General features: G+C 46.0%; 4 protein-coding genes across 16 annotated transcripts; 3 read left to right on the top strand and 1 right to left on the bottom strand.

The window, feature by feature from the left end:
* The first annotated feature begins 58,048 nt into the window (after window positions 1-58,048).
* On the top strand, window positions 58,049-65,244 carry LOC308677507 (mitochondrial inner membrane protein OXA1L-like). Of its 2 annotated transcripts, none has more exons than XM_081343961.1 (10): window positions 58,049-58,145; window positions 59,678-59,809; window positions 59,921-60,113; window positions 60,918-61,061; window positions 61,343-61,428; window positions 61,508-61,672; window positions 62,027-62,131; window positions 64,277-64,439; window positions 64,534-64,614; window positions 64,988-65,244. In XM_081343961.1, the coding sequence occupies exons 1-10, from the start codon at window positions 58,086-58,088 to the stop codon at window positions 65,065-65,067; spliced, it is 1,209 nt and encodes a 402-aa protein (XP_081200087.1). In that variant the 5' UTR covers window positions 58,049-58,085; the 3' UTR covers window positions 65,068-65,244. The 2 variants fall into 2 exon arrangements, with proteins under 2 accessions (XP_081200087.1, XP_081200086.1); XM_081343960.1 differs by lacking the exon at window positions 58,049-58,145 and adding an exon at window positions 59,331-59,566.
* A 2,371-nt stretch (window positions 65,245-67,615) lies between these two features.
* On the top strand, window positions 67,616-83,878 carry LOC308677382 (mitochondrial inner membrane protein OXA1L-like). Its single transcript, XM_081343685.1, has 10 exons — window positions 67,616-67,721; window positions 73,293-73,442; window positions 73,648-73,837; window positions 75,844-75,987; window positions 76,239-76,324; window positions 76,423-76,587; window positions 78,231-78,335; window positions 80,846-81,008; window positions 81,113-81,193; window positions 83,481-83,878. The coding sequence occupies exons 1-10, from the start codon at window positions 67,662-67,664 to the stop codon at window positions 83,588-83,590; spliced, it is 1,254 nt and encodes a 417-aa protein (XP_081199811.1). The 5' UTR covers window positions 67,616-67,661; the 3' UTR covers window positions 83,591-83,878.
* Window positions 83,879-86,032: 2,154 nt separating this feature from the next.
* On the bottom strand, window positions 86,033-114,070 carry LOC308677570 (Y+L amino acid transporter 2-like). The gene is made up of 10 exons (XM_081344097.1): window positions 114,030-114,070; window positions 112,416-112,934; window positions 100,731-100,856; window positions 98,039-98,183; window positions 94,405-94,528; window positions 93,895-93,998; window positions 92,669-92,765; window positions 91,675-91,824; window positions 88,581-88,764; window positions 86,033-86,668 (listed from the first exon to the last, which is right to left on the bottom strand). The coding sequence occupies exons 2-10, from the start codon at window positions 112,930-112,932 to the stop codon at window positions 86,592-86,594; spliced, it is 1,524 nt and encodes a 507-aa protein (XP_081200223.1). The 5' UTR covers window positions 112,933-112,934; window positions 114,030-114,070; the 3' UTR covers window positions 86,033-86,591.
* A 4,384-nt stretch (window positions 114,071-118,454) lies between these two features.
* Window positions 118,455-133,474, top strand: LOC308677573 (large ribosomal subunit protein mL52-like). 12 transcript variants are annotated; one of them, XM_081344099.1, is made up of 8 exons: window positions 118,505-118,579; window positions 122,904-123,036; window positions 123,174-123,249; window positions 126,892-126,959; window positions 127,036-127,148; window positions 129,724-130,024; window positions 130,385-130,449; window positions 133,236-133,474. In XM_081344099.1, the coding sequence occupies exons 6-8, from the start codon at window positions 129,754-129,756 to the stop codon at window positions 133,380-133,382; spliced, it is 483 nt and encodes a 160-aa protein (XP_081200225.1). In that variant the 5' UTR covers window positions 118,505-118,579; window positions 122,904-123,036; window positions 123,174-123,249; window positions 126,892-126,959; window positions 127,036-127,148; window positions 129,724-129,753; the 3' UTR covers window positions 133,383-133,474. The 12 variants fall into 12 exon arrangements, 10 of the variants coding, with proteins under 10 accessions (XP_081200234.1, XP_081200231.1, XP_081200233.1 ...); XM_081344102.1 differs by lacking the exon at window positions 122,904-123,036 and adding an exon at window positions 119,615-119,692 and having other exon boundaries at window positions 118,540-118,579; XM_081344103.1 differs by lacking the exon at window positions 127,036-127,148.
* The last annotated feature ends 8,773 nt before the right edge of the window (window positions 133,475-142,247 follow it).

Here is a 142,247-nt window from a genome sequence, read left to right as displayed (position 1 = left end):
CCAGAGACCCTCCTTCTGCCAGAGACCCTCAGATCTGTCCCACTCCTGCCCAGACCCACGCCCACCCAGTAGGCCACACACACTCTAGCCACGCCCACCCAGTAGGCCACACCCACCCTGGCTATACCCACCCGGCCCCCTGAGGGCAACCGCAATGCCGATGCGGTCCTCAATGAAATTGAGTTTGACACCCCTGTCATAACTGCTATAATCAGTGGGAGTTATCATGGCTGGCTAAACCCTAGGCAGTTTACAACCTACCTAACATGCCAGAACCTAAATAGTAATTCCAAGAACCAATTAAATGGTGATTCTGACCTTGTTTTTTTCCCATTTCTTTTAAACTTAATCGTTAGGAGGAAAAGAATGTTTTGACAAGCCCAATGTGTAATGATAAGAGAAATATACACCATTTTTTTCCTCATGACTGTGCTCTGGGGACAAGGCATTCATTGCTAAATCCACAAATCCATCTAGGAATCTCTAAGACGGCAACTGTCCTACAGAAACAGTGGGGTAGAAGGTCTCTTCCAAAGATGGCCCACAAACCACAGCTACAAAATAATTTCTGAGGAGTGTGGTTCCAGTTTAACATGATAATTTCCTATGCGCAACTTAAAAAAGCAGAAATGGAAGGAAGGACCATATTCTCAAATTATTCCAGGGACTTCTCACATATTGTAGCATGAAGGACTAACAGAATAACAGACTTGAAAGGGACATTGGAGATCTTCTAGACCAACCCCCTGCTCAATTAGGAGACCTTATAACATTTCAGATAAATACTTGTCCAGTTTCTTGTTAAAAACCTCCAGGGTTGGAGCACCCACAACTTCTGGAGGAAAGTCGTTCCTCTGATTAATTGTTCTCAGTGTCAGGAAATTTCTCCTTAGTTCTAAGGTTGCTTTTCTCCTTGGTTAGTTTCCATCCGTTGCTTCTTCTCCTGCCTTCAGGCACTTTGGAGAATAGGTTTCTCCCCTTTGGTAGTTTGACAATATTTGGACTTCGGTTCCCAGCGGCTGACGCGAGAAACACTAACATACACAATACACAAACTTTGGCCTAATCAGGATCTTTATTTTCATAATATAAATTAGATGGAAGAAAACAAATGCTTGAGGATCCTAACCGTGCAATCAAGACTCAAAAAAAAAACCCAAAATAAAACCTTTAAGACTAATTGCCTCAAAGATTACATAAGATTTATTCAGACAAACATCAGAAAATGCTCTAAACCTCTCTGACATTTCAAGTGTTATTCTTCAAAATCAAGAAACCACAAATCTTATTTCTAAGCACATTATAACCAACACTCATAATTTTGGGGGGGAAACAAACATTAAGACTTCTCAGACAGTGCAAATTAATTTAAAAACATCTGAATTTGTCAGATTCCCTAAAATAATCTCCCCCCCCAATCTTTCTAAGAATCTGTTCTCTGATAGCTGAGGAACAGCACAGAAGAAACATAGAAACAAAGAACGCCAAACGATGAAAACCTTTCAATACATATGCCAAATATTTTTGGAATTTTGGCATTCAGATTTTGAATTTGATGAAGATGATTCTAGTACGACTTACAACAATTTGTTTGGTGACCGTACAGTTACAACGGCGCTGACATACTGTATGATTGTTTTTTCAAAGTTACGACTGTTGCAGCATCCCCATGATGAAGGGATCAAAATTCGGATGCTTGGCAACTGGTTCATATTTATAATGGTTGCAGTGTCCTGGGATCACGTGATCCCCCTTTTGTGACCTTCTGACAAGCAAAGTCAACAACCAATGGGTGTTTTTTTGCTGTAAACCAGAAGCAAACCAAAGATTCTGACAAAAAAAATTCCTGAAAATCGTAGTCACACGTTCGTGGGCCATTGCAAAAGGTAGAGGTAAAGGTTCCCCCGCACATGCGTGCTAGTCGTTTCCGACTCTAGGGACCGGTGCTCATCTCCGTTTCAAAGCTGAAGAGCCAGCGCTTGTCCGAGGACGTCTCCGTGGTCATGTGGCCGGCATGACTAGACGCCAAAGGCGCATGGAACACTGTTACCTTCCCACCGGAGTGGTTCCTATTTTTCTACTTGCATTTTTACGTGCTTTCGAACTGCTAGGTTGGCAGAAGCTGGGATGAGTAACAGGTGCTCACTCTGTTACACGGCAAAGGACAGGGCCAGATACAGGGACTTATAAATGGGGAATAAGGTCCGTTCTGACTTTGAATGGGGCTAAGCCACTGGTTGTAAGTCGGGGACTATTAGAAAGAAAACTTCCCCAGATCTGCTTTAATAGCACAATATCAACTTATACAAATTGATGGAGAAGAATTCAGATTGACTGGAAAGGAAGAGGATATACTCTAAGTGATTTCTCCTGCTTTGGTGTGCAAGGAAGAACTGAAATAACAGAACAGAGCAGAACAGAACAGAACAGGAGCTGGAAGGGATCTTGGAGGTCTCTTAGTCCAGCCCCATGCTCAAGCAGGAAAACCCATACCATTTCAGATAAGTGACTAGTCTCTTCTTAAAAAACCTCCAGTGATGGAACACCCACAATTTCTTGAGGCAAGCTGTTCCACTGGTTAGGGTGTCTTCGCTGTCAGGAAGTTTCTCCTTAATTCCAGGTTGCTTTTCTCCTTGATTCATTTCCAACCATTGTTTCTTGTCCTGCCCTCTATTGCTTTGGAGAATAATTTGACCCCCTCTTCTTTGTGGCAGCCCCTCAAATACTGGAAGACTGCTATCATGTCACCCCTGTTTCTTCTTTTCTTTAGACTAGCCAAATCCAAATCTTGCATCCATTCTTCACATGTTTTAGTCTCCAGGCCTTTGATCATCTCAGCTGCTCTTCTCTGAACTTTTTCCAAAATCTCAACATCTTTTTTGTAGTATGCTGACCAAAATGGGTTGCAGTATTCCAAGTGTGGTCTTGAATAACTAAATTGTTGATACTTCAGAGAACAATCCCATAACTAAAAAAAATATATTGCACATTAGACAGTGCATGCTCCACTTTTCACCGGACATCAATCCATCTCTATTGGATAAGCAGGTTCACTGTGGAATTCTATCTTTTCATTGTATTTATGGATGTAAAGGAACCGGGCTTATGATGAATCAGTCATAGCACTAATTGATGGGGAAGCGGATGTTAGATATTTTGCGTTGATGAAAAACCCAGGACTCACATCACTTTCTCATTTCACAGAGGTAACCGTGTCGGTCGAGAACAATTACAGTATAAAGAAGGAAGCAGAGATTAAGCATTTATGGACGACTATTGTGATTTTCTACATTTTCTTTCTGCTCAGTGTATGTTACGGTGCCATTATAACGTTGTTCAAAGTAAGTAAAGATAACTGTTGCAAAATGCATTTGTTTTCATCCCAGCGATAGGGTGGACACAGGCTGACATAAATATTTTGTGAAGAGAAAGTAAGAAAAAAAAAGAAAATGGGGGTGGACTGAGTGGTCCTTATGGTTTGCAATGACTCCAAGAGCCAGTAGGGAGATGGAAGGGGAATGCTTGGAAGATCTGGAGGACAAGGGTTGGAGAGAAGACAACTTTTAGTTATTGTTCTGTACCAGCCTGCTACCGGCCCTGCAGAAAAGGCAACCCCTTTACAAACGGCAAGAGGCTGGAATTACGTCTGCCAAATTTATTACTACAAAAACAAACAAGACACGAACAAAGATACAGGAGCTTTGAAACACTATCTGAGAGGTTGCTTTCAGCAAACCAGCCCTCCCCACACATTCCCCTTATAAAGAGTTCAGGGTGTGGCTTCTCTCTGCCTCCTTCCGAGAAGCCCCATTACCTTCCTCTGTTTACTCCTACTTGACTGCCTCCTGCGTCGAGCGTCCTTGAACAGGGCCAGCTGTGGGTCATCTTCATCCACACTGTCAGGCTCACACAGCTGGGTCTCCATGGTGACCAAGTGGGAGGGGCCTGCCTGAGGGCTATCATCAGCAAGATCTTCAACCCCCTCAGCAAGGTCTTCAACACCCCCCTCCTCCTCTGAGTCGTCCGACCCAACTGCCGAACCCACAGGCTGACCCTGAATCACAACAGTTATCTCAACTGAACTACTTAATCACCATTTGGCCAGTCAGGTGGCCTCACGGTCGATAGTCTTTGTCTCAGGTTGCCACTGGCAAGAGCAAGTCCATGACTTGGTTGTGAATAATTGAACACCACAATGTATTACCAAACCCTGTTTGGGTAAGCATGGAGCAGTTGCCTTGTCTGAGATATAATCTCATGTTTGTGATCCTTCACCCAACATCATCCCAAGTTAGTGGAGGAAGAGTGGCAATGGTCTTCTGAGATATTCTGGGGCTGATGATGCAACTTGCTATAGATACGATGGATTGTCAGTGCAATCCCAGATTGTTACCTTCTGGGAGGGGGCTTCGTGGTATCCGAAGCAGAACATCCAGGTTCAGTCACACTTTGTTCCATACAGTATCAACCTTGTGAACTCTCAAACTTCCTCTTTCCGCTACGTATTCAAGATGGACAGAGATTAATATTCATATGTTATTTATATGTAAGGGTGTAGGTAGATACATATGTTGTACATAGCAGGTTTATATGTGTGTTATGTATGTTTAAACTTTTGAGAGCAGGCAACAGAATTTCATTTTTAATGTGTGCCAGTCTGCCCACACTTAAAAAATGACAGTAAAGATTATCTATCTACAGTGTCTTCAAATCTCGTTTAGCCACCACAAAGCTGTCACTAAGGGAAGCCCCAACCATGCTCGTGATCTTACATCAGCTTACATCCTTGGCTTTATAGACCTGCAAAGGTCATAAATACAAGGAATGGTTGTAAAGTTAGGATGTAACAGGGAGGGAAAGAATAAATAATCACCAATTTCATGAATAGGCCTATCCTTTATTTTCTATGCTTTCATTTGACTTATATTTGCTAAGATAATCTTATTATTGTGTTTTTCCTACCTCTTCTACACAGGTCCAATGGATTGCTTCTGCTCTTAAGAAACTGAAGAAGAATAAGAAGAAGCCAGTAGGCCCCCACTACAAGAATATAATCTATCAACGTACATAGTAACAATTTCTGGAGGGTCCGTTCCATGTCTTTCGATCCCACCCTTCTCCTTGACCTGCCAGTACTCTTTCTTTTGAGTTGGAGATGATGTCCTGGGGGAGGAGAGGGCACCTTGCTGGAATCCATTTTCCAAGCTTATTTCTGTTTAATATCAACTGAAAGAGTCACCTTGCAAAAGGAAAACATGATCTTCTCTAAACAACAATCGGGTTTGGAGATAAAAGTCCCTGCAGAAAGCAAATGATCTAAGGAGGCTTCTAAACTTGTAATAACTTCTCCAAATGTTTCAACTCCCGAGCCCACTCTGGAGATTCAAGTCTTCATTTTATCTCAAGGTCTTCTAAGCTAGTTTATCTCTTTTAATATGTCCTCAGGCTGTCTGATGGTCTTAGGCTACCAGGAAAAAATATGTTCTCTTATCTATATTTTACTAATAGCAACTTAGGCATAATCTTGTCCCTAATATTTTGTGGCTCTTTTTCCTCCATTCTCTCCCAAACTATTTGTTTCCCAGAATGGAAGCACTGATGCTATTCTTCATAATCTATGTTTTTGTCATCTTTGTTATATTTGCTAGAAAATAATAAAGAGAACATGAAATGAAATAAAAGCCTTCCTACATGGGTTTCTCGTGGTGGGATGAAGGGAGCAAGTAAATGTAGGATCCAATCTGGGTCACTCACCAAGACCAGAGTTTTAGTCTTCCAAGTTTTTGGATTCGTGCTAGAGCCCATCCTCAGGGAAATTCTCTCTCTCCATTCTGGTAAGGGTGAAGTTCCCTGAGGTTGGATTCCAGCATGAGTCCAAAATTTCAAAAGGTTAAACCTCTGGTCCCGATTACTGACCCAGATTGGATCTTGCAACATTATCTTGGGACACATATATTTGCCTTCAGTTGGGAGCAAATGAAGTGAAGTATGAATACCATCGTCAACACTGCAAACGAACTTGGCTGAAGCCATTTTTTTTTCGTTTTCAGTTGCCACAGAGTTGGGAGTGGGGATGAGCAATTTTCTAGTTTAATCAAAAACAATAAATTGTTCTGTGGGAACCAAGGTCATTGCTGTTTGAGTTTTGGCAGGCTGAAGCTTTCGTTAGAAAGCCCGCCAAAGAAGTTTTTTGGGGAATGTGATTTATGATACATTGCTGGGGGTGGGAAAATCAACTTTGTAATATTGTAACCTTGGGGGGGGAACTTCAGTCTTGGTTTCACTTAAGAATGTGCTGATATTTTGTAGCCAATAAATATGCTCTTTAAGGAAACTTTTGCCTTGGAGTTCTCTTCTTATTGATCTCATCTATCGGAACCATGACATTAAACCAAGACTCAAACTTATTTTAACAACATGTGGTCCTGAGCCCCAGTCGCCTACCCAAACCTTAGGGAGGACAACAAAGACTCAGGGAAGAAGCAAAAATGGAAAAGAAGGCGGAATCGGCTGCAAGCCTCAGCACAGCAGTGGCAGATGGACTGCAGGTGCAAGCCCAGGTGGAGAGTGCAGCTCCTCCAGCCAGTATGAGACAAAAAACCCAAGAGGTCCCACCAGAGATGTTGATGCAGCAAGAAGAAACATTGGCCCTCAGAGGGACCTGGTGGTCAGAGGCTGCCCCACCACAGAAGAGTACTGTGAAGGCAGTGGAGGCTGAGTCCCCATTGATTTCATCCCACGGATCTCATTTGCCAGTGTCGAGAAAGGCAAAGTGACCAGTTGCTTGGGATGAATCAGGGGGATGGAAGTACCTGACCACCATCCACAGCCATTCCATCGAACGCTTGAGAGAGAACTGTGAAGGACTGGAGATGGGAGAAGGAGAGCCGATCACCCACCAGATGCTCTCTAGTGAGCAAGAGGAGAGGCATCCCCATGATTGTCCACCACCACAGTGAAGTCCCATCCCCATAGCGATGACTCGGGCCGCCTCCCCACTGTCTAGACCAGCCTTAACTTCGAGCCCAGTGCATTGGCAGAGCCCTGACCATCATCAATGTTGAGCCATTCCTGACCGTTATCAGTGCTATGCCAGCCCTGATCGTCACCAACGTCCCATCAGTCCCAACCATCTCCTGCACCATGCCAGCCCTTACCGTCAGCAGCATTATTCCAGCCCCAATTGGTACTGATGTCCTGCCAGTCCCAACCATCATCAGTACTGTGCCAGCCCTAACCGACGCTATGCCAGCCCTGACTGTTACCAACATCATGACAGCCCTGACCATCACCAACACCACATCAGCCCTGACTGTTACCAGCACCATGTCAGCCCTGACCATTGTTGACGGCCTGCCAGTACAGGGCCCCAACCAAAGGTTCTACACAGGGTAGGCCTTCAGCAACACCGATGCCAAACAGCTGGCATACTGCAAGCTCTCTGGGAGCAGCGACCTGTGGACCCACCTCCAATCAAGCCCACCTTGGATGGAGATCTCAAGAAGCTATCTTTATTCCTGAACCAAGTGTGGACTCACATGAATTGTTATGCTCGTGCTTACCCAGACACAGCCAGAATGGTTGAATTTAGAAGGTGAGACAGCAGAGTGGGTAGTTTTGGGATTGGCCTGGCTTGACAAGTGGCAGCCTATGATTTGGTGGGAGAACGGAGTGAGGAATTTAGGTTAGCAACGGAACCTTCACCGCCCACTCCCGCCAGCAACAGAAGTGAAAGCCGCAAGCAATCTCTTGAAACACTGAAAACTGCCATTAACTCCCCCGCCTGGCTTGCTGCTCATCCCAAGTGAATACCAAAACTTAGCTGATGTATTCAGCGAGATGGAGTGTGACATCCTGCCCCTCCCACCGAGCAACTGATTCCGCAATTGAGATTTTGCTGAGAGCCAAACTGCCCAAGCTGAAAATGTACTCAATGACACACACACCACAAATTAAAAGAGCTGACAGGGTACATTGACAAGAACTTAGCCAGAGGGTTCATTCAGCCAGCAAAATCCCAAGTAGCTGTACCTGTGCTTTTTAAAGAAGAGAAAGATGGGTGGCTGAGGCTGTGCATTGATTTTAAAGGGTTAAACGGGGTCAGCATGGAGAATATGTACCCCTTCCCTGTAATGGAAGACATGTTAGCCCATTTAGCAAAAGGAAAGTTTTTTACCAAACTAGACCTAAGAGAAGGGACGCGGTGGCTCAGTGGGTTAGACGCTGAGCTTGTCGATCAGAAGGTCGGCAGTTTGCCGGGTCAAATCTCGAGTGCTGCGTAACAGAGTGAGCGCCTGTTCCTCGTCCCAGCTTCTGCCAACCTAGCAGTTCGAAAGCACGTAAAAATGCAAGTAGAAAAATAGGGACCACTACGGTGGGAAGGTAACAGCGTTCCATGCGCCTTTGGCGTCTAGTCATGCAGGCCACATGACCACGGAGACGTCCTCGGACAAGCACTGGCTCTTCGGCTTTGAAATGGAGATGAGCACCGGCCCCTAGAGTTGGAAACGACTAGCACGCATGTGCGAGGGAACCTTTACCTTTACCTAATCTAGTGAAAAGAAGAAGTAGGGGTGACATGATAGCCGTTTTCTAATATTTGAGGAGCTGCTACAAAGAGGAGGGGAGTGTCAACCTATTCTCCAAAGCACAAGGGCAAGACAAGAAGCAATGGATGGAAATTAATCAAGGAGAAAAGCAGCCTAGAACTAAGGAGAAAATTCCTAATGGTGAAAACAACCAATGGCATGTCTTGCCTTCAGAAGTCTTCCCTTCCATCCATTGTTTGTTGTCTTGGCTTCTGGTGCTTTGCTAAATAAGTTGACCCCGTCCCTCTTCTTTGTAGCAGTTCCTCAAATACTGGAACATGGCTATCATGTCACCCTTAAAGTCCTTCTTTTCTCCAGATTGGCCATCTCCAATTTTTTTTTAATCCCATTTATATCCCACCCTTCTCCGAAGACTCAGGGCGGCTTACAATCTAAAGCACAAACCAATGTGCTTAGCAATAGCCTTCATTCTATGTATATGCCTGCTTATTAGGGCTTTCGGCCTCCCCCAAGCGGCATTATTTACAAAGTCAGCTTATTGCCCCCAACAATCTGGGTCCTCATTTTACCTACCTCAGAAGGATGGAAGGCTGAGTCAACCTTGAGCCTGGTGGGACTCGAACCTGCACTAATTGCAGGCAGCTGGTGTTACTTAAGGAGGCATTAGCCCACTGCTCCACTGCTCCACCAATCCTGCAACTGTTCTTCCTATGTTTAAGTCTCCTGGCCTTTAATCATCTTTGTTGCTCTTCTCTGAACTTGTTCCAAAGTCTCAACATCTCATCAATGTGGTGACCAAAACTGGATGTAGTATTACAGACGTGATCTTATTAAGTTTTTATAAAGCAGTTCTAGTACTTTACATGATTTGATTTTGTTTATGCAATCAAGGATTGTATAAGATCTTCACAGAAAGGCCAGACAACCATTTTCCTAAGATGGTTGAAAATAGATTCTTGCCCTAAACAGAGACTGCACTTAACAGCTTTCCAGTACTGACAACCCATCTGAGAGTGCACCAAGGACTGATTGTTTTATCCAGGTTGCACAGACCTAGTGTGCATGTGTATAAGACATTTTTTAAAGCTACTATGTACAACTCATCTTAAATTCAATGTGATTTCAAGCTTAGTGGGTTTCAGTTCTCTCCTGGAGTTCTGTAGAAACATTTCTTTCCATACCCCACTGGATAATTTTGTCGTCACAATGGGGAAGAAGCTAAAATATAGTCCCTCTAAAATAGACATCTTTTCTGAATGTTCAGATCTTGATTTGGTTTTATGTGGGTCTCAGACATGTTTCCCCTATGGAAAAAATATGTTAATTTGTAAACTCAACTCCATCTTCCACTAGCAGACTATTAAGCTTGACCATTTTGATGTTCAGAGGTTCTCTGATTAATTCTTAGCTCCCTTTCAACAGGAAAGTTAGCTTAAGGTGGGTCAGAGCAAGTGGTTTTTGAGAAATATGGATGTTGCGACTGAGATCAGACGTCATAAATAATTTGACTTCAGGAGAACTGAAGAAGCTTCTTGGATGAGAAGCAGAACATCTTTGAGGAGAAACAAAAAGTCCAGTTGGCTTTTGAAAAAGCACCATTGAGACAACCAGGACTAGAAGAGTTCTCATCAAGAACTCTAGGTGTTCTAGAAGTTCTAGGCTGCATTAACAGAGGGATAGAATCAAGATAATTTAAATTGTTAATCCCATTTTACAATGCCTTGGTAAGGCCACACTTGAATACTGCATCCAGTTTTCGTCAGCATGATGTAAAAAAGATGTTGAGACTCTAGAAAGAGTACAGAGAAGAGCACTAAAGATGATTAGGGGTCTGGAGGCTAAAACATATAAAGAATGTTTGGTGGAATTGGGTATATCTAGTTTGATGAAGAGAAAGACAAGGGGTGACATGATAGCAGTTTTCCAATATCTCAGGGGTTGCCACAAAGAAGTGGGAGTCAAGCTATTCTTCAAAGCACCTGAAGGCAGAACAAGAAGCAATGGATGGAAACTAATCAAGGAGAGAAGCAACCTAGAACTAAGGAGAAACTTCCTGACAGTGAGAACAATTAACCAGTGGAACAACTTGCCTCCAGAAGTTGTGAATGCTCCAACACTGGAGGTTTTTAAGAAGAGATTGGACAACCGTTTGTCTGATGTGGTGTAGGGTTTCCTGCCTGAGCATGGGGTTGGATTAGAAGACCTCCAAGGTGCCTTCCAACTCTGTTATTCTATTTCTATTAACTATCAATGTTTTCCAAGATTGTTCCATGGTGACAGCAAAGATTTTCTCTACTAGAGGTTGCAAGGGTTAAGTGGGAGAGGACAGTTTATGGATCTTCTGCTTAGAATTCCTTGTAGAGTTTATGTTAATAAATGTGCAGGGGACACACAAAAAGTCAAACAACTATGTTGTCTCTCAGGGAGCAAAGGTCCTCTAATGGGGATCTAGCTCAAACACGTAAAATAGAATCTAATATATTTAAGAAAAGGGGTTCCAGACTGCTGTCCTTTATTCTCAAGACAGAATGTTAGACGCCATATTAAGCCACGAGGGGAATTCGAGCTTTAAAAACAGATGTGTTTCTTAGCACATATGAAAGGGAGAACACCTGGGTTTTTTCTTTATCTATAGAGGAAGATGTTGTGTTGGGTATTTTTAGGTTCTGCTTTGATGGACAGATAAGGGACGCAGTGGCTCAGTGGGTTAGGACACTGAGCTTGTCGATCAGAAGGTCGGCAGTTTGGTGGGTCGAATCCCGAGTGCCGCGTAGCAGAGTGAGCGCCTGTTACGCATCCCAGCTTCTGCCAACCTAGCAGTTCGAAAGCAGGTAAAAATGCAAGTAGAAAAATAGGGACCACTACGGTGGGAAGGTAACAGCAATAGATAGCCAATCAGGAATGTTAGCTATCTAAAAATAAATTCTTTTAAGACATAAGGCCCAAGATCCTCTGGAATTGAAGTCTTCCTCAACCTCAAAGCTAAATGAGGCTTTGAAGTAGATCTGTATAGAGGTAATTATTAAGAATGGGAGACTTAATATCCTATAGGCACTTTCATCAAACTTGCAACCTTCCTTCATTTCTGAACCACTGTCTATAAGTGGAATCTTTATGGAGATTCTCAGTCATCCAGGTCATGATTGTCTCCAAGGTGCTACAGAACTAAGGAAGCTTCTTTTAAAAAAAAAATAGATACGTTTTATTAATTTTTAACATACACCTTAATATTTGATAAAGAACAAGCTGTCTGGGTTAAGTGTTTAAAAAGCAATCAATAGCAATCAATTTCTATAATTCTACAGTCCATATGATAGCTTTACTTCATTTCCTCTTCTTCCAATAATATTCTCTTTTGCCAATTTTAAATTGATACGGTTCTTATTTAAATGAATGACAACTAAATATAAACATTTTTCTTATGTTTCCGCAAATAATAACCACATCAGTATAAAGCTTCTTTTCACTGATCATCTTGATTGCCTCATCATAAATCCTGTTTGTGTTCTTATTTAAATTTGTTTTCCCCACAATAAATGTGATGGCTTGTATGAGGGGGGGAAAAAGACTTAAATACTTAAGTGGAACTAACTTTGACAAAATCTCAACCAGTAAGAATGTTTTGAATATTGTGGGGGGGAAAGAACAGAAGAAGCTTCTTGAATGAGCAACAAACTGTCTTCAAGGGAAAACAAAGAAAATCCAATTCTCTCTTGGAAAAAGCACCTCTGGGAGATCCAAGTTTTTGGAGAGCATGATATTGGAGAAGGCTACAGTAGAGTTTTTTGCCCTCACTTTCATTAAACAAAGTTTTTTTTCAAACTTGGTAACTTTAAACCCCATTACAGTAACTTCTTTTTTTTCTGCTCTGTATCCCCATGATATCATCATCTCATTCCCCATTCAGAAGTGATGGAAGTCACCCTTAAGTGTAGTGAAGTAGCGCTTCTACCCCCTATTCTGTTTGCAGCCAAAAGCAGGTTCAAGGTTTGGAAATTCAGTTAGGACCTAAGAAAAGAGACAAGACTTCAACGGTACATCTGCAGCGGCCATCTTGACTTTTGTGAATTACACACACACACACACACACACTAAAGAATACTTCTGCTTCATTTGTAAACATAACTTCATTATATCCTGTGGGGAAAGCTGCCATTAATGATTTTTTCTAATGGGGAGCACATCAGTCAAGAAACTATTTCTTGGTGGAGCAGTGGGCTAATGCCTCCCTAAGTAACACCAGCTGCCTGCAATTAGTGCAGGTTCGAGTCCCACCAGGCTCAAGGTTGACTCAGCCTTCCATCCTTCCGAGGTAGGTAAAATGAGGACCCAGATTGTTGGGGACAATTAAGCTGATTTGGAATAATGCCGCTTGGGGGTGTGTGAAAGCCCTAATAAGCAGGCATATACATAGAATGAAGGCTACCGCTAAGCTTGTAAGCCGCCCTGAGTCTTCGGAGAAGGGCGGGATATAAATGGAATAAAAATAAATAATAAATAAATAAATAAATAAATAAATAAATAAATAAATAAATTTTGTCCACGTTGCAAAAATCTTATTATGGATTTCGTTTTCTATTTTCTTTTCTCCCTTACATTTTAGGCTACTGTGGCTTTAAGAGGAAATGTCACTTCTCGTTTCCCCTTGTTCTCTACTCATGACCGTTGTGAGTTTTAGGAAAGGACAAGTCTCCCTCCCTATTTTCTCCCATTTTATTTCTCTACCCTTGAATTTTTCTTCCCGCTTTTCCACTGTTATTCCAATAAAGCTCAGCATTACAGGAACATTCCCCCACCATTGAAGAGATCAATCTCTCCAGTGGATTCAGTTAAAAATGATCCTCTGATCACAAGTATACAGAATTCTTCCTGTTTACTCTCCTCGAAACTTTTGTTAAATGCCTCAGTCTCGACAAGTTTGACCTAGTGGTTAAGGTGCTGGCCTAGAAACCAGGAGACGGCGAGTTCTAGTTCTGCTTTAGGCATGAAAGTCAGCTGGGTGATTTTGGGCCAATCACCAGGAGACAGTGAGTTCTAGTTCTGCCTTAGGTATGAAAACCGGCTGGGTGTCTTTAGGCCAATCACCAGGAGACTATGAGTTCTAGTCCCGCCTCAGGCATGAAAGACTAGCTGGGCGACTTTGGGCCAATCACTCTCTCTCAGCCCAACCCGCCTCACAAGGTTGTTGTTATGGATAAAATAGGAGGAGGAAGGAATGTTATGTATGTTCACCTCATTGATTTACTTATAAGAGCCTTGGTGGAGCAGTGGGCTAATGCCTCCCTAAGTAACACCAGCTGCCTGCAATTAGTGCAGGTTCGAGTCCCACCAGGCTCAAGGTTGACTCAGCCTTTCATCCTTCCAAGGTAGGTATAATGAGGACCCAGATTGTTGGGGGCAATAAGCTGACTTTGTAATAATGCTGCTTGGGGGGGGGCGAAAGCCCTAATAAGCAGGCATATACATAGAATGAAGGCTATTGCTAAGCACATTTGATTTGTGCTTAGATTGTAAGCCGCCCTGAGTCTTCGGAGAAGGGCGGGATATAAATGGGATTAAAATAAAATTTAAAAAAAATATAATACAGGCAGAATAAAAAAAATCTCATACATTTTCAGTATGACAATAGTTGTGTCTAACACTCTCCTTAATGTCTTGGTCAATAAATCTCAGTGTTCAATAGCAATTTATCATGCCTTGGAAAGACCACACTTGGAATATTGCATCCAGTAATGGTCGCCACAATATAAAAAAGATGTTGAGACTCCAGAAAGAGTACAGAGAAGAGCAAAAGAGAAGATTAGGGGCCTGGAGGCTGAAACATATGAAGAATGGTTGCAGGATTTTGGGTATATCTAGTTTAATGAAAAGAAGGACAAAGGGTGACATGATAGCAGTCTTCCAATATCTCAGGGGCTGCCACAAAGAAGAGTGGGGTCAATGTGTTCTCCAAAGCACCTGATGGAAACTAATCAAGGAGAGACGCAACCTAGGAGAAATTTCCTGACAGTCAGAACAATTAACCAGTGAAACGACTTGGCTCCAAAAGTTGTAGTCCTGCATTTGAGATTTTTGAGAAGTCAACCATTTTTTTGAAATAGGTTGCCTGCTTGAACAGGAGGTTGAACTAAAAGGCCTCCAAGGTCCCTTCCACCTCTGTTACTCTGTTATTCATTGGAATGATACTTCCTTCATTGCACCTATATTTCTTCTCCTTGGTTTGCGTGTTTTAACATTCAGCGTACAAGAACATTATTAAAAGCACAAGAGATGTGTAAGAACCTTATATGAAGACAGGAAAGAAAGCATAATGAAGGGAAGCAAGGGATGCCTGTGTTATAAAAAAGGTAAAGGTTCCCCCGCACATGTGTGCTAGTCGTTTCCAACTCTAGGGACCGGTGCTCATCTCCGTTTCAAAGCTGAAGAGCCAGCGCTTGTCCGAGGACGTCTCCATGGTCATGTGGCCGGCATGACTAGATGCCAAAGGCGCATGGTATGCTGTTACCTTCCCACCGGAGTGGTCCCTATTTTCCTACTTGCATTTTTTACGTGCTTTCGAACTGCTAGGTTGGCAGAAGCTGGGATGAGTAACAGGCGCTCACTTTGTTACGCGGCACTCGGGATTCGACCCGCCAAACTGCTGACCTTCTGATCGACAAGCTCAGCATCCTAACCCACTGAACCACCGCGACCCTTACCTGTGTTATACTTCTCCCAATTCTGGAATTTCAAATAAAGTATCACTGCAAACCTTACAAATTTCCTCAACAAGCCTACATCCAACAAGCCTACATCCATGAACCCTCTTACTCCTGGGTGGATGTCAGAGGCAAAGGAGAAATGGCAAAAAAAATATACTTTTGTAGGTGAATGGGAGAAAGAAAAGGAGAAAGGAGAAATTTCCCGAAAGTTAGAACAACTTGCCTCCAGATGTTGTGGATGATCTCACAGTGAAGGCTTTCAAAAAGAGACTGGTCAGCCATTTGTCTGAAATGGTATATAGGGTCTCCTGCTTGAGCAAAGGGTTGGACTAGAAGACCTCTAAGTGCCTTCCAGCTCTGTTATTCTGAACTAAAATGGGTACCACCTCCTGTAGCAGTAGCTTAACAAACAAAAAAGGATTAAAGGGATCATTTTTCCAGGTTAGAAATCACATAAGAGGGAAAAAACATGGTTTTTAATTTATGGCTTGGGAAACATAGTGTGTTTGAATGAACAATTGATTCATTTGTGGGCTGGTAAGGTTCTAACTTCATCCAGAGCGGTTGGGTTCCAGGTCCAAGTTTTGGCAAATGTAGGCAATTTGTTAAAACATGGTTGTGTTTAACAGTGGTTGGCACCTTGTGTGCCTTTCGTTTTGTGCTTAGAATAGAAGAAACGGCTGCTGTTTTTCACTGTACAGGAAGTGAAGCAGGATTAGCCCCTCTTTCGGTAACACTGAGTAATTGTTCGAAAGACTCATCTGTCAGTTTAAGAAAAGAAATAGCTGACAGCTTCGGTCTCTGGATGAATCCATCTTCCTATATGCAAGTGAAACTAGAAATGGGGGACTCACCTCTCCTTTTCACCCATAGCTCTTGTGGTGCAAAACTCACCTGAAACTAATCGGATCTGAGCAGGATCTACCTCCTGGCTCCAGAGTAACATGGTGGATCACTAAGCCAGAAAGATTGTGAAAGAGGAATGAATGAGGTTGAAGGCTAAGGTTACCCACGTCTCTTTATTATTGGTTATCTCATTCAGAAATCGTGGGCGCTCCATCACTGGAGATTTTTAAGAAGAGACTAGTCCAGGGGTAGGCAACCTTGGCTCTTTTATGACTCGTGGACTTCAACTCCCAGAATTCCTGAGCCAGCCATGCTGAGGGGAAAGAGAGAGGTTTCCAAGCTGAGCCATGCTGGCTCAGGAATTCTGGGAGTTGAAGTCCATGAGTCATGAAGGGGCCAAAATTTCCCTCATGCTGGCTCAGGAATTCTGGGAGTTGAAGTCCACGAGTCATAAATGAGCCAAGGTTGCCTACCCCTGGCTAGGCCTAGGCCACTTTATGATTAATGGACTTCAACTCCCAGAATTCCTGAGCCAGCCATGCTGAGGGGAAAGAGAGAGGTTTCCAAGCTGAGCCATGCTGACTCAGGAATTCTGGGAGTTGAAGTCCATGAGTCATAAAGGAGCCAAGGTTGCCTACTCCTGGACTAGACAGTCACTTGTCTGAAATGGTATAGGTTCTCCTGCTTGAGGAGGGGGCTAGACTAGAAGACCTCCAAGGTCCCTTCCAGCTCTGTTCTATTCTATTATTCTATTCATCTGTGTCACCAAGTTCCTTCTGCAAGTAAAGTCTCCCTGAGTCCAGATCTACCTCTTTGTGACTTAATCAATCAGAATAGACTAGATCTGGAACTTGGGAGGTGAACAGAGCTGGAAGGGACCCTGGAAATCTTCTAGTCCAAACTCCTCCTTAAGTAGGAGACTCTATATTATTTCAGAAAAATGACAGTCCAGTCTCTTCTTTAAAATCTCCAGTGATGGAGCACCCACAATTTCTGGTGGCAAGCCGTTCCACTGGTTAATTGTTCTCACTGTTAGGAAGTTTCTCCTTAGTTGTAGGTTGGTTCTCTCCTTGACTAGTTTCCATCCGTTGCTTCTTGTCCTGCCCTCTGGTGCTTTGGAAAATAAGTTGACCCCCCCCTCCTCTTTGTGGCAGCTTCTCAAATACTGGAATACTGCTATCATGCCCCTCTCCAGTCCTTCTTTTCTCTAGAGTAGGAGGTAAAGGTAAAGGTAAAGTTTCCCCCGCACATGCGTGCTAGTCGTTTCCGACTCTAGGGGCCGGTGCTCATCTCCATTTCAAAGCCAAAGAGCCAGCGCTTGTCCGAGGACGTCTCCGTGGTTATGTGGCCAGCATGACTAGACGCCAAAGGCGCATGGAACGCTGTTACCTTCCCACCGGAGTGGTCCCTATTTTTCTATTTACATTTTTATGTGCTTTCGAACTGCTAGGTTGGCAGAAGCTGGGACGTGTAACAGGCGCTCACTCTGCTACGCGGCACTCGGGATTCGACCCGCCCAACTGCCAACCTTCTGATCGACAAGCTCAGCGTCCTAACCCACTGAGCCACCGCATCCCTAGAGTAGGAAGTTTCTCCTTAATTGCTAGTCTTAATTAATAGACTCCTTGATTCCAGGTTGCTTCTCTCCTTGATTAGATTCCGTCCCTTGTTTTTTGTCCTGCCCTCTGGTTCAGATACTTTCCTGAAAATCATTCACAAATAGTTTGGCCCTACCATCCTCAGCTTCCTAGTCTACATCACAACACAGGGATTTCATAGTGGTCTCCCACTAAATACTAACCATCTCCAAGCTGTTTTTCCCCCCCAAGGTCAACCAAGGTTAGCTGGATGCCATCTCCAAACCTAGCATACAAAAATTAATCGGTTCATTTCTATATTCAGACCTTGATGGGGTAAAGTTAGACTAAATGGACAACCATGTGTCTGAAATGGTATGGGGTCTCCAGCTTGACCAGGGGGTTGGACTAGAAGACCTCCAAGGTCCCTTCCAAATCTGTTATTCCTCCTCCTCCTCCTTAAGAAGAGATTGGACAACCATTTGTCTGAAATGGTATAGGCTTACCCCTGCTTGAGAAGGGGGTTGGACTAGATGACCTCCAAGGTCCCTTCCAGCTCTATTCTGGTTCTGGTTCTGATTCACCTCCAAGGTCCCTTCCAGATCTAGTCTACTCTGATTGATTGAGTCCCCAGAGATTGAAACTATCAGCTACTTTTTTTCTCTCTTAAACTGATAACTGAGTCTTTCTAACAGTTACTCGGAGTTACCAAAAGATATAAATCATAAAAATCAGAATATAAAAAAGATGTTGAGACTGTAGAAAGAGTGCAGAGAAGAGCAACAAAGAAGATTAGGGGGCTGGAGGCTAAAATATATGAAGATCGGTTGCAGGAACTGGGCATGTTTAGTTTAATGAAAAGAAGGACTTGGGGTGGGGACACAATAGCAGTGTTCCAACATCTAGGGGACTGCCACAAAGAAAAGGGTCAACCTATTCTCCAAAGCATTTGAAGGCAGGACAAGAAGCCACGGATGGAAACTAATCAAGGAGAGAAGCAACCTAGAACTAAGGAGAAATTTCCTGACAGTCAGAACAATTCACCAGTGGAATGCCTTGCCTCCAGAAGTTGTGAATGTTCCAACACTGGAGCTTTTTAAGAAGAGACTGGGCAGCCATTTGTCTGAAATGGTATAGGGTTTCCTGCCTGAGCAGGGGGTTGGACTAGATGACCTCCAAGGTCCCTTCCAACTCTGTTACTCTATCCTTCTTTTATTCTGATTTCTCTCCCTTTCAGTTTTTCAGACATTTTTTCCACTTAAAACCTGGGGAAGCTCAGGCAATTGTGACTATACACAAAGTATTTATTCATTGTTACCTCAAAACTGTCAATGGTTTTCAGAGAACCTTCTCAATTTGTCAATAAAGTGGGGTCTGTTTTGAAATAAGCAGTATAAATTAATGATTTTATGCACATTCTGCCAACTGATGGTTTCCAGCTTTTTTTTTCTTCAATTTACCACAGGTTGGGCTTCATCCATTTTTTGTAAAAAAAAAAAAAAACCACACCCTTCGCTTCAAGGTTGAGTGACATCTGGCTACACAAGAATGGCAAACAGGATGTTTTAACCCCACAGCTGCAGATGATGTTACAAAATGAAGAAGTGAAAATCAAGCATGATAAAAACACAGGGCCCCTAATTTAGAGAAGTGGTCGGTCCAAAAAAATATATATATTATTTGAACAAAGAATCAGAATGAGAGCCAGGGTTTATCTTGGGTTGAGGTGTATTCCATGAAAAACATGTTTTGAAAACACACCGTGTTTTGACCTCAGTAAGAAGCTAGGTCAGGGGAAGGCAACTAGGCTCTTTTATGACTCATGGACTTCAACTCCCAGAATTCCTGAGCCAGCCATGCTGAGGAGAAATGGAGAGGATTCCAAGCTGAGCCATGCTGGCTCAGGAATTCTGGGAGTTGAAGTCCATGAGTCATAAAAGAGCCAAGGTTGCCTACCCCTGACCTAGGTGGACATTTTTTCCCTGAGCGTTTGACTCCTCTTCAAATAATCCTTGGGGATTTCCATTTTTAAAGCACATCCATATATCTTTGCAAAAATCCCCGAGCAAACTGAGTTTAAAGCAAGCAACCTCACCATACAGGACGTCTCCTGAAGTTTATCCTTGGGATGATGGACCCAGCCCTAAGACAATCAAAGCACTTATTTATTTATTAAAGTTGTTTTTGAGGTTTATCATATATACACTGTTGACTGATAAACTCCTTTGTCAGAATAATAGGCTTGCTTGAGTTCAGTAGGGATTCGACCTGTTCTCCAAAGCGCCTGAAGGCAGGAGAAGAAGCAACGGATGGAAACTAATCAAGGAGAGAAGCAACCTAGAACTAAGGAGAAACTTCCTGACAGTCAGAACAATTAATCAGTGGAACAGCTTGCCTCCATAACTTGTGAAGGCTCCAACACTGGAGCTTTTCAAGAAGAGATCGGACAACCATTTGTCTGAAATGGTATAGGGTCTCCTGTTTGAGCAGGGGGTTGGACTAGAAGACCTCCAAGGTCCCTCCCAACTCTGTTATTCTCTTATTCTCTTATTCCTTTTTTTGAAGTTTTTTATTGTTATTTTTTAATCTCTACGTACATATGTTAGTTTTTCAAACAACATGCGAACTGGGTTCATAACACGCTAATACATAGTCAGGTCCTACTCTTTGTTTCTCTCTTCTAACCATTTATAAAATAAATTCCAGCTTTGATAATATTCTGATTCTTCTTTGTCTTTTAGTCTCATAGTCAATCTGTCCATCTCTGCACATTCCAATATCTTCTTTATTATCTCTTCTTCTGACGGTATTTGTTCATTTTTCCAGCATTGCGCATAGCTTATTCTTGCTGCAGTTACAATATGTAAAACCAAGTATATATTTGGTTTGTTAGTCTTTTCTGGTACTACACCTAATAAAAAAAAATTCAGGATTAAATGCTACATGTTCTCCTAATATTTTTTCTAGCCAAGCGTGTATTTTTTTCCCAATAAGCCTTTACCTTATCACATGTCCACCAATTATGATAGTATGTACCTAGGTTATGTTTAAGTTTAAGTTTAAGTTTAAGTTTTATTTAATTTGTATACCGCCCTTCTCCTTGGTAGGGACTCAGGGCGGTTCACAGGGCATATATAAAAAGACAATACAAAAATTTAAAAAGATTAAACCCATGCCCAATTAAAACAGTAATACAAATCTAAAACAACAAATTAAAACCCATAATCCCCCGTCAGGCCAGACCAGCCATTTCAAATAGGTGGGTCTTCAGGCCACGACGGAAAGTTCGGAGGTCTGATGCCGTCCGGAGCTCTACCGGCAGTTGGTTCCATAATGCCGGAGCGCCCACAGAGAAGGCCCTCCCCCTGGGGGCCACCAGTTGGCATTCCTTGACTGGCGGCACCCTGAGGAGGCCCTCTCTGTGGGAACGCACAGGGCGGAGGGGAGTTGACGCCGGCAGCAGGTGGTCCCTGAGGTATCCCGGACCCATGCCATGTAGGGACTTAAAGATCGTAACCAAAACCTTGAACCTCACCCGAAAGACAACTGGTAACCAATGCAGCTCGCGGAGCAAAGGTGTAACATGGGAGTACCGGGAAACTCCCAAGACAACTCTCGCGGCCACATTCTGTACCAGTTGGAGCCTCCGAGTGGTCTTCAAGGGAAGCCCCATGTAGAGAGCATTACAGTAGTCAAGGCGAGAGGTCACGAGCGCATGAGTGACCGTACACAGGGCATCCCGGTTCAGATAGGGCCGCAACTGGCGCACCAGGCGAACCTGGGCGAAAGCCCCCCTAGTCACGGCCACTATATGATCTTCCAAGGTAAGCCGTGAATCTAGGAGGACTCCCAAGTTGTGAGCCCTATCCACGGGGGGTAAGAGCTCACCCCCCATAGAAAGAGATGGAACATTTTGAATGTCCCGGGATGCCGGAATGTACAGCCACTCAGTCTTGTCAGGGTTGAGTTGAAGTCTGTTCCTCCCCATCCAGACCCGAACCGCCTCCAGGCAACGGGACATCACAGCGAGGGCATCACTGGGGTGGTTTGGGGTCGAAAAGAAAAGTTGGGTATCATCAGCATATTGATGATACCCAACTCCAAAACCACGAATGATCTCACCCAGCGGTTTCATGTAGATGTTGAACAGGAGAGGCGAGAGAACCGACCCCTGAGGAACTCCACAAACGAGAGACCTAGGGGCCGATCTCTGCCCCCCTGCCAACACCGACTGCGAGCGTCCCAGGAGATAGGAGGAGAACCACTGAAGAACTGTGCCTCCCACTCCCAATCCCCTGAGACGCCGCAGCAGGATACCATGGTCGATGGTATCGAAAGCCGCCGAGAGGTCTAATAGGACTAGGACAGAGGAATATCCCCTATCCCGAGCCCTCCAGAGATCATTCACCAGAGCGACCAATGCCGTCTCCGTGCTGTACCCGGGCCTGAAACCCGATTGGTAGGGGTCCAGATAATCCGCTTCATCCAGGACCAGAGGGAGCTGATGCGCCACCACACTCTCGACAACCTTTGCAAGAAAGCGAAGGTTGGAGACTGGACGAAAGTTGTTCAAAACAGCTGGGTCCAAGGCAGGCTTCTTGAGGAGAGGTCTCACCACCGCCTCCTTCAAGACGGTGGGGAAATAACCCTCACTCAAAGAAGCAGATATAACCGCCTGGAGCCAGCCTCGGGTCCTCTCCCTAGCTGCATAAACCAGCCAGGAAGGGCACGGGTCCAACAAACATGTGGAGGAGCTCAGCCTCCCCATAATCCTGTCCACTTCATCAGGGGTCACAGAATCAAACTCTTCCCAGGTAACATTGACAAGACCGCCCGTGTCCTGATCGCCTGACTCTGCCCAGCTGGAGTCCAAACCGGTCCGAATCCGAGCGATTTTATCCGACAGATGTTGGCTAAATTCCTCGGCACGACCCTGCAAGGGATCCTCCCTCACCTCCTGATTAAGAAGTGAGCGAGTCACCCTAAACAAGGCGGCCGGGCGATTATCTGCGGACGCGATGAGGGTGGAGAAGTAATTGCACCTCGCCACCCTCATCGCTGCGAGATAAGACCTAATGTAGGTTCTTAACCGCAACCGGTTTACATTTCCAACATTTGCCTGATACATTTTTAAACGTTTTTTGCTAATCTAGCTGGAGGTAAATGCCATCTATAAAACATTTTAATCTTATTCTATTATTCCTAACTCTATAACTGGGATCAAGGAATTCACCTTAAGGCTGGTTAACTAGGGGATTTAATAGAATTCATACAAAGGGTGAGCATCTTGATCTCTCCTTCAAGCTCTCGGGGGAAATTTGGGATTGGTCTTTAGAAGAAGGGAAAAAAAGATGCCAGATCAACTGTCAATCAGAATAAGCAAGTATCATGCATGGACTTTTTATGCATATCCATATCTTAGAAAAGAATAAGGAACCTCTTGGATATCACCCTCCGTGTCTCCTTTGAGGTTTATTGTGCTCAAGGGTTTCCTGCAGAGACACTTTTGGAGAACATAGAGATTTCAGCCATGAATATTTGGTTTGGGAAGAATGGTTTTTAGATAAGATAAAAAATATAAGATGGGACTAAAAAGTTCCATCTAGCCCAGGGGTCTTCAAACTCGGCCCTTTCATGATTTGTGGACTTCAACTCCCAGAATTCCTCAGCAAGGCACGCTGGCTGAGGAATTCTGGGAATTGAAGTCCACAAGTCATAAAAGGGCTGAGTTTGAAGACCCCTGATCTAGCCTATGAATAAATTTTAGATTGTTATTATTACTAGTAGTTTATTATAGTGGATTTTTTATTAATTTTAATTATATGGTATTATTATTATTTTTAGTATTAGTATTGTTTAATAACTTGGATATTAATTTGTTTATGTTTTTATTATTATTATGTCTACTTTTATTTTGTTTGTATTTATGTTAAAGGGGAGTTAAAGCGCATTATGAACTTGGTTATCTATATAGTTGGTTAATGTTAGTTAGATTATGATTATTATATGTGTAACCCTGTACTCAGCTCTGGGAAGTGGGGGAGGGAGAGGGGGGTGGTTTGGGGTGGGTTGGTTTTGGGGATTATATTGTAACTTTTATAAAACTTTTTAATAAAAAAAAGAGGGTGGATTTGATCTAGCGCAGGATGAGGTGGTGGAAAGGGTGCTATTTTAGGCTGATGACACATTTCTTTTTAATTCTCAGCTCCCTGGGGTGAGGGGTGGGGGTGGGGAAAGAACTCACCCTGGGATTTCCACCAGGCAGAAATAATTAGCTGGATGGAATATCAAAAATTAATCTCTTTGCTGTGTAGTCTGAAGTCTACCCACCTCAACCCATGCTATTACAGTGATATCCTCCATGTTGATGAATAAAGGCACACTGTAGTGGAAGGTAGTCTGGATTCCCAGGAGGTAGGGGCTCATTTCAAGAGGGCAAAGAGGAGGCAAAGCTTGTAAAGTTTGTTGGCAGGAAGACGGTTAAAACAGCTCCTCCCAAGTTATTCTCAGAGTAGGTCTAAAGTTAGGCAAGTAGAATCAGAGGGCTGGAAGGAACCATGGAGGTCTTCTAGTCCAAACTCCTGCCCATGACAGGAATCCTTATACCATCCTGGACAAATAGTTGTCCAATCTTTTCTTCAAAACTTCCAGCAATGGAGAGGAGGAGGAGGAGGAGGAGGAGGAAAAGAAGAAGAAGAAGAAGAAGAAGAAGAAGAAGAAGAAGAAGAAGAAGAAGAAGAAGAAGAAGAAGAAGAAGAAGAAGAAGAAGAAGAAGAAGAAGAAGAAGAAGAAGAAGAAGTAGTTGGAAGGGACCTTGGAGGTCATCTAGTCCAATCCCCTGCTCAGGCAGGAACCCTATACCATTTCAGACAAATGGCTGGCCAGTGTCTTCTTAAAAACTTTCAGTGTTGGAGCATTCACCAGTTCTGGAGGCAGGTTGTTCCACTGGTTAGTTGTTCTAACTGTCAGGAAGTTTCTCCTTAGTTCTAAGTTGCTTCTCTCCTTGACTAGTTTCCATCTGTTGCTTCTTGTCCTGCTTTCAGGTGCTTTGGAGAATAGCTTGACTCCCTCTTCTTTGTGGCAGCCCCTGAGATATTGGAACAGTGCTATCATGTCACCCCTCACTCTTCTCTTCGTTAAACTACACATACCCAATTCCAGCAACCGTTTTTTATACGTTTTACCCTCCAGTCCCCTTATCATCTTCATTGCTCTTCTCTGCACTCTTTCTAGAGTCTCAACATCTTTTTTACATCATGGGGACCAAACCTGGATGCAGTATTCCAAGTGTGGCCTTACCAAGGCATTGCAAAGTGGAATTAACACTTCACGTGATCTTGATTCTGTCCCTCTGTTAATGCAGAGGGATAGAATCAAGATAGAATCAAGAGTTGCTTTAGTCTGGCAAGGTTTCTGCCTTCTATGTAAAGATCAATACAGGAAACTACTTGGATGTAATTCCATATGTCGTTTTTGGTTCGTGGGATCTGACACATAGCAGGAAAACCTTGTGAAGTTGATTGAGCTGAGAGAGAAGTCCCCAGTGACCTTCTATAATTAAAGATGGATTTGAACCAAGCCTCCCTTCTCATCCAAACCCTTCACCACTGTAAGACACTATAATAGCTCTCTCCTAAAAGAGAATGTGTGTCAATCTATTGAAGGGGGCTACAATTCCTTTGGGCTTCTAGCAAATATTTGTTTCTTTCAGAAGTTCAGCTTTTGTTGAGTGCCTCCATGGCCCGGTTCTCCCAAAGGTTTTTGTTTTTTTTTCAAGAGGCAACTGGACTCTCTTCATTTCTCCTTGAAGACATTTGCTTTTCACCCAAGAAGATTCCTCAATTCAGTCAGAACTGAAGAAGCTTCTTGGATGGGAAGCAAAACATCTTTGAGGAAAAACAAAGAAAGTCCAGTTGCCTCTTGAAAAAACACCTCCGGGACAACCGTGACTGGAATGATTGAGACCCTCCATAGACATGGAGACATGTTTAATGAAGAGAAGTATGAGGGGGGACATGACAGCAGTGTTCCAATATCTCAGGGGCTGCCCCAAAGAAGAGGGAGTCAAGCTATTCTCCAAAGCACCTGAAGGCAGGACAAGAAGCAATGGATGGAAACTAATCAAGGAGAGAAGCAACCTAGAACTAAGGAGAAACTTCCAGACAGTGAGAACAATTAATCAGTAGAACAACCTGCCTCCAGAAGCTGTGAATGCTCGAACACTGGAACTTTTCAAGAAGAGACTGAACAGCCATTTGTCTGAAATGGTATAGGGCAGGGGTCTGCAACCTTGACAACTTTTAAGACTTGTGGACTTCAGCTCCCAGAATTCCTCAGCCAGCATAGCATAGGAATTTTGGGAGCTGAAGTCCACAAGTCTTAAAACTGTCAAGGTTGAAGACCCCTGGTATAGGCTTTCCTGCCTGAGCAGGGGGTTGGACTAGATGATCTCCAAAGGTCCCTTCCAACTTTATTATTATTGTTGTTGTTCTTATGGCCTTTCTGAAGAGCTTAGAGGAATGTGGGAATTTTATCAGGGACAGACCAGCCTTTCTCTCAATCTCCATCTTCTCTTCTCTAGATTCAGACTCAGCATGTGACAAGAGGGTGACAGGACATCGTGATAAGGTTCAGTAGGAACAAAAGAGGAGGGTGACCCAGGCATTGCTCACAACTGGAAAAGATGTAGGAGGAAGAAGAAATGGCTTCTTTAGAAAAACACCTTGTTTTTCTGACAGCTATTCTCAGCACTTCTCACTTTCAAGCCTTGATGACCTGAAGCTATAATTAAGCTAAGTGTGAAACTGCAAAGGCAGAGCAGAGTTCAGAGTTTGGGAATGGTCCAACTTGGGCAGGGTTTCGCAGTTGATTTGCATGGCAAGGGCATCCATGCATGACAGAGCAAGTGGTGCTCAAAGCCGCAAGGAATTCTGGGTACTATGCTCAACTGAGTTAGAGATAGTCCCCATGACAGGGCTAGGGGAAAAAAATAACATTCATAAGCATTCACTAACATGGAGGAAAGTGTGCTATATTGATCCAAACCCGGAGATATTGAGGTGGAGGGTGCTACATAAAGACCCAAATCTATTCTGTTCTGTTCTGTTCTGTTCCGTTCAGTTCCATTCCATTCCATTCTATTCTATTCTAAATCCTCAGTTCCAAGATCGATTTATTTTCAGAGCAGCTACCGTCACAATCAGGAAGGTATGTTTTGGTTAAATATCCCGTTACTAATTCCATCATCAATATTCCAAGGGCTAACATCACAACAGGAGGAGATGTCACACTAAACAGGGAGGGGGGTCAACCTATTCTCCAAAGCACCTGAAGGCAGGACAAGAAGCAACGGATGAAAACTAATCAAGGAGAGAAGCAACCTGGAACTAAGGAGAAATTCTCTGACAGTGGGCACAATTAATCAATGGAACTTCAGAAGCTGTGGGTGCTCCAACACTGGAGATTTTAAGAAGAGATTGGACAACAATTGGTCTGAAATGGTATAGGGTCTCCTGCTTGACCAGGGGGTTGGACTAGAAGACACCCCCCCAAGGTCCTTCCCAGCTCTGTTATTCTGTTAAACATAAGCAAGGATGAACCAATCAAATCCAAAATACTTGAACTTATTTCTTTCTAATGAGACGAATAAACCATCAATTAATTATGGTCCAAGACATTAGAATTCTAAACACTGGACCCATCTTCAAAAGCTAATCAGGGCCAGGAAGGGTTAGTCACTGAATGAGGTGCACCAAGACATTCCAGGACTGTGAATTAGAGTGGAAACATCTCCATGAAGTAGGTAATGGAAAAATCATGTCTATACTATGGGTAGAAAAACATAGATGGACCCATGATGATACCATTCCACCCTGATGGAGCCTTTCCTAAAGTCAAGTGTAGAAAAATCAGGAGTGGTCCACATGTAGAAGGACTTGTTGTTGTTGTTGTTGTTGTTGTTAGCTGCGAAGTCGTGTCCGACCCATCGTGACCCTATGGACAACATTCCTCCAGGCCTTCCTGTCCTCTACCATCTTCTGGAGTCCATTTAAGCTCACGCCTACTGCTTCAGTGACTCCATCCAGCCACCTCGTTCTCTGTCGTCCCCTTCTTCTCTTGCCCTCAATCTTTCCCAGCATTAGGCTCTTCTCCATTCAGTCCTTCCTTCTCATTAGGTGGCCAAAGTATTTGAGTTTCAGCTTCAGGATCTGGCCTTCTAAAGAGCAGTCAGAGTTGATCTCCTCTAGGACTGACCGGTTTGATCGCCTTGCAGTCCAGGACTGCAAGGACTACTATTTCCATAATCTCTCATGATGCTATCTGAGATGGATGAGAATTTTAAAGAACAGTATGTAAGGGATTATAAATTCCCAGTGTCAAAAGCCTCCTTCCATACTATCTTCTAGAACAGTGTTTCTCAATCTTGGCCACTCTAGGATTTGTTGGGGGAATCTTGGGAATCGAAGTCCACACAACTTAAAGTGGTCCAGGTTGAGAAACACTGCTCTAGAACACGTGTTGATGTGCTTCATCTATCTTACCAGTCTTGAGGATGAGACATTGCTTATCCTTGTTTCCTCCATTTTCCAATAATAATTCCAAGCCACATCAATCTTGGCCAAAATCTTACTTTGGCCTATGTCAGAGGTAGGCAACCTCGGCTCTTTTATGACTCGTGGACTTCAGCTCCCAGAATTCCTGAGCCAGCATGGCTCAGCTTGGAATCCTCTCCATTTCTCCTCAGCATGGCTGGCTCAGGAATTCTGGGAGTTGAAGTCCACGAGTCATAAAAGAGCCAAGGTTGCCTACCCCTGGCCTATGTACTGGAGACGTACCACACTTAAAACCTTAAAATTAAAAATCCTGAGCGTATGAATCATTTTTTCCCACATTGAAGTTGACACTTTAACCAAGACTGGTGACCAGCTACGTCAACTGAACCTCAAACGGTTTGCTGGGTTTGCAGAAAAACAGAGCTGGTAGCTTCCAATGGATAGTACCTTGGCTACAAGTTCTTGTTTAGCGGAATCCTGAATAACTTCTGTTTTAAGTTCATGTGACACAAGAAGCCCCAAAACATGATTAAAGAGCCACACACAAGGGTTAAAGTAACACCAAAAAAAAATCTTGAACTGCAATGTTCAGTTAGCATGTCAATGTGATCACTGCCTGTTGTGCACAAAGACAACAATCCTATTCATATTTTTTGGGGTGCAACCTCCATCCTGCCACATTCAACATGGGGAGCTCTCACTCAGCTCTGGCAAAAACAACTGCATGGACCTCTCTTTTTAGCCACCAGGAGCCGAGATTGATGTGAGGGACCACGATGACACCAACAACAATGGTTCCACCAAGTTTAGCTTTATGTCAGGGTTTCCGTATTTGAGCTGCAAAAATCCAGCCAGGCACCCGATGTCAGGAAAGGAAGAAAATAGATCTGAAGCATTTCTGACGTCCAAATTAATCCATCTGGGCCTTTGTAAACATGGAGCAAGTTTTAGCTGACAACATGTACAGGTGTTTTGTTTTGTTTGAATTCTAAAAATGCTCCTGTCTCAATTGTGCCTTCTAAACTTCACACAAAGTTTTTCTCTTCACACACTTCACTGTTTGTCCCTGGGCATTTACTTCAGTGTTGAAAAGGGGGGACAGAAAGAGAAATGGGACAGAAATGGGGGAGTAGAGATAGGGAGGGAGGGAGGGAGGGAGTGGGAGATAGGGACAGAGAAAGCGAGAGAGGATAGAGGGAGAAGGAGAGAGAGAGAGAAGGAGAGAGGGAGAGAGGGAGGGGAAAGAAAAGGGAGAGAGAGAGATGGGAAGAGAGAGAGAGGAGAGAGAGAAAAGGAAAAAGAGAGAGGAAGGAAGACAGAAGGAGAGAGGGAGAGGGAGAGAGGGACAAAGGAGGAGAGCGAGGAGGGAGGGAGAAGGGGAGAGAGTGGAAGAGAGAGGGAGAGGGAGAAAAGGGGAGAGAGGGAGGGGAGACAGAGAGAAGAGAGAGAGAGAAGGAGAGAGGAAGGGAGAGAAAGGGAGGGGGAAAGAGGGAGGGGGAAAGAGGGATGAGGAGAGAGACCTTCACTCATTCCGCCGGGACCTGAAGACCTGGCTCTTCGAGCTTTCTGGCCTGGACTGAGAGTATTAACTGGGGTTTTAATTGTATTTTAATTGTAATTGGGGTTTTTAGTTCAAGGTTAGTGTAATCATTTTAATTGTTTTTTTAATTTTTGTAACTTCTTGTATTGTTTTTTAAAAAAAACCTTGTGAACCGCCCTGAGTCCTACGGGAGAAGGGCGGTATATAAGCCTAATAAAATAAAAATAAAAAAAAATAAATAAGAGAGAGGAAGAGAAGGGAGAGAAAGGGAGAGACAAGACCCAAAAGAGAGAAATGACATTAAGGTAGAAAAGAATATGAATGAAAAACAATTTTGACTAAATATTTTACCACTCTTTCAATTTTACAAGGCCAGGAACTTGTATATGTGAAAATCTGGATTGTTGTTTTTTTATTTGTTTGTGTGTTTGTTTGACTCCCAGAGACTCTGGGCAATCCACAGATAAAAACTCACAGAATAATAAAATGATTAAAAACAAAAAAAATCAAAAGAGGGCAAATAGCCAAAGCAAAACCAACCTCGCTCCGAAGGCTGATTTTAATTTCTGGACTGAAATTAATTTTAAATTCGGGATTGAATCCACAGAATGATCTGGATGAATATAAGGAAGTGAGCAGACCGAATAACAACAACCTAGTTTCTCAAGAAGGGTGCAATATCCCTCCTTCTCCAGAGGGTTTATTTGTCTTAAATTTGTGAGCCGCGGTTGTTTTGTTGTCCTTTGAGTTTTTGAAGTGTAAGGAGAAATCTGAGGCAATATTCTGTCCACCTAGTGGAGAAAATAAACCTGATGTCAATAAATATAAAAGCACTGCAGTTATGAGAGGGGGGGAGGAGAGAGAGTCAAAGAGAGAGATGATGGAAAAGGGAAAAAAAACAGAGACAGACTTAACCATAGTTTCAGTTGGGAAACTGTGACCATCCTAGACCGAGCTAAGCGCAAAAATGCCAGAGAATTCCCTGGAGCCTGGCACTCTGCCAGATTAGCCATCAACAGACACATAGGCATAAACAATATCTATACAGACTATGCAAAAAAGACACAATCAACAAGCCAAAAGGGGAACAAAAAGATCTGAACACCTCCCCACCAGCAATCAGCACCCAGATGAGCATGGATTAACTCCAAGATTAACATCAGACCAACAATCGAATAAACAATGCCCCAATTAAGGATCTGCCAAACAAGGCAACAGTAAATACCCCAACCAGAAAACCCACCAAGACATTCTCACAAACATTGATTGGGCAACCCACTAGAATATAAACTAAACCCAACTCCCTTCCAGCACTGATGATATAACCTAGTTGGGTCATGAAAGGTCTTCAAGAAAAGAAGCATGCTCAAAAAGCCCCAAGGACCCCAGACATGATGGTAGGTAGGTAGGTAGGTAGGTAGGTAGGTAAATAGATAGATAGATAGATAGATAGATAGATAGATAGATAGATAGATAGATGATAGACAGATAATGTATAACAACAGATAAAGAAGAAGAAGAAGAAGGAGAAAGAGAAGGAGAAGGAGAAGTAGTAGTAGTGGTAGTAGTAGTAGTAGTAGTAGTTGGAAGGGACCTTGGAGGTCATCTAGTCCAACCCCCTGCTCAGGCAGGAAACCCTATACCATTTCAAATGGCTGGCCAGTCTCTTCTTAAAAACTTCCAGTGTGGGAGCATTCACCACTTCTGGAGGCAGGTTGTTCCACTGGTTAGTTGTTCTAACTGATGGATAAATGTTAGGAAAAAGGAGATAGAAAGAAGAAGAAGAGATAGATAGATAGATAGATAGATAGATAGATAGATAGATAGATAGATAGACAGACAGACAGACAGACAGACAGACAGACAGAGACAGACAGATGATGTAGGTAGACACATTATATATAACAACAGATAATTTTTTTTATTTTAATCCCATTTATATCCCGCCCTTCTCCGAAGACTCAGGGCGGCTTACAATCTTAGAAGCACAAATCAATGTGCTTAGCAATAGCCTTCATTCTATGAGATGCCTGCTTATTAGGGCTTTCGGGGGCCCCAAGCGGCATTATTATTTTTTTTTTTTTTTTTTTTTGCCGGCTCTGAAGATGGCGGACGCGCTGGGGAGAGCTCCGTAGCCCCCAACAGTAAGGCGTCCCCCCAGGAGCCCCCCAGGGACGTCAATGGACCCCTGGGGTGGGGCAAGAATTTTGGGCAAATGAGCTGGGTAATTATGCCGCCCGCTGCCTCCCGAAACAACTGCAGGGGTGCCAGGACATCCCTGCCCCGCCGCCTGGGCCGCTGGCGACCGTTATAAACGGAGCCAGCACCCTCCGCCCTGCCTCTGCCGCTTGTCAACTGCCGAGCAAGGGCGGCGCCTCCGCCGATCAGCTGTGCGGCGGAGGCCCCGGCGGAAAGGATGGCAGCGGCTGCGGCGACGATTTTCAAGCCCCCAGGCTGGTCGTTGATCCAGGGAGCCTGGCAACGGCGATGGCGGTGGCGGCGGGGCGTCTCCAGGCCCCCCCCTGGCCATCCAGGAGGGGCCGGAGGCTCTGCTCTGCCCCGGCCCCCCCACCGGCTCCCGGGTGACGGCGGCGTCTCCAGGTTATCAGCGGAGACGCCGCGGACCAGCTGGACCAGCTGGGTGGCGGAGGCGGAGGCATCGGCGGCGCCGGAGGTGAGAGACCCGCCCCTGGACCACGACAGCCGTCGCAGCCATCCAGGAGGGGCCGGAGGCTCTGCTCTGCCTCGGCCCCCTGACCGGCTCCCGGGGACGGCGGCGTCTCCGGACTATCGACGGAGACGCCGCGGACCAGCTGGACCAGCTGGGTGGCGGAGGCGGCGGCATCGGCGTCGAGAGGCCCGCCCCTGGACCACGACAGCCCTGGACCACGGCAGCCCCCGCAGCCATACAGGAGGGGCCGAAGGCTCTGCTCTGCCCCTGACCGGCTCCCGGGTGGCGGCGGCATCTTCCGCGGTGAGAGCCCAGCGAGCCCTGGTCTGCGGTCTCCTCCGATGCCGATCACCGGGCAAGGGCGGCGTCTCCGCAGATCAGCTGTGCGGCGGAGGCGCCGGCAACGAAACCAACAGCAGCAACAACGGGCAGCGGCGGCGTCTCCGAGGATCAGAGGAGGCGCCGCGGATCAGCTGGGCGGTGGAAGAGGCGGCAGCGAAGACAACCGCGGCCGGGACTGCTTCTCCAGGCCTAGTCGTTCTCCACCCAGGGGCCTTGACAGCGGCGGTAGCACTGACGGCGTGGCATCTTCGACCCGCCCCCTGTACCGCTACGGCCGTTGCAACAATCCTCAAGGAGACGCCGCAGACCAGCTTTACAACGGTAGCGGCAGCAACGAAGACATGGGCGGTGAGGCAGCTGCTCTGGGCCCTGGTCGACCGTCCTCCGAGGGGCCTTGACAGAGGCCCTGACAGAGACGCTAGTAACAGCGGTGCGGCGTCTCGACCACCGTGGGCTGCCCCTGGACGGCGGTGCCTCCGAAAGATTCACACCAAAGGAGACGCTGGACAATGGAGGCGACGGCCCGAGCTACCTCCTCGAGACACCTTAATCGGAGACGGCAACACCATGGAACTGCGGCCGGGAACAACGCCCAGAGGATCAGGGAGGGAACTGTTTGGGGCGGCTGAACCACCGGAGCTGACGCCAATTAATGGATCCCTCCATCCTGCCTTCTGCCCACTCTCACCCATCTTTGCCCATTCTCTCCCCACAGGACATAACGGTCCTGGGTGCTAGCCACAGTGGCAGAGTGGCTGGGCCTTACACCTGCTACCCCATAGAGGTGAGAGCTCTATGGGGTATGCCTCACCCAGAGTACGTTCTGGACCACCTCCGGAAGCAGAGACACAACCCATCGTGAGAGGATGAGGATTGGCCTGCTTCTGGGGGTTCGCCCGGCCAAGTGGCAGTGGCAGGGCGACAATCCAGATACGCACCTACCCGACTCGACCCTCCTGCAAATTCACCATCCAGGGGACAGCCTTCCCGGAACCACCTATGACTATGCTTGTTCAATACTCTAGCATAGCACTGCACGCCCTCAGGGGTTCCCCACTCTCCTGGGTGCGACCCGCCTGCATCACATCCAATCTTGATGACGGGCCCAACCACTGGGCCTCCGAGAGATGGCCGGGCAGGGTCAGGGGCCTCCAGCATAAGCCCAACAAGAGGCCCCTGATTAAGTTCCTAGTTAAGTTTTTTGTGGGGTTAGGGAGGGGGGAGGGAGGAGACTATGGTTGCACGGGAAAGGCACGCCTTCCAGCCACCATAACGCATGCCAGGCCCACGGCCGTTCGCGACGGCGTACAACGAGGACCAGTCGCCGATAACACCCAGTGGCGTACTGACAAACGTCCCATCCCTAGGATGGTGGGGAATGGCAGAAGGTGCACAGACGCCTCAGGGGACTGGGAGTGGGAGGCACGGTTCTGCGTTGGTTCTCCTCCTTTCTCCAGGGTCGTTCGCAGTCGGTGCTGACAGGGGGACAGAGGTCGACCCCGAGGCCTCTCGCTTGCGGAGTCCCTCAGGGGTCGGCCCTCTCGCCTCTCCTGTTCAACATCTACATGAAACCGCTGGGTGAGATCATTCGCAGTTTTGGAGTAGGGTACCATCAGTATGCTGATGACACCCAGCTTTTTATCTCAACTCCTAACAATATCAGTGATGCCCTAGACGTGATGTCCCGCTGCCTGAAAGCGGTCCGGGAATGGATGGGGAGAAACAGGCTTCAACTGAACCCGGACAAGACTGAATGGCTGTACGTACCGGCAAGCCAGGAGATTCAGAACGTCCCACTGCTTAACATTGGGGACAAGTTACTTCCCCCTGTTGATAGGGCCCGCAACCTGGGTGTCCTCCTAGACTCGCAGCTCTCCCTGGAAGACCACATTGGAGCTGTGACCAAGGGGGCCTTCTCCCGGGTTCGACTAGTTCGCCAACTACGGCCTTATCTGGACCTGGATTCCTTACGTACAGTCACCCATGCCCTTGTGACATCTCGCCTAGACTATTGTAACGCTCTCTACATGGGGCTGCCCTTGAGATCCACTCGGAAGCTTCAACTGGTGCAAAGTGCGGCGGCACGGACACTCTTGGGAGCCTCCCGATACTCCCATATCACACCTCTCCTCCGTGCGCTGCACTGGCTTCCGGTTGCCTTCCGTGTGAAGTTCAAGGTGCTAACAATGACATTCAAAGCCCTACATGGCATGGGTCCGGACTACCTACGGGAGCACCTTCTGCCGATGTCAGCACCCCACCGTCCTGTGCGCTCCCACAGAGAGGGCCTCCTCAGGGTGCCACCGCTCAAGGAATGTCGGCTGGTGGCCCCCAGGGGGAGGGCATTCTCAGTGGGTGCGCCAGCCCTCTGGAACACCTTACCAACCGAAATCCGGATGGCCCCTGACCTCCGTACCTTCCGTCGCGACTTAAAAACTTTCCTGTTCCAGCAGGCTGGCCTGGCATGATAACGTTAATTGGGGTCCCAGTTTGTGTTCATTAGTGTTTCTTATTATTTTATTGTTCGGTCTGTATACCTTCCTTCCTCTGTACACCGCCCCGAGTCCCTCGGGAGAAGGGCGGTTTATAAAAACTAATAAATAAATAAATAAATAAATAAATTATTACAAAGTCAGCTTATTGCCCCCAACAATCTGGGTCCTCATTTTACCTACCTGGGAAGGATGGAAGGCTGAGTCAACCTTGAGCCTGGTGGGACGCGAACCTGCACTAATTGCAGGCAGCTGGTGTTAGTTAAGGAGGCATCAGCCCACTGCTCCACCAAGGTTCTTAATAAATGATGGATAAATGATAGAAAAATGGAGAGAGGAGGAGGAGGAGGAGGAGGAGGAGGAGGAGGAGGAGGAAGAGGAAGAGGAGGAGGAGGAAGAGGAAGAAAGATGATCAACAGATAGACAGAAAGACAAGAGAGGGTGGAGAAGAGACAGATCTAGGCAATTTTCCACTTTCCATACTGCCACTGACATTCAGTTTACAGATGTTAAATGTACAGTGTCTAATAATCTGAACCATTTTCAATTGAAACACATGAGAAGAAAAGTCTTTAGACAGATTAAAAACGCAGAGCCATGTCACATGTTCCAAGATGTCCCTTCCCTTCATTGCCCTCTGCAGGTCAACCAAGAGAGCACAGCAGCAAATTTATTCAGCCTGGATACAGTAGAGCGGGAAGCCTCAACTTACAACAGCTCACTTAGTGACCATTTAAAGTTACAACAGCACTGAAAAAGTGACTTGTGACCATTTTTCACACTTACGACCGTTGCAGCATTCCCCACGATCACATGATCAAAATTCAACCACTTGGCAACTGACTCGCATTTACGACGGTTGCAGTGTCCCCCGGAGTCACACGAAGCCCTTTTGCGACCTTCTGTCAAGCAAATTCAATGGGGGAAAGCCAGATTCACTTAACAACGGTGTTACCAGCTTAACAGCTGCAGTGATTCACTTAACAACTGTAGCAAGAAAGGTCGTAAAACGGGGCAAAAGCCACTTCACAAATGTCTCGCTTAGCAAAGGAAATTTGGGGCTCCACTGTGGTCGTAGGTTGAGGACTGCCCGTAATAATACCCATAAAAAGGGAAGTAAAGAAGATAGTAAGGAAGATAAATAATAATACTGCAGCCACGTGACATGGGTAAATATACATAGACAGCACTGTGAAAATTAAGTGTTTAGCAGAGTGATGGCATAAAGGAAAAACTGTGAAATGAACCTTTATTGTCAAAGTACAACTATGTGTACGTTGAGATTAGCTGAGCCTCCCTTTGTGCTCCCACCCGCCAACACACAGTGACAACAAACCCTCCATCTTACTACACCATGTGAACCAACTACACCACACACCGGCCTCCCAAGTCAATTCTGCATAAAGTTCACAAAAGTTATTTCTCATTCAAAAGCCTAACAGCCCAGGGATAAAAGCTGTTTTTCAGCCTGTTGGTGCGGCTGGCTATACTCCTATATCTCCTACCCGATGGTAGGAGAGTAAAGAGATACCGTCCAGGGTGTGAGTCATCCCTGAGGATTTTCCTCACTCTTCCAAGGCAGAGAGCCCTGGCGATGTCATCCAGTGGTGTCAGGGGACAGCCCACAATGTCTTGTGCTGTACTCACCACCCTCTGTAATGCTTTCCTATCCGCAGCTGTCAGACCAGCATACCAAACCACAATACCGTACGAGAGGACGCTCTCTATAGTAGACCGGTAAAAGAGGATGATTAGCTGTTGTTCTACCCTGTTCTTCTGCAAGACCCTGAGAAAGTGAAGCCTCTGTTGGGCCTTTCTGGCCACCTGGGTTGTATTAACTTTCCAGGTCAGATCTTCACAGAGGTAGACTCCCAGAAATTCAAAGGAGGAAATTTAAAGGAGTTGGCACCATCCAATCAGACCCCAATCTATGAGGTTCTCAAATGTATTCAGTTGTTGGCTTACTTTAGCCAAGATCCTGACCGATGTTCTTCTGCTCTTATTAGAGGAATATTCAGATTCTTAGTCAACAACCCTGGTACTAAATCTCCTTAAAAGAACCATGTCTTTTCCTTGGCCACAACGGTACACAAGCATTTCTCATACTTGGTCACTTGAACACGTGTGGACTTCAACTCCCAGAATTCCCCTCACCAGCCGGGCTGGCTGGGGAATTCTGGAAGTTGAAACCCACACATTAAGGAACACCATAGGAAACAAAGTCCGTACAAGATAAGAAATGGTCGATAACAGAGTAGCAGAATTGGGAGGGACCTTGGGGGGGGGGGTCTTCTCATCCAACCCCATGCTCAAGCAGGAAACCCCGTACCAAATGGTTGTCTAATCTCTTCTAAAAAAAAACTCCAGTGTTGGAACACCCACAACATCTGGAGGCAGGTCATTCCACTAATTAATTGTTCTCCTACTGTTAGGAAGTTTCTCCTTAATTCCAGGTTGCTTCTCTCCTTGATTACTTTCCATCCATCATTTCTTGTCCTGCCTTCTGGTGCTTTGGACAATAGCTTGACCCCCTCTTCTTTGTGGCAGCCCCTCAAATACTGGAATGCTGCTATCATGTCACCCCTAGTCCTCCTTTTCATTAGACATACCCAATTCTGAGCCCATTTGTATTCATGCATGACACATGCTTATTTACGTTTGATTTCTAATTTCCAACTGACCTCAGGCAGGCCAGACAAAAGGCCAGATGTGGCTCTGGGTCCATAAAATGCCCAGGAGGCCAAAATAGGAGCAGTATAAAGTAATATAAAGTATAAGGTAAAGGTAAAGGTTCCCCCGCACATGCGTGCTAGTTGTTTCCGACTCTAGGGGCCGGTGCTCATCTCCGTTTCAAAGCCGAAGTGCCAGCACTTGTCCGAGGACGTCTCCGTGGTCATGTGGCCGGCATGACTAGACGCCAAAGGCGCATGGAATGCTGTTACCTTCCCACCGTAGTGGTCCCTATTTTTCTACTTGCGTTTTTACGTTCTTTTGAAATGCTAGGTTGGCAGAAGCTGGGACGAGTAACAGGCGCTCACTCTGTTACGCGGCACTCGGGATTCGACCCGCCAAACTGCTGATCTTCTGATCGACAAGCTCAGTGTCCTAACCCACTGAGCCACCGCGTCCCTAATATAAAGTATAAAGTAGTATAAAGTCAGCTTTATATGCCACCTGCAGGTGAAAGAAAGAAAGAAAGAAAAGAAAAAAAAAGAAAAAAGTGTCTTCTTTTTTAAGAAGAGAATAGACAGTCACTTGTCTGAGATGGTAGAGATTCTCCTGCTTGAGTGGGGGGGGGGCTGGACTGGATGACCTCCAAGGTCCCTTTCTGTTGCATTCTATTTTAAAACAAGAACTAGGTGGGGGGGGGGGAAACCCAGCAACTTGAGGGATCATCAAACATGTGCTGCAAGAGTGTTTTCCCACCATATCAGAAGCATCTTGCCTACTTATATCTGAACCTTCCACACAGGGGGTTGGACTAGAAGATCTTCAAGGTCCCTTCCAACTCTGATATTCTCTCATCCTTATGGAATGAAAAAATTGAACCCAAATTGAAATAGTCCCTCCAGATCAAGCTGTGTTTCTGCCACCTGCAGGATAAGAAAGTAAGACTTCAGTCCACTTGAAATTTGGGGGAAGATCTGGAAATCAACCCTTAATCATTCTAGAGATGGACAGAGGCCTTTAGACGCTGGGGTTCAACCTGGTGCTCAGGTTGGGAATCTTTGTCTGATTGTTCTCTAGACTCACTTCCATCACATTCAACGAAGAGGAAGCCAACATTTCTCTTAGGATTCCACCAAAACTGATTTATTTTGGAGAGTTCAGAAGTAGAAAAACTCAACATTCCTTCTTTCTGTCGCACCTTTTCTGAGCATTGCTGGGTTCCAGTTTTTCCACGCAAACTCAAGAGTTAGGAGCGCTTGCCTTTCTCCGATAATAATTTACCCTTCCCCCATTCTGAATTGGTAACATCGTTCCTGATCCTCTGCTCCCACCATGTGGTCATTGTGGATATTGCTTTTTTAAAAAATCAGAATAAATAGAATAGAGCTGGAAGGGACCTCGGAGATAATAGAATAGAATAGAATAGAATAGAATAGAATAGAATAGAATAGAATAGAATAGAATAGAATAGAATAGAATAGAATAGAATAGAATAGAATAGAATAGAATAGAATAGAATAGAATAGAATAGAATAGAATAGAATAGAATAGAATAGAATAGAATAGAATAGAATAGCTGGAAGGGACCTTGGAGGTCTTCTAGTCCAGCCCCCTGCTCAAGCAGGAGAACCTATACCATCTCAGACAGGTGAATGTCTAATCTCTTTTTTAAACCTCCAGTGATGGAGCACCCACGATTTCTGGTAGCAAGCTGTTCCACTGGTTGATTGTCCTCACTGTCAGGAAGTTTCTCCTTAATTCCAGGTTGCTTCTCTCTTTGATCGGTTTCCAACCATTGTTTCTCGTCCTTCCCTCTGGTGCTTTGGTGAACATCCTGGCCCCCTTTGCCTTGTGGCAGCCCCTCAGATACTGGAACACTGCTATTATGTCTCCCCTATTTCTTCTTTTCTTTAGACTAGCCTTCTGGTCATCTTTTTTAAAAGCTGGGGTTGAACTTTATTTTTTTATTATTCTTGGCTTTATTGGTGATGTGTGTGTTTGCCTTCAAGTCAACGTTGACGCCTGGGAATTGCCTGGAGAAGCCACTGAAGCTTTCTTTGCCTCTTTCTTAGGGCTGAGAGAGAGGGAAAGGGCCAAGGTCACCTTTGTGCCTAAAGATAGGTCTAGAACAAATAGTGTCCCGGTTTCTAGATTGGTGCCTTAACCACTTCACCAAATTGGCTCTCATGCACCGGTGATATGGCCATCGTAAGTGGGCTTAAAAAAAAATCCAGAAGACCTCTAGATCAGGGGTGTCAAACTGCCGGCCCGCGGGCTGGATGCATCACCAGGAAACCACGCCCATCGCATTGCCGGCAAGGGTGAAAGAGCTCCCATACTTTGCGCGACGTCATATGATGTCGCGAGTTTGACATGTCTGCTCTAGATGGTTGCAAAGGGACACCGAAGCTGTCTTTGCTGGCATCTTGTGGCCACCTGGATTTGTGCAGCTCAGATATGTGAAGCATTATCAAGGCTGGAGAGATGTTGTCTAAAGATGGGCTTCCGCATGAGTCTGAAAGCTCAGAAAACAAAAGACGAAACCTCTGGGACACATATATTAACCTTCATTCAATATCAAGGATCAGGAAGTAAGCCAGCAATCCAATTTTATGTCATTTTGACTCTCTAAGCCCTGAACTGAGTATAGCAGTGATGTCACTGGAGGAAAGGGAAGTACGTTACAACTTCCAGATTTATTTATTTTTAAAGCAATTTCACGTGGAATTACTGTGTGGACTCTATGCACAATAGAAATGGAACTGAATGCCTTCCAAAGGTCTTCCCTATCATCTTCTGGAGATCAAGCTTATGGACCTCCAGAAATCAAGAATGTTAGCATCTGTGTTGATACAGTCACTAAAAACTTCTCCCTTTCTGCTTGGTTTAATTTATCTTCTTTGATTCTTTCCTGGTCATCTTCTGCCATCGTGTGGACATTGTCAACCCAGCAGGCATGTAAACACAAAACTCAAGCCTTCTTTTTTTTAAAAAAAAACTTTTAAAAATTCATTTGTCGCTTTCACAAGATGTGTTATTACAATCAGCATATCCTGTATGATCAAAACTGTAGCATGCTTGTTATTGTCTAGACTATCTTTGCAGTCAGGGACTGATTATAAACCAAGCTGAAATAGTCTGCGCAACAGTTAACTTCAGTTTTAAGTGACAGAATCTTAATTTTACATACTCTTCATTTTAAGTTCTTTTCAACTTTCCCAATCCTTTGCTGCCCTCATGTGGGTAGTTTTCTTAATGCAGCTTCTTAAGATCTTGTACTCCAACAGATGGAAGTTTTCTGATAATTGTTATGGTCTTATAAATCTTGTCCGTGGGGATTCTCAGTCATCCAGGTCTTGGTTGTCCCAAAGGAGCTTTTTCAGGAGACAACTGGACTTTCTTGGTTTTCTTTGAAGACGTTTCGCTTCTCATCCAAGAAGCTTCTTCAGCTCATCCAAGAAGCTTCTTCAGAGCTTAAAAAAAAATCTTCTTGGATGAGAAGCAAAACGTCTTCAAAGAAAAACAAGAAAGTCCGGTTGCCTCTTGAAAAAGCACCTTTGGGTCATATAATTTTATTTTAAGCCTTCCTTCCTTCCTTCCTTCCTTCCTTCCTTCCTTCCTTCCTTCCTTCCTTCCTTCCTAGATAGATAGATAGATAGATAGATAGATAGATAGATAGATAGATAGATAGATAGATAGATAGATAGATAGATAGATAGATAGATAGATAGATAGATAGATATGGATGGATAGATGAAAGATAGATAGATAGATAAATAGATAGATAGATAGATAGATAGATAGATAGATAGATAGATAGATAGATAGATGATAGATAGATAGATAGATAGATAGATAGATAGATAGATAGATAGATGATAGATAGATAGATGACAGATAGATAGATAATAGGATGGATGATAGATAGATAGATAGATAGATAGATAGATAGATGATAGATAGATAGATAGATAGATAGATTTGATGATAGATAGATAGATAGATGATAGATAGATAGATAGATAGATAGATAGATGATAGATGATTGATAGATAGATAGATAGATAGATAGATAGATGACAGATAGATAGATAATAGGATGGATGATAGATAGATAGATAGATAGATAGATAGATAGATAGATAGATAGATAGATTAGATGATAGATAGATAGATAGATAGATGATAGATAGATAGATAGATAGATAGATAGATAGATAGATAGATAGATAGATAGATGACAGATAGATAGATAGATAATAGGATGGATGATAGATAGATAGATAGATAGATGATAGATGATAGATAGATAGATAGATGATAGATAGATAGATAGATAGATAGATAGATAGATAGATAGATAGATAGATAGATAGATAGATAGATAGATAGATGATAGATAGATAGATAGATAGATGATAGATAGATAGATGACAGATAGATAGATAGATAATAGGATGGATGATAGATAGATAGATAGATAGATAGATGATAGATGATAGATAGATAGATAGATGATAGATAGATAGATAGATAGATAGATAGATAGATAGATAGATAGATAGATAGATAGATTATAGATAGATAGATAGATAGATAGATAGATAGATAGATAGATAGATGACAGATAGATAGATAGATAATAGTATGGATGATTGATAGATAGATAGATGATAGATGATAGATAAATAGATAGATAGATAGATAGATAGATAGATAGATAGATAGATAGATAGATAGATAGATAGATAGATAGATAGATAGAGATAGACGGACAGACACGATAGATGACATAGATGATAGGAAAATAGAGAGGGATGCTAGTCAGAGACAGATAGAAAGACTGATAACAGAAAGACAATAGAAAATAGAAAGACTGGAATCCACATTCATGTTTAAGCAAGAGACGAAATATGAAATTAAGGGCTGACTTTTTACAAGCTCCCTGATTGGTTGCAACTGCCTTCCTCAGCTGTTGCCCTGACAGATATGTTGACTTGTCCTTCCGAATCCCACAATGACAACTTCATCTGGAGCCACCCATGTAGATATCATAGAATCTTAGGGCTGGAAGGGACCTTAGAGGTCTTCCAGTCCAACCCCCGCTTGAGCAGGAGAGCCTATGCCATTTCAGAGAAGTGACTGTCCAGTCTCTTCTTAAAAACCTCCAGTGATGGATATCTAAAAAAACGTTAAATCCTGGCAACTGGACCAAAGTTTGTTAATCTGAAACATTGTGTTAGTCATCCAAGAAACCTCATCAGTCAAAATAAAAAAATTAGTCAGAAAGTCGTTGGAATGTACCAACTCTTGCCACCACGACTGCAGGGGTTTCCCGCCCAAAAGAAATTTCTCCAGTTTGGTGTCTCCAGTGAGGGAGTACACCCATAACTTCTGGAGGCAAGCTGTTCCACTGATTTATTGTTCTCACTATCAGGAAATTTCTCCCTAATTCTCCTTTCTTCTTAGACTAGAATGATTTTTATATAAAAGAGGGGAAAACATGTCTCAAAGCTTGAGGGGGGAAAAAAATACAACAGCTCCCACTCATATTATTCTCCACCTTCCCCCCAAAATAACTCCACGGTGTTATGTATGCAGGCACCTGCATAGCAACAGCCACCAGGGGGCGTTGGCCTGGACGGTTTCGGCGGGAAACCCAGTTTCGGCGGGAAACCTAGAGCCAACCCTGAGTAAGCCGCCCTGAGTCTTCGGAGAAGGGCGGGATATAAATGGAATTAAATAAATAAATAAATAAACCCCATTGGCTGTCCGCTTACCTGGCTAAGTATTTAATGAGGCCAGGTAGCCCTCATTCCCCAGTTCACTACCCCCCTTCAATAAAGAGCTGAACTCACACCCCGGCTGGCGTCTCTTCCTTGCGTCGGACCCACTACACTATACACGGGTCACAAGTAAAGGCTCTATCTACAGTTTTTCGTTCTGTGCATGTGCAAAGGAAAATGATTACACCACCATTTCTTAACCCCAAGTTTATTTCATATATGTTGTGTGACACAATATGGTTAAGTTAAAGCCAAAGTAGCTTTGCAATGTTTTTTTTTTGAAAGCTATAACCTATCACCCATGATGAAGCAGAAGACTGATGCTGGAATAGGTAAAACTTGAGAAGAAAGGTTTGAGAAATAAAATCCAGCCACCTTAAAAAGGAAAAAACTGGTCAAATCTTCTCAGAGGAAGTGGAATCGGAACAGTCCTCTTCATTGTCTTCAAACTTCCAGGTTGTCTGCATCGGTTGTGCGAAGATTGTTCTATTACACCGGTTGACGTACACATTCATGGAAGTGAGCAGGAGGTAGCGCGGGCTTGACTTCATGTGCAATGCGTCGATGGAGAAATGGAGGGAATATTCGTCAATGCACTTCCCCTTAATATTGTGGCGTATGGAGACTTCCTTCGTGGTCACGCTTTCTGAAGGAGATGTTTCATCTGGAGGATAAATGGAAAGCGGCGGAGAATCTCAGTTGCGTTTGTGCCATGGTGCCAAAGAGGAGAATTAAGTTCTAACAAACAGTGAACTGGAGCTGACTCTTCCTAAATTCCGTAGGGGCAGAGTTAAATTTAGTAAAAGGAACTAACAAGATGAATGGAAGAGAAGAGAATATTGATAGCTCTAGGGTTGAACTTGTGATGTGCTGGGTGCTGTCTGAGCTTGGTAGTTTTCTTGCAGATGTTTCATGACCCAACTAGGGAACATCATCAGTCCCAGAAGGGACTGGGGTTTGTGGGGAGGAAGAGGAGGGGGAGGGGAAGGAGGATGACTGTAGGGTCCTTGGTGATCTCTGAGCGTGGTGGTTTTCTTGCAGATGTTTCATGACCCAACTAGAGAACATCATCAGTCCCAGAAGGGACTGGGGTTTGTGGGGAGGAAGAGGAGAGGGAGGGGGAGGAGGATGACTGTAGGGTCCTTGGTGGTCTCTGAGCTTGGTGGTTTTCTTGCAGATGTTTCATGACCCAACTAGGGAACATCATCAGTGCTAAAAGGGAGTAGGAAGAGGAGGACTATGGATTCACTGATGGTCTCCTTGATGTTTGTGGGGAGGAGGAGGAGGAGAAGGAGAAGGAGAAGGAGAAGGAGAAGGAGGAGAAGGAGAAGGAGAAGGAGAAGGAGAAGGAGAAGGAGAAGGAGAAGGAGAAGGAGAAGGAGAAGGAGAAGGAGAAGGAGAAGGAGAAGGAGAAGGAGAAGGAGAAGGAGAAGGAGAAGGAGAAGGAGAAGGAAGGTTGTGTGGTCCTTCATGATCTCTGAGTTTGGTGGTTTTCTTGCAGACATTCCATGACCCAACTAGGGAACATCGTCAGTCCTAGAAAGGAGTGAGGTTTAGGGAGAGGAAGAGGAAGAGGAGGAGGAAGGGGAAGATGATGACTGTGGGGTCCTTGGTGGTCTCTGAGCTTGGTGGTTTTCTTGCAGATGTTTCATGACCCAAAGAGGGAACATCATCAGTGCTAGAAGGGAGCAGGGTTTGTAGAGAGGAGGAGGAGGAGGAGGAGAAGGAGGAGGAGGAGGAGGCAAAATAGGAAGACAAGGACTATGGACTTGCTGATGCTCTCCTTGATGTTTTCACTTGCAAGAAAACCACCAAGCTTGAAGAGCACCCAGGACCCCACAAGATGAATGGTGAATTCTCCCAAGGAAAGAAAGTGAAAAGTGAAGACTCACCTGGAGATTGCTTCTGGTAGGTCATGGGTATGCTGAGTCCAGAGACCAGGAAGGCCCAGAGGAGAAAGACGATGCTGGACTGCATTGTGGAATCGGTATGAAGGCCCATCAGCAGCCATGCCGTTTATATAGTCTCCCCAAGGAAGATGGGAGGGGATGTCCTAGAAGAGCTCCAGGGATCTACGTAAAATGTATGGGAAGAGACACATCACCTTGGGGAAATTCTGAGCATTCTTTTCATATTTTTAAACCTTAGTGGAGGGGTTAATAACCACCACCTCTTCTTTTAATTTATCCACGGCAAATGTCTTCTGCGCGAGGAGGAGAAAAAGGCAGTCATAATATAACTAATAAGATGAAACGTTTCGGGTTTCCAGTCAACCATGCCCTAAAGCAGATCGGCGGGGGGCGGGAGGAACGCAGAATGTCTTCCTAAGCAAACAATCCATAAAGTCATTTTCTTTTCACATCTTTTAAAAAAATTCTTCCTACAACCACAGCTGAACCCCCAAATTTTTGTCACTAAGCGAGGCAGTTGGGAAGGGAATTTTGCTCTCTTTTATGACCTTTCTTGCCACAGTTGTTAAGTGAATCTTCGCAGTAGTTATCTTAATCTCAAGGCTTGTTAAATGAATCTTAACTTCGCTGGTCAGAAGGTGGCCAGAGTTGATCACATGACCCCTGGATGCTGCGACCGTCATAAATATGAGTCAGTTGCTGAGTGCCTGAATTTTGATCACCAGACAATCCGTTGCCATCTGTCTTGTAAATTCGCAGGATTCTTTTTTCTTGTCGTGTATATGTATACATCCGAAGTAGAAACTGTGTTGTTTCTCTGTGTCATATATGTGTGTGTTTGTGGGTCATGTTTATGTAGTGTATATTGGAGGTGGTTACCGTTTGAAAGGGGACGCGGTGGCTCAGTGGGTTAGGACGCTGAGCTTGTCGATCTGAAGATCGGCAGTTTGGCGGGTCGAATCCCGAGTACCGCGTAGCAGAGTGAGCGCCTGTTACTTGTCCCAGCTTCTGCCAACCTAGCAGTTCGAAAGCACGTAAAAATGCAAGTAGAAAAATAGGGACCACTCCAGTGGGAAGGTAACAGCGTTCCGTGCGCCTTTGGCGTCTAGTCATGCTGGCCACATGACCACGGAGATGTCCTCGGACAAGCGCTGGCTCTTCGGCTTTGAAACGGAGATGAGCACCGGCCCCTAGAGTCGGAAACGACTAGCACGCATGTGCGGGGGAACCTTTACCTTTACCTTTTTACCGTTTGACAGCTGAATGCAACAAAATTTACTTTAATGTATGCTGATTAGTGTACATTCAAAGTGACAATAAAGTTATTGTTCTGTTTTGTTCTGTTGTGCTCTGTTCTCTTCTCTTCTCTTCTCTTCTATTCTATCCCATAATTCTCTTCTCTTCTATACTATTCTCTTCTATACTATTCTATTCTATCCCATAATTTTCTTCTCTTCTCTTCTCTTCTCTTCTCTTCTATTCTATTCTATTCTATTCTATTCTATTCTATTCTATTCTATTCTATTACCATGGGGATGCTGGAATGATTGTAAGAGTGAAAAATGGTCCTAAATCACTTTTTTCAGTACCATTGTAACTTCGAACAGACTCTAAATGAATAATAGTTTTATAGGTGGTTGCAGATATGTAATACTACAGATATTAACAGCAGCAATAATTGTATTTCCCCAACATTGGAAAAATAAAAACTTACCAACTAAAGAAGTACTAAGAAAATTCTATAGGGTTTCCTGCCTAGAAGACCTCTAAGGTCCCTTCCAACTGTGTTATTCTATTCTATTCTATTAATATTCTATTCTATTAATATTATTTCATTCTATTCTATTTTATTCTATTCTATCCCATAATTCTATTCTATTCTATCCCATAATTCTATTCTATTCTATTAATATTCTATTCTATTAATATTATTTCCTTCTATTCTATTCTATTCTATTCTATTCTGTTCTGTTCTGTTCTATTCTATTCTATTCTATTCTATTAATGTTATTTCATTCTGTTCTATTCTATTCCATTCTATTCTATTCTATTTCATAAGTGACAAAATAATGGTCAGGACACTCTGGCCAAATCAATAAATCAACATCATCTTCAGGACAAGCACAAGTATTCTTCCACTTAAAACCATTCTTTTAACCACCCTTCAAATTTACAATGTCATTGAAAATTGTGACTTGCCACTAGTCCTCGCACTTGCAACCAACGCAGCTGTGTGGCAAAAAAAAATGTGATGGCTTGACATCCGGCATTACAATGGTTGCAATGTCTTGGGGTGATGTGATCCTTTTAACTTCCCCTAGCTGGCTTCCAGCAAAGGAGAAAAGCTGGATTCATTTAAAGACCAAACGATTCACTTAACAACTGTAATGAATTCGTTTAACGGCCTTGGGAAAAAGTTTGTAAAAATGGGTGCGACTTACTTAATTGCTGCCTTGCTTAGCGACAGAAATTCTGGACTCAGCTATGATTCTAATTTGAGAACTATCTGTGATTGTCAGGACCCACCCCAAACCACGTCTTAGGAAGACAAAATTCTTGGAGTCAAATCTATTCCAAAAAGAATCTTTACTATGACATGCTTGGTTGTAGGAATACGAGACAGGACTTAATATTATTCCACGAAGTAAACCCTTATAAAGAGTTCCCGGTTTAACCCCCCTTAGCCCCATTTGGTCAGTCCCCCATCCTTTATCTCATATCATCCCTCTCGTGGGGAAAAGGAACTTAGGACCTTTCATGTTTATTGCTCTCTTCTGTGACACAAGCCAGATGCTAGCCCCCCCTTTTGTTTCCCCAGTTCAAAAGGCTTCTCCTTTCCTTTGAAATGCCTAATACCGGTTCAATACACATCCATTCTCTTCTCTTCGGGAGATGGCAGAATCCATGGAATAATGTTTGAAACATTCCATTTATGAATATGATATAAATGGATTCTGACAGTGATGCTTAACAGGTAGGAGATACTGTTCAACTGTTTCCCCTCAGGCAAGGTACTTGGGCAAACAACGCTGTCCCACATCACCTTCGGGATAGGATCTACTCTACAAATACTTTACAAATACTCTGCAGGTACTCGCCATGCCTTTGTTCTCGTCATTAAAGTCCACAAGTCTTCTTTCAAAAGAAATTTAATTTGATGAGAAGGGTCTTTTGATGGTGTAATTGCAAATACTGTTCCAGCCCTCGAGGGGAGAGACCTACAGTATATTAAAGAAACGATTTATATGTTTCTGATCTATAATTCCCCACACGGTGTAATCTGATTTGATCCATGAGAGGATTGTTTTGAGATTAGCACAAAGGAAGTCCTTTAAGCCTTGAATCATCACCCGGTACGTGGTGCGGCGTTCTCATAATTCCCAGGTTACCAGGAAATGGAAGGGTCCTTTAGTAAAAAAATTACTACCATTACTGCAACCCAGTTTGTATCTTAGGAGTGACATTTTAGCACTGTTCCAGGGACTGCCACAAAGAAGAGGGAGTCAAGCTATTCTTCAAAGCACCTGAAGGCAGGACAAGAAGCAACGGATGGAAACGATTCAAGGAGAGAAGCATCCTACAACTAAAGAGAAACTTCCTGACAGTGAGAACAATTAACCAGTGGAACAACTTGCCACCAGAAGTTGAGGTTGATCCAAAACTGGAAGTTTTTAAGAAAATATCGGACAACCATTTGTCTGAAATGGTGTAGGGCAGGGGTGTTCAAACTTGGCCCTTTTATAACTTGTGGATTTCAACTCCCAGAATTCCTCAGCCAGGTTCCTGGCTGAGGAATTCTGGGAATTGAAGTCCACAAGTCATAAAAGGGCCAAGTTTGAAGACCCCTGGTGTAGGGTTTCCTGCTTGAGAAGGGGGTTGGACTAGAAGACCTCCAAGGTCCCTTCCAATTCTGTTACTTTGTTATTCAACTCTTTCCCTACTAGGCATTCACTTTAGCTGTTGAAGAGCTTCATCTTTCTTCTGGATTGGTTCTGTAGCCCCCAGAAGCATCCTTCTCCCACAATTTCCTTCCCTCACACATTCTCCATCCATCACTTAGATTCTATTTCCTTCTTTCTGAAAACGTCTCTTCTCCTTTAACTACCAGTAAGAGAAGTATACTGGCGGGGTGGGTGGGGGGTGGAGAAGGATTTGGGAAATAGGTACTACATAACTCAGATTCGAGGAAATAAAGCCCTTCATATAGTCATTTGTGGCCCGGTCACCTCGTGACTTGACTACTGCAGTCTGTTCCATATGGGGCTGCCCTTGAAGACTACCCAGAAGCTTCAATTGATCCAGAATGCAGCAGGATGGGCAGTTTGAGCATCCCTCCAAATGTCCATGTAAAGTCTCTGTTTTGCATGAGGGGCATCTGACCTACGTTTAAAAAAGGAGCAGGACTCTGGTTGCTCAGTTCCTGTAGGGGGAAGAATGGCAGAATGTGGAGACAGAGTTAAAAGAGGAGTCAGCATAGAATCCCTACGTAGGCACAAGTGAACTAAGTCCAGCTCCCTTGAGTGCCATTGAACCTTAGCTAACTCTAAACAGGTGCTACTTGAGAAGATTCCCACGGCCAACTCGCCATGGACAACTCATTGCCAGACAAGTCACCACAACAAACTTGCCAACTTACCCTAGTATCAAAGAAATAGCGGAATAGAAATATTAAAGAAAAGGTGGAAGAGGAGGGACAGAATGAAATGTAAGTGGCAAAAAAATTAAAATATTTTTATTTATTTATTTAAAATAATTAAATAGAATCATTAAATTGTCACGCAACGAGCTGTCCTGCAGCATGGTGAGTTGGCTGTGGTGAATTGGCTGTGGCGAGTTGTGTTACTCCATTCCCATGCACACACTTTTAACAATGTTGTTGTTGTTAGTTGCGAAGTTGTGTCTGACCCATCGCAACCCCATGGACAACGTTCCTCCAGGCCTTCCTGTCCTGTACCATCTTCTGGAGTCCATTTAAGCTCACGCCTACTGCTTCAGTGACTCCATCCAGCCACCTCATTCTCTGTCATCCCCTTCTTCTCTTGCCCTCAACCTTTCCCAGCATGAGGCTCTTCTCCAGTGAGTCCTTCCTTCTCATTAGGTGGCCAAAGGATTTGAGTTTTAGCTTCAGGATCTGGCTGTTGTGATTCAGGGTCAGCCTGTGGGTTCGGGAGTTGGGTCGGACGACTCAGAGGAGGAGGAGGGGGGTGTTGAAGAGCTTGCTGAGGGGATTGGACAGCTTGATGAGAGCCCCCAGCAAGGCCCCTCTCATCTGGTCACGATGCAGACCCAGCTGTGTGAGCCTGACAGCGTGGATGAAGATGACCCACAGCTGGCCCTGTTCAAGGACGCCCGACGCAGGAGGCAGTCAGTCCGGAGTAAACAGAGGAAGGCAATGGGGCACCTCGGAAGGAGGCACAGAGAGGCCACGCCCTGAACTGTATTTAAGGGGAATGTGTGGGAGGGCTGGTTTGCTGAAGGCAACCGCTTGGATTGTTCCTGCTTCTTAGCTCGTGTTTTATGGTTGGTGTCTTGTCTTGCTCTGTTTTATGTGAATAAATTTGGCAGGCTTTATTCCAGCCTCTTGCCGTTTGTAAAGGGGTCGTCCCTGCTTTTGCTGCAGGGCCGGTAGCAGGCTGGTACAGAACACTGGCCTTCTAAAGAGCAGTCAGGGTGGATCTCCTCTAGGACTGACTGGTTTGATCACCTTGCAGTCCAAGGGACTCGCAGGAGTCTTCTCCAGCACCACAGTTCAAAGGCCTCGATTCTTTGGCACTCAGCCTTTTTTATGGTCCAGCTTTCACAGCCATACATTGCAACTGGGAAGACCATGGCCTTGACTATATGCACTTTTGTTGGCAGGGTGATGTCTCTGCTTTTTAGTGTGCTGTCTAGGTTTGCCATGGCTTTCCTCCCCAGGAGCAAGCATCTTTTGATTTCTTGGCTGCAGTCCCCATCTGCGGTGATGGGGACTTTTAACAATAAACCAGCTTAATTGAACCTTCACGTGTGTTCCTGATCTTTCACCACCTAACAGTTGTATCTGCCATTTGGAAGGTTATGACCATTTCTGTTGACACTCCATTGCAAAATCTGCTTACAGGTGGCCCTCAATTCGTGACCACTCATTCCGCAAACTCTTTGAACTTACAATGACGCTGAACAAGTGCTAGCTATGATCGGTTCTTGTACTTATGACTGTTGCAGCATCCTCCTGGTCACGTGATCACCATTTGTTGGCTTCCTGCAAGGTGCCAAAGACTGGTTCGCCTTTTCACCTAGATTTTTTCTTTTGCTCCTATCTTGACAATGGAATGCAAGGGTGGGAGGAATGGTGTCTAGGTGACCAAGAGCCCAAGGCCAGCTCTCGAAGGAGAAGTGGACTGTTTCCAGTGGGTTGGCGCGAGGGAATCTATTATTTAACTAAGTATGCTTTCACGTGGGAAAACAAGAGTTGGTTTTGCTTTCTTCTGTGCCAATGTAAATTTTCAGTAAAGTAGTATACTCTTGGTAAAATCCTGTCCCAGGAGTTTCTTTTACTGGAAATGCCTACTGGACAGTTGACATTAGGAAAATCAATGAAATTAGCTGGCAGAAAGTAACAAATGGCGACCACATGATCTCCTCGCTTAACAGCTGAAGCGCACATGACGCAGATTTTGTCATTTGTTAACTAACGCGGTTATTTTGTATTTTAAACGGATGTATTTTCTCTCTTTTAAAATAATGTTCAGGTTCATTACAGGTTGAAATGTGGGAAAACGTCTTATCCCGTGTCTGAATAGATTGATTAGATAGCTTTTAATATTCCTAAACTGAAAAGACGATTTACAGAAGGGTGTCTGGAATCTGTCTCCTGATAAGAAAAAGTTTCTTAGTGTCAACCGACATCTGGTTATCTAAATTCATACAAGCTTTGGGGTTGATTTACTGTGCAAGGTGGGGTTAGTCTTAACTTGTCCAACCAACTATCTTCTTTGGTTTTTCTTTATTGTGTTAACTCTGAAAAGGAATGTAACATGGGTCTGGTGGTTCTCTCTCTCCCCTTTTTCATAAAGAGATCCCATTTTATCAGGGTTCCCTAATAAACTGCTTTTAAATGATCTTCCGACTCGGTTGCTTATTGGAAAGGTAAACTGAGGCAGAACCTAGGTCCAGATTTGGCTATCACAACCCCTCAGTGATTCACTTAGCAATGGCAACCAGGAAGTTCCAGAGAACTTAAAAACTGGGTCACTGGGCGACATAAATCCGCTCCCGACGGCCATCATTAGGAGAGGACTACGTATACACATCTTCCTAATGAATCCCCTTGAGTGTTACGTGTTCTCCCCTACGCAACATTATATATATATATATATATATATATATATATATATATATATATATATATATGTGTGTGTGTGTGTGTGTGTGTGTGTGTGTATATATATATATAAAAAGGTAAAGGTTCCCCCGCACATGCGTGCTAGTCGTTTCCAACTCTAGGGGCCGGTGCTTGTCCGAGGACATCTCCGTGGTCATGTGGCCGGCATGACTAGACGCCAAAGGCGCACGGAACGCTGTTACCTTCCCACCGTAGTGGTCCCTATTTTTCTACTTGTATTTTTACCTGCTTTCGAACTGCTAGGTGGGCAGAAGCTGCTACGCGGCACTCACTGAGCCACCGTGTCCCTTCATATATATATATATATATATATATATATATATATATATATATATATATATATATATATATATATATATATATATCTGTGTTTTTCATTTTTTCTAGTCTCTGCGTATAATGAATGGCTTCCTTGATCTACTCTGGGAAACAGACTCGTTGAATACTCTCAGTTTAATTTAAATTACACGGCAACCTTGAAACTGCTCCTTGCTTCTTAAAGCAATTCCCCACCCTGAAAATGAATTTTAAAACATTGTTTTAATTGGGACCCGAAGAGTGGGTGAGAAAAGAATAAGGAAGAAGGTGTGCAAAACAGTATTTTTAATGGGGGACGCAGACATGCAATCATTTTAATTCTCTTGAACCTCCCAGCTCTGAGATGACTTTTTTAAAATGGGTGTTAGCAGGTGTACTCTTTGTTATTTCACATTGGCAATTTTCTCTGACAATGCACAGAGAAAAGGGGGAGGAAATACTTAGGAAGGCCAGAGACATTGTTCCTTCTCATGCTTTATGTCTTCCTGTTTATTATTAGGCAGCCAAAACTGGCAGGATTAGAGGTCTTCTTTTGTCTGTGGAGATTCTCAATTGTTGAAGGAAAAATCTTCCTCAAGGTCCAGTCCAAGCCGGAAATAAATAAACGTGGAGACTACTTTAAAAAGAAGGTTGTAGTTTATTGAAGAGGAGAGCCAGACAGAAAAATGGCTCTAGAAAAAAAAGAGAGCACATGTAGTAGGGAGTGAGGTTTTATACCTTCTTGGGCTTTTGTTTGGAGTTGTTCCTGTGTCATGAACTTTGATCTGAGTCTGAATGTGCCTTTCTGGTATTCTGATGGTGGTGGGTTAATCCTATTATGTCCCGTCTTAGAGTTTGGGTGGGGTATGTACTGTAGATTTTAAGGGTCTTCCTGATCTCTTCAACGTCTATCTGGAGGGCTCCAAACTTCCTGAATGGAGTATTGCATCTGCATGTCTAAAAGCTGGTTTCTGCTGAATTGTCTGGCTGGGGCGGGTTGTGTGGAGAAGTTTCTGCCTTTTTAAAGATCTTCTCCATTATTCCTTTGGGGAAACATATTCTGCCTTTTTAATATTCCCATATTTAATATTTCTTTCTCTGGATTATTCCCACACAATCATCCAGGTCATGATTGTCCCAAAGGCGCTTTTCCAAAAGGTATTTGGACTATGTTGATTTTTTTTTCCTTGAAAATGTTTTGCTTCTCATCCAAGAAGCTCCTTCAGAACTGATGAGAAGCTAAAACATTTTCAAGGGGGGAAAAATATCAGGAAAGTCCTGTTGCCTTTTGGAAAAAGCACCTTTGGGACAACCATGATCTGGATGACTGAGGATCTCCATAGACAAAGAAGATAATATTTTAGCTTTTGCAGTAGAATGTTCATCTTTCTTGAGCAGAAGCCCACGATGGGATAAGAAGATAACCACTGAACTCTAAATCTAGATTAAATGTGGTTGAAATCCTGACAGACATCCAAATCTCACATGAAATATATATCTCAAGAAGTTGAGGGCCTACAGAAGAGAGGGTCTACTTTGGGGGGGGGGGTTACACCAAAGACAAGAGAAATTATTTGATTATCATTACTACTCATAACTGTAGAAATTGTAGAATATGTAGAAACGCTTACAAGCAAAGTCAACAGGGAAAATGAGATTTGCCTCATTGTACAACTGGTTGTTTTTTTTTATTATTGAAAAGTTTTACAGTACAGTTTATTTTTAACAAAACAAAACAAAACCCCTCCCAACCCCCTCCCCTCTTCCCAACCCTCCCCAACACCTCCCTCCCTCCCCCTCCCCCCTCCCCGACTTCCCAGAGCTAAATACAAGGTATAAAAGTAGAAACAATCATAATCTACCATATGCAAACAACAATAAACTATTAAATCTATCGCACTTTAACTCTTATAAAATAACTACAAGCAATATAAATATCACATCAATACTTATTCAAATGCTAAGTGGAACTTTTTAGTCCCATATTTATTCTGAATATAATCAATCCATTTTTTCCACTCCACAATATATCTCTGTTGCGAATGGTCTTTCAAGTACGCTGAGATCTTTGCCATTTCCTCCAGGTTGGAAACTTTTAAAGTCCATTCTTCTAATGGATGGGGAGGAACAGGCTTCAACTGAACCCGGACAAGACTGAATGGCTGTACGTACCGGCAAGCCAGGATACTCAGAACATCCCATCCCTTAACATCGGAGACAAGTTACTACCCCCTGTTGATAGGGCCCGCAACCTGGGTGTCCTCCTTGACTCGCAGCTCTCCCTGGAAGATCACATAGGAGCTGTGACCAAGGGGGCCTTCTCCCGGGTTCGACTAGTTCGCCAATTACGGCCTTATCTGGACCTGGATGCCTTACGTACAGTCACCCATGCTCTTGTGACCTCTCGCCTAGACTATTGTAACGCTCTCTACATGGGGCTGCCCTTGAGATCCACTCGGAAGCTTCAACTGGTGCAAAGTGCAGCGGCACGGACACTCTTGGGAGCCTCCCGATACTCCCATATCACACATCTCCTCCATGCGCTGCACTGGCTTCCAGTTGCCTTCCGTGTGAAGTTCAAGGTGCTAACAATGACATACAAAGCCCTACATGGCACTACGGGAGCACCTTCTGCCAATGTCAGCACCCCACCGTCCTGTGCGCTCCCACAGAGAGGGCCTCCTCAGGGTGCCACCGCTCAAGGAATGTCGGCTGGTGGCCCCCAGGGGGAGGGCATTCTCAGTGGGTGCGCCAGCCCTCTGGAACAGCTTACCAACCGAAATCCGGATGGCCCCCGACCTCCGCACCTTCCGGCGCGAATTAAAAACTTACCTGTTCCAGCAGTCCGGCCTGGCCTGATAGCTCTAATTGGGGTCCCAGTTTGTATTTTACTATTGTTTTTTTCACTATTGTTCATTCTGTATGCCTACCTTATTCTGTACACCGCCCCGAGTCCCTCGGGAGAAGGGCGGTTTATAAAAACAAATAAATAAATAAATAAATAAATATAGTCGGCAGTTCTTCCTTCTTCCAATATTGCCCTACTAAAAGTCTTGCTGCCTTGTACAACTGATTGTTAAGCGAATCACTCTTGGTAACACCATTGTTGAGTGCATCTGGCTTCCCCATTGTCTTTGCTTGTCAGCAGGTCACAAAAGGATGTGGGAGGACAGCACACACACCCCGGAGAAAGAAATATTTTGGGGACATTAAAAAGGCAGACTATTATATTTCCAGCCCAGGACCCCCCCTCCTTGCAAAACAGCCCCAGACACGGGAGGGGCTTCGGGGGGGCCATTCCTGCTTTTGCAACTTTCAGGGGGCTGGGAGGGGATGCTGGCTCAGGAATTCTGGGAGTTGAATTCTGGAAGTCCACGAGTCATAAAAGAGCCAAGGTTGCCTATCCCTGGAGTAGACAATCTCGTCCTTGCTGGTTTGAACTCTGGATGAGGATCTCGGGATGGGTACCACCAAATTGCTGGCAAAGCAGAAATCCAAAGTACAGTGAAGAAATAAAAAACCAAGGTCAAAACTGCTCTTTTGGCTTCATTCTCCTAAGTGGCCACGGTGGGGAGCTGCTGTTGATCCTGCCTGTTGAATTGAATTACGTTCCTAAATTAGCTTTTTTAATATATAACATAAAAATAAAAATGAGCACGAATAACAAGAAAATAATGCATGCAGCAGCTCCCCGCCGTGGCCACTTGGCAGAAATGAAACCAAAGGAGTTACAGTAGTTAAGATCTTCTTAACCACTTTAAGAAGCGTAGACTGAGGAATTCTGGGAGTTGAAGTCTCCAAGACTCGAAGTCGCCAAGGTTGAAACGTATACATATATATCTATATCTGTATCTGTATCTATATCTATATCTATATATCTATATCTATCTATATATCTATATATCTATATATCTATATCTATCTATCTATCTATCTATCTATATATATATATAGATATATAGATATAGATGTATGTATATATATATATATATATATAGATAGATAGATATAGATGTATGTATGTATATATATATATATAGATAGATAGATATAGATGTATATATATATATATATATATATATATATATATATATATATATATATATATATATATATATATATATATATATATATATATATATATATATATATATATATATATATATATATATATATATATATATATATATATATATATATATATATATATATATATATATATATATATATATATATATATATATATATATATATATATATATATATATATATCCCCTTCATGGATTACTATATATACATACATGTATGTATGTATGTATGTATGTATAGCTAGACTGGGAGGGATGCCCTAAGCTATCATGGCAGCATCATTGCCCGTGAGAAATATGGCCGCGCTTCCTCTTCCGTCTAACCTCGACGGCAATAAACATGGCTTCGCTACGCCGAAAGGAAGGCTCGAAAGTGCCCGTGACAAACATGGCTACACTGGAGAAGTCTATCCTTCTCGACTCTCCGAGTCTTTTATTTTATTTCTTTTTTCCGCCAATCAACTCCGGGCCCCTAAAGAGGAACTCCTCGGGAGGTTAGGCGCCCTTCGCCTTAGAGGTCGCACGGGGGCGGGGGGGGAGAGAGCGAGACGCAAAGCCGCGTGCCCGTAACCAAGAGGGCCGCGGCGGCCTCAGAAGAGCGTCCACACGGCCCTTCCGGCCCACGCTCCGGTCACGTGACAAGGCAGCCGGGTCCTCCGCGGCGGTCAAGCCGGAGACCATGGCGGCTTTCGCGGCGCTGCGGCGAGCGTGGATCGCGGCGGGGAGGCTTCACCCTCAGGTGGGTATGCCCAGGAGGGGGCTCTGACGTCACACGCCCGTCGCCTGGTGGGAGATGTAGTCCGTCGGGCCCGCCTCAGGCCCGGCGCTGCTCGTCCTTGCAGGGGAGCCTGACCCAGGGGCGGATTCACCGTCGGGGATCGGATGGGGAGTCCCTACGACAGGGGCCTTCAAACTTGGCCCTTTGATGACTTGTGGACTTCAACTCCCAGAATTCCTCAGCCAGGGTGCCTGGCTGAGGAGTTTTAGCAGTTGAAGTTCAAGCAGGGGGTCTTCAAAGTTGGCCCTTTGATGACTTGTGGACTTCAATTCCCAGAATTCCTCAGCCAGAGTGAGGGAACTATGACCTTTTGATGACTTGTGGACTTCAGCTCCCAGAATTCCTGAGGCAGACACGCTGGCTGAGGAATTCTGGGAGTTGAAGTCCACAAGTCATCAAAGGGTCAAGTTTGAAGACCCCCTGCCCTAAGAGGAGCCTCCGCTTGGCCTCCTCCCCTCCAGATCCAGAACTTAGGCCCAAGCCTGGGGGGGGCTCATCTCAGCCGGTTCCCCCCCTGTTCATCGTGCCTCCTCGGCATGGCCTGCAAGGGGTCGCCCCCCCCCGAACGTTGCAAAAGCAGGAATGGCCCCCTTGAAGCCCCTCCCGAGTCTGGGGCTGTTTTGCAAGGAGGGGGTCCTGGGCTGGTGCTCCCTGAGCTGGGTTGCTTCCTGACAGGCGTCTCCTGACCAGACTGGGGGACATCATCAGTGCTAGAAGTATGTGGAGTTTGCAGAGAGGAGGAGGAGGAGGAGGAGGAAGAGAAGGACTCTGGGGTCCTGCGTGGTCCCTGAGCTGAGTTGCTTCCTGGCAGGCGTCTCCTGACCAGACTAGGTAACATCATCAGTGCTGGAAGCGTCTATGGAGATTCTCAGTCATCCAGGTGGTGGTTGTTCCAAAAGTGCTTTTTTTTTTTCAGGAGGCAACAGGACTTACTTGATTTTCTTTGAAGACGTTTCGCTTCTCATCCAGGGAGCTTCTTCAGCTCAAGCTTGCAGACAGCCGGCCATTTGCATTCTTCACTGTCTTCCAACAGTGAAGGCACACAGGGCAGAAAAACATCCCGCAGCCAAAAGGGCTCCACAGCCACTTGCACCACTCAGGGCACCCTGAGGACACAGGTAAACCTCCGAAGGGCCCCAAAGGAGGCAGCTGAGCAGCTGACCGCAAAAGGGGTATCAATCCTTCCACTCCCTGCCGTCTAAGTCAGAGCTGAGGAAGCTTCTTGGAGGAGAAGCGAAATGTCTTCGGAGAAAAACAAGGAAGTCCACCTTTGGGACATCAGTGCTAAGGGAACGGCACTTGCAATGAAGAGGAGGTTCTGGGGTCCTGGCTGCTCGCTTGAGCTGGGTTGTTTCCTCGCAGACATTTCATTACCGGACTGGGTAACATCATCTGTGCTGCAAGGGAATGGCGTTTGCAGGGAGAAGGAGGAGGAGGACTGTGGCATTGCAATTCCCGGTGTATTCAGATGCTTTTTGCCCCTTCCTTTGTAGGTTCACAGGACCTCTGTTCCTCTGAGGTGGTCCCAGGCCAGAACTTTCATTCCTCGGTTGAAGAGTTTTCCTCTCGCTCCTTGGAGACCCATAATCCGGAGTCAGAGCACTGCAGCCGTGGCAGGCATCCAGGTGGGGCAACTGCTTGGACTGTTCGAAGGGATGTAAAAGGAAAACCCATCCGGGAGTGACGTTTGCATGTGGGGACCGCCCTTACCTTCATTTATACCTTTCCCCTGGCAGGTTGCTCAAGGTGTATCCACCCTACCTCTGGAGGAAGTCATCCCTTTAGAGGAACTTGGTCAAGTAGTTTTGCAAGAACCGACTTTGGCTGAACTGGGCCTGGAAAGCTACACCCCGGTGGGCTTTATCCTGAAGCTTTTGGAATCTCTCCACATGGACCTGGGGCTGCCTTGGTGGGGAGCCATTGTGGCAGGTAAAGGGGATTATGGGATACTTATAAGCAGATGGGAACAGAAAAACCTGCTTATACGGGTAGTCCTCGACTTACGACCACAGTGGAGGGCAACATTTCTCTGGTTAAGCGAGACGTTTGTTAAGTGAGCTCTGCCCCATTGTACGACCTTTCTTGCCACAGCTGCTAAGGAAGTCACTGCGGTTGTTAATTTGGTAACACGGTCGTTAAGTGAATCTGGCTTCCCCCTATTGACTTTGCTTGCCAGTAGGTCGCCACAGGCGATCACGTGACTCCGGGACGCTGCAACCGTCATAAATGTGAGTTGGTTGCCCAGCGTCTGAATGTTGATCGCGTGACCGTGCAATGTCATAAACGTGGAAAAAAGGTCATAAGTCACTTTTTTTCAATGATGCTGTAGCTTCAATTACTAAATGGAACTGTTGCAAGTCGAGGACTGCGTGTATGCCAGTGGACAAGGAATTGCGCATTGTGACTAGGAACAGAAGTCAAATCACAACTGGCTGGTAAGCCAGGCCAAAATTGGTGGACAGAATTGTATATTCTATATGTTTTTTTTCATTCTCACAGGTGTCCCAAATCAGCAGAGTGAAGTCTTGAGTTGTTGTTTTTTTTAAAAAAAAAACTTTAAAAAAATAATTTTATTTTTGGGAAATGACCTCCCACCTTGTGTTCCTGTGGCTCATCACAGCCTCGCATCCAGCTATGGGCTTTCTGCATCTCTAGGGTAAATTCTTGAGGGCCTGAACCTTGTGTAGTTGCCCTGCAAAGTAATGCAATTCTTCTCTCCTGCCCAATTTCCAGGGACGGTATGTATACGCTGTCTGGTTTTCCCACTCATTGTAAAGAGCCAGCGAGACGCAGTCGAATTAAACAACCACATACCCCAAATTACTGCATTAACTGCTAGAATCAGCGAAGCCAAGAAGACTGGCAACAGACAACAGTGTGAGTTTAAAATGGGATCAAACCTGCGTGGGGTTAAAACAAAGCTTGGGGATCGATCAAAGTCTGCAACAGCAGCCGTTGAGATCAGGCTTAAGGAGGGCAAAGTGGATGGAAAGGTGATCTTCCACTAATATTCCCGACCTCTAAAATGCAGTACTATGGTTGAGGGAGAAAGGAATTGTAGTCCACTATCTGGAGGACAGGAAGTGTTCATAAGCAACACTTGCAAGGCAGATTTAGTTGTATCTTAGCATCACATTTCCTGTCTCTTTTGCTCCCAGTTTCGCAGGCCGTCATGGATCTGGAACACTATCAGAAGACCCATAATGTTAACCCCCTGCGAGGATTAATCACGCCTTTGGTCCAGGTCAGCTTCTATGGCGTGCTTGGAACTTGTTATCGTGTGCAAGGCTTACCGGCTTGACCTCTTCTCTTCTCGGTCTCAGGCACCCATTTTCATCTCGTTCTTCTTTGCCCTACGCAAAATGGCGGAGTGTCCTGTGCCCAGCATGCAGACAGGGGGACTCTGGTGGTTCACGGACCTCACAGCCTCGGATCCTTACTACATACTTCCCGTGATGGTGTCCGTCACCATGTGGATCGTTACAGAGGTACGATTTGGGCAATTTGAAAGTGAAGTCTGGTTAGCCACAGATTTTTGCTATTACTTAGCGCTCCCCCAAATCTCTTCCTCCACCTGTCAGGATTTTAAAAGACGTTGGTAGGTATGAGAGCACGCTTCTGGGGTGGACCATATAAAAATCTACCCAGATCTTGACTAAGGATTGAGTTGGCTCTCCATTTATCCGAAGCCTGGCTCTACCTGGATCTTGTAACCTTGTTTCCTGTCAGGCTGATTCTAAACCATCCTGGTGGTGTGAAATGAGGACTGGGGATAGGTACGTGAAGCAGGAAGAGTAGAAAATTGAGCAGTGGCCACTGGATAACACCTGTCTTTTCTTCAGACTGCAATGCAAGCGGGACCTCCAAACCCAAACCTGGACCTAATGAAAAAGGTTTTCCGAGTGATGCCTGTGCTCTTCCTTCCTTTCATAATTTCCTTTCCAACGGTAAGAGGGCATTTCGGCTGGGTTCTGCGGAAAACCCCACACAGATGTTTATTTATTGATCAAATTTATAGGCAGTCTTGTCTCACTGTCATTTGCAGATTGTAGTTGTGCAAGGCAAAGAGGTAGACATAACTTTCCTAAGTCTCATAGCTTCAAAGGTGGCACAGTTGGAAGCCTGCATGCTGTTCTGTCCCAGCCTACGTGACTCCTTGTGATGCTCACAAGGAGAAACCCCTCTTCCAAGAAACAGGCAGAAACCGCAACAAAAAAACCAACCCCTTTTATTCTCAGACCTGAATCAATGTCGAAGGCAAACAAAACAACAATCCACAGAAACTCAATCCTCAACATGAATGGTTGCCTTTGGCAACCAGCACTTTCCACACCTTCCCTTTTATAATTCAGCCAAGGCGTGGCTTCCTAACGCCTTCTCCTTTGCCTTTGGAGCCGCCCCATTGCATTCCTCTGTCCTACTCGCTTCTCTTGCCTGCGCATTCATGCGTCTGTGATTTGTCCCAGCTGTTCTTCATCACTGTCCAACTCAGGCTCCCAGCACAGCTGTTTCTCAGCCTGAGTGTGAGTAGAGGGGCCAGGCTCCTCGTCCGACTATAAGTCTTGGAGCTCCTCAGAGCCTTCCTCCGACTCTGATGTCACTCCAGGCCCCTCCTCTGATTCCTCAGACTCAGCTGCCGGATCCACTGGCTGGCGAGGAATCACAACACATACTTTCCACACTGAGTGACCTTTTTGTTCTACAAGTTATTTGTTCATTTATTTAATCATATTTGTATAGCCACTCGTCTCACACAGTGACTCTGGACAGCATGCGTAGTAATAATCTAGAGCGTATTAAAGCCATTAAAACAACGTATTTAATTAAATTAAGAAAAAAGTGGTGAAAAAAACATACAGGGTGTACTTTGGGCTAGTAGTTAAGGCTGCAGGCTGGACACCAGGAGACTTGAGTTCTAGTCCTGCCTTGAGCACGAAAGCCAACTAGGTGACTTTGGGCAAGTCACTCTTTCTCAGCCCAAGCGCTTCACAGGGTTGTCGTGGGGGGAAAATAGGAAGAGGATTAGGTATGTTTGCCACCTCAAGTTATTTACAAAAATAATAAAAGCAAGATTTTTTTTTAAAAAAAGTCATACAAGCATCTAACAGGCTCCATTCTACCAAGTGTTCCCCTACCAAGGGCTGGGATCTTATAGCAGAAAGGGCTTTTTTCCTAGCCCCAAATAAAACAGTCCCTGTCCCACAACGTGTCTCTCCTGCCAGGCCTGATAGGAATGGATATAACCAGGGAGAGGCAGTCGTTCAGATATCTCAATTCCATGCCACGTAGGGCTTTAAAAGGAGAAAAACACCTTGAATTGGACCCAGAAGCAAACTGGCAACCAGGGCACCTCACGTAGCAGAGTGTAGCAAGTGCAGATCTTGGAGCAGGCATTATTACTGCAGCAGCACCAACTGAAACCTCTGGATATTTTTTCCAAGGGTAGCCCCGCATAGAGTGCATTACAGTAGTCCATTCAGAAGGCGAATACGGCAGGAATGACAGAAAGTAGAGTCTCCTGACCCAAGAAAGGGCGCAGTTGGCACACTGCATGAAGCCGTGCAGAGGCCCTCCTGGCCACAGATCCCACCTACTCTTCAAGCAGGCGTCCTGACTCCAGAGGAACCCCCAAGCTGTGCACGAGGTTTGCTTGGGGCAGGGCAACCCCATCCAACACAAAGATGGTAAATCCCCCACATACAGAAGGCCTTAAAACCTAAAAGCCACTCAATTCAGCTAAAGCCTCTTCTTCCCCCACAACTTTCAGGCACTAAGGAAGGACTTCAGCAGCATCATGTAGCTCATCAGGGGCAGAGATGTAGAGCAGGTTATTATCAACTAAGCGTCTAGTCCATATAAGGTAGGACTGCATCCACTCTGTCATTTCTGGTTTTCAGTGGTGCAGGGAGAGATCACCTAATAATTTCAATAAAGAATATACCTAGCTCAGTGTTGGATTCCTGGTGTGAGCTTAGTTTTCCTGCAGACATTTCTATACCAGGCTAGATAACAACATCAGTGCAGGAAGGAGCGAAGCAAACCTAGAACCCAGCAGATCATCTGATGTTCCGTGCTCTCTTTCTCCCATGCAGGCCGTCTTTACCTACTGGCTGACATCCAACTTATTCTCTATTATGCAAATATTACTGTTTCGTTTACCTGCCACTCGTACTTTTTTTCACATTCCTGAGAGGGTGACACACAATCCTACGAGCTTAACCCCGCAGGAAGATTTTCTGAAGAGCATCAAGGAAGGTGAGTTGAGAGATAATAGCTGAAGGCAGGAATGGGTTGACCAGATTCACATGGTCATGCAAGCTTGGCTGCCTCCTGCTCTAATCTCTCCTAGGATGGCAGAATATCCAGATGGCTCATCAGCTAGACGAAAGACAGAGGTACCTCAAAAAACAACTGGATTCGACACACAAAGGTAAGCCTCTTTCACTGTTACTTGCTGCCATCCATGATCACAAATGCTTGTATTTTGCATTTCAGAAAGGGGAGGTCTGATCCTCCAGACGTTGCTGAACTACAACGTCATCATAGGTCCTGGTATAGGATGCTGGGAATTGTAGTTCAGCAGCATCCAGAGAAAGTCTACCTACAGCCTTTTAAAACATCTGGTTTGTAAATGTGAGATTCAGGCTGCTAAGCCTAATAGATTTTTACAAGATCCAAACGATCTTTTTTTTCAGCTTGATTGCAGAAGTTGCTTGGAGTGGGGGGGCAGGGATATACAAGGTGGTTTTTACTTTGAAAAAAATACACAGAAGCTATATTGTTGTGCTCTCTTTCATTCACAGGGTCACTCCACCAAACCTTTTCCCATAAAACCTCACAGCGTCCAAGCAAACCATCGCCACAAAAGAGAGATTTAGGATGAATGCTACCAAGCTGTGTTCAAGGCAAAAATGTTTTCCCACCTCCCTCATCCTTTTGCTCTAGTTTAAACTATTAATTTTGTTTTCCATTTGCTCTGAGAGCATGTGTGTAAATGTGTCTGTAAATTTATTACATAAAATTATGCTTTGAATTAACAAATCTTTCCAAATTAAATATTTTGCAAAAAAAAGAAAAGGTCGGTATATCAGGAGCATGAGGTCAGAAATAACATGTAATGTATGCAACTCACCCTCAAAAGGATGTTCACATAATTATATCAAGTTGATGTTGTCCACCCTGATGGTTGGTCTGCAATAACAAGAAATCCCACATTGGGCATTATTAGTGGATTGTAAGGCTATTGATTTATTCCATAAATGCATATGGCACCCCATTTGAGCAAAGCACGAAACAAAAATTACAGATAAAAACAGTACAACAAATAACAAAGATGGCACATAACAGTAATCCATTTCTCAAGTAATGCAATAAATACAGAAACCAGGCTCCAATGACTATTCTGTCCTTATGTCTAATGAAAGAGCCAGGTTTTAAAGGCGTTACCAAAAGCCAACAAAGAAAAGGCATCTTGGTGACTGGGTAGGCTGATTCAAAGGGCAGGTACCAGGACGGAGAAGACACATTTTGTAGATTCTCTAAATGACATTGTCTTGCACAAAGATTCTAGAGCATATCCACCCTACCAGACATCCAATGGAAGGTGTCTCGGATTTCCGGGCCCCATATTATGAAGGGATTTAAAAGTGATAACCAGAATATTTAACTGCATCCAGAAATCTAATGGAAGCCAATGCAGTTCACATAGTGGCGGTAAAGGTAAAGGTTCCCCCGCACATGTGTGCTAGTCGTTTCCAACTCTAGGGGCTGGTGCTCATCTCCGCTTCAAAGCCGAAGAGCCAGCACTTGTCCGAGGACGTCTCCGTGGTCATGTGGCCGGCATGACTAGACGCCAAAGGTGCACGGAACGCTGTTACCTTCCCACCGTAGTGGTCCCTATTTTTTGAACTGCTAGGTTGGCAGAAGCTGGGACGAGTAACAGGCACTCACTGTTACACGGCACTCGGGATTCGACCTGCCAAACTACCGACCTGATCGACAAGCTCAGCGTCCTAACCCACTGAGCCACTGCGTCCTTATAGTGGCGTTAAAGGTAAAGGTTCCCCCGCACATGTGTGCTAGTCGTTTCCGACTCTAGGGGCCGGCGCTCATCTCCGTTTCAAAGCCGAAGAGCCAGCGCTTGTCCGAGGACATCTCCGTGGTCATGTGGCCGGCATGACTAGACACCAAAAGCACACGGAACGCTGTTACCTTCCCACCGTAGTGGTCCCTATTTTTCTACTTGCATTTTTACGTGCTTTCGAACTGCTACGTTGGCAGAAGCTGGGACGAGTAACAGGCGCTCACTCTGTTACGCGGCGCTCGGGATTCGACCCGCCAAACTGCCGACCTTCTGATCGACAAGCTCAGCGTCTTAACCCACTGAGCCACCGCGTCCCTAAGAATAGTGGCGTTATGCGGGGATAAATATGGTCTCCAAACTACAGACACTGCCACCTTCTGGAGCAGCTGCAATTTCCAAATGTTTTCAAGGGCAGCCCCATATAGAAATACATTGCAAAAGCCCAACCAGGAAATCACTTAAGGCACAAATGCCCAGATTGTCCAGAATCAGGAACAACACAATTGACACATGAGGTAGATACAAAGGCATTTCTTGCTGGGAGGATCTCCAGTTTGTGCATTAACTTGATTTGAGGAAATGGTACCCTATCAAGAAGTCAGCCTCCGTATCAAGGGTAGTGAGAAGTATTAAATGCCAGTCACTGCATTGCTGGCGGCAACCTGTTCCGCCTAACCAGCTGCGTCAAAAAGGCAAGAATTTTCCTCAGCAAACTACGTCAGGCCCTCCAGAGACCAAAACGCCCCCATAATGAACCGCCTCAGGCGACAAGCCCGCCAAAATGCTCGCTCTGCCTTGTTGCTACGCAAGAGAGTCTCTCTCATTGGTGGAGGCTCGCCAGCCAATCGGAAGGAGGAGTGGGTGGCAAGCCAATCAGAACGAGGACGCTCCAACCGGCGCAGGAGACGCGTTGTCTTCCAAGTTGCCAAAGCGGAAAAATATTAAGCTGGGAAGACTTGCCCGAACCTATCGTGGAAGCATCCGTGCCCGCGAGAAAGATGGTCGCGCTTCCGCTTCCGTATCGCCTCGACAGGCACCAGGAAGCCCAAAGGAAATATCCGAAGTGCCCGTGACAAATATGGCCACGATGGATAATATCTTAACCTTTATCCTTTTTGCCCGGCGGCTTTTCACTCTCAAAGTCGTTATTTTATTTGGGGGGTTTATATTCCGCCCATCAACGCCGGCCCCCCTCGCGAGAAAAGTCGCCCTTCGCCTTAGAGGTCGCACGGGGGGGGGGGGGAGAGAGAGAGAGAGAGAGACACGCAAAGCCGCGTGCCCTTAACCAAGAGGGCCGCGGCGGCCTCGGAAGAGCGTCCACACGGCTTTTCCGGCCCACGCTCCGGTCACGTGACAAGGCAGCCGGGTCCTCCGCGGCGGTCAAGCCGGAGACCATGGCGGCTTTCGCGGCGCTGCGGCGAGCGTGGATCGCGGCGGGGGGGCTTCACCCTCAGGTGGGTATGCCCGGGGGGGGGGAAGGGGCGCTGTGACGTCACGCGCCCGTCGCGCGGTGGGAGATTGTAGTCCGTCGGGCCCGCCTCAGGCCTGGCGCTGCTTGTCCTTGCAGGGGAGCCTGACCCAGCGGCGGGTTAACCGTCGGGGAGCGGATGGGGAGTCCCTTCAAACTTGGCCCTTTGATGACTTGTGGACTTCAACTCCCAGAATTCCTCAGCCAGGGATGCTGGCTGAGGAATTCTGGGAGTTGAAGTCCTTAGATCAGGGGCCTTCAAACTTGGCCCTTTGATGACTTGTGGACTTCAACTTCCAGAATTCCTCAGCCAGGGATGCTGGCTGAGGAATTCTGGGAGTTGAAATCCACAAGAAGGGGTCTTCAAACTTGGCCCTTTGATGACTTGTGGACTTCAACTTCCAGAATTCCTCAGCCAGGGATGCTGGCTGAGGAATTCTGGGAGTTGAAATCCACAAGAAGGGGTCTTCAAACTTGGCCCTTTTATGACTTGTGGACTTCAACTCCCAGGATTCCTCAGCCAGGCATGCTGGCTGAGGAATTCTGGGAGTTGAAGTCCACAAGCAGGGGCCTTCAAACTTGGCCCTTTGATGACTTGTGGACTTCAACTCCCAGGATTCCTCAGCCAGGCATGCTGGCTGAGGAATTCTGGGAGTTGAAGTCCACAAGCAGGGGCCTTCAAACTTGGCCCTTTGATGACTTGTGGACTTCAACTCCCAGGATTCCTCAGCCAGGCATGCTGGCTGAGGAATTCTGGGAGTTGAAGTCCAGAAATTATAAAAGGGCCAAGTTTGAAGACCCCCTGCTTGTGGGCTCCAACTCCCAGAATTCCTCAGCCAGGCGTGCCAGGAATTCTGGGAGTTGAAGTCCACAAGTCATCAAAGGGCCAGGTTTGAAGACTCACCCACCCCCCACCCTAGGAGAAGCCTCCGCTTGGCCTCCTCCTCCCCTCTGGATCCTGAACTTAGGCCGAAACCGGGGGGGGGGGGGCGGGGGGGGTCATGTCAGCCGGTTTCTCCTCCCCCCCCCCCCCCGTTCATGGTGCCTCCTCGGCATCACCTACAAGGGGTTCCCCTCCCAGCCCCCTGAAAGTTGCAAAAGCAGGAATGGCCCCCTTGAAGCCCCTCCCGAGTCTGGGGCTGTTTTGCAAGGAGGGGGTCCTGGGCTGGTGCTCCCTGAGCTGGGTTGCTTCCTGACAGGCGTCTCATGACCAGACTGGGGGACATCATCAGTGCTAGAAGTATGTGGAGTTTGCAGAGAGGAGGAGGAGGAGGAGGAGGAAGAGAAGGACTCTGGGGTCCTGGGTGGTCCCTGAGCTGAGTTGCTTCCTGGCAGGCATCTCCTGACCAGACTGGGGAACAGTACAGAATAGAAAATAAGAGTATCTTTATTGTCATTGTGTGACTCACAAGGAAATTAAGTGCCGTCCACTCTACACCCATGTCAAAACCACAAATTAGAAGATACATTGTATGCACGCATCTTTCATTAGATAGACAGACAGACAGACAGATGATATACAGATAACAGATAAATGATAGTTGTCGGTTGGATGGATAAATGGACAGATGGACACACATAGACAGAAGGCAGATAGATACAGTAGGTAGGTAGGTAGACAGACAGACAGACAGATAGATAGATAGGAATGGATGGATAGATAGATAGATAGATAGATAGATAGATAGATAGATAGATAGATAGATAGATAACCTTTATTGTCATTTTTACTGTGGGCGCAATGGCACACATTAAAAATGAAATTTTTTTGTTGTTGTTAGCTGCGAAGTCGTGTCCAACCCATCGCGACCCCATGGACAACATTCCTCCAGGCCTTCCTGTCCTCTACCATCTTCTGGAGTCCATTTAAGCTCACGCCTCCTGCTTCAGTGACTCCATCCAGCCACCTCCTTCTCTGTCCTAAAAATGAAATTTAGTGAATGAAATTCTATGCACCATTGCGCTGCCCCCTAATATTGCACTTCAGCATTGCACTACATACAGTAGTATTTAATATGGTTGCAGCTCTGGGATTAAAAACCATTTTTTCAGCCTGTTTGTCTTTGTTTTTATTATCCTGTCCCGTCTGCCAGACAATGTCTGGGATAAGATGAGTCTTTAAGAATCTTTTGAGCTTTCCTAAGACAACGGGAACTGTACAGTTCGTCCTGGGGACGGGGGGAGGGGGGGCGGAGGAGGAAGAGGACAGCCAATAATCCTCTGGGTGATGGTAATGACCCTCTGGAGTGCTTTCCTATCTGCTACTCTGCAGCAAGCAAACCACACACAAATGCAATAGGTTCGAATGCTCTCTGTGGAGCAACGGTAGAAGGTCACCAGCAGTCACCATCGTCGGTGCTAAAGCGTGTGGAGTTTGCAGAGAGGAGGAAGAGGAGGAGTGTGATGTCCTTTGGGCTCTCTGAATTTGGCTGGGGTTTTTTGTGGGTTGTGTTTTTTTTGCGACGTCTCATGACCCAACTAGGTAACATAATCAATGCTAGAAATATTGTGGAGTTTGCAGAGATGAGGAGGAGAAGGGCTGTAGGGTCGTTGGAGTTCCCTTGAGCTGGATTGTTTTCGTACAAACATTTCATGACCCAACTCAGTAATATCAATCAGTCAGGAGATCTTCTAGTCCAACCTCCTCTTCAAGCAAGGAGAGCTGATATCGTTTCTACCAAGTGCCGGTGGTAACTTTGGTCGCTAAACGAACCGTTGTAAATCGAGGACTACCCGTACAGCAAGGTACCTTTTGAAGCCGCGCTCCGTAAAATTTGCCGCGTACAAAAGGTGAAGAGGTTTGCTGCAGATTAAGAAAAATCTGTCTTGTACTTCGGTGCCATAGCTGGGCAGTGAAACAGAAGTAGAAAAAGGAACTCTTTTAAGTTGGAAGGGACCTTGGAGGTCATCCAGTCCAACCCTCTGCCCACGCAGGAGACCCTGTAGCATTCCAGAAAAAACTGGATGTCCGGTTTCTTCTTAAAGACCTCCAGTGTTGGAGCACCCACAACGTCCGGTGGCAAGCTGTTCCACTGGTTAATTGTCCTCACCGTCAGAATTTTTTTTTTTCCTTAATTCCAAGTTGCTTTTCTCCTTGATTAGTTTCCACCCATTGCTTCTTCTCTTCCCTTCTGCCGTTTTGGGAAATAAGTTGATCCCCTCCTCCTTGTGGCAGCCCCTCAAATATTGGAAGACTGCTATCCTGCCTTTCTGTCCCCCCTTCCCCCCCCCCCCCAGTCTTTCTTTTCTCTCGACGGCAACCGTTCGTCATATTATTTTGCCTCCAGGCCTTTAATCCCCTTAGTTGCTCTTCTTTGTAGGGACTGAGGTTTGTGGATTGAGGGAAGAAGGGGGGTTTGTGGGGTTCTTCTGAGTTTGGTTGCTTTCTTGCAGACGTTTCATGACCCAGCTAGGTAACGTCATCAATCTGGAGTTGGGTTTGTGGAGTGGAGGAGGAAGAAGAACAGGAAGAGGAGGGCTGTGGGGTCCTTGGTGCGCTCCGAGCTGGCTTGTTTTCTTGCAGAGGTTTCATTACTCAAGCTATTTAGCGGCATCTTCACGGTTGCTAAGTGAGTCACTGCAGTTGGTTCGTTAGTAAAATGGCTGCTAAGCGAATCTCTGCTCGCCCCTTGTCTTTCCTCGTCGGAAAAGGTCGGATCCCAGGACCCCGGGACACTGCAACTGTCGTAAGTCCATGCCAGTTGCCGAGCCTCCGAATTTTAATCGCGTGACCCTGGGGACGTTGCACAGGCCGTGCGAAAAAAAAACGGCCAGACGTCCCTTTCTTCGGCGCCTTTGCAAACCTGAGCAGTTGCGACAATAACGGCTGTAACTCGAGGACTACCTGCGTAAGCGATGCCGTTGGGTGACGTCTTGCTTTACAACCGCATCGCTTAGTGATACTTGTCCGGCATTGCTGTCGTAACCCGAGGACAAATTTGTATAAGCCTGTTCTTTTTCACAAACGTCGCTAGTGGCACACTGGTTAGCGTGCAGTATTGCAGGCTAAACTCGCTGCCCACAGCCAGGAGTTCGATCCTGACTGGCTCAAGGTGGACTCAGCTTTCCATCCTTCCGAGGTGGATAAAATGAGGACCCAGATATTTTTTTGGGGGGAGGGGGGGCAAACAGGCTGACTGTGAACCGCTTAGAGAGGGCTGTAAAGCCCTGTGCAGCGGTATGTAAGTCTAAATGCTATTGCTACTGCCATTCTCTACATGGGGCTACCCTTGAAGACCACTCGGAGGCTCCAACTGGTACAGAATGCAGCCGCGAGAGTTGTGTTGGGAGTTTCCCGACACTCCCATGTCACACCTTTGCTCCGCGAGCTGCATTGGCTTCCAGTTGTCTTCCGGGTGAGGTTCAAGGTGTTAGGAATGACCTACAAAGCCCTACATGGCATGGGTCCGGAATACCTTGGGGAGCACCTGCGGCCGGCGTCAACTTCCCTCCGCCCAGTACGCTCCCACAGAGAGGGCCTCCTCAGGGTGCCACCGGTCAAAGAATGCCGACTGGTGGCCCCCAGGGGGAGAGCGTTCTCTGTGGGCGCACCGGATTTATGGAACCATCTTCCGGTCGAGCTCCGGATGGCGCCTGATCTCCGCTCCTTCCGGCGCGATCTTAAAACCCACCTTTATGAACAAGCCGGCCTGACCTGATGGGATGGGGTTGGGTTTTATAAATTGGTCTTAACTTTTAATCTGTACTAATTTATTACGGGCATCGCTGTTTAATTACTTTTTAATAATTTTTAATTTTTGTATCTTGTTTTTATTATGTATTGCCCTGTTCACCGCCCTGAGTCCTTCGGGAGAAAGGTGGTATACAAAATAAATAAATAAATAAATAAATAAATAAATAAATAAATAAATTCCTTCCCTCCCTCTCTCCTTCCTTCCTTCCTGTTTCCTTCCTGCTTTTCATTTTCTTCCTGCTTTTTTGTTTCCTTCCTCTTTTCATTTCCTTCCTGCTTTTTTCCTTCCTGCCTTTTCATTTCCTTCCTTCCTTCCTTCCTTCCTTCCTTCCTTCCTTCCTTCCTTCCTTCCTTCCTTCCTAGTGATTAGAATGCACTATTGCAGGCCAACTCACTGCTCACTGCCAGGAGTTCGATTCTGACCGGCTCAAGGTGGACTCGGCCGTCCATCCTTCCGAGGTGGATAAAACAAGGACTCAGATTGTTGGGAGCAATAGGCTGACTCTGTGAACCGCTCAGACAGAGCTGTAAAACACTGCGAAGCGGTATATAAGTCTAACTCCTATTGCAACTGCCCTTCCGTCCTCCCTTTTTGTGTCCCTTTGTTTCCTTCCTTCTTTCCCAGTGGTTAGAACCCAGTACTGCAGGCTGACGCTGCTGACCGCCCCCCCCCCAGTTCGATCCCGACCTGCTTGAGGTGGACTCAGCCTTCCAACCTTCCGAGGTGGATAAAATGAGAACCCGGATTGTTCTTGTGGTTTTTTGTTTGTTTGGGGGGGGGGCAAGATGCTGACTCTTCAAACCGCTCAGAGAGTGTTGCGAAGCGGCATATAAGTCTCGAGTGCCGTGGCTCTTCCTTTCCAGGTTCACGGGACACCCACCCCTCTGAGATGGTGCCAGGTCAAAAGCCGGTTAGCTTCTCCGCAGCATTCTCCGAATTGCGCCGTCGTGCTTTTCAGGCCCGCAATCCGACACCAGAGCACCGCAGGGGCAGCGGCGGCGGCAGGCACGCAGGTAAGGAGAACACGCCTGCGAGCTTGGAAAGCAACGCCAGGTCAAGGGAGACGTACGACTCGGGGGGGGGGGATATCCCACACCACCTATAAACCGCCCTGAGTCCTTCGGGAAAGGGCGGTATATAAATCTAATAATAAATAAATAATAAATAATCAGGGCGTGTTCCTCTTTCTTGGCCCCCACCCCCCCGTCTCTCTTTCAGGTTGCTCAAGCTGCAGCAACTGCGCCGGTAGAGACCGTCGTTCCTTTAGAGGAACTTAGCCAAGTTGCGGGAGACTCGACTTTGGCCGAACTGGGTCTGGGAGGCTTCAGCCCAGTGGGTCTAATCATGAAGATTTTGGAGTCTCTTCACCTGGACGTGGGGCTGCCTTGGTGGGGAGCCATCGTCGGAGGTAAAGAGGACTGCTGGGGTTGTTAAGCAGATTGGAACAGGCAGGCATTTTTACCTCCTAGATAGGGAAATAATAATAATAATAATTAATAATAATAATAATATAATAATAATAATAATAATAATAATAATAATAATAATAATAATAATAATAATAATAAAGGTTCGCCCACTGGAGAATCCCGTTAAAAAGATATCCTTGGAAGTTTATGCGGGGGGGCGGGGGAATCCTTCTCTCTTATTTATTTATCTAGCATAAGGCACTTTCAACACACCGTGCAGTCACGGGTAGACCACGCTAACAACACATCACCTAACGCACGAGCACAAATATAAGTTTAAATAAAGGGTCACGTACTTGAATGTTTACACAGGAATATTTCAAGTAAAATATTTCTTTTACCGGTCTACTATAGAGAGCGTCCTCTCGTATGGTATTGTGGTTTGGTATGCTGGTCTGACAGCCGCGGATAGGAAAGTATTACAGAGGGTAGTGAGCACAGCAACAAGACTTTGAGGGCTGTTCCCTGACACCACTGGATGACCTCGCCAGGGCTCGTTGCCTTGGAAGAGTGAGGAAGATTCTCAGGGATGACTCACACCCTGGACGGTATCTCTTTACTCTCCTACCACCAGATATAGGAATATAGCCAGCCGTACCAACAGGCTGAAAAATAGCTTTTATCCGTGGGCTGTTAGGCTTTTAAATGGGACATAATCTTATGCAGAATTGACTTGGGAGGCCGGTGTGTGGTGTAGTTGGTTCACATAGTGTGGTGGGATGGAGGGTTTGTTGTCACTGTGTGTTGGGGGGAGAGAGCACGGGGGGGGGGAGGCTCAGCTAATCTCAATGTACACATGTTGTACTTTGACAATAAAAGGTTTATTATTTAGACGTCGACATAAAATGGTCCACCCCGGGAGCTTTTTAAGAAGAGATTGGACAACCATTTGTCTGAAATGGTGTAGGGCAGGGGTCCTCAAACTTGGCCCTTTTATGACTTGTGGACTTCAACTCCCAGAATTCCTCAGCCAGGCGTGCCTGGCTGAGGAGTTCTGGGAGTTGAAGTCCACAAGTCATAAAAGGGCCAAGTTTAAAGAGCCCTGGTGTAGGGTTTCCTGCTTGAGAAGGGGGTTGGACTAGAAGACCTCCAAGGTCCCTTCCAACTCTTGTTATTCTGTTATCATCAAATCCATATATATGTAAAATAAGAGGTCAGCACAATGCACAAGATAAAGTATTAAATTAAGGTAAAATTCTTCATCCTGCAGGATCCTGACCAGGGAGGATTAAGATAGTATGTTTGCTTTTATTGAATCCAACTTAATGGAATAAAAAAAAAATCAGGGTTTCAGATTACTGTTGTTGAACCTAGATACCAGTTGACAGTGAGTTCTAGTCCTGCCTTAGGCATGAAAGCCAGCTGGGTGACTTTGGGCCAATCGCCAGGAGGTGGTGAATTCTAGTCCCGCCTTAGCTATGAAAGCCAGCTGGGTGAATTTGGGCCAATCACCATGAGGCGATAAATTCTAGTCCTGCTTTAGCTAGGTGACTTTGGGCCAATCATGAGGAGGTGGTAAGTTCTAATCCCGCCTTAGCTGTGAAAGCCAGCTGGGTGATTTTGGGCCAGTCACAAGGAGGTGGTGAGTTCTAGTCCTGCCTTAGGCATGAAAGCCAGCTGGGTGACTTTGGGCCAATCACCATGAGGCGATAAGTTCTAGTCCTGCCTTAGCTATGAAAGCCAACTAGGTGACTTTGGGCCAATCACGAGGAGGTGGTGAGTTCTAGTCCCGCCTTAGCTGTGAAAGCCAGCTGGGTGACTGGACCAGTCGCCAGGCGATGGTGAGTTCCAGTCCCCCTTACCCATGGAAACGGGCTGGGTGACCTAGTGCCACTCACTCTCAGCTCAAGTTACCTCACACGGATACTGTTGCATTGTGGGTAATTTTCAACCTGCTGGTCCTCCTGAAAATAATCAAAGTCTTCTCTCCGTCTCAAATTTTTAGGAACAGTCGTGGCCCGCTGTTTGGTCTTCCCCCTGATTGTGAAAAGCCAGCGACAGGCAGTCCTCCTCAATAACCATTATCCCCAAATGAGCGAGATAAATTCCAGAATCACTGACGCCAGGAAATCGGGGAATCGGAAAGAATGTACGTTTAGAGTGTGGTTAAAAACCCGAGGACCCAAGAGATGCTTGGATTGAATTGAGGATTTGATTAAATGGAGGGGGGAGGGAGGAAGGAAGGAAGGAAGAAGAAGAGAGAGAAAGGGAAGGAAGGAGGGAGAGGGAGGCTGAGCGAGAAGGAGGAGAGAGGGAGAGAGAAGGAAAGAAAGAAGTAAAATTAGCGATGTTTTTTTCAACATTGCTCATCCTGAAACTATTTCTCCTTTAATCTCCCAGTTGTGAGGGCTTACACGGAAATGAACCAATATCAGAAACAGCACAATCTTAATCCTAAAGCAGGATTCATCGCACCCTTGATCCAGGTCTGTTTCCACAAAATTCCACTTGACCCCTTAACATGTTTGGAATTTGTATTAGCTCTACAGCTTACCAGCCTGACCTGTTCTCTTCTCTGTCTCAGGCACCCATTTTTATCTCGTTCTTCTTTGCCCTACGCAAAATGGCGGAGTGTCCTGTGCCCAGCATGCAGACAGGGGGACTGTGGTGGTTTACAGACCTCACAACCCCGGATCCGTACTACGCTCTACCCCTGATAACAACTGTCACCATGTGGGCTGTTCTGGAGGTAGGACTTGGTTATGATGCTAGGCCAGAAACCAGGATACTGGGAATTCTAGTTCCACCGTAAGCATGAAAACTGGCTGGGTGAATTTGAGCCAATTGCCAGGTGACAAGGAGTTCTAGTCCAGCCTTAAGCCTGCAAAGTGACTCGGTGACTTTGGGCCAATCGCCAGGCAACAGGGAGTTCTAGTCCCACCTTAGGCATGAAAACCGACTAGATGACTGGGTGATTTTGGTCCAGTCACCAGGAAATGTGGGGGTTCTAATCTAGCCTTAAGCACGAAAAGTGACTCGGTGACTTTGCGCCAGGCAACAGGGAGTTCTAGTTTTGCCTTAGACACGAAAACTAGCTGGTAGCCAATTTCCGGACAACAAGGAGTTCTAGTCCCGCCTTAAGTATGAAAGCTGACTGGGTGACTGGGCCAAACACCAGGCAACAGGGAGTTCTAGTCCCGCCTTAGGCATGAAAACTGGGTGATTTTGGGCCAATCGCCAGTAGACGGGAGGCGGGTTGATTCTAGTCTAGCCTGAAGCACAAAAAATGACTGGACAATTTTGGGCCAAACACCAGGCAACAGGGAGTTCTAGTTCTGCCTTAGCCATGAAAACTGAGTTACTTTCAGCCAATTGCCAGGCAACAAGGCGTTCTAGTCCCGCCTTTAGCATGAAAACTGGGTGACTGGGCCAAACACCAGGCAACAGGGAGTTCTAGTCCCGCCTTAGGCATGAAAACTGGGTGATTTTGGGCCAATCGCCAGTAGACGGGAGGCGGGTTGATTCTAGTCTAGCCTGAAGCACAAAAAATGACTGGACAATTTTGGGCCAAACACCAGGCAACAGGGAGTTCTAGTTCTGCCTTAGCCATGAAAACTGAGTTACTTTCAGCCAATTGCCAGGCAACAAGGCGTTCTAGTCCCGCCTTTAGCATGAAAACTGGGTGACTTTGGGCCAATTGCCAGACAACAGGGAGTTCTAGTCCTGCCTTAGGCACGACTAGACTGGTTGGCTTTGATCCAGTCGCCAGAAGACGGGGACTTCCCGTCTTCCTTTAGGCATGAAAGTTGACTGACTAACTTGGGACCAATCAGCACGAGGCCACGGGTTCTAGTCCTGCCTTAGGCATGAAAGCCGGTTGGGGGACTTTGGGGCCACTCCCTTTCTCTCTCAGCCCACCCCACCTCACAGGGCTGTTGTTTGGGGAGAAAGAGGAGGAAGAAGCAGTTTTAGGCGTGTTCACGCCCTGATTTAGAAAAATAATAAAGGTGGAATAAAATCTTCTTTTTAAAAGTGAGTCGAAACTCCTTGATTTTAGTCACCACTTAAGAGTGGCCACAACGCTTGGATCTGAGATGGAAATTGTAATGGCCAGCCCCAAATTTCAGAATGATTCCCTTTAAGGGAAAATTCGGAGCTGGGGTGGTTGGGGGGGGGACAGATGTGAAAAGAGGAATTTGAAGAACAAGATGTCCAAAGCTGAGTGACTTTTGAAGACCTGTGGACTTCAGCTCCCAGAATTCCCCAGCCAGCACGTGCTGGCTGGGGAATTCTGGGAGCTGAAGTCCACAGGTCTTCAAAAGTCACCAAGACCCTGTTGTAGAAGGTCAAACACTACCCAGTAATGACAGCAGCCGTCTCTCTCCTCTGCAGTTTGGGGCAGAAACGGGAGTCTCCAATCCGAGTTACCACGTGATGAAAACAGTTTTCCGGGTGATGCCTCTGGTGTTGTTGCCGATTACGATCAACTTCCCAACGGTGAGCAAGGAAGAGCCTCTTCCTTCGTGGCGACATCGTACCAAAGGCCACCGATTGCTTGCAGGCACAACAAACAGCTCAGCCTTGGCCTGATTTGAAACCTGCACATTTTCTGGACATCGGTTTATTTGGGTTTGTCAGGGAGAAATGCTCGGATGACGCTCTAGGAGCTAGGCAGAGGGGGGGGGGAGTTTGCTGACATTAGGAGGAGGAGGAGGAGACTACAATCCTCTTGTCATGGTCAAACAGATTTTTCTTAGAGGAAAAATCATTCTATGGGTCTGGTTCAATAGACAAAACTCTATTGTCAAGCTATCTTCTTCTTATGGAAATTTCTGTTGAGTTGGACTCTTTGTACAGTGATCTAGTTGTACAATCTATTGAATTGTGCTTTTCAATCTATTGAATCTATTGAGAGAGATAGAATCGAGATCATGTGAAGTGTTACTACTGCTTTAGTACTTGGAATACTGCACCCAGTTTTGGTCGCCACAATATATAAAAAATGTTGAGATGCTGGAAGGAGTGCAGAGAAGGGGAACAAAGATGATTGGCGAGGGGCTGAAAAACATATGAAGAATGATTGCAGGAATTGGATATGTCTAGTTTAGTGAAAAGAAGGGCTAGGTGTGACATGATAGCATGTTCCAATACCTGAGTGGCTGCCACAAATAAGAGATTAAAGCAGCAGAAGGCAAGACAAGAAGCTCTGATTGGAAACTAACCAAGGAGAGAAGCAACCTAGAACTAAATAGAAATTTCCTGACAGTAACATAACTAATTAATATAATTATTACTATAATATGATATACAGTAACTATATAATAAAACTCTCCTTGGTTAGTAACCTACCAAGGAGAGAAGTACCTAGGACTAAGGAGAAATGTTCTAATGGTGAGACCAATCAACCCATGGAACAGCTTGCTTTCACAAGTTGTGGGTGCTCCATCACTGGAGGCTTTCAAAGAGAGACTGGACAACCATTTGTTTGCTTTCACAAGTTGTGGGTGCTCCATCACTGGAGGCTTTCAAAGAGAGACTGGACAACCATTTGTCTGAAATGGTATAGGGCAGGGGTAGGCAACCTTGGCTCTTTTATGACTCATGGACTTCAACTCCCAGAATTCCTGAGTCAGCATAGCTGACTCAGGAATTCTGGGAGTTGAAGTCCATGAGTCATAAAAGAGCCAAGGTTGCCTACCCCTGGTATAGGGCCTCCTGCTTCAGCAGGCGGTTGGACTAGAATACCTTCAAGATGTCTTCCAACAGAAGGAGGAGGAGGAGGAGGAGGAGGAAGAAGAAGAAGAAGAAGAAGAAGAAGAAGAAGAAGAAGAAGAAGAAGAAGAAGAAGAAGAAGAAGAAGAAGAAGAAGAAGAAGAAGAATTCTTTTTTTGCAGACGTCTCATGACCCAACTAGGGAACATCATCAGTGCTAGAAGTATGTAGAGTTTGCAGAGACGAGGAGGACTGTGGGTTCCTTGGTGCTCTCTGAGCTTGGTTGCTTTCTTGCAGACGTTTCATCACCAAACTGAGCAACATCAACAGTGCTAGATAACAAACTAGGCAACGTCATCAGGAACATTACTTTGTGGAGTGGAGTGAAGAAGAGGGGGGAGGGGGAGGAGAAGAAGCACCGGGGGGGAGTCCTCTATGCTTTATTGTTTTCCTCCAGACGTCTCATAACCCAGCTGGGGAACCTCATCAGTGCTAGAAAAGAGTGGGATTTGTGGAGGAGAGGAGAAGAAGGGAGAAAGGGGGGAAGGTCGAAAAGAGGGAGAGGAAAGGAAGAGAGAGGGGGAGGACCGGGGGAATCCTCTGAGCTCGGTGGTTTCCCTGCAGACCGTTTCACGACCCAGCTAGCTAACATCGTCAGTTGTTTACGTTTGTTGCCCCGTTTGTGTGAGTTCGGACTTCCTTGACTGCGAATTTGTGCACGGTATCGTACTGCACCTGAGCGCTGTTGTGAAACCCTTCGTTTCCTTTATCTCGGCTGGGCTACCAAAACGAGTCCCTCGTTCGCGAAGGTCTCCAACTGCGGAAAAACAGCTCGCTTTTTCGCCAGCGCCCTTGGAACTTTGAACGGTCGCTAAACGGACGGTTGTAAACCGAGGACTAACCTGGTTTTGACCTCTCTTTTTTTGGTAGGGGGGAGCTCAGTGGGTTAGGATGCTGAGCTTGTCGATCAGAAGATCGGCAGTTTGGCGGGTCGAATCCCGAGTGCCGCGTAGCAGAGTGAGCACCTGTTAACTCGTCCCAGCTTCTGCCAACCTAGCAGTTCGAAAGCACATAAAAATGCAAGCAGAAAAATAGGGACCACTACGGTGGGAAGGTAACAGCGTTCCGTGCGCCTTTGGCGTCTAGTCATGCTGGCCACATGACCACAGAGACGTCCTCGGACAAGCGCTGGCTCTTCGGCTTTGAAACGGAGATGAGCACCGGCCCCTAGAGTCGGAAACGACTAGCACGCATGTGCAGGGGAACCTTTACCTTTACCTTTACCTTCCATGCAGGCCATCTTCACCTACTGGTTGACGTCCAACCTGTACTCGCTGGGACAAGTGTTACTGTTACGTTCGCCCACCGTCCGAGCCTTTCTCCACATGCCTACACCGGAGATTCACAAGCCTGCAGCGGGACAGGCCCCGAAAGGCTTAATTGACAGTTTCAAAACGGGTGAGTTGAGAAAAGGGGTTCGAAGGCTGGGAGGGGTTTATGTCCTTCATAAGGTCCAGCGTGCTGAGCGGCCTCGGCGTCCCTTCTCCTCTGCTCTCTCCTAGGATGGGAGAGCCTCCAGGCCAAAAAACGATTGCAGGAACGAGAGGACCGCATCAAAAATCACCTGACGATAGCAGCGTCGGGTAAGTCGCTCGGATGGGTAGCCCTCACTGTTAACGGCCGTTCATATAGCGACCACGCTAGGTTACGATGACACTGGAGAAAAGTGACTTGCAACCAGTGCTGACATGTACAGCCATCGCAGCATCTCTGTAGTTCAACCTGAGCAAAATTCGGGGCATTTGGCCACCAGCTTGCACGGGTTAGTCCCCAAGTTACAACAGTTCGTTTACTGACCGTTCAGAGTTACAACGGCACTGAAAAACAGACTTAGGGCCATTTTTCCAGAGTTACAAACTTTGCAGCATTCTCCCTGATCACGTGATCGAAATTCAAATGCTTGGCAGTTGGTTCACATTTATGACGGTTGCGGTGTCCCAAGGTCACGTGATCCCCTTTTGTGATGCCAGATTCACTTAACAACCGTGTTCCTGATTTGATAACTGCAGTGATTTCCCTTAACTGTGGCCAGAAAGGTCATAAAATGGGCCAAAAAAAACCCTTAACAGATGTCTCACTTAGCGACATACATTTTCGGCTGTTGTGTTTGTTAAGTCGAGGACTGCCCGTATTTAATGCTTCAAAGTCTGGGCAAGGAAGGCAGGTTGCTCGCCTTGGGGAGGAATGCTTATTTTTTCACGATTGAAGGCGAACGTAGCTGTCCCAGGATAATGTGGCAGGATCCAATCTGGGTCGGTCACCGGGAACAAAGGTTTTGTCTTCTGAGTTTTTGGACTTGTGCTGGGGCCCATCCTCAGGGAACTAGACTACATCAGAGTGGATTGGGAATTGGGAACAGGGAATAGAATAGAATAGAATAGAATAGAATAGAATAGAATAGAATAGAATAGAATAGAATAGAATAGAATAGAATAGAATAGAATAGAATAGAATAGAATAGAATAGAATAGAATAGAATAGAAAATAGGAATGGAATGGAATGGAATGGAATGGAATGGAATAAGAAATAGAATGGAATATAGAATAGAATAGAATAGAATAGAATAGAATAGAATAGAATAGAATAGAATAGAATAGAATAGAATAGAATAGAATAATAGAATAGAATAGAATAGAATAGAATAGAATAGAATAGAATAGAATAGAATAGAATAAGAAATAGAATGGAAAATAGAATAGAATGGAATGGAATAAGAAATAGAATGGAATATAGAATAGAATTAGAATTAGAATAGAATAGAACAGGAAATAGAATGGAATATAGAATAGAATAGAATAAGAAATGGAATGGAATATAGAAATAGAATGGAATATAGAATAGAATAAGAAATTAGAATAATAGAACAGAATAGAATAGAATAGAATAGAAGAATAGAATAGAATAGAATAGAATAGAATAGAATAGAATAGAATAGAATAGAATAGAATAGAAAATAGAAATAGAAATAGAAATAGAAATAGAAATAGGAATGGAATGGAATGGAATGGAATGGAATAGAATAGAATAAGAAATAGAATGGAATGGAATGGAATAAGAAAGAATAGAATAGAATAGAATAGAATAGAATAGAATAGAATAGAATAGAATAGAATAGAATAGAATAGAATAGAATAAGAAATAGAATGGAAAAATAGAATAGAATGGAATGGAATGGAATAAGAAATAGAATGGAATATAGAATAGAATAGAATAAGAAATAGAATGGAATATAGAAATAGAATGGAATATAGAATAGAATAAGAAATTAGAATAACAGAACAGAACAGAACAGAATAGAATAGAATAGAATAGAATAGAATAGAATAGAATAGAATAGAATAGAAGAATGGAATATAATGGAGTAGAATAGAACAGAATAGGAATGGAGAATGGAATGGAGTGGAATGGAATGAAATAGAAATAGGATTTGGAAGGGACCTCAAAGGTCTTCTAGTAGAACCCCCTTCTCAGGCAGGAAACGCGACGCCATTCCAGACAACTGGCTCTCCAGTCTCTTCTGAAAATCCTCCAGGGATGGAGCACCCACAACTTCTAGAGTCGTTCCACCGATTAATTGTTCCGTCAGGAAATTCCTCCTTAGTTCTAGGTTGCTTCTCTCTTTGGTGGGTTTCCTTCCGTGGCTTCTTCTCCTGCCTTGAGGCGCTTTGGAGAATAGCTTGACCCCCCTCTACTTTGGGGCAACTTCTCTCCAGCCTTCTCTCTCTGACCAGGGAGAAGTTGCCTGAAGAAGGGTGGGGGGTGGGCTCCAGCACAAGTCCCAAAGCTCAGAAGACAAAAAAAAAAAGCCTCTGGTCCTCGGCGACCAGCCCAGATTGCATCCTGCAATTCTTATTTTTCTTTGCTCGCAGGGCCGCTGCGTCAGACCTTTGCCGAGAACCCTTTGAAGGATCTGCAGCTCGACTCTAGCAAGACCACGACGACGACGAAAAAGAGACCCTGGGAAGACACCTTAATCTGAAGGCAACAGGACTGCATTTCCTCTCGAGTTCCGTATCCCCTCGTCTCATAGTTCAGAGGTCCCCGACCCCGGAGCCATAGACCGCTACCGGGCCGCCACATGCCAGAAACCGGGCCATGCAAAAAAGCGAAGCTCCATCCGTGGGATGCAGGCAGTACACAAAACTGCTATGCTCCGGTCCGTGAGGGAAAAAACTCCTCGGAAGAAGTGGTCCCCGGAGCCCCAAAGGTTGGGGGGCCACTGTCATTGTTCCATTCATCACTAATAAAGGATGCTCTCTTTGGTGTTGTTCCTGCCTGCTGTTGCCAGCTTAAAGAGTCTAAAAGAAGTACAGGTAGTCCTCGACTTTAACGACCGTACGCTCAGTGACCGTTGGAAATTACTCGGGATACGAGCTTCCTTCCTCCAGCCCAGCCTGCCGGTTCCCTTCCCTGCTGCGTGCAGGTCGTCAGGTAGTCAACTTAACGACCGTTCGCTGAGCGGCCGCTCAAAGATAAGAACGGCACTGACAAAAGGGACTGGTGACCGTTTTTCACACACCGTGGATGCAACCGTGGCAGCATCCCCGGGATCACCTGGTCAAAATTCAGAGGCTTGGCAACTGACTCGTATTTATGACGGTCGCGGGCTCACGTGATCCCCTTTTGCGACCTTCTGACAAGCAAAGTCAGTGGCAACAACCGTGTCGCCAACTTAAAACAACTGCATCAATCCACTTGACAACAGGGGCAAGAAAGGTCGTACGATAGGCAAAAGTCATTTAGCAACCTGAATTTTGAGTACAGTTGCCGTCGTTGAGGACTAACTGTACTGGAAAATTTGGACAACCACACCTCGGAGGGACCGGATAGCAGTCGTTGAGCGAGGCAATCAACGTGGGCGTCTTGCTTCACGTGTCATGGTTCTGACTAATGAGACAGATCAGAGAACATTCCAGCATTGTTTATTCTAAAAAGTCCAGAATAATGAAAACGAAGCATCAGCACCCAAAATCTGAATTCTCCTCCCCTGAACACATCGTATCAGACACAATTCCCTCCCTTATTTGAACGCCATAAATCACATTCTCCAGTTAGCTTAAAATGCAAGCTTCACTTCTGTTATCTAGCCCACCATTCCTTATTTTATTTAAACATCCGGGTTAGCATTCTCCTCCTCCCCTGTCCCCAGCTTCATTTTATTCAGAGCAAACATTTAAAGAAAAAGGCTGCCTCTTATATTGTCAGAGCAAAAACATCCAGTGTTTGCAGCATTGACATCAGATTGGCAACAACTTATAGTATTCGGCAGGCTCCATTAAAGGTCGTAAGTCGGGGACTACCACTATACCCACGTACTGCTGTAACCCTCAGCTACCGACTGCCTGAAAAGCTCATAGATCAGAGGTCCCCAACCTTCTGGGCACCAGGGACCGGTTCTGTGGAGAAAGGCTTTTCCGCAGACCGGAGAGCGCGTGGTTATGTGTGCGGCCTGCATCCCACGGATGGGGCTTTGCTTGTTTGTGCGGATTGGTTGCTGGCATGTCGCAGCCCGGTACCGGTCCAAAGACCGGGGATTGGAGACCCCGGTCAGAGAGGAAATGAAAAAGGCACTGCTTTTTCCACAACGTTTTTAGAAATAATGTGTCACTGCCTTCCTCACTGTCTCCTTGCTTGGGTCAAGAGATGATTGGTTCAGCGTTGGGCCGAAGGTAGAAAGTGTCACGGTCTCCCCTTTTCTAGCTTGGCGTGCTTAATAGCTACACCAGTTTTTAATTGCTAGTGTCTTGCACCGGGTACAAACTTGGCAATGGTTCAGAATTCAATTCTAGATGTGATCAGATCGTATTTGAGGTCTCCTTGGATGCAGGAGTTCGACCCTATTAGGTCCTCAAGGAGAACAGTCTTCATTTTTTAGGCACCACGGAGAGGTCCCCGACATTTTGGGCACCAGGGACTGGTTCCGTGGAGAGAGGTTTGTCTGTGGACTGGAGGGGGCCTGGTTTTGTGTACTGCCTGCATCTCGCGGATGGGGCTTTGCTTGTTTGTGCGGACCGGTTGCTGGCACGCCGCAGCCCACTACTGGTCCACGGGCTGCCTTAATACCCCTGTCCTACCGTCTCCCTTGGCCCATGTTCAGGTAGCCCTCGATTCAGGACGAGAATTGAGCCCAACTTTTCTGCTTTTTAAGTGAGACGCCCCATTTTACAACTTTTCTTGTCACCTTTAAGTGAATCATTGCAGTGGTTAAGTTAGTAACAACGGTTGTTAAGTTGACCCGGCTCCAGCCATTGACTTTGCTCAGAAGGTGGCCAAAGGGGATCACGTGACCCCCCCCCAGGATATTGTGACGGTCACAGAACAGGTCGGAGGCCAAGCATGTGGATTTTGGTCATGGGAATCCCTCGACGGTCACAAGTGTAAAAAATGTAAGTCACATTTTCCAGCGCTCTGGTTAACTTTGAACAGTCACGAAATGAACTGTTTGTAAGTTGAGACTTACCTGTACGTTCAGGAAGGGTGGGGGGGAAAGGAGGGTGTGGGTGAATATATCTCGGCAGAAACAAGGAAGAAAGGGGTTTTAATAGTAACCCTACATCGGCTCGGGCCCTCCAAATGTTTTGCATCGTAGCTTCCGTAAACGGCAGGATGTGAAGATATGGAAGACATTTAGACGGCACAACCGTGGATTGCGGTTTTGAAAATAAAAACGGCAAAAGTTGTATTGGGAGAGAGGCGTGGCAAAAATTACGGAGACGTTGCATACCAAAGACCTTTTTTTAAATAATAATAATAATAATGGGAATTTGTGGAATGCTGAGCATTTACTGGGCTTGGCTCCCAAGGACAGGCCCACTCTGCCCCATAACAGCCACCGCGCGCACACGCACGCACACAAACACACAAAAAAAATCCCTGTAGTAAGTACAATACTCCCGATGAAGAGGTATCAAATAATAAATTAGAAGGAGTCCATTGCAGGGGGACGACGGGAGAAGCCGGCCTCTCTCGGATGGTGGTCATCACTGAGACTTAATTTCGGGATCCATCTCGGTCAGGACAGACAGGGACACTAACTGGATAAGGCGGGTCAGGCGAGCTGGGAAGGAAAAAAAAGATCGGTCAGCATTAGGGGAAGGCTGGCAATGAAGAACGATTCAACTAAGAAAGAAATGGTCCCAGGAGGAAAGCCACTAAGGATTTCTAGCAGGAAGCTGGTTCTAACAAACGCCCTACTTTCCCGAAGTGATCCGTTATATGTACGTGATAACAGTATTCAAAACTTTGGGGCTGCCCCAAAGAAGAGGCAGTCAAGCTGTTCTCCGAAGCACCTGAAGGCAGGACAAGAAGCAACGGATGGAAACTAATGAAGGACAGAAGCAACCTGGAACCAAGGAGGAATTTTCTGACAGGGAAGACAGTTAACCAATGGAACAGCCTGCCTCCAGATGTTGTGAGTGCTCCAATGCTGGAGGCTTTTGAGGAGAGACTGGACAGCCACTTGCCTGGAATGGTATAGGGCCGTGGTGGCGAACCTATGACACACGTGCCACAGGTGGCACGCAGAGCCCTCTCTGTGGGCACGTGCGCTATCACCCCAGCTGGGTTTTATAAAACCTTTTCGCTTTTAGGCCTCCACCGCCATATGCAAAAAAAGAAAAAAGGTTCAATCAATCAGTTGGTGGAGCAGTGGGCTAATGCCTCCTTAAGTAACACCAGCTGCCTGCAATTAGTGCAGGTTCGAGTCCCACCAGGCTCAAGGTTGACTCAGCCTTCCATCCTTCCGAGGTAGGTAAAATGAGGACCCAGATTGTTGGGGGCAATTAAGCTGACTTTGTGATAATGCCGCTGGGGGGGCCCCAAAAGCCCTAATAAGCAGGCATATCCATAGAATGAAGGCTATTGCTAAGCACATTGATTTGTGCTTCTTAGATTGTAAGCTGCCCTGAGTCTTTGGAGAAGGGCGGGATATAAAAGGGATTTTAAAAAAATTCAACTTCTCACGGGTAAAAAAAAAGATCTTGCAGAGTTGGAATTGCTTGATTGAACTTTTTAGTCCCACCCAGTCTGCCGTTACCACCATGGCCACACCCACCCAACTGGCCACACCCAGCCAATTGACCATGCCCACCCAATGGGCCATGCCCACCCGGCACCCGACGATACATAAGTGGATTTTGGGTTGCAGTTTGGGCACTCGGTCTCTAAAAGGATCGCCATCACTGGTCTAGGGTCTTCTGCTTGTGCTGGGGGTTGGACTAGAAGACCTCCAAGGTCCCTTTCCAACTCTTTGGTATTTTCAAATTAAGAGTTCAGGATACTGTCCTGAAGACTTTGGGGCTAAATTAAACAATTCCTCTTTATTAACTCCCCCCTCATTCTAAATTGTAAATCCCAAGTTGGAAGATTTTTCTATGGTGTTACTTATTCGGTGGAATTCTTCCACCTCCTGCAAAGGGAGATGTTCTTTGGAATATCTGGAAGTCTGGGAAAAGGGGCAAAAAAAAAAATTGCTACCCAATCTGTTTATTCTCATTTTCCCAGCTTCTTCCCTTGGTTAGTCGTCGGGTCAGTTCTACACCAGTCCTCGACTTACAACAGTTTGTTTAATGGCCATTCGAAGTTACAACTTGCGACCCATTTTTTTCACGCAACCATTGCGGCATCCCCGTGGTCAACGTGATCAAAATTTGAACGCTTGACAACGGGCTGATATTTATGACGGTCGCAGCGCCCCGGGGGGGTGTCATGTGATCCCCTTTTGTGACCACCTCACAAGCAAAAATCAACGAGGAAGCCAGATTCACTTAACGACCGCGTTACTGCAGCGATTCGCTTTTTTCACAGCTGTGGCAAGAAAGGCCGTGTAAAATGGGAGGAAACTCCTCTTACCTCTGCCTCGCTTAGCAGCAGAAATTTTGGTCTTTATCTGTGGGCCTTAAGCGGAGAACTCTCTGTACCGGGGGCTCACTGAAGAGACACCTCAAAAATCCCAGCTCCGGTTCACTCACCCGTCACTCGCCGTAAGCAGCATGGTCTTTTCTGGTCTGGGACCCTCACCACCAGGAAGTAGACCGGAAGTCCAGAGGCCGCTATGGCAATGCCGATGGCCGAATTGATGGGGTCGGTATAGAGCGGTACAGCCACCAGGAAGATGGTGCACAGGCAAAAAATGATGGGGAAAACGATCGTCAACTAAAGGAAACGGAAGTAAGAATTGGTTGAGGTCTCACGACCGACACCATCCATCACGCGACGCTCTCAAACCAAATTTCAGACTGGAGCACCAAGAACTTTTGGAGGCAAGGCGTTCCCCCGGTGAATTGTTCTCACTGTCGGGGAAATCCGCCCTTTTGTCTAATTTCAGTACGGCAACAACTCGCCACAGCCTACTCGCCGCGGCCAGTTCAGCACAACCAACTCGCCATATATAGGACCGCTTGCTGCGGGAGAAGTCAACAATTCGATTTGGTGACTTAAAATAATTGAAACATAATTTTAATTTTTTGGCATTTGCATTTTGTTGCACCCCCTGCTTTGGCATCCTTTTTTAATGATTCCGTTCCACTATTTCTTCAATATTAGTGTAGCTCTCGTCCCGCAGCGAGTTGCCTGCGGTGAGTTGGCTGCGCCAAGTTGGCCATGGAAAGTTGTCGTAGACCAGGGGTGTCAAACTGCCAGCCCGCAGGCCGGATGCATCACTGGGAAACCACACCCACCCCATTGCCGGCAATGGCGAAAAAGCTCCGATACGTTGCACGATGTCATGTGACATCGTGAGTTTGACATGTCTGTCGTAGACCCTTCTCCACCTTGAGCTGTTTATAAAAAATCATAATGGCGAGATAAATACAAATAAGATTCAAGTGCTGTATTTGTCATCATTTTTTTTAAATGTCCTAATATTCTGAAATTAAGAAGCCTGGGTCTAGATCAGAGGTCCCCAAACTTTTGGGCACCAGGGACCAAATCCTTGGAGAGAGATTTTTCCACGGACCGGAGAGTGCGTCATTTTGTGTGCTGCCTGCATCTCGTGGATGGGGCTTTGCTTGTTTTTGTGGACCGGTTGCTGGCATTCCACGGCCCGGTACTGGTCCATGGACCAGGCGTTGGGGACCCCTGGTCGAGATCAGAGGTCTCCAACCTTTCTGGGTTGGTAGCCCAGTGGGAGGCGGAGTGGAAGGCGCCTTATACGCACATGCACAAACATGAATGTCATACATGTGTCTGCGTGTACAAACAGGCTGCGAGCATGCTTGCCATTCAAATGGGGCTGCGAACATCCACACAAGGTAACAGCGGCGCCTGTGAGGCTTGTGGCGCCGATGCTGCCAGGCTCGTGGCGATAGTCCACCAATGTGAGGATCGCACCGGGGCCCGCAGAGATGCCGCCCCTGTACAAGGTTCGTGCCGTGGCCCATAGCAATGCTAACCCGGTGCGAGGCTCGTGCCGTGGCCCACCTGCCACTTGCGGCGCTGACGCCGCCTGCACAAGGTTTGTGGCAATGCTGCCACCTGCATGTGGCACACTGCTGCCCACCTGCCACTCACGGCACTGCCTCCCCACATGCAAGGTTCAGGTCAATGCCGCCGCCCGCGCGATACTAGCAATGCTACCACCGCCCACACAACACTTGCGGCAACGGTGGCATGAGGGGGAGTGAGCACGCGCACACATGTGTGCACTGCCCAGCTACTCACGCGTCCCATTGGACGAGAGGCTGTGGCCCGGTAGTGAGCCATAGCTCATAGGTTGGGCACCTCTAGTCTAGATTTCATAATCAATTTAAGGATTTACTGAATTTTACATTCTGTATAAAACTGAATGGATTTTATTTTTTTAAAACAGTTTTTTTTTCTTTAGGGAGATTCATCTAGGTCACAGTTGTCCCAAAGGCGCTTTTTTTTCCTCGAGGCTACTGGACTTTCTTGAAGTCGTTTCGCTTCCCATCCAAGAAGCTTCTTCGGCTCTGACTGGATGGTGGGGAAATGGAAGGATTTATACTCCTTGCAGGCAGCTGGTCATTTGCAATCTTTCAGAGAGTCGTTGAGGCCATCTGGATGCCACCTCTATGTCAAAAATGAACAACCCTTTTTCAACAAAGGGGGATGGGATACGACACCATCTATCCCCAGTCTACCACACAGCAGTTCCAAGAAGGCTCCACACCCATTTGCACCACTCAGGTGAATCTGAAGACAGAGATAAACCTCCAGGTGGCCTCAACGACCCTCTAAAAGAAGGCAAACGACCGTGTCTGCAAGGAGTATAAATCCTTCCATTCCCCACCATTCAGTCAGAGCTGAAGAAGCTCCTTGGATGAGAAGCTAAACGTCTTCAAAGAAAAACAAGAAAGTCTAGTTGCCTCGTGGAAAAAGCACCTTTGGGACAACCATGACTTGGAAAGTGGAAAATCTCCAAAGGCATCTTGTGCCAATTGCAGCTATAAATCAGGAACTACCTGGATACTGATAGTCCTGGACTTTAAAACCATTCATTTAGTGCAGGGGGGTGTTTCTTCAAAACTGGCCCTTTTATGACTTGTGGACTTCAACTCCCAGAATTCCCCAGCCAGGCACTGCCTGGCTGAGGAATTCTGGGAGTTGAAGTCCACAAGTCATAAAAGGGGCAAGTTTGAAGACCCCCTGATTTACTGACCGGAGTTACAACAGCGCTGAAAACAGTGACTTCTGACCAGTTTTCACATGGCTGTTGCCGCATCCCCATAGTCATGTGATCAAAATTTACGCTTGGCAACTGACATGTACTTTACGACGGTTGCAGCGTCCCGGAGTCACGTGATCCCCTTTCGCGACCTTCCCAGCCAGCTTCAGACCAAGCAAAAGTCATTGAGGGAAGCCAGGTTCGCTTAACGGCCGTGCGGTTCACTGAACAACTGCCACAATTCGCTTAACATCCGTGGCCCAAAAAAAAAAGTCACAAAGTGGGGCAAAATTTACTTACCGTCGGCAAATGCTCAATTGGGCTCGATTGTGTTGCTGAGTCGAGGGCAACCCTGTACAGTTGGCTTTGCCAGTTTAACGGTGAGCTGAGGCCACGGAGTTTTTAAACATTACACAACTAAGGCTAGCAGATCCCTCTACCTTGAGTGGACGTTCTCTAGATGGTTCCTTCCAGCGAAGGTACAGTTGCCCCGCGATGGACAGGCCCACAAAGAACCAGTAGCTGAAGCTGTAGTAGTTGATGAGTTGAAAGATGTCTTCCACGCAAAGATACACCAAAGCCATGGCTCCCTGCAACAAACAGACATGACACCGGGATGAAGCCGCGTTCATCACCGTTAGCCAAATGACGTTTCGGTTTTCCAGCAACTTCCCGTCCACCCACGTGTCTCCCAAAAAACAACAACCAATCCAAGGAGCAGAGTTCAAGACAACCAGCTCTGCCTACATCTGTCCCAAGGCACCGCAGAGACCTCCATGACGGGGGACTCGGATCGTTTGGTATCCCTCTCGCTTCCTGGAGCTGAATTTGTGGTTTCTCACATAGCTGCCTGCTGACAGCTCACACCTACTCTTCCCGCCCGATGCAGGAATTGGGTGGGGTGGGACGGAGGGGTGGAGTGGGGCAGGGCAGGAGCGGTTTTGGGGCACTCGCTCTCTAAAAGGTTGGCCATCACTGTCCAAGGATCATCCCTCCCATTGCCAATCGCACGCTGCCCCTGCTGCGCCATTGCTTCTGCCTGCCACCCGCTTGGCTGGGGGCTATTTGTCCTGTGCAGCCAAAGGCCCGGGCCAAACGGGGCCTGGGTGGGAGGGCCAGGGACCCACCAGCCTTGGAGAATGGCCGGAGGAGGGCCAGTGGAGGAGAAAAGCAAGCTGTAAATCGGCTGAGATGGGTGGCTGGGGGCGAAAGGGGCGCGGCAAAGAGCCAGCGCCTAAGCATCCCATTCCGTAGCTGGAGTCCATCAGATGCCAAGTTCAACAGGTAGGGAAAGACGATTGCTCCTTGTATCGGGCAAATCACTCAAGATCGCTAGAGAAAAGGGACGGGGGAATTTAAGGCCGATTCCTTTCTCTCCGTCCCGCCAAGCGGATCCCTGCACTCATTCGCTTCACACGATACCCGTGGGCGTACGTTAAAAAGCAAGGCTGGCACAGGGGTGAACCGTTCGACGTGGATCATGCAGATGGCGTCTGGCAGGTGTCCCTCCCGGGAGCCCACGAAAAACAATCTGTGGAGAAAGAGCGAGTAAGCCTCTTACGTGGCCCGCCGGCCGATTCAGAAGGCAAAGATGCACGACTCCTAAAAGATACGGAGAAGGGTTGCAGGGATTGGGTAGGTCTAGTCTAATGAAAAGAAGCGCCAGGGAGGACATGGTGGCAGCGTTTCAATATCTAAGGGGCTGTCAGAAAGAAGAGGGCGGGGTGTCAGCCTCATCTCCAAAATACCCGAAGGGAGGACAAGAAGCAACGGATGGAAGTTAATCAAGGAGAGAAGCGACCCAGAACTAAAGAGAAATTTCCTGACAATTAGAACAATTAATCAGTGGAACTGCTTGCCTTCAGAAGTTGTGGATGCTCCAACACTGGAAGTTTTTAAGAAGAGTTTGGACAACTATTTGAAATGGTGTAGAGTCTAGAGCAAGGGGTTGGACTAGAAGACCTCCAAGGTCCCTTCCAACTCTTTATTATTCTGTTATTCCTTAGGTCTGGAGGCTAAATTGTAGTATGAATAGCTAAGGGATCTCGATATGCTTAGTCTAATAAGGAGAAGACTTAGGGGAGACCTGATAGACATCTTCTAATACAGGTGTCTTCAAACTTGGCCCTTTCATGAATTGTGGACTTCATCTCCCAGAATTCCTCAACCGGGCACGCCAGCTGAGGGATTCTGGGAGTTGAAGTCCACAAGTCATGAAAGGGCCAAGTTTGAAGACCGCTGCTTGTGGACTTCAACTCCCAGAATTCCTCAGCCAGGCACGCCAGCTGAGGGATTCTGGGAGTTGAAGTCCACAAGTCATGAAAGGGCCAAGTTTGAAGACCGCTGCTTGTGGACTTCAACTCCCAGAATTCCTCAGCCAGGCACGCCAGCTGAGGGATTCTGGGAGTTGAAGTCCACAAGTCATGAAAGGGCCACGTTTGAAGACCCCTGTTCTAATACTTGAAGGGTATCACAGGGAAGAGGGCACCGACTGGTTCGTCATAGCACCTGAGGGCAGGATAAGAAGCAACGGGTGGAAACGCATCGGAATAGTGAACATTTTTGATTTTCAGAGGATTATTCCCCTGCAAAGCAGAAGTTTAAACATGAATTTGGGAAGCTTCTTGAGCAGTGAAGAGAACATACGTCTAATGGCGTACCTGGAAGCAGCTAGAATAGAAGCATTAAGGCCTCCGAAGCAGGATAGAGCCACAGCAAGGGGGATGGTCCAACTCATCACTCCAAAAACTTGATCACCAAAAGTCTAAAAAAAGAGAGAGAGAGAGAGTCTTCGATAAGCTGCTGGCGCTGACTTTATGCGAGAGCAGGAGTGGACAATTATGGCAAGTTTATGATCGGTGGACTTCAATTCCCAGAATTCCTGGCTGGCTGGGGAATTCTGGGAGTCGAAGTCCAGAGGACCTAAAGTCGCCCAGGTTGAACCATCCTGGCCGGTATGGCTGGCTGGGGAATTCTGGGAGTCGCAGTCCAGAGGACTTAAAGTTGCCCAGGTTGAACCATCCTGGCCGGTATGGCTGGCTGGGGAATTCTGGGAGTCGCAGTCCAGAGGACTTAAAGTCGCCCAGGTTGAACCATCCTGCTCTAAGGGCCAGTCAGCTGCTGGATTCCACTAATGTGCCTGAGGAATGGGAAGGGCTGAGCTCACTAACCACAGCCACCGCATCGCTCGAAAGGATCTCCGTCTTGCTCAGGACCGTGTAGTAGGCCACGTTGGTCATGATGTAGATCACCGTGACGATCGGCATGGAGATGCCGATGGAGAGGGGAAGGTTCCTGCAGAGGAGCAGAAAGAGAACATTGTCACGTTCGGGCTCTCTGCTCTGGCTATTCCGCATACTCTGTGATTTGGCTAACACCCGTTTCAGAGCAGCCCAGGCTAGGAGAGGCAGCTTGAGAAACCAAATGTATTTATTTGATTTGACTTTTCTTTTGGTTTATTTCTATAAACAACTCAAGCCGGTGGAAAATATCGAATGCTCCTTCTTCCTCCATCTTCCCCCACGATAACAACAACCCTGTGAGGTGGGTTGGGCTGAGGGAGAATGATTGGCCCAAAGACACACCCCACACACACCCCAAGCTGGCTTTCATGCCCAAGGTGGGACTAGAATTCCCCGTCACCTGGTGATTGTTTTAAAGTCGCCCAGCTGGCTTTCATGGCTAACGTCTCCTGGTTTCTAGGCCAGCACCTTAACTACTACACCAAACCAGCTTTGGCTAAATTTCTTGGCTAAGCTCTCCCGTTCCCTTCACTTCTAGCGGCAATGAGTTCTCCTGGCTTTCCTTTCATTTCATAAAAGGACGGGGAGAAACTCCCAACACCGGGGTTGAGAATTCGTTTTTTCCTTCAATTTAAAAGAAAAAAAATCCCAGCTCAGTGGGAAAATCTGGTGCTTCCTTCCATTTCATCATCAAACTTTCTAGTCTTGCAAGAGACCTCATTGGGGGTGAAAGACTGCTTTTGGGGGGGGTGGAATTGCAGGATTTCTCCCTGCTTTTGCTTTCTCTGGGAAATCCATCTTAGCAGAACTTTTCAGACTTCAAAGCCTTCCGCCAACTTGTTAAGAGCCAGGCTGCAATGCCTACCTTTGCCCAATAGGTGGCGCCTGCTCTCCACCTCATTCCATCCAAATAAACCCTCCCAGGAATTTCAATTAAGGAAAGAACAAAGCTTGGGTACTTCATAGAATCAGAGGGCTGGAAGGGACCTCAGAGGTCTTCTAGTCTAACCCCCTGCCTAAGGGGCAGTCTCTTTACCCAGGGCACTTTAGAGAATCCAAGATAGATAGATAGATAGATAGATAGATAGATAGATAGATAGATAGATAGATAGATAGATAGATAGATAGATAGATAGATAGATAGATAGATAGATAGATAGATAGATAGATAGATAGATAGATGATATATAGATGATAGATAGATGATAGATAGATAGATAGATGATAGATAGATGATAGATAGATAGATAGATAGATAGATAGATAGATAGATAGACAAACAGACAGACAGATAGATAGACAGACTGACTGACTGACAGAGACAGACAGACAGATAGACAGACAGACAGACAGACAGACAGACAGACAGATAGATAGATAGATAGACAGATGATAGATAGATAGATAGATAGATACATAGATAGATAGATAGATAAATGATAGACAGACAGACAGACTGACAGACAGACAGACAGATAGACAGACAACAATCGCAGCCGAGCTACAATACAGATAGTCCTTCTATTACCGCCACAACTGAGCCCAAAACTTCAGGCTGTTAGGTGAGACAGTTGTTAAGGGAGTTTTGCCCCATTTGAGACCTTGTTTGCCACCGTTGTTAAGGAAATCCGTGCAGATGTTCAGTTAGCAACACGGTTATTAAGTGAATCTGACTTCCCCAGTGACTTTACTTATTGTCAGAAGGTCTCAAAAAGGGGATCGCCTCAGCCCCCGGATGCTGCAACCGTCAATAATAACAATAACAATAACAACAATGGAAGGGACCTTGGAGGTCATCTAGTCCAACCCCCTGCTCAGGCAGGAAACCCTACACCATTTCAGACAAATGGCTGTCCAGTCTCTTCTTAAAAACCTCCAGTGTTGGAGCATCCACCGCTTCTGGTGGCAAGCTGTTCCACTGGCTAATTGTCTTCACTGTGAGAAAATTCCTCCTCAGTTCCAGGTTGCTTCTCTCCTTGACTAGTTTCCATCTGTTGCTTCTTGTCCTGCCTTCGGGTGCTTTGGAGAATAGCTTGGCTCCCTCTTCTTTGGGGCAGCCCCTGAGATATTGGGACACTGCTATCCTGTCCCACCTCGTCTTTCTCTTCATTAAATTAGACATCCCCAATTCCTGCAACCGTTCCTTATATGTTTTAGCCTCCAGTCCCCCGATGATCTTTGTTGCTGTTCTCTGCACTCTTTCTAGAGTCTCCACATCTTTTTTACATCGTGGGGATCCAGACCTGGATGCCGTGTTCCGAGTATATGAGCCATTTGCCAAGCATCCAAATTTTGATCCTGAGACGAGCGGTGGAGGGATGCTGCAACAGTCATTCGTGTGAAAAAGTCGTCAGTTGCTTTTCCCAGTGCCGTCGTAACTTTGAACGGTCACCAAACGATTAAGCCGAGGCTTACCTGTAGTTTTAACAGAGGAGAGCGCTCGTGTTTCTCAACTTGGGCGACTTTGAGATAGTTGGACGTCAAGTCCCCTGCTTCAATTTCAACTTCAGTTCACGCCAATTCAAAATTCAGTCCCCGTGCTGGCTGGGGAATTCTGGGAGTTGAAGTCCACCTCCCTCAAAGTCACCCAGGTTGAGAAACACCTGGGTCTAGGCCAAAAACAAAAAAAAACAAATTGGGGGGGGGAAAAATTGGAACGTTGATCTTATATACGTTGACGGCAGCAAGGCTACCGCGTGCACAAAAATGGAAGGACGGTTCGCTCCCCGCCGTGGACGAAAGGCTACAGAAGCTGATGGAGTTGGCAGAGAGGGCTAAAGTGACAAGTGTTGATTTAAAAAAAAAAAAGAATATAAGTACTTTGGTTTCTACATGGAGACCTCTTCAGGACTTTGGGGTTGGGGAAAAAACAACAACGAAGCTTGGATTTTGGGTTTTACTGATTAGATTGATTTGTTGCTACAGAAAGGGCTACTTTTAGACTATGGTGGAAAAGTAAAAAGTTGAGGCTAGATGTTAATGCTTTATTCTACTGCAACAGAGAAAGTAGGAAGTTAATGTCTTTTTTTTCCTTTTTTTCCCCTCTCCCCCTCCCTTTCCTTTCCCTTTCCCTTCCCTATTGTGCTATTTGCTTTGTATTTTGTATTTTACTCTATAATGTAATAAAATGGAGAGAGAGAGGAGAGAGAGAGAGAGAGAGAGAGAGAGAGAGAGAGAGAGAGAAACAAGGGGCTAGACCATGTGAATTCCAGCAGCCAAGAAAAAGAAGGATCCTTCAGCCGAACAAGGATTCCTGCCAGCTTAATCTCCAGCGAGGAATTTATGGACTGAAGACAAAGTCTGAAGAACAAGGAAGGGCCAGTTAATCAAGGTTCAACAACCTCCTCCTCCGATTTGCCCCTTCGGGAGGTCAGCATAAAATCCTAAAGTCCTTCCAGGGAAACAGGGGTGGGGAAGCAACATTGCCCTTATCCTCCTGGACGTGGAATGGGAACACGCCAAGCCCAGTGATCTCAACAAACCGGGAAGGATCCCACGTTTTCTTTTTTCTTTTTTTCCCCCTCCGAAAACGTTTTCCCTCCAGCCATTTGGCAAGGCTGACCTTTCGGGGTTCTTGATTTCCTCCGTGACAAAATTAAGGGTGTCCCATCCCGAGTAGGAGAAGAGCGCGGAGTAGAGAGCCAGGGCGATGTTGCCCACGTCCCACGCCGATCCCTCGAAAGCGTCGGCCAAATTCTCCGAATGTCCTGCAGGAGGAAAAACAAAAAAAAAAGGTTTTGCCCAAAATGCACAGCACACGGGTAATCCTGGGCTTCTGGACCGCCGACGGAGCCCAAAGTTTCCGTCGCCAAGCAAGACACTTGTTCGAGTGAGTTTTGCCCCCGTTTTGCGACTTTTCCTGCCGCCGTTGTTAAGTCGATCCGCCGTTAGGTCTCCAGTTGGTAGCGTGGGTTTTTAAGCGAATCGGGCTTTTTCCCCACCCCCACCCCCGTCGACTTTGCTTGTCGGGGGGGTCACAAAAAGGGGGGAATCGCAGGACGCTGTGACGTTGCGACCGTCACAAAAACGGATCCGTTGCTAATTGTCTGAATTTTGATCCGGGGATGCTGCAACGTTCATAAATGTGAAAGATGGTCGTAAGTGCCTTTGTCGCTTTGAAGGGTCCCTAAATGAACTGTTGTAAGTCGAGGACTACCTGTTAGAATAATAGGATTGGAAGGGACCGTGGAGGTTTTCTAGTCCAACTCTCTGCCCGTGACAGGAGATCCTATATCAGGGCTTTTCAACTGGTGGTACGTGTACCGCTGGTGGTACTTTAGCACCTGGCAGGTGGTACGCCAACCCTAGGCAAGTGTAGTGGCTGAAGGAATGAGTTAAAGAGGTGCCACACAGACCTGGAGGAGATCAGCTGGAGCTGCAGGGTGCCCCAGGATCTGCGCGTGCAGCTGCATGCTGATTAGAGCTTCCAGTGCACCCAGAAGAGAAAAGGAGGAAGAGGAGGCAGAGAGAGGAAAAGCTATAAAAGGAGCAGGTTTTGTGGGAGAGGGAGAGAAAAGAAAAATACATGGAGAAAGAGAGAAAAGAGAAGAGGCTTTTGTTAGCAAAGCAGTGAGAGAGAGAGAGAGAGAGAGAGAGGCCTTTGCGTGCAAAGAGTGAGTGAAAGAGCGAGAGGCTTTTGCAAGCAAAGGGAGAGAGAGAGAGAGAGAGAGAGAGAGAGAGCGGCTTTTGCAAGCAAAGTGTGCGTGAGTGAGAGCGAGAGCGAGGGGCTTTGGGGAGCAAAGTGAGTGAATGAGAGAGAGAGTGGCCTTTGCAAGCAAAGTGTGCATGAGTGAGAGCGAGAGGGAGGGGCTTTTGGGAGCAAAGTGAGTGAATGAGAAAGAGAGAGAGTGGCCTTTGCGAGCAAAGTGTGAGTGAGTGAGTGAGTGAGACAGCGAGAGAGTGAGGGCCTTTTGCGAGCCAAGGGTGAGAGAAAAAGAGAAAAGTGAGGGGGGGGAGGGAAAAAAGAAAAGGCGTTGACTTCTGACCTCCTCGGTTGCAGTAGAAAGAAGCATTAACACTCAACACCAACTTTTTACTTTTCCATAATATTATAAACTAGCCATTTCTATCACGACAAATGAATCTAACCAGTAAAGCCCAAAAATCCCCCCCCCTTTTTTTTTTAGTCATTAAGTTTTTGACACCTTGCTGAACACTGGTGGTCCTCGAATGTCATGTCCTAAAAGTGGTATGATCTTCGAGAAGGTTGAAAAGCTCTGTCTTATATCATCCTGGACAAATGGCTGTCCAGTCTCTTCTTCAAAGGCTCCAGCGATGGAGCGCCCACAACTTCTGGTGGCAAGGCGTTCCACTGGTTACTATGTCTCACCGTTGAGAGCTTTCTCTTTAGTTCTAAGGTTAGATCAGCACCAGGATCAGCGCCCGGCTCCAGCTGGAGCAGTTGTCAGAAGGGAGGGGGATAAGCAGAGAGGAGGAAGAAGAGGAAGAGCTGGAGGGTGGCCGTGGGGTCCTTGGTGCCCTCTGAGCTTGCTTGTTTTCTTGAGGACGTTTCATGACCCAACTAGGGGACGTCACCAGTGCAAGAATGGAGGGGGATAAGCAGGGAGGAGGAGGAGGAGGAGGAGGAGGAGGAGGAGGAGGAGGAGGAGGAGGACTGTGGGGTCCTTGGTGCTCTCTGAGCTTGGTTGTTTTCTTGCAGACGTTTCATGACCCAACTAGGGGACGTCATCAGTGCAAGAATGGAGGGGGATAAGTGAGGAGGAGGAGGAGGAGGAGGAGGACTGTGGGGTCCTTTGTGCTCTCTGAGCTTGCTTGTTTTCTTGCGGACATTTCATGACCCAACTAGGGGACATCATCAGTGCAAGAATGGAGGGGGATAAGCAGGGAGGAGGAGGAGGAGGAGGAGGAGGAGGACTGTGGGGTCCTTGGTGGTCTCTGAGCTTGGTTGCTTTCTTGCAGACGTTTCGTGACTCAGCTAGGTAACATCATCAGTGTTAGGGAGGTTTATGAGGGAGGAGTGGGGGAGGGCAACGACTGTGGGGTCCTTGGTGCTCTTTGAGCTTGCTTGTTTTCTTGCAGACGTTTCACGACCCTAACTAGGTAACATCATCAGTGCTAACAAGCAAGCTCAGAGAACACCAAGGACCCCTCACCAGTAGGAAACTTGGTTTCAACTCAGTTTGAATCTGACCCCTGACAGGGACTCAAATTTGATCAATTGGGGTGGAAGTACCCCAGCTTCCCGGACCCAGGGGGTATGAGAATTAAAAAGCCCGCAGCCAGTGTTTCAGTACCTTGTCCAATGCGGACGATGCCTGCAATGATCACAACAATGAGGGCTAGCACCTTGGCATAGGTGGACAGGTCCTGGACTCGGGTTCCCCACTTCACGTAGGCACAGTTCACAAAAGTCAGGAAGCCTGAAATCAAGAGAAGTGGGGGGGGTCACGAGTCATAGAAGAGCCAAGATTGCCTACCATGAAATGGCAGCAGTTGCTTGCAAGCCTAAGAGCCTGCAAGAGTCTGTTTTTCCCCAAAGCAGCTCTTGAATCTGAAACCGTGATGTCTTTGCTTTGCTCAAAAATCAAAAATGGATGGAAGCTACTGGGGATGCAAAGGTGGGGGGGGCTTCATCCTGGCCAGAGAGTCCCCGGAGATATATATATATATATATATGTTTTCTGAGGTTTTTGCGGGTGTTTGTATGTAGATCTTTGGTCATTCGAGTTTTTTCCCCACGTAGAATTGAAGGTATAAGAGCAACGTTTCGACGAAATCTCATCCGTCATCCTCATATAAAAGGTAAAGGTAAAGTCGTTTCCAACTCTAGGGGCCGGTGCTCGTCTCCATTTCAAAGCCGAAGAGCCAGCACTTGTCCGAGGACGTCTCCGTGGTCATGTGGCCGGCATGACTAGACGCCAAAGGCACACGGAACGCTGTTACCTTCCCACCGTAGTGGTCCCTATTTTTCTACTTGCATTTTTACGTGCTTTCGAACTGCTAGGTTGGCAGAAGCTGGGACAAGCAACAGGCGCTCACTCTGTTACGCGGCACTCGGGATTTGACTATATATATATATATGTTGGGATTAATAATAAATTAATAATAATAAATAAATAAATAAATAAATAAATAAATAAAATGTTTGTTAAGCATTCAGAATACACTTGCTTAGTCCCAGACATGGGACAAATCTTATTTTCTGTTTCAGCCTATCCCAAGGCCATCTACAGGCAGTAGCCACAGCAGTGGCAGCTCTTCGTGGCTGGTAGACAGTCTCCCTTTATTCTTTGTTAGCAAGCCAAAATTTTTTTTACATATATATATATATATATATATATTTCATGCTTTAGGTACAGGGGATTCCTTACATGAAACGAGCACAGTAAGGGGAGGGGGGGAAGGAGTTGTGGTGGAGCCTTGGTTGTTGTTGTGTATGAGTCATCATCTAGGAATTATTTTTCAGTTTGGTTCCTAGTGCCAAGGCCAGATCTCTTTGTTCTGGAAAGGTATAAAAGGTGGAAGACATCTTTGCTGGTTGTTGCCTTCATCTCTCTACCGGCCACGAAGAGAGATGTGGCCACTCACCTCTGTGTTGATCAAAAATAAAAGTTGTTTGCTTGCCGAAACCTCGGCTCAGGAATTTCTATTGGCTCTTTTAAATTCCTGAGTAATGCTGGGGCAATTGTGAGGCTAAGTGTAAAACCTTACAACTTTGAGTTATGAAGCAATCCCACAGCAAAGACAGGGAGCTGAATTGTTAACCAGCTAACTGGGAGGGCTGGATGGACTGGGAGAGATAACGGGGTAGGTCGGGGTGATAAGACACAAAGTCCTAGATAAGAGATTTATTTATTTATTTATTTCTCAAGCATGCAGCACTTATCCACCCTGGGGCTTTCTCCATGCCTGGGGAGTACAAATCCCATCACTCGCAGCCAACCACCAAGCCAATCTCGCAGGGCTGCTGGGAAAAGCTTCCAAGAGGTCGGGGAGAAAAGATTGCAGCATTTTTCTCCCCTGTTCTCGGAACTAGGGTAGAAATCAGCCCTGGAGTTTTGGAATTAATCGAAAGGGGGGGGCGAGGTTTCACCCCTACACGTTGTGGCCCGCAGGCAGTCCTCGAACGTTACGGCCACGGTTGCTAAGCGAGACAGACGCTCAGCAACTTTTGTCCCACGCGACGGGCTTTCTTGCCACCATTGTTACGTGAATCGGAGGTCGCAAAAGGGGATTCCGTGTCACACACACACACACACACACACACACAGACACACACACCCTGGGACGTTGCAACCGTCATAAAGATGAGCCAGTTGCCAAGCGTCCGGATTTTGATCACATGATCGTGGGGAATGTTGCAACGGTCGTTAGCTGTGAAAAAGGGTGATAGGTCACATTTTTTCAGTGCCGTTCTAACTTCGTACAGTCACTAAATGAATTGTTGTAAGTCAAGGACTGCCTGTATTGGGGAGAGAACCTCCTTTTTTTCCTCATCTATTCAAGCCGCTAGGAATAGAATAGAATAGAATAGAATAATATTAAGAATAGAATAGAATAGAATAGAATAGAATAGAATAGAATAGAATAGAATAGAATAGAATAGAATAGAATAGAATAGAATAGAATAGAATAGAATAATATTAATAGGATAGGATAGGATAGGCTAGGATAGGATTATGGGATGGAATAGAATAGAATAGAACAGAATTTGGAAGAGCCGGACAGCTGGCTGGCAAGTCAGTTTCCAGCATTTTAATCATTACTCTTCTCTGCAAGAGAAGTTATTCGAGCTTGCCGGCCTGGACTGAGTGGATTGGGGTTTTAAATTTCATAATTTAATTTATTTAATAAATAATTTATTATTTTTTTTTGGGGGGGGGGCTAAATTTAATTTCATCTGTTTTTAACTTTTGTATGTATGTCATCTTTTAATTGCCCTGTACACCACCCTGAGTCCCTCGGGAGAAGGGCGGTATATAAATCTAATAAATAAATAAATAACTAAATAAATAAACAAACAGCCCCTTCCCCCAAATACCCAACACCTGGATGCAAAGAACTCTCCAGATGTTGACTGCTGCCTCTGCTCCTTTTCCCAACCTGTGCCCAGCTCCCTGAATCCCACCCCACCCCCGAGACACCAGCTGCCAGACAGCCGTGGCCAGTAAAGCCGCCGAGAAGTTAAATCCAGGTGGAAGGCGCTAGATAGAATGATCCTCCTGGATTCCACCCAAAGTTCAAAGAGGAGGCAAGGAAGCTGACTTGTTTATCCAGCTCTTCTTGCTTTTTTATGTTCTGCGCCTCTAACCTTGATCTTTATCCCAAGGAACAGGTTGTTGTGCCTGGGGAAGGCTGTGGGAGAGCTGGCTTGGCTCCAAAGGGCCAATCCCATCCCATCACCAAGACATAACCAGGACAAGGAAGAGACCGGCGTTGAGCAAATGGCCACCCTCCAGGCGGCGTTTCAAGTTCAAAACACGACTTTCCAGCTGCAGAAGGTGGGATTCGGGATGCCTTCTGATCAAGCCTTTTTCTTTTCATAAACAAGGCAATAAATTCCACTTCGCTATTATAGATCCTTGGAACAGGCCTGAATCTGAGCGAGCCCAACGGCACCACCTGTTCTCCAGCGGGAGCTGGCACAGGTAGTTCTGCCAGGTTTTCTAACAATGCCTTTCTCTCTGGTGCCAAACTCCCGTGCTTCGGTTCGAAGGGAACAGTGGTCAGCTGGGAGCTGGAGTGTGGGGTCCTTGGTGCTCGCTGAGCTGGGAGTGGGGTTTGGGAGGAGGAGGAGGAGGAGGACTGTGGGGTCCTTGGTGCTCTCTGAGCTTGGTGATTTTCTTGCAGACATTTCATGACCCAACTAGGTAGCATCATCAGTGCTAGAAGGGAGTGGGGATTGCGGGGAAGAGGAGGAGGAGGAGAAGGAGGAGGAGGAGGAGGAGGAGGAGGAGGAGGAGGAGGAGGAGGACTGTGGGGTCCTTGGTGCTCTATGAGCTTGTTCGTTTTCTTGCAGACATTTCATGACCCAACTAGGTAGCATCATCAGTGCTAGAAAGGAGTGGAGTTTAGAAAGAGGAGGAGGAGGAGGAGGAGGAGGAGGAGGAGGAGGAGGAGGAGGAGGAACGTGTGCTTCTTGGTGCTCTCTGATCTTTGTGATTTTCTTGCAGACGTCACATCAGCAGTGCTAGAAGGGAATGGGGATTTGCTCTCTGTTTATGTACCATATATGTATGTATGTGTATGTGTGTGTACACACACACACACACACACACACACACACACACACACACACACACGTAAATTATTCAAATTGCTAATAAAGAATTAGGGAGGCTGATATGGCCATTTCGAACTTATTTTGTTCTCATCAGTCAGTCATACCCTTTATCTGAGATTCGAACCTGGGCTAATTATATATTAGGCAGTTGTTTTAACCCCTAGGCCACAGGCTCTTTCTCTCTTTATTAGCTAGGAAGCAAGGGAGCCATCAAGAAACTCCCACCCACGCTGACAAGGCAAGCCCTGGGTCTCTAAACGGGGCGCAAAGCCCGCTCCCTTCCAGCACCGATGATGTGACCTAGATGGCTAATGAAACGTCTGCAAGAAAAAGAAGGAACTCCAAGAGAGCACCAAGGCTCTCCCCCCCCCCTTACACAAGACCCAGCCTTGTACTCCAACCTCGCTGAGGGTTGTGCGGGGGGGGGGGAGGGAGTTGTGAGCAGAGGGCTTCGGCCTTCGTCTTCAGCTTGGACCGAAGAACTAAGAGCGGGCCAGCTTGAGGTTTGCCCTGCGTTAAATTCCTAGACGGGCCTCATCCAGGGTCCTGAGTGACATGGCTCCAGAGGTCAGCATGGAGGAGACGTTCAAAACATGAGCTCAGGGTTGTCTCAGGTGAAGCCGGGTGGGGGGGGGGGAGGTGGGGAGAAAAAAAGATCTTTGGCTCCATCTTGGCAGCTTCCAAAGAGAGCCTCCTGAGCTCGGCCTCCAGTTTGGTATCTCTGATAAAGGGATCGGTCTGCTTTTCAGAGCCGGGTCAGGGACGTGGGTTGCTTTAGAAGAGATGGAGAGATGTTTGCTGGCTGGCCTCCACTCTGGCCTTCGCCCCGCACACACTTTCCTGCCGCCCCAGCCCCAGCTCTGAGCATCCTTCCTTTTCAATCAATCAATCAGTCAATCAATCAATCAGAATAGAGCTGAAAGGGACCTTGGGGGGGGGTCTTCTAGTCTAACCCTCTGCTGGAGGAAGAGAAGAGAAGAGAAGAGAAGAGAAGAGAAGAGAAGAGAAGAGAAGAGAAGAGAAGAGAAGAGAAGAGAAGAGAAGAGAAGAGAAGAGAAGAGAAGAGAAGAGAAGGAGAAGAGAAAGAGAAGAGAAGAGAAGAATAATAGAAATAAGGAAGAGAAAAGAGAAGAGAAGAGAAGAGAAGAGAAGAGAAGAGAAGAGAAGAGAAGAGAAGTACAGAATAATAGAAATAAGGAATAGAATAGAATAGAATAATAGAATAGAATAGAATAGAATAGAATAGAATAGAAAATATAGAATAGAATAGAATAGAATAGAATAGAATAGAATAGAATAGAAGAATAGAATAGAATAGAAAATATGGAATAGAATAGAATAGAATAGAATAGAATAGAATAGAATAGAATAGAATAGAATAGAATAGAATAGAATAGAATAGAATAGAATAGAAAATATGGAATAGAATAGAATAGAATAGAATAGAATAGAATAGAATAGAATAGAATAGAATAGAATAGAATAGAATAGAATAGAATAGAATATATGGAATAGAATAGAATAGAATAGAATAGAATAGAATAGAATAGAATAGAATAGAATAGAATAGAATAGAATAGAATAGAATAGAATAGAAAATATGGAATAGAATAGAATAGAATAGAATAGAATAGAATAGAATAGAATAGAATAGAATAGAATAGAATAGAAAATATGGAATAAAATAATAGAATAGAATAGAATAGAATAGAATAGAATAGAATAGAATAGAATAGAATAGAATAGAATAGAATAGGAATGGAGAATGGAGAATGGAGAATGGAATGGAACGGAGTGAACAGAACAGAACAGAATAGAATAGAATAGAAAATATGGAATGGAATGGAATGGAATGGAATGGAATGGAATAGAATAGAATAGAATAGAATAGAATAGAATAGAATAGAATAGAATAGAATAGAAAATAAGGAATGCAATAGAATAGAATTATAGAATACAAAAAGAATAGAATAGAATAGAAATAAGGAATGAATAGAATTTCTTTCTTTCTTTCTTTCTTTCTTTCTTTCTTTCTTTCTTTCTTTCTTTCTTTCTTTCTTTCTTTCTTTCTTTGGGTTGCGTTACTTTAGAAGAGACAAGATCCTTCAGCCCCACGGGCAGTTCGCTGCCCTCCCAGCCCCCATCTCCCAGCATCCACCCTTCCCCTTCCTCCCACCCTGAGAAGGTTTTTTTTTCCTGCCTAACCCCCCCCCCCCACACACACACAGACAGACACCCACACAGGCCCAGGCTGCCGTTTCCCCCCCCTCCCCGGCACATCTCTGTGTTGCAACCGAGTGGGGTTTTTTTCAGACGGGCCTGACGCTGCACTTCTCGTGGGCTGCTTGAGACAGAAGCGCTTGCCGAGTCAGCAAGGCTGCTTTGGCCATCAGCTGAAGTCGCCGGCTTCCCAGAAAACAAAACCCAGAATTAACCGCTGGTTAAAGAGGGGAAGAGGAGCACAAGCAGCAGAAAAGAGCTGGAAAGTCACCAGACCTTGAGTCATGATGCCCTAAATGCCTTATTAGCAAAAAAAAAAAACTCTGGAGGAGATTAGGACTAACAAACTTAACCCAAAAGACGTACACTTTCGGGATCCTTCAGATTCCCTGAACACGGAGAGCGAGTCTATTTTTCTCTCTCTCTCTGTGAAGACTCAGATTCAGAATAGCGCTGGAAGGGACATTGGAGGTGGAATGGAATGGAATGGAATGGAATGGAATGGAATGGAATGGAATGGAATAGAATAGAATAGAATAGAATAGAATAGAATAGAATAGAATAGAATAGAATAGAATAGAATAGAATAGAATAGAATAGAATAGAATAGAATAGAATAGAATAGAACAGTAAAATATGGAATAGGCTAGACTAGACTAGAATAGAATAGACTATTGGATAGAGTAGAGTAGAGTAGAGTAGAGTAGAGTAGAGTAGAGTAGAGTAGAATAGAATAGAATAGAATAGAATAGAATAATGAAATAAGGAATAGAATAGAATAGAATAATGAAATAAGGAATAGAATAGAATAGAAAAGAATAGAATAGAATAGAATAGAATAGAATAGAATAGAATAGAATAGAATAGAATAGAATAGGAATAGAATAGAATAGAATAGAATAGAATAGAATAGAATAGAATAGAATAGAATAGAATAGAATAGAATAGAATAGAATAGAATAGAATAATGAAATAAGGAATAGAATGTTGTTGTTGTTAGTTGCGAAGTCGTGTCCGACCCATCGCGACCCTATGGACAATGTTCCTCCAGGCTTTCCTGTCCTCTACCATCTTCTGGAGTCCATTTAAGCTCACGCCTACCGCTTCAGTGACTCCATCCAGCCACCTCATTCTCTGTCGTCCCCTTCTTCTATTGCCCTCGATCTTTCCCAGCATTAGGCTCTTCTCCAGTGAGTCCTTCCTTCTCATTAGGTGGCCAAAGTATTTGAGTTTTAGCTTCAGGATCTGGCCTTCTAAAGAGCAGTCAGGGTTGATCTCCTCTAGGACTGACCGGTTTGATCGCCTTGCAGTCCAAGGGACTCGCAGGAGTCTTCTCCAGCACCAGAGTTCAAAGGCCTCAATTCTTTTGCGCTCAGCCTTTCTTATGGTCCAACTTTCACTGCCATACATTGCAACTGGGAAGACCATAGCCTTGACTATATGCACTTTTGTTGACAGGGTGATGTCTCTGCTTTTTAGTGTGCTGTCTAGATTTGCCATGGCTTTCCTCCCGAGGAGCAAGCGTCTTTTAATTTCTTGACTACAGTCCCCATCTGCAGTGATCTTGGAGCCCAGGAAAATAAAATCTGTCACTACCTCCATTTCTTCCCCATCTATTTGCCAGGAATTGAGAGGGCCGGATGCCATGATCTTGGTTTTCTTAATGTTTAGTTTCAACCCATGTTTTGCACTCTCCTTCTTCACTCGCAACAAGAGGCTCTTTAGTTCCTCTTCACTTTCTGCCATTAGAGTGGTATCATCTGCATATCTTAGGTTGTTGATATTTCTTCCAGCAATCTTAATTCCAACTTTTGACTCCTCTAGCCCTGCCTTTCTCATGATGTGCTCTGCATATAAGTTAAATAGGCAAGGCGACAGTATACAGCCTTGCCGGACACCTTTCCCAATTTGGAACCAATCAGTGGTTCCGTGTCCAGTTCTCACTGTTGCTTCTTGGCCCGCATATAGGTTTCTCAAGAGACAAATAAGATGTTCTGGTACTCCCATCTCTTTAAGAACTTGCCACAGTTTGTTATGATCCACACAGAATAGAATAGAATAGAATAGAATAGAATAGAATAGAATAGAATAGAATAGAATAGAATAGAATAGAATAGAATAGAATAGAATAGTGAAATAAGGAATAGAATAGAATAGAATAGAATAGAATAGAATAGAATAGAATAGAATAGAATAGAATAGAATAGAATAGAATAGAATAGAATAGAATAATGAAATAAGGAATAGAATAGAATAGAATAATGAAATAAGGAATAGAATAGAATAGAATAGAATAGAATAGAATAGAATAGAATAGAATAGAATAGAATAGAATAGAATAGAATAGAATAGAATAGAATAGAATAGAATAATGAAATAAGGAATAGAATAGAATAGAATAGAATAGAATAGAATAGAATAGAATAGAATAGAATAGAATAGAAGAGAAGAGAAGAGAAGAGAAGAGAAGAGAAGAGAAGATGGAAGGGACCTTGGAGGTCTTCTAGTCAAGCCCTCTGCTCAAGTAGGAGAACCTATGCCATCTCAGACAAGTGGCTGTCCAGTCTCTTCTTAAAACTCTCCAGTGATGGAGCGCTCATGATTTCCGGTGGCAAGATGTTCCTCTAGTTAATTGTCCTCTCTCAAATACTGGAACACTGCTGTCATGTCACCCCTATTTCTTCTTTTCTTTAGACTAGCCAAAGTCAAGTTCTGCAGCCCTTCTTCATACGTTTTAAAAGTCTCCAGGCCTTGGATCATCTTAGTTGCTCTTCTCTTGATTTTTTTTTTCCCAAACTCTCGACACCTTTTTTGTGATATGGTGACCAAAATTGGCTGCAGCATTCCAGGTGTGGCCTCGCTAGGGTTTTATACAGCGGTACCAATACCTTGCGTGATCTTGATTCTATGCCTCTGTTTATACAACCCAGGATTGTTATTAGCTTTTTTTTTTGGCTGCTGGCTCAGGTTTTAAGTGATCATCCACTAGGTCCTTCTCACAGTTGCTGTTTTTGAGCCAGGTTTCGCCTAACCTGAACCTGCACCTTTGGTTGTTGTTGTTTTTCCCCCCACCAAGGTGTAAAACCTTAGGAGAGATCCTCACCAGGAGAGACAATGTGTCATCTTCTCCTGATCAACCTCCAAGCCACATGCAGAGACATCCAAGCTGGGATTAAGCCTCTTGGAAGAGGTCACCCATTGAAAGATTAAGCTCCAGGTAAGCTTGTACAGACAAGTCTGCCCGCGGTATGCCTCCGGCTGCGTTTTTTTTTCCTGCCAGAATGAGGGTGGAGCGGAGCGTCAGGAGCTCTGGATCCTGCGGGGAGAGCCGTGGCACCGGAAAATGAGCCCCAGAAGTGGAGCAAAAGAGAAGAAAAAAAGTCGTGCTCCTCTCCCGTTCAGCCAGAGCAACAAAGAGAGTTAGGGGACCGGAGGTTCAAACCTATACAGAACGGTTGCAGGAATCGGGTAGTAGTTTAAGGAAAAGAAGGATTGGGGTGACATGATTGCTGTGTTCCAATATTTGAGGGGCTGCCACAAAGAAGGGGGGGGTGTTTTCCACCTATTCTCCAAAGCTTGATGAGAAGCGATGGAGGGAAACTCATCAGAATCAGAATAAATAAAGAGTTGGAAGGGACCTTGTAGGTCATCTAGTCCAACACACACACCCCCGCACAAGCAGGAAACCCTACACCATTTTTGGCAGGTGGCAGTCCAGTCTCTTCTTGAAAGCTTCCGGTGACGGAGCTCCCACAACATCTGGAGGCAACTTCTGTTCCATTGGTTGGTTGTTCTCACTGTCAGACAACTTCTCCTTATTTCTGGGTTGAATCTCTCCTTGATCTGTTTCCGTCTTTTATTCCTTGTCCGGACCTTGGGGTGCTTTGGAAAATAGGTTGAACACCACCACCTCGCTCCTCTCTGTGGCAGCCCCTCAAATATTGGAAGACGGCTATCGTGTCTCCCCTGGTCCTTCTTTTCACTAGACTAGCCATGCCCAGTTCCAGCAACCGTTCTTCGTATGCTTTAGCCTCCAGCCCCCACCAAGACCCTTGGTGGAGCAGTGGGCTAATGCCTCCTTAAGTAACACCAGCTGCCTGCAATTAGTGGAGGTTCGAGTCCCACCAGGCTCAAGGTTGACTCAGCCTTCCATCCTTCCGAGGTAGGTAAAATTGGGGGCAATAAGCTGACTTTGTAATAATGCCGCTTGGGAAGGGGCGAAAGCCCTAATAAGCAGGCATATACATAGAATGAAGGCTATTGCTAAGCACATTGATTTGTGCTTAGATTGTAAGCCGCCCTGAGTCTTCGGAGAAGGGCGGGATATAAATGGGATTAAAATAAAATAAAAATAAAAATGGTCTTTGTTGCTCTTCTCTGCACTCTGCAAGTCTGAACATCTTTTTTTTATAGTGTGGAGACCAAAACCGGCTGCGCTATTCTAGCTTGTGGCCTTACTAAGGCTTTACAGAGCGGTGATCTTGATTGAATCCCTCGGTTCATGCAACTTAGGATTGCCTTGGCTCGGGAGGAATTTCCTGACCGTGAGAACCGTTCAATCAGCGGAGCCTCCAGAAGTTGTGAAGGCTCCAACACTGGACGTTTTTTTTTTAGGAAGAGATGGGGCAACCAGTGGTCTGAAATGGTGTAGGTTAGGGTTTCCTGCCTGAGCAGAGGGCTGGACTAGAAGGCCTCTAAGGTCCCTTCCAACTCTGTGATTCTCTCATTCAGAAATCCAAGCGGTCACAGGGGGGTTTTTTTGGTTGTGTTTTTTTTTTTGAGCTTGAAACTTTCAAAGGAGGAACCCTATCAGACCGAACTGTCCCCGAATCCGGGAGTAATCAAAGAAAGGCGCAAACATGCCTTATCGCGGGATGCCTGACTCATAGGCCAACCAGGAGAATGGGATCCCGATAAGGGGGGCAAATAAAAACAGGCCCTCTCTGAGAATAACCTTCATATTGTAAAGAGGCGAGATAACTACGGTTCTATCCCAGCTGCCACCCCCACCCACCCACCCCAAAATGCAGGAAAAGCGGGGGGGGGGAGGGAAACGGCGTTAAGATGCAACTCCGGGAAGCTCCAGTTGCAAACAGAAGCCAGTGTGGGCAAAGGTGGCATCTGAACAGCTTTCAGGATTCGACCACGTCTCAACTGAGGGAGTTGTTGCGGAGAATGAGAAGGAAGGTCAGGGCGAGATAAGAGCAGAGAAAGAGATTAGATACCCGGAGCAGCGATCTGCCCTTCGCCCGGGCTTGAATCAAGCTTTGGCAGAAGAGCTTTAGATTCTACCCAAAAGGCCCGCCGAGCAAAGGAACGGTCGGGGTCCCCACGCTTGGGAAGCTCAGAAACCTTTTCAAAACGGTTTCCCCTCTCAGATCAGGGCCGGAGAAGTCCACTTCGAGGAGAGCGCCGTGTCCTGGCCGCGACCTCAACCGACCCCCTCGCGCCGAAGCCCTTCCCCGACGGTACTCACAGACGCAGACGGCAGCCAACAGACGGCCGGCCAGGTAGGGCGCCTCGCAGGAGGAGAAAAAGGGTTGCACCAGGTAGTTGGCGAACGTGATGGCGATGACGGCTTGGCTGGTGGGCTCGATGATGAGCAGAGAGGTCCACAGGCGGATGAAGGCCGGCAGCGGCCCAAAGGCTTCCAGGATGTAGGCGTAGCTGGCCCCCGATTTTTTGATGGTGGTGCCCAGCTCAGCGTAGCAGAGGGCCCCGAACACAGAGAAAAGGCCCCCCAGGGCCCAGATGACAAGGGACAGTCCGTACGACGCGCTGTAGGCCAGCACCCCCTTGGGTGAAACGAAGATGCCCGAACCGATCATGTTGCCCACAATCAAGCAGACGCCGTTGAGCAGCGAGATTTCCTTCTTCAACTGCATAGCCTCCTCGGAGGATGAGCTGGACACCGGCAGCTTCCCATTAGCAGTGGTCTTAGCCGGGGTTTCATCTTGAGTGGCCGCCACCACATACTGGCCGGACCTGGTCATGGCTGGGCAAGAGAGAAAATAACTCAGTTAGCGCCATGGCTGGAAGGGACACCACCACCACCCCTGCATCCCAAAAGGTGGGTTGGGTTTTTTTTTCCCCTCCTTGGGAAGCGAGTCAGACAATGTCTCGTTAGCTTCCCCAACCTGGAGCCCTTCAGAATCGGAATAGAAGCTGCAAGGGACCTTGGAGGTCTTCTAGTCCAACCCCCCCTGCTCAAGCCAGAGATGCTATACCATTTCAGGCAAGTGACTGTCCAGTCTCTTCTTAAAAGCCTCCAGGGATGAAGCACCCGCAATGTCAAATGTGCTCCCGTTTAGCCCTTACTTAATAAGGCGAGGATCCATCCCGGACCCAATTTGAGGGACGTGGTATCCAAACAAGCTTTGCCGATCTAAACTCAGCTTGGCTTGTCTCTACGGAAGCGAAGTGCACCAAGCCTGGATGCAGAGTCTGTTTTGGTACACTGCAGCGCACCTAAAGGTGGTTTACTAACTAAATCGCAGTTGGCCGGTTCACACAGGCTAAGCTAAGCCCGGATCCAAATAAACCATAATCTGACTGAGTACAGTGAAAAGCTAGTCTCTTGTCTAACCAGGGGAGCGACGACTGGGAAGGCTGAAAGACATATTTCTTTGCTTCCCGCGGACCTGGCTTTTTTTTCTTTCTTTTTCTTTTTTGCTAGATCCAGGGAAGAAAGCTCTAAATTAAATTGATTTATTTTTTAAAAAAATCCAATCCAATCCAATCCAATCTGGAAGAATAAAATCAAATGGGCAGGCGCAAGACGGGTCCAGCATTCAGGTGGCTGGCGGATTCTCTACATGACAGAAATGCTACAGAAAGTCACATTTGGATATCCTAAAATAATAATAATAATAATAAGCTTTGAGTGAAAGGGACAGGACTCTCGCAAGTGGAATCCAAGCAACGATAAGAAGGCAAAACGTGGGTTACTTGTTTTCCTCAGGGCAAATGTCCCAGCCATGGTTGGAAACCAGGATTCTAATCCCTTCCAGCAGGGGATGGGGGGGGGGTGGAAAGGGACCAGGATGAAGAAGAAGCTGCTGCCCTAAGGGATGGATCGAGTAGGACTCACCAGATCTGGCCTTAGCTCTCCCCTGTCGGAACTGCCTGCCTGTCCCCGGACCGGCTTAAGAATAAAAGAATTGAAAGCTGTCAGGACAGCACTTTTAACTTGAGGAACTAAGCAGGGTGGCTGGGGGAGGAGTGAGGAGGGGGGGGTGAGCCATGGAGTCCAAGGTCCGTCTGGTGCCAGGTGGGGGCAGGGACAGCCTACCTCATCCTTTGGGAGATAAAGGACTGCCAGTTCCTGCAATATTTTTTTTTCTCGCAATCATGCCCAAGAAGAGTAGCAGAGATTTCCTGAGGAGAGCTTAGGCCACGTCCGTAACCCGGCTGCGATTTCCTGTATCTGCTGTCTGCATCCACTCTTCTACAAAGTCTCTCTCTCTCCCCCCCCCCGCCGCCAGTTGCGCCCAGCTCTGGAGGAAAAGGGGGCTTCCGCAAATCAAAGATTTGGGCCACCTCTCGGCTTCACCTTGATAAGGGGTCCACCTGTCCTCTGAAGCCCCTGAAGGCAGGAGAAGAAGCAACGGGATGGAAACTAATCCAAACCTTAGGACTAAGGAGGCATAGCCTGGTGGGTGAGGACAATTAACCAGCGGAACGACTTGCCACCAGAAGTGGTGAATGCCCCAACCCTGGAGGTTTTCAAGAAGAGACTGGACAGCCGTTTGTCTGAATTGGTAGAGGGTTGAAACGATAGAAAAAAGACTTGTAGCTCTGGTTTTAGATGCTGGCACTTGTTTGCTCTCCAAGCTTGTTTCAATTTAGTTTCCGAAGGCTTCATTACCAGACAAGAGTCTCTTTGTCTCCTGTGGAGATATATACAAAGTATATACCTCATATGTACCCAAGACATACATAAAGAGTCTCTGTGTCTCATGTGGAGAGATGTACAATGTATATACCTCATATGTACGCAAGACATACATAATCATAATCATAATAGTAAAGTTGGAAGGGACCTTGGAGGTCATCTAGTCCAACCCCCTGCTCAGGCAGGAAACCCTATACCATTTCAGACAAATGGCTGTCCAGTCTCTTCTTAAAAACTTCCAGTGTTGGAGCATTCCCAGCTTCTGGAGGCAGGTTGTTCCACTGGTTAATTGTTCTACATACAGAGTCTCTGTGCCTCGTGTGGAGAGATGTACAATGTATATATCTCATATGTACACAAGAGATACATACAGTCTCTGTCTCATGTGGAGAGATGTACAATGTATATATCTCATATGTACACAAGACATACATAGTCTCTCTCATGTGGAGAGATGTACAATGTATATATCATATGTACACAAGACACAGTCTGTGTCTGATGTGAAGATACATATACTGTAATGTATATACCTCATATGTACATGACATACATACAGTCTCCGTGTCTCATGTGGAGATATGTACAAAGTATATACCTCATGTGTACACAAGACGTAAAGAATCTCCGTGTCTCGTGTGGAGATATGTACAATGTACATACCTCACATGTACACAAGACATACATAATCTCCGTGTCTCGTGTGGAGATATGTACAACATATATACCTCATATGTACACAAGACATACATAGAGTCTCTGTGTTGTATGGAGATATGTACAATGCATATACTTCATATGTACACAAGACATACACAGAGTCTCTGTGTCTCATGTGGAGATATGTACAATGTATATGCCTCGTATGTACACAAGACATACACAAAGAGTCTCCGTGTCTCATGTGGAGATATGTACAATGTATATGCCTCGTATGTACACAAGACATACACAAAGAGTCTCCGTGTCTCGTGTGGAGATATGTACAATGTATATGCCTCGTATGTACACAAGACATACATAAAGAGTCTCCGTGTCTCATGTGGAGATATGTACAATGTATATGCCTCGTATGTACACAAGACATACACAAAGAGTCTCCGTGTCTCGTGTGGAGATATGTACACTGTATATACCTCATATTATATATCTCCACACAAAACATATATAAACTAAAAGGGACTAGGACAAGAAAATGGGGTTACCTAGTCTGGTAACTAAACATTCATAAACCAAACTTGGAGCTTGGAGAGTAAACCAATGCCAAAACGATATATAGGGTTTCCTGCCTGAGCAGGGGGTTGGACTAGAAGACCTCCAAGGTCCCTTCCAACTTGGTTATCCTGTTAATAGCTTCCCAGTCCAAAGGCTCAGTCCCAGAGATAGCACCAGACTGTTTTGATACCAAGAGAAGAGAATCTCCGTAGCTGAGGGTTGAACCGTGGGGTCCTTGGTGCGCGCTGAGCGTGACGGTTTCTTTGCAGGCGCTTCATGACCCAACTGTACCCACTAGGTTAGCACCAGCGTGTACTGCGATTAAGTAAACATGTTTTCAGCAGAAAATCCTTCTCATTTCCTCTTTGTGGCACTGAGGGTTCTCAAGCACGGGTCAACCTTAAAAGAAGAAGAAGAAGGGGGTGGGGAAGAGATAAAATATAAGACAAGTCAGAATCGAAAGTAGTTCCGGAACTTTTATTTTAGCCAACTGAACACAAATCAATCTGTTGCGTAGAAACGCAGCTCGGCCATAACGAACCCTTTGTTTTTGTTATTTTCATTTTCATTTTTTTAATTTGTGACTATTTTTGTCCAATAAAGAATTCTGGAAAATTTCGGCAGCTTAGGTCCCCTTTTCATATGTACTTTCCACGTTTAAATTTATTATTTATTAATTAAAATTTACACACCACCCATCTCATTGTTTAAGTGACTCTGGGCGGTTTAAAAGGAAAACGACGATAGAATCCACATTAAAAAAAAAACTGTACATGCTAACCTGACCGAGCCAGGTCTTAAATGCTCTTCCAGAAATTGGGGGCCAAGATATGCCATACTGAGAGAGAGAGAGAAAGGTGAAAGTGACTGGCTGAAAGAGAACTGTAGTCAGTCACTTTCTCTCAGCTCTAGGAAGGAGGTTTTACTTTGGAAAAACCTTGCCAATAAAATTGTAAGGACTTGTCCAGGTAGTCTCTGACAAGCGGACATAAGTGAATGAGAAAAGATATATCATACACATTTGTATATATGCCACCTATATGTCTGTCTGTCTATCTATTTATGCCACCTATAGTACAGTATATATGCCATAAACCTATATGTATGCCACATGTAGTTATGTATATGCCACACATATTATAATTATTATATGCCACAAAGTTGTGTGTGTGTGTGTATATACAGTATATATGTGTGTGTGTATGTATGTATAAAATATAGTGTGCACATATACACACACATACTATTCTATACTATACTACATGCTATATATATACTATATATACTATATATGCTATGTGTGTGTGTATATTATATTGTGCTTTACTATTATCGTGAGCCACCCAGAGCCCAGATTTGGTTGATAGTGAAATGAGCACTATATGAATTTAATAAAATCAAATATAGTACACACACAAACACACACAGAGAGACAGAGGAAAAGACCCTTTTTCTTGGGAAAAAAAAGAGAAGAAAGTGAAGTAAGTGAGGCCTTTTCCCATCTGACGCTCTGGGGCTGGGCAAATGATCCACCTCGCATCACATCATTCCCAGCTGGCACTGTCTAGACCCGATGGGGAGGAATGGAGAGCGCCCGGTTGGGGAAGACTGGTTAAGAGAAAGGAGCTAATTTATTCCTCGGTCACTTGCATCAATCTGGGCCTCCCTCGGCCATCCGAACAGGCGGAATCCCAGATGACTGTTTACATCGTCGCCAAGGGCAACGGCTTCCTTAGCAACCAGCATCCAAGATGGCGCCAGGGAACCTAGGGACCGTTTGGAAAATGGCCGAGACGCCCTTTCCGCCCCTAGGAAACATGGCCGCCAGAATGCTCTGAAACGTCACGAATGCTACATTGGAACCTCGGCGGGGCCTTTCTTAGAAGTGTGATGTTTTCCTCAAAGTAACGAATAGATGGCAATTTAGTGGTTATTATTGTTTATGCGAACAAGGTAGGCATTATGACTCGTGGACTTCAACTCCCAGAATTCCTGAGCCAGCCATGCTGGCTCAGGAATTCTGGGAGTTGAAGTCCACGAGTCATAAAAGAGCCAAGATTGCTTAGCCCTGCCGTAGGCGAATAAGGACGCCTCATCCAAGATGGAAGCGGATCTCCCTTTCCGTTTGCAAAATGGAGTCTGATTTAGCTTCCGGGTCACGCACACCCAAGTCCTCTAACGCCTGGGCCGAAAATGGCGGCTCTCGCAGACGAATGGACGCTATCAATAGCCGGACAATACAATCCGCGTTGTTTTCCAAATGCCGCCCAGCGGTGGTCTCCGGAGAGTAGCTCCAGCGGACGCCTCGACGCTTCGCCCCTATCCAATGTTCTGCCCTTTTCCTGCGAGACGTTCTACATCCGTACAAACATGGCGCCTCCCAGTCAACCGGTGACCGGATGAGGTGGAACTTCCGTTTGGACGATCCAAAAATGGCGCCTCCAGGGCAGGTTTGAACCGTGCACAGTCGGCAAACGAGCACCGCGCAACTCGGGTCTTCTGAATGGCGCTTCCAGTGAACCCGAGCCTGGGTATGGACCTCTTGGAGGCGGGAACGAGCGCGTGTGCACGGGCAGGAACGCGTGTCGAGAGAACGGATGGCTTCTTATTTTGCTTTTGCCGGGGTCGGTTGCGTTGGTTTCAATAGGGCTGCCTTGGGAGGGGATGTGCGGAGACCCAGGTTGCAAAAAGGGACCCTGCCCAACTAACTATCCACTCCTAATATTCCCAGACATTTGAAGGACACCCTCCAGGGAAGACTGACCTCAAATTCCTAATTCAAATTCCTAATTCAGAAAGGTCCAAATTGCACTATAAGCCCCGCGATGGCCCTATTGAGCAGTAAATGGGGTGGGGTGGGGGGTTGGCTAATGAATTAACTGATATCCAGCCCGTTTTGTGGGTGACCGGAACTGCATTTTTCCAACCCCAGCAACTTTTAAGACGGGTGGACTTCAACTCCCAGGATTCCCCAGGCAGCACAGCTAGCTGGGGAATTCTGGGAGTTGAAGTCCATCTGTCTTAAAAGTTGGCAAAGTTGAGAAACAGAAGGGTGAAGGGTCAAAATATGCCCCCTTAACACTGACAGATCTATTGCAACAGTACAGGTAATCGACTTTCAACAGAGGATGGGATGGAATGGGATAGGGCAGGGCAGGGCAGGGCTGGAAGGGATCTTGAAGGTCTTCTAGTCTAGCCCCCTGCTCAAGCAGGAGAGCCTATATAGTACCATCTCAGGCAGGTGATTGTCTAGTCCAGGGGTCTTCAAACTTGGCCCTTTTATGACTTGTGGACTTCAACTCCCAGAATTCCTCAGCCAGCATGGCTGAGGAATTCTGGGAGTTGAAGTCCACAAGTCATAAAAGGGCCAAGTTTGAAGACCCCTGGTCTAGTCTCTTCTTAAAAATCTCTAGTGTTGCAGCGCCCACGATTCCTGGTGGCAAGCTGTTCCACTGGTTGATTATCCTCACTGTCAGGAAGTTTCTCCTTGATTCCAGGTTGCTTCTCTCTTTGATCGGTTTCCAACCATTGTTTCTCGTCCTTCCCTTTGGTGCTTTGGTGAACAGTCTGACCCCCTCTGCCTTGTGGCAGCCCCTCAGATACTGGAATCCATTTGAAGTTACCATGGCGCTGAAAAAAGTGACGTATGACCATTTTTATTTTATTTTATTTTTATTTTTATTACATTTATATACCGCCCTTTCCCTGAGGACTCAGGGTGGTTTACAGGGAATTAAAAATCAAACATACAAAAGTTAAAAACCAAGTTAAAAAATATTAAATTCACCCTGTACTCTTAAAAACCCCAGTTAAAAGTTTTCTCCTCAGCCTGGGCCCGGGAGCTCAAAGAGCCAAGTCTTCAGGCCCCGGCGGAATGATCGGAGGTCGGGGGCAGTTCTCAGCTCCACCGGCAGCTGGTTCCAGAGGGCAGGCGCTCCCACTGAGAAGGCCCTATCCCTGGGTGTCACCCGCCGGCAATCTCTTACCGGCGGAACCCTGAGCAGACCCTCCCTGTGGGAGCGCACTGGGCGAAGGGCGTTTGATGCCGGCAGCAGGTGTTCCCTCAAATAACCCGGACCCAGGCCATGTAAGGCTTTATAGGTGATAACCAGCACCTTGAATTTCACCCGGAGGGCAACCGGAAGCCAATGCAGCTCGCGGAGTAGAGGTGTTACATGGGAGTATCGGGAGACCCCCATTACAACTCGCGCGGTTTTCACACTAATGGCTGTTGCAGCATCTCCATGGCCAAGTGTTCAAAATTTGGAGGCCTCATATTTATGACGGTTCTGACAAAGTCAATGGGGAAGTCTGATTCACTTAACCGTGTTAACTAACTTGAGAGCTGCAGTGATTCACTTAGCAACTGTGGCAAGAAAGGTTGTAAAATGGGGCAAAACTCGCTTAACAAATGTCTCACTTTTGGGGAGTCAAGCTATTCTCCAAGCGCCTGAAGGCAGGACAAGAAGCAACAGATGGAAACTGACCAAAGAGAGAAGCAACCTAGAACTAAGGAGAAACTTCCTGACAGTGAGAACAATTAATCAGTGGAACAACCTGCCTCCAGAAGCGGTGAATGCTCCAACACTGGAAGTTTTTAAGAAGAGACTGGACAGCCTGAGCAGGGGGTTGGACTGGATGACCTCCAAGGTCCCTTTCAAATTTACTATTGTGATTATGACTTAGCAACAGAAAATTTGGGCTCAATTGTGGTCGCAGGTCAAGGACTAATTGTAGTAGGTCCCCCCCCCCTTGCAAAGCACATCCAGAATTTATAAGGCTGTACATCTATACACAATGCAATTGACCCGGGGGAGGGGGGAATAGTATGTTTTTTGTCGTTTTTTTAATTCACATTTTCTTCAATATTTTTGTTTAGTTTTGTTTCATCTCTGTTTAATTTTTTTTTCTTTGGGATTTTGGATTTTAATATATTTTTTTTGAATTCAGTAACATTTCAGGATCCAAGCCAGGTGGTATATGCAGGTCAGTTGCCAAGCATCCGAATTATGATCACGTGACCACAAGGGTCATAAGTCACTTTTTTTCAGTGTCGTCGTAACTTCGAATGATCACCAAATGAACTGCTATAAGACGACCACCCGTATTTTATGGATTGCAATGTTTAATAAAATTGTTTTAAAAAAGGGGGGAAAAATGCACGCAACGGAAGGCTTCTGGGAAGCAAACCCCACACTAATTCTAGTAACCTTGCTTCCACTCTTGCGGTGCTCATTGTTACATTTTAGCTCCCGTTTTTCCTCTGATTCTTTCTCTACTACTCACTCAGCCTGGAGAACACCTCGGTTAATACATTCTGAACCACTTGGAGGCAGTGCAGGACTAGTTTCATTCTGTTTGAAACTTATCAAATATATGTAGCCATAATATTGTAGCTACATACACCTGATGAAGTCCAAAGGGAATAAAACTAGTTGTGTATTGCCTCCTTACAGTCAATATATATGAGGACCCAGATTGTTGGGGGCAATTAAGCTGACTTTGTAATAATGCCGCGGGGGGTGGGGTGGGGGGTGAAAGCCCTAATAAGCAGGCATATACATAGAATGAAGGCTACTGCTAAGCTTGTAAGCCACCCTGTGTCTTCGGAGAAGGGCAGGATATAAATGGAATTAAATATATATATTTATTTTTATTTATTTATTTTAATTCCATTTATATCCCGCCCTTCTCCAAAGACTCAGGGCGGTTTCCAAGCTTAGCAGTAGCCTTCATTCTATGTATATGCCTGCTTATTAGGGCTTTCGCCCCCCCCAAGCGGCATTATTACAAAGTCAGCTTAATTGCCTCCAACAATCTGGGTCCTCATTTTACTTACCTCGGAAGGATGGAAGGCTGAGTCAACCATATATATATATATATATATATATATATATATATATATATATATATATATATATATATATATATATATATATATATATATATATATATATATATATATGATTTTTTTAAAAAAAAAACCACCCAGGAGATACACTGTCTAAAAATCAAGAAATGTCCTTCCCCAACAGGGGTGAAAGATACCTGGTACCTTGTTAAATAAAACTTAATAGAACATCTCTTTCCTTCCTTCCCTGTCTTTCTTTCTTTCTCTTTCTTTCTTTCCTTGCTTCCTTCCTTCTGCTTTCCTCTTCCTTTTTTCTTTCCTTTCCTCCCTCCCTCTTCCCTTCTTCTTTCCCCTTCTCTCTCTTTCTTTTTTCTCTTTCCTTCCTTCCTTTCTGCTTTCCCCTTCTCTTCCTTTTTTTCTTTCCTTTCCTCCCTCCCTCTTCTTCTCTTCCTTCTTTCCCCTTCTCTCTTTTTCTTTCTTTCTTTCCTTGCTTCCTTCCTCCTTCTCTTCCTTTTTTCTTTCCTTTGCACTCTCTCTCACTCTCACTCTCACTTTCTTTCCTTCATATTTCTTAACCACCCATTCCTCTCAGAGATGGGATCTGGGCAGTGTGCAATATAATCAGTAAAATTAACATTAAAATAAAAAAATGTTAATTATTAATTAATAGTTAATTATCCATACCTCTCGGAAAGCATATGAAAAAGGAACACAGGCTTTGTACATCGTTTTTAAAGTTCAGCTCAGCTAGTAGGAGTTTTCTAAGTCTTGTAAAGCTTTGGCTTTACAAGGTTCCCCCGCACATGCGTGCTAGTCGTTTCCGACTCTAGGGGCCGGTGCTCATCTCCGTTTCAAAGCCAAAGAGCCAGCGCTTGTCCGAGGACATCTCCGTGGTCCTGTGGCCGGCATGACTAGACGCCAAAGGCGCACGGAACGCTGTTCCCTTCCCACCGGAGTGATCCCTATTATTCTACTTGCCTTTTTACGTGCTTTCGAACTGCTAGGTTGGCAGAAGCTGGGATGAGTAACAGGCGCTCACTCTGTTACGCGGCACTCGGGATTCGACCCGCCAAACTGCCGACCTTCTGATCGACAAGCTCAGCGTCCTAACCCACTGAGCCACCGCGTCCCTTTTGTGTATGTGTGTGTGTATATCTATCTATCTATCTATCTATCTATCTATCTATCTATCTAAGAGAGAGGGGGGGTGTTAAATGGTTTGCCAAGGACACCAGTTCAGCCATGCGTTTTCTGTCTGGTTTCTCACCCTGTAGGATCCCAGCTTGTGAAATTGGCTCGGAGTTTCCATTGCAGTACCATGAAACTTGCCGGAAGTAAATGGAGAGCAAAGTGAGTGCTATCTATCTATCTATCTATCTATCTATCTATCTATCTATCTATCTATCTATCTATCTATCTATCATATATGTCTATCATTTATCATCTACCATCTATATCATCTATCCATTTATCATTTATCATCTACCATCTGTATTATCTATATCTATCATCTATCCATCTATCATTTATCATCTGTCATCTATATCTATTATCTATGTCTATCTGTCTATCATCTATCTTTTTATCTATCCTCTATATCCAGGTAGTCCTCGAGTTATGACCACAATTGAGCTCAGAATTTATGTTGCTAAGTGTGTCACTTGTTAAGTGAGTTTTGTCCCATTTTTATGTCTTTTCGAGCCACTTTTGGGAAGTGAATCCCTGCAGTTGTTAAATTAGTCACATGGTGGTTAAGTGAATCTGGCTTTCCCCACTGGCTTTGCTCGTCTGAAGGTCGCAAAAGGGGATCACACGACTCTGGGAGGCTGCGACCGTCCTAAGTATGAACCTGTTCTTAAGCATCCAAATGTAAATCACGTGACCGTGGGGGGATGCCGCAACAGTCATAAGTATGAAACATGGTCATGTCACTTTTTCCGGTGCTGTGGTAACTTCGAATGTTTTATTGATTGTAATAAATTGCCTCAGCTAGAGGCAATTCTAGGCTCCTTTCATTCAACAAAAGTAACACCATAAAACATTAAAACGGTAAATAGTCCCAGTGAAATTAATTTAGGAACTAACAAAGATGGGGGAAAGGAAGGGGGCCAGGATGCCCTTGGGCAGGGGTGTCAAACTCAATTTCATTGAGGGCCGCATCAGCATTGCGGTTGCCCTCAAGGGGCTGGGTGGGTGTGGCCTGGGTGGGTGTGGCCTACTGGGTGGGCGTGGCTAGAGTGCGTATGGCCTACTGGGTGGGCATGGCCAGCTCTACATCGTTGGCATCAAGGGTGCCTATGGGGGCCTGGGCAGGAGTGGGACAGATCTGAGGGTCTCTGGCAGAAGGAGGGTCTCTGGGCCAGGGCCAAGGCAGCGGGGGCCGTTCCCTCACTGTTTCCAGGATGGCTTCGCGGGCCACATGAAACCACTTTGCGGGCTGGATCCGTCCCCCGGGCCTTGTGTTTGACATGTCTGCCCTTGGGGCGAAAGAGGTGGGGTCTTATTTGAGTCCAGTGACGTCCTCGGTGCTCTCCGAGGTGGATTGTTTTTCTCTCGCAGACGTTTCACTACCATACTAGGTAACCTGCTCAGGGCTAACGCAAGATTAAACAAGGAGGAAACAACCCAGCTCAGAGAACATCGTGTAGACATTTCATGACCCAACTAAGGCAGAATCATCAGTGCTAGTAGGGAGGGGGTTCTGTGTGAAGGAGGAGGAGGAGGAGGACTGTGGGGTCCTTGGTGCTCTCTGAGCTTGATGGGGGTTTTTTGCAGATATTTCATGACCCAACTAGGGAGCATCATCAGTGCTAGAAGGGAATGGGATTTGTCAGGAGGAGGAGGAGGACTGTGGGGCCCTTACTGTTCTCAGCTTGATTGTTTTTCTCTCGCAGACGTTCCACTACCATACTAGGTAACCTCCTCAAGGCTAGCGCAAGATTAAACACGGGGGAAACAACCCAGCTCAGAGAGCAGCAAAGACCCCCCCCCCAACGTTCAACCCTGAGCTACAAATAGTCTCTTCTGTTGTTATCTTACTCCAGTAACTCCCTTCAGAATGACACGTCCCCTTGGGGCCCCGGAATGATGGGCAGTACCAGGTCTTGTGGCCCTTGTGGAAGGCCAAAAGGGCAGGTTGGGTCTCACCTCAGGGGGCGAGATGCTCCAGAAGGTAGGAGCCACAGCAGAAAAGGCTCTTTTCCTTGACCCAAGGGTTCTGCAACGTGCCCGTCATGGGTAGGGTGTGCCAATCCCATTGGAGTGAGACGGTCCTTAGCTGGAGGGAATTGAATGGAAATGAATCAAGGAGAGAACCAACCTGGAACGAAGGAGAAATTTCCCTACAGGCAGAACAATTAAATCAGTAGGACAAGCGGAGGTGGTTAGCAGCATCAGGTTTCTGGGTGTGCAGCTGTTGAGGCTAGCTTGGTCGCTCAACAGCAGCGCCTGCATTTCTTGCACCGCATGAGAAAAAGCACATCTTCCTTCCCCTGTCCTTGCCACACACTGCGGAGGGACGATCGAGAGCATCCAGTCGTACTGCATTGCCATCTGGTTTGGGAGCCTTCCCAGCTTCGGACAGGAAGGGGGTGCTGAGAGTGGTGAGGACAGCAGAAGAGATCATTGGCAGTTCCCTCCCTTCCATCCAGGATGTGGCACATAAGCGTTGCTTGAGCAGGGTCCGCAAGATTGTGTGGGACGCTACACACGCTCTCCGTGGCCTGTTTTCCTTGTTAGTTCCTGGGAGGGGGCTCCGTGGTCTCCGAAGCAGAATGTCCAAATTCAGTCGCAGTTTTCGTTCCATACAGTAGCAACAAAGATGATTGGGGGACTGGAGGCTAAAACATATAGGGAACGGTTGCTGGAATTGGTCATGTGTAGTTTAACGAAGAGAAGGGTGAGGGGTGATATGATAGCAGTCTTCCAATATCTCAGGGGCTGCCCCAAAGAAGAGGGAGTCAAGCTATTCTCCAAAGCACCCGAAGGCAGGACAAGAAGCAACGGATGGAAACTAGTCAAGGAGAGAAGCAACCTAGAACTAAGGAGAAACTTCCTGACAGTTAGAACAATTTACCAGTGGAACAACCTGCCTCCAGAAGTGGTGAATGCTGGAAATAGTCTCTTCTGTTAAAAAACACTGGAAGTTTTTAAGAAGAGACTGGACAGCCATTTGCCTGAAATGGTACAGGGTTTCCTGCCTGAGCAGGGGGTTGGACTAGATGACCTCCAAGGTCCCTTCCAACTACTACTTCTTCTACTTCTTCTTCTTCTTCTTCTTCTTCTTCTTCTTCTTCTTCTTCTTCTTCTTCTTCTTCTTCTTCTTCTTCTTCTTCTTCTTCTTCTTCTTCTTCTTCTTCTTCTTCTTCTTCTTCTTCTTCTTCTTCTTCTTCTTCCTATTATTATTATTATTATTATTATTATTATTATTATTATTCTGCTATGTATTCGGTGATTAATATTTATATGTTATTTACAGGCAAGGGTGTAGGTCTGTACATATGTTCTATATAGCATGTTTGCATGTGTGTTACGTACATGTACACTTTTGAGAGCAGGCAACAGGAATTCATTTTTAATGTGTGCCAGTGTGCCCACAGTAAAAAAACAAAAAAAATGACAGTAAAGCTTATCTAATCTTATCTTAACTTGCTTCCAGAAGGAAGTTGTGGTTACTCCAACACTGGAAGTTTTTAAGAAGAGACTGGACAAGCATTTATCTGAAATGGTATAGGATAGGTTTTCCTGCTTGAGAAGGGGGTTGGACTAGAAGAGCTCCAGGGTCCCTTCTGACTATTTTGCAGTTTGCTGTGTAGGAAATTGGAAGATGGGAGCTGTTGTGGGGGAGGGGTGTTCAGACCTGAGCAGGCGTGCCAAGCAAAATATTATTTACATTATCGGTAAAGGCAGAATCAAATCCCTTTCATCTGTTAGCAATCGGTTTAATTTCCGAGAGCCGAACAAAACAATTTTGCCTTTCTTTTTTTCCCCCAGGCACGGTCTCCCTATAAATCCAACAGATCGCGGTCCGACCACCGACTTTCCAGATTGGTCTTTTGCTGGTAAATAAACAAACAAACCAGGATGGGGGGGGGAAATGCATTATCTATTGATATTTATACTGCTTTTTTATGCCAGAGCCCCTTAAAGCAACCTGCAAGACGAAAGCAAAATAATAAAAATAAAAGCCAAGCCCCTTTCAGACACCGTTTCAGGAAACAAATGATCACCTTCAAAAAGGATTTTAAAAGGTAAAGGTTCCCCCCGCACATGTGTGCTAGTCGTTTCCGACTCTAGGGGCCGGTGCTCATCTCCCTTTCAAAGCCGAAGAGCCAGCGCTTGTCCGAGGATGTCTTCGTGGTCATGTGGCTGGCATGACTAGACGCCAAAGGCGCACGGAACGCTGTTACCTTCCCACCGTAGTGGTCCCTATTTTTCTACTTGCATTTTTTTTTACGTGCTTTCGAACTGCTAGGTGGCTCAGTGGGTTAGGACGCTGAGCTTGTCGATCAGAAGGTCGGCAGTTTGGCGGGTCGAATCCCGAGTGCCGCGTAACAGAGTGAGCGCCTGTTACTCGTCCCAGCTTCTGCCAACCTAGCAGTTCAAAAAGGATAATCGTGTGGAATTTAGTGGCCCGCTGATTGACCAGGGCCTTGCGGGCGACGGGGAGTTCCAGCTGTATTAAAATGGTTGCGTAGCCCAATTTAAACGGCTGGTCATCACTTTTCAAGCTCTGAAAGGCCTGGATACATCCGAGAATGTCCTGTCAGATTTTATATCTTCTCTGCCAGTGCTGCTAGCATCGGATGTTCTTGCTTGACAACGTAGGGAGATGTAGCCTCCCTTTAACTGGTGCCTTGGTGGAGCAGTGGGCTAATGCCTCCTTAAGTAACACCAGCTGCCCGCAATTAGTGCAGGTTCGCATCCCACCAGGCTCAAGGTTGACTCAGCCTTCCATCCTTCCGAGGTAGGTAAAATGAGGACCCAGATTGTTGGGGGCAATAAGCTGACTTTGTAATAATGCCGCTTGGGGGGGACGAAAGCCCTAACAAGCAGGCATATACATAGAATGAAGGCTACTGCTAAGCTTGTAAAGCTGCCCTGAGTCTTCGGAGAAGGGTGGGATATAAATGGAATTAAAATAAAAATAAATAATATTACTTTTAGAGTTAGAATTAGTGGACGCTGGGGGGAAGTAGGGAGAATGTATCTCAAGAATTTGGCGGGAGGGAAAGTTCGCCTTTTAAACTAATTGGAGAATGTGATTTATGACGTTGAATGAAGGGAGGGAATTGTGCTTGATACAATGTGTTCAGGGGAGGAGAATTCGGATCTTCGCTTCCAATATGTGCATGCCGAAGCCATGCAACTATATTAAAATATTCTTTAAGGTAAACAGTGCCTTGAAGTTCTTTGAAGTACGGCATTTGTCGGAACCATGAAATCCTCGTCCGGAACTGGTCATCGTGAAAGAGTACAAGTAGTCCTCAATTTACATCCATTCGTTTAGCGACCACTTAAAGTTATCGACAGCTCTGAAAGAAAAGTGACTTAGCACGGTTTTTGACACTTGACGGTTTGCAGCGCCCCCGTGATCAAGATACACCTATGGCTGGAAGCAATGATAAAAAAAACATATAGATTTAAAACCAGAGATGTTCTTATTGGGCACGTTACCAAAAATCTATAATAAAGGTAATACATATTTAGTTTTACCTATATTAACAGCAGCTAGGAGAGTATATGCACAATATTGGAAAAAATGAAGAGACTCCTACAGAGGGGAATATCATTTAAAAAATACTGGCGTGCGCAGAAATCGATGAGTTAACATTAAAAATTAAAGAAAAAGAAGAAACAGTACTTTATGACATGGGATTTGTCTTACCAATGGTTAACTGACAGAAACAGAGGTTAGAAAGTTGGAAATATGAGAAAATGTGGATTGTATGAGGAAGATCTATAGCGGATTAGTAAATATTCTGATCGTTATTCAATTAATGTCAGTGTGGAAAATACTGTTTTTAACAATATGACTGCTGTTTCCTAGTACATGATTGTATTTGGATAAGATTCCTATGAATGTGAAGATTGTTATATTCGAATATTTTTATACCTAGACAACACACTGTTCAACACAGAAATGGAATTTTTGATATAATGATAATAATGATAATATCAGCTGCTTGGCAACTGGCATGTATTTATGATGGTTGCAGTGTCTCGCTGTCTCACTTAGCAACAGAACATTTGGGCTCAATTGTCATAAAGGTAAAGGTTCCCCCGCACATGCGTGCTAGTCGTTTCCGACTCTAGGGGCCGGTGCTCATCTCCGTTTCAAAGCCCAGCGCTTGTCCGAGGACGTCTCCGTGGTCATGTGGCCGGCATGAGTAGACGCCAAAGGCGCACGGAACGCTGTTACCTTCCCACCGGAGTGGTCCCTATTTTTCTACTTGCATTTTTACGTGCTTTCGAACTGCTAGGTTGGCAGAAGCTGGGACGAGTAACAGGCGCTCACTCTGTTACGCGGCACTCGGGATTCGACCCGCCAAACTGCCGACCATCTGATCGACAAGCTCAGTGTCCTAACCCACTGAGCCACTGCGTCCCCTATTCAATTGTCATAAGCAGCCATAAATAACAATAACCAGAGTTGGAAGGGACCTGGGAGGTCTTCTAGTCCAACCCCCTGCTCAGGCAGGGAAACCCTAGACCATTTCAGACCAACGGTTGTCCAGTCTCTTCTTAAAAACTTCCAGTGTTGGAGCACTCACCAATTCTGCTGGCAAGCCGTTCCATTGATTAATTTTTCTCATCTCCTTACAGTCTGGGTCAGTTGCCAGGAGCCCAAAATAAATGCTGGAATTGGGGATGTCTAGCGACAGGACAGCCGTCTTCCAATATCTGAAGGTCTGCTCCAAAGAAGAGGGAGTTGAGCTAGACTCCAAAGGGCCAGAAAGGCAGGACAAGAAACAGATCAAGGAGAGAAGCAACCTAAAACTAAGGAGGAATTTCCCGACAGCGAGGACAATTAACCAGTGGAACAACAGCTTGCCTCCAGAAGTTGCGGCTGCCCCATCACTGGAGGTTTTGAAGAAGAGACCGGACAACCCATTTGTCCGAAACGGTATAGGCTCCCTTGCCTGAGCAGTGGGGTTGGACTAGAAGACCTCCAAGGTCCCTTCCAACTCTGTACAGTCTGTGACCGGAGGGGGCAGGATGTCAGAATTTCAAAACTGGGCTGCCATTCCCCTTTTTCAGGGTCCGCCATAACTTCAGATGGTCTTTTTAAGTAACCGGTCATAAGTCGGGGACTCCCTGTACTTCCGCAAGTGTTAGAAGAATCGCCCCGGGCAATCTCAGGAAATCTGCTTGAAGCCCGTGTTCCAGCTGCTGCCTGGCGCAGATGTGTGAACACTGAGAACAGCAGCCTGCATCTTTAATAATGTTGTATATTTCTTTTCCCCCCACCCCTCTCCCCCGGCAGATGGCAGGCCAGCCCCTCCCATGTCAGGCCAACTCCGAAGACAGGAAAAAAACCGGGAGATCGTGGTAAGTACCCGTTCTCACAGCCTCTCTCTCTCTCTCTCTCTCTCTCTCTCTCTCTCTCTCTCTCTCTCTCTCTCTCTCTCTCTCTCTCTCTCTCTCTCTTTCTCTCTCACACACACACACACACCAATTGGTGTCTGTGTCCATGTCTTATAAATCCCAAGGTGTTTTTTTCAGGAGGAAACCAACCTTTCGTGTTTTTCTTCGAAGACCACCCGGCTGAATAGAATAGAGTAACAAGAGTGGGAAGGGACCTTGTGGGTCATCTAGTCCAACCTCCCCCCCCCCCACAAGCTGGAAACCCTACACCACAGGTCTGCAACCCGTGCCTCCGGAGCAGCATGTGGCTCTTTCAGCCGTCTCCTGCGGCTCCCAGTCCTCTGCCTCTGCCATGTGCAGTCCAAAGAAAAAAAAAGGTGGGACTAAAAAAGTTCAACCAATCAATTCAAATATGCAGGGTAGGTGCATATCTCACCTTGGCTCCACTCTTCAGTCAAACCCTGTTCTGTGCATGCGCGCATGTACGCGCATGTGCACACATTTTTTGCGGCTCCCAGTTTTTCCTTTTGTGAGGGAACCGGTTCCGAGTGGCTCTTTCACTGTTTCAGGTTGCTGACCCCTGGTCTACACCATTCCTGACAGATGGCAGTCCGTTCTCTTCTTGAAAGCTTCCAGCGATGAAGCTCTCACAATTTCTGTTCCTCTGCTTGCTTGTTCTCACGGTCAGAAAATTTCTCCTTGTTTCTAGGTTGAATCTCTCCTTGACCAGTTTCCATCCGTTAGTCCTTGTCTGGCCTTTGGGGTGCTTTGGGAAATAGGTTGATTCCCCTCCTCTGTGGCAGCCCCTCAAGTATTAGAACTCTGCTATCATGACTCCCCTGGTCCTTCTCTTCACTAGACTAGCCGTGCCCAGTTCCAGCAACCGTTTTTCATATGTTCTTGCAACTGTCCTTCATATGGTCCCCAGCCTTTTGGGTACCAGGGACCGGTTCCACAGAGCGGGGTTTTTCCACGGACCGGAGAGCGTGTGGTTTTGTGTGCTGTCTGCATCCGGCGGATGGGGCTTTGCTTGTTTGTGCGGACTAGTTGCTGCCATGCTTAAATAGGAGCCAGCCGTGTGCTGCAGCTGCCAAAAAAGCCAACACAATGCTAGGCTGCATTAACAGAGGGATAGACTCAAGATCACGTGAAGTGTTAATTCCACTTTACAAGGCCTTGGTAAGGCCACACTTGGAATACTGCATCCAGTTTTGGTCACCACAATATAAAAAAGATGTTGAGACTCTGGAAAGAGTGCAGAGAAGAGCAACAAAGATGGTTAGGGGACTGGAGGCTAAAACATATAAGGAACGGCTGCTGGAATTGAGTATGTGTAGTTTAATGAAGAGAAGGGTGAGGGGTGACATGACAGCAATTTTCCATTATCTCAGGCGTTTCCACAAAGAAGAGGCAGTCAAGCTACTCTCCAAAGCACCCGTAGACAGGACAAGAAGCAACAGATGGAAACTAATCAAGGAGAGAAGCTTCAGCTGGTGCAGAGTGCAGCTGCACGGGTTGTGATGGGAGCACCCCGATACTCCCATATTACACCCCTCCTGCGTGAGCTGCATTGGCTACCGGTTGCCCTCCGGGTGAGATTTAAGGTGCTGGTACTTACCTTTAAAGCCCTACATGGCTTAGGCCCGGGATACTTGCAGGACCATCTGCTGCCGGGAACAAACTCCCATCGCCCAGTATGCTCACACAGAGAAGGCCTCCTCAGGGTACCGTCAGCTAGGCAATGTCGGCTGGCGACCCCCAGGGGGAGGGCCTTCTCTGTGGGAGCGCCAGCCCTATGGAATCAGCTCCCCCCTGAGCTTCGGATGGCCCAAAATCTCCAATCCTTTCGCCGCGGCCTCAAAACAATCCTATTCCACCAGGCTGACCTGGACTGACAGGCATTTTAATTAATTATATTTACAATCTTTAATTTACTCTTAGTTTTTAATTTTAATTTATTGCACAGATGATTTTAATTTTATTTTTATCTTAATTTCTGTACTTATTATATGTTTTGTTGTTAGCCGCCCTGAGTCCTTCGGGAGATAGGGCGGGATATAAATCCCATAAATAAATAAATAAATAAAACCTGGAACTAAGGACAATTAAATCAGTGAAACCACCTGCCTCCAGAAGCTGTGAATGCTCCAGCACTGGAAGTTTTTAAGAAGAGACGGGACAGCCATTTGTCTGAAATGGCATAGGGTTTCCTGCCTGAGCAGGGGGTTGGACTAGATGATCTGCAAGGTCCCTTCCAAAATAATAATAATAATAATAAAAAGTTGGAAGGAACCTTGGAGGTCTTCTAGTCCAACCCCCTGCTGAGGCAGGAAACCCTATACCATTTCAGACAAATGGCTGTCCAGTCTCTTCTTAAAAATTTCCAGTGTTGGAGCATTCCCAGCTTCTGGAGGCAGGTTGTTCCACTGGTTAATTGTTCTCACTGTCAGGAAGTTCTAGGTGGCTTCTCTCTTTGGTTAGTTTCCATCCGTTGCTTCTTGTCCTTCCTTTGGGTGCTTTGGAGAATAGCTTGACTCCCTCTTCTTTGGGGCAGCCCCTGAGATACTGGAATAACTGCTATCATGTCCCCCCTCATCCTTCTCTTCATTAAACTAGACGTGCCCAATTCCTGCAACCGTTCTTCGTATGTTTTAGCCTCCAGTCCCCTGGAGGGGGAGCATGCGAAGCACATCTCCCCAGCCTGTTTAGCGTCCCTTTTAACGTCCCTTCTCTGATTTTTGGACTTTCAGAGGCGCATAGCCCAGCTCTCGTCAGAACTAGACCACGGAATGAAAAAGTGGGAAGCTAAAATAGAAAAACAGAAAGAAGATCAAGAAGAGAAGCTACGCAAGAGACTTCAGCCGAAAGGAGTCACCCTCCAGCAGCTCCCGAAATAATGGCTTTTCCTTCCTGTGTAATCTCAAGCTTCAATAATTAATAATAATAATTTGATAAATCTATGTATATATTAAATCTATATCTAGGTAGAAATCTATCTTTGGGTAATGAATGTATAAATATACAAATGAAAATCGGTTGCAGGAATTGGGTACGGCCAGTCTAGAGAAAAGAAGGAATTTTTTTGGGTGGGGGGAGAGAACACGATAGCGGTCTTCCGGTATTTGAGGGGCCGCCCCAAAGAAGAGGAGGGGGGGGTCCACCTCTTCTCCAAAGCACCTGAAGGCAGGACAAGAAACAAGGGATGGAAACTCATCAAGAAGAGAAGCAACCTGGAACTAAGGAGAAATTTCCTGACCATGAGGACAATTAACCAGTGGAACAGCTGGCCACCAGGAGTTGTAGGTGCGTCACCACTGGATGTTTTTAAGAAAACATCTGGAATGGTAAATGGAAAACGGCTGGAATGGTAAAGAGTCTCCTGCCTGTGCAGGGGGGGTAGACTGGAAGACCTCCAAGGTCCCAACCCCAAACTCTCTTATTCTCCTCCCCCGCCCTCCTCCTCCTCCTTTTTTAAGAAGAGATTGGACAACCATTTGTCCGGAATGATATAGGGCCTCTTGTTTGAGCAGGGGGTTGGACCAGAAGACCTCCCAAGGTCCCTTCCAGATCTCGTCTGACAGAATCGATGGATGGCTTTTATGTTGGAGAGAACTGGGTGGTCGCTGTTTTCAGCTCATTTTCTCCCTCTTTGTTTATTGATCCAAGGTTGGAAGGGCCTGTGCATCTGCCCTGGCATTTTATCTGCATCGCAAAGCCGTGTGTTCACCAAGGCCCGGCTGCGTAGTTTCAACACGCTGAGTAGTTTCAACACACAGTTGTCACATGCCTTCAATCCAGAGGGTCTTATCTTGCAGAAAGCCTTGCTCTTTTGTTCGTAGGTGGGGAGGAGGACCACAGCACCCTTTTTTTTAACACATATGCACATCCCAATTTAATCTGCAGTTAAAGATTGCTAAACCTCTGCGGCAGGGAAAGGTTCAAGGCTGTATTGGCGAAACAAGTCTTGCCTTCAGGCCTTCTGCAATGTAAACTTTCCAGCAGGAAAGAGTGAGAGCGATCGTTTATTATTATTATTATTATTTTGAACTCCTGCCCTGGAATCAGTTCCCGCGTTCCAACCCCAGATCCTGGCTGCAAGAACAACGGGCCAGGACCACTCAGTCAATCAGAACGGAGCTGGAAGGGACCTTGGAGGTCTTCTAGTCCAGCCCCTTGCTCAAGCAGGAGACCCTACACCAGGGGTAGGCAACCTTGGCTCTTTTGTGACTCGTGGACTTCAACTCCCAGAATTCCTGGCTGGCTGGGGCAGGGGTAGGCAACCTGGGCTCTTTTGTGACTCGTGGACTTCAACTCCCAGAATTCCTGAGGCGCCCACGCTGAGGGGAAAGGGAGAGGTTTCCAAGCTGAGCCACACTGGCTCAGGAATTCTGGGAGTTGAAGTCCACAAGTCATGAAGGGGCCAAAGTTTCCCTCATGCTGGCTCAGGAATTCTGGGAGTTGAAGTCCACGAGTCATGAAGGGGCCAAAGTTTCCCTCATGCTGGCTCAGGAATTCTGGGAGTTTATTTATCTTTTTTTTAATTCCATTTATATCCCGCCCTTCTCCGAAGACTCAGGGCGGCTTACAAGCTTAGCAGTAGCCTTCATTCTATGTATATGCCTGCTTATTAGGGCTTTCATACACCCCCCAAGCGGCATTATTACAAAGTCAGCTTAATTGCCCCCAACAATCTGGGTCCTCATTTTACCTACCTCGGAAGGATGGAAGGCTGAGTCAACCTTGAGCCTGGTGGGATGCGAACCTGCACTAATTGCAGGCAGCTGGTGTTACTTAAAGAGGCATTAGCCCACTGCTCCACCAAGGCTGTGGAAGTTGAAGTCCACGAGTCATGAAGGGGCCAAAGTTTCCCTCATGCTGGCTCAGGAATTCTGGGAGTTGAAGTCCACGAGTCATGAAGGGGCCAAAGTTTCCCTCATGCTGGCTCAGGAATTCTGGGAGTTGAAGTCCACGAGTCATGAAGGGGCCAAAGTTTCCCTCATGCTGGCTCAGGAATTCTGGGAGTTGAAGTCCACGAGTCATGAAGGGGCCAAAGTTTCCCTCATGCTGGCTCAGGAATTCTGGGAGTTGAAGTCCACGAGTCATAAAAGAGCCAAGGTTGCCTACCCCTGGCCTACACCATTTCAGACAGTTGGCTGTCTGGTCTCTTCTTTAAAAATAGGAGGAGGAGGAGGATAAGGGAGGGGGCCTTTGGAGGTCTTCTAGTCCAACCCCCTACCCAAGCAGGAGACCCTATACCAGACATGTCAAACTCGCGACGTCACGTGACATTGCGCAAAATATCGGGACGGTTTGGCCATTGCCGGCAATGGAGTGGGCGCAGCTTCCGCATGACGCATCCCAGCCCGTGGGCCGGCAGTTTGACACCCCTGCCCTATGTTGTTGTTGTTGTTAGTTGCGAAGTCGTGTCCGACCCATCGCGACCCTATGGACAATGTTCCTCCAGGCCTTCCTGTCCTCTACCATCTTCAGTAGTCCATTTAAGCTCACGCCTACTGCTTCAGTGACTCCATCCAGCCACCTCATTCTCCATCGTCCCCTTCTTCTCTTGCCCTCAATCTTTCCCAGCATTAGGCTCTTCTCCAGTGAGTCCTTCCTTCTCATTAGATGGCCAAAGTATTTGAGTTTTAGCTTCAGGATCTGGCCTTCTAAAGAGCAGTCAGGGTGGATCTCCTCTAGGACTGACCGGTTTGATCGCCTTGCAGTCCAAGGGACTTGCAGGAGTCTTCTCCAGCACCAGAGTTCAAAGGCTTCAATTCTTTGGCGCTCAGCCTTTCTTATGGTCCAGCTTTCACTGCCATACATTGCAACTGGGAAGACCATAGCCTTGACTATACGCACTTTTGTTGACAGGGTGATGTCTCTGCTTTTTAGTGTGCTGTCTAGATTTGCCATGGCTTTCCTCCCCAGGAGCAAGCGTCTTTTAATTTCTTGGCTACAGTCCCCATCTGCAGTGATCTTGGAGCCCAGGAAAATAAAATCTGTCACTACCTCCATTTCTTCCCCATCTATTTGCCAGGACCCCTGCCCTATACCATTCCAGAAAAGTAGCTGTCCAGTCTCCTCTTAAAAGCCTCCAGTGTTTGGAGCACCCACAATTTCTGGTGGCCAGCTGTTCCACTGGTTAATTGTTCTCACGGTCAGGAAGCTTCTCCTTCGTTCTAGGTTGCTTCTCTCCTTGGTTAGTTTCCATCCGTTGTTTCTCGTCCTGCCTTCAGGCGCTTTGGAGAATCGGTGGACCCCCCAAACACACACACACTTCCTTGGGGCAGCCCCTCAAATATCAGAAGACTGCCTTGTCTTCCTTTTCTCTAGACTGGCCATACCCAAGTCCTGCAGACGTTCTTCGTCCGTTTTTGTCTGCAGGCCTTTCATCATCTTAGCTGCTCTTCTTGGCACTTTTTCCCCTCAAAGTCTCAACATCTTTTTTTTTTTTTTTTACCGTGCTGACCAAAACTGGATGCAGGATTCCAGGTGTGGCCTTAACGGAGGCTTTATAAAGCAGTAACTCCGGGGCGCCCGGAGAATCGAGGTATCCACAAAAGGTTTAAAAGTTTAAAACATCTTGGCTCCGTGCAGACAAAAGCCCGGGGGGAGAGGCCGAAAATGGGAGGCTTTGCCAGGAAAGAGATGCATCCAGCTGGCTAAAGGAGGAGAGATTTTGGAAACATTTAGGAAATCCCATCTTGGCTGAAAAATAAAAAAGCAGCAGCCAGATTTGCAGGAATGTGGGATTCTTTTCTGCAGAAGACCTGCCTGAGCTCTCTTTCCATCCATGGGGGGGGGGGGTTGTCCCTGTAAACTTCCCCCCCCCCCGCCTGCTCTGGCCCTAGGGAAACTTCTGCCTGCCAGAACTCAAGTCACAAGACCCTATGAAGGAAAATAGGAGCTGGGATGAGGCATGCATTCTTCCCATATCCTAAAGGATTTCTTTTCTTTTCCGCTCCTTCGGTGCAAAACGACATTTTCCATCCCAGCTTTTTTTTTTCCTCACTCGAAAATGAGGAGAAAAAGCTTTGGATTTTTCTTTATTTTCTTGCAGAGGTGATGTGTGTGTGTGGGGGGGGGGCACACTCAATTTAAATTGATTAAACCCGAAGTTGATGCAAGACACACCATTTCTGCCCTACAATTTGGGCTCAGCCAGGCTGTCCCAAACAGGAGCCTTGCCAGGTTTTCCCCCGTTTAATTCATCCTCGCTGTGGCTCAGCACGATGGGCTTTGTTGCTCCGTCCGTTTGGAAGCCCCCTCCCCCCCTTCCTGGCCAGCTCCTTCCCACCCCCCCCCACCCCACCCCCGGCTTTTCATCTTTGTGATTCCCTTCCTGTCTCCACCGCTCAACATCTGGAGCCTTAATGGGCGTTGAGCTTTTTCAATACAGCAACTCTGGATGCCAAATTTAAGCCAGCGGCTTAAATTTGCTGTTGCTTCAAATTTAAATTTTGCTGTTAAATTTAAATGTAAATTTTGCTGTTGCTTTGCTCTTGTTATTTCCATCTTGAATTTTTTTGGCGTGTGTGTGTGTGTGTGTGTGTGTGTGTGGAGGTGGAGAAGATCTGCATGGCTGCTCAGCCCTATAGGATCTTGGTGTGTGGGGGTGTGTGTGTGTGTGTGGGGTGTAAAGCAATCTCTTTGCCCTTTTGCTCCAGCCCTATAGGATCTGGGTGTGTGTGTGTGTGTGTGTGTGTGTGTGTGTGTGTGTGTGTAAAACAATCTCTTTGCCCTTTTGCTTCCCGATTGGTCATTCCCGCCTTGCTAATTCCATCTGTGTTTTGAACACAATTTTTTTTTCCTCCTACAGAAGGAGGGGTGGGGGTGCCTCTGTAATTGCTTCCAGATGTGACAACCGCAAACACAGGGATGAGATCAACGCTGGAGTCTTGAGCTAAGCGCACGAGATCCTCCGCCAGGGTGGCCAAGCCGGGGAGGGGCGAAGTCACACCTCTTGCTGGGACAAGGCCTGTTCAGGTCCCACACGTAAGGGCCAGCTCAGCGCTTCCAGCGGCGGTTCTCTGCTTCGCCCCTCCTTCCTCTTTCCTTCCCCCAAATTTCACCCCAGTTGAGCTCCTGGCTGGTCTTGATGCAGCCCCTGAGCTGAGCAAACGCTTCCCCCCCCTCCTCCTTCCACCCTCCCCGCCGAATTATCCCTGACTCAGTCGAATTGAGGGCAAAATTGCAGTTGCATCAGCAGAGACAGGATACAGGGGGTGTGTGTCTGTCTCTGTATGTGTGTGTGTGTGTGTGTCTCACGCATCCATCTCTGGAAACCTGATTTTAAGAAGAAAAAATTAGATGGTACGATGAGAGAGAAAGAGATGTGTGTCTTCGTGTGTGTGAGAGAGAGAAGGAGACAGATAAGATAATGATTGATAGATGAGAGAGATGAGATAAATAGAAATGTTAGAGATGATAGATTGATATAGATGATAATTAGATGTAGAAGTAGAGATAATGATATAATGATGAGATAGATGATAGACATAAGGGATAAGAATTGTTAAGTGTTAGAGATAATGATAGATTGATAGATATACATAATTAGATCTAGGATAGATATAGATTAGATAATGATACTCATAGATGATCATTAGATGTAGCTCTAGATGGGATAGATAGATAGATAGATAGATAGATAGATAGATAGATAGATAGATAGATAGATAGATAGATAGATAGATAGATAGATAGATAGATAGATAGATGGATGGATGGATGGATGGATGGATGGATGGATGGATGGATGGATGGATGGATGGAAAGACAGATAGATGTGTGAGGCCACATGCAGGCATCCAGCGACCACAATTTATGACTATTTTTCCCAAAAAACAAGGCACCCATTGTGGGGCGTTTGCTTAAAAAGCGCAAAATTTACTTAACCATTATGGTGATTTGCTTAACGACTGCCACATTTCCCATTATTTGCAGGATTCCCATGATCACAATGACTGAGTTTTGGGGCATATTTTTGGCCAGAAACCCGAGTTCAACTTCCAGTTTCTGGAGAAAAAACTGCCAACGGGTATAATAGGTGCATTGATGGCTCATAAAATCAGGCAGGGTCACAGGGTGACCCGCCACGACTTACGACCATAATCCCAAGACCAATTATGACCATAAGTCAAGGAATTTTCTGTAAGATGCACAAGAAAAAAACACTTTTTCAAGCTTCAGTTCCTTGAACCTGTAGCGAAACTCAAGACCACAGCATCCTGGCCATGTGCGGAGTGCCACGCCAACACAGCTGACTCTCGCCTCGCTCGCTCACTATATCATCTATCTATCCATCAGCCTCCCTTCCCCTAACACACACGCAATGACACACAAAAAGAAACACACAAACAGAGAACTTCCCAGAATTGTCACATAGCTGTTTTTTTGCAAAGCAAAATACCAGGAAAAGTTATTTCAAAATAAACATTACACAATAGGATGGAGAAGGATGGCAATTAACCCACGGGACTGCCATCTCATGTTTACAGGGGGAAAAATAGCCTAGTAGTTGTTTGGCTAGAATGGGGGTTGAGCATTTTAGTTCTGAAAAGAAAAAATGGAAGGAGGGAGGGAGGGAAAGAAAGAGAGAGGGAGGGAGGGAGGGAGGGAGGGAGGGAGGGAGGAAAGAAAGGGAAAGAAGGAAGGGGAGGGAGGAAAGGAAAGATAAAAGGAAGAGAAGGAAGGAAGGGAAGGGGGAGGGAGGAAAAGGGAAGAAGGGGAAAGGGAAGGAAAGGGAGGAAAAGGAAAGAAGGAAGAGAGGAGGGAGGGAGGAAAAGGGAAGAAAGAAAGGAAGAGAAGGGGAAAAAAGGGAAGAGAGGAAAAGGAAAGAAGGAAGAGAAAGGGAAAGAAGGAAGAGAGCAGGGAGGGAGGAAAAGGGAAGAAAGAAAGGAAGAGAAGGGGAAAGAAGGGAAGAGAGGAAAAGGAAAGAAGGAAGAGAAAGGGAAAGAAGGAAGAGAGGAGGGAGGGAGGGAGGAAAAGGGAAGAAAGAAGGGGAAAGGGAAGGAAAGGGAGGAAAAGGAAGGAAGAGGAGAGCAGGGAGGGAGGAAAAGGGAAGAAAGAAAGGAAGAGAAGGGGAAAGAAGGGAAGAGAGGAACAGGAAAGAAGGAAGAGAAAGGGAAAGAAGGAAGAGAGGAGGGAGGGAGGGAGGAAAAGGGAAGAAAGAAGGGGAAAGGGAAGGAAAGGGAGGAAAAGGAAAGAAGGAAGAGAGCAGGGAGGGAGGAAAAGGGAAGAAAGAAAGGAAGAGAAGGGGAAAGAAGGGAAGAGAGGAAAAGGAAAGAAGGAAGAGAAAGGGAAAGAAGGAAGAGAGGAGGGAGGGAGGAAAAGGGAAGAAAGAAGGGGAAAGGGAAGGAAAGGGAGGAAAAGGAAAGAAGGAAGAGAGCAGGGAGGGAGGAAAAGGGAAGAAAGAAAGGAAGAGAAGGGGAAAGAAGGGAAGAGAGGAAAAGGAAAGAAGGAAGAGAAAGGGAAAGAAGGAAGAGAGGAGGGAGGGAGGGAGGAAAAGGGAAGAAAGAAGGGGAAAGGGAAGGAAAGGGAGGAAAAGGAAAGAAGGAAGAGAGGAGGGAGGGAGGAAAAGGGAAGAAAGAAAGGAAGAGAAGGGGAAAGAAGGGAAGAGAGGAAAAGGAAAGAAGGAAGAGAAAGGGAAAGAAGGAAGAGAGGAGGGAGGGAGGGAGGAAAAGGGAAGAAAGAAGGGGAAAGGGAAGGAAAGGGAGGAAAAGGAAAGAAGGAAGAGAGCAGGGAGGGAGGAAAAGGGAAGAAAGAAAGGAAGAGAAGGGGAAAGAAGGGAAGAGAGGAAAAGGAAAGAAGGAAGAGAAAGGGAAAGAAGGAAGAGAGGAGGGAGGGAGGAAAAGGGAAGAAAGAAGGGGAAAGGGAAGGAAAGGGAGGAAAAGGAAGGGAGAGGAGGGAGGGAGGAAAAGGGAAGAGAGGAAAATGGAATGAGAAACAGGAAGTGCACAACCTTCAAGCTTTTTGTTATTTTTAATGCCTCTATCTCAACTTTGGATCTAAGCTGTGCCAAGATTATTAGTACACAACGTAATTTTGGCAGGAATAAGCGATCAGTTCATCTGGGGGTTTGTTTTTGTGTGTGTGTGTGTGTGTGTGTGTGGAATTTGTGCAAACCCGTAAACAGCCCGCCTCTACCCAGTCGCTCCCAGTTAAACTCAAATAACCCACCCCGAGTTCAAGCCGGAATCAGTTGTGTGAAATGGGGGGGGGCGGGTGAGGTCGGTGTGTGTGTGTGTGTGGAAAGGCCTTGAGCTTTATCCAAACTTTAACCCCCAAATTGTAGCTTCGGATTGATCGAAGACACGTCACGCAAGACGTTCCTCTGGATAGGCCGGACTACCACACCCATCCCCCTCACCGTGGCCACACATTAAGAGGGCGCCTTGGATAGCCGTGTTTCTTGTCAATTTCGGAGGGCGGAGGCGATGCTGAAGTATTTTGAGTCTTTCCTAAAACTCTTTTCCTCTGCCAACTTTTGTGGAAAACATTTTCCACAAAATTAATCGCAAACGGACCGCAGGTGGTTGTCCACTTACCGCCACAATCCAGCCCCAAAATTTACGTGGCTGAGTGAAACATTGGTTAAGTGACTCTGGTCCCGTTTTACGACCTTCCTGACCCCGGTCGTTAAGTGAACCACTGCAGTTGTTCAATTAGTAACGCGGTTGATCGATGAATCCGGATTCACCACCACCACCACCATTGACTCTGCTTCTCAGAAGGTCGCAAAAGAGGATCGCGTGACCCGG

The sequence above is a fragment of the Vipera berus genome (genome assembly GCF_964194415.1).
Source record: "Vipera berus genome assembly, chromosome: Z".
Lineage (NCBI taxonomy): Eukaryota > Metazoa > Chordata > Lepidosauria > Squamata > Viperidae > Vipera > Vipera berus.
Note: the sequence above shows the minus strand (reverse complement) of the source record. Positions and strands in the feature narration are given on the sequence as shown.

Bases quoted from the DNA above. Each gene is read 5' to 3' on its own strand.
- LOC308677570 (XM_081344097.1), bottom strand. From the start codon at position 112,932: ATGACCAGGTCCGGCCAGTATGTGGTGGCGGCCACTCAAGATGAAACC. The intron at 98,184-100,730 runs GTACTGAAACAC...TTCCTCCTGCAG, and splicing joins CATCGTCCGCATTGGACAAG to GACATTCGGAGAATTTGGCC. The intron at 88,765-91,674 runs GTAGAGGGATCT...CGTTTCCTTTAG, and splicing joins CTAGAGAACGTCCACTCAAG to TTGACGATCGTTTTCCCCAT.
- LOC308677382 (XM_081343685.1), top strand. From the start codon at position 67,662: ATGGCGGCTTTCGCGGCGCTGCGGCGAGCGTGGATCGCGGCGGGGGGG. The intron at 67,722-73,292 runs GTGGGTATGCCC...CTTCCTTTCCAG, and splicing joins CGGGGGGGCTTCACCCTCAG to GTTCACGGGACACCCACCCC. The intron at 73,838-75,843 runs GTAAAGAGGACT...TCAAATTTTTAG, and splicing joins GTGGGGAGCCATCGTCGGAG to GAACAGTCGTGGCCCGCTGT.
- LOC308677507 (XM_081343960.1), top strand. From the start codon at position 59,423: ATGTCTTCGGAGAAAAACAAGGAAGTCCACCTTTGGGACATCAGTGCT. The intron at 59,567-59,677 runs GTAACATCATCT...CTTCCTTTGTAG, and splicing joins ACATTTCATTACCGGACTGG to GTTCACAGGACCTCTGTTCC. The intron at 64,615-64,987 runs GTAAGCCTCTTT...TTTCATTCACAG, and splicing joins ACTGGATTCGACACACAAAG to GGTCACTCCACCAAACCTTT.
- LOC308677573 (XM_081344103.1), top strand. From the start codon at position 129,754: ATGCTGGAATTGGGGATGTCTAGCGACAGGACAGCCGTCTTCCAATAT. The intron at 130,025-130,384 runs GTATAGGCTCCC...CTCCCCCGGCAG, and splicing joins CAACCCATTTGTCCGAAACG to ATGGCAGGCCAGCCCCTCCC. The intron at 130,450-133,235 runs GTAAGTACCCGT...TTGGACTTTCAG, and splicing joins AAAAAAACCGGGAGATCGTG to AGGCGCATAGCCCAGCTCTC.